This window comes from Ammospiza caudacuta, chromosome 5, assembly GCF_027887145.1.
Source record: "Ammospiza caudacuta isolate bAmmCau1 chromosome 5, bAmmCau1.pri, whole genome shotgun sequence".
Classification (NCBI taxonomy): domain Eukaryota; kingdom Metazoa; phylum Chordata; class Aves; order Passeriformes; family Passerellidae; genus Ammospiza; species Ammospiza caudacuta.
In genome coordinates this window covers 78,268,955-78,411,101 of record NC_080597.1, presented here as the reverse complement: position 1 = coordinate 78,411,101, position 142,147 = coordinate 78,268,955, and the positions used below count along the sequence as shown (strand labels likewise).

Below are 142,147 nucleotides of genomic sequence, written 5' to 3'. Positions count from 1 at the left end.
AAGGCCCCTTGCTTTAAAGCCATGTTTAAATAAATTTTTTATTTCCATTTTTCGTATTTATATTCACATGCATAGCTATAGTGGACATTGATGTAGCATGTAATTTATATAACATTATTCTATTTCTATTATTTATATTTACTTATATTTTGTGCTTTTATAAATATCTTTCCACACTGATTGTATATTTCTATGTCTAAAATTACATTTCTATCATGCTTTCACTATTTAAAATACAAATCCCATCCTAACTAAATACAAAAAAGCTCTATTCTTTTAAACTACATTGAAATATTTTTATATTTATAGCGCTCATGACTACACTCACATTTATATTTGTAGTTTATACTTAAGTATTATATTAATCATTATGTATAACATGTATCCTATTCAAATAAGAGATAAATTATTTTCCTAATTATGTACCATATCTACTGCTACAACTTATTTTTCCTTACATTTTTAATTTTTATATTAACCTTCAGCTATTTATGATCTATTTCTATTCTTAGATTTCTACCTTTATATTATTTGTATTTATAATGTTTATACTAAAACACCTGCTTTTGCCAAATAAAAAAAAAATCCCCTTTATTTTAAACTACTTAAAAAAACCTAGAGTATATCAATCTGGTATAACATATAACAAATGATAGATATGATAGATGTAAAATTGATATAAATATTGTAGTGTATTATAGGAAATAAATAAAAATCAATATGATCCATAACACAAGTAATACTGTATAAATGTTATATTTATGTTATTTTATATTTCAAATAATTTAACATTTCTTTATATATTTGCATATACTTGACAAACATTTCTATATTTATACTTGGGTTGCGATTTTTTTCTGGGTGTTTTCTGGGTCTTTTCTTGCCCTTCTTCGAATTTTTTTCTGGGTTATTTCTTGTCCATCTTGGGGGTTTTTTCTGGGTTTTTTCTTGCCCATCTTCAGACTTTTTTCTGGTTTTTTTCTTGCCCATCTCAGAGTTTTTTTTTTGGGGTTTTTTCTGGGTTTTTTTCTTGCCCATCTTGGGTGATTTTCTGGGGTTTTTCTACGTTTTTTTCTTGCCCATCTGGGATTATTTTCTGGGGTTTTTTTCTCGTTGCTTTCTTGCCCATCCTGGGCTTTTTCTGGGTTTTTTTCTTGTCCATCATGTGGTTTTTTTCTGGTTTTTTCCTGCTCATCTTCGTCTGGTTTGCTGGGTTTTAAGCCAAAATCGGTACATATCATGTCAGTTCATGCAATACAACCCGGCTGGGGATTTTTTATTCTAAATTTAACAAGGAGTCGGAAAACCTGGAAAGCAAAAGTCACACACACAAGGTTAAATCCAGTCAGCATGCACTCACACACGCAGAAACGAGCAGACACAGACAGACACAGCCACGTGCTCTCACACACGCTCGCACAATCTTTCCACTTAAATGCTCACTGCGGCCCTTACTCGAGATGCTGAAGAACGTGCTGTGACACATCTTCTGGCTGCCGCTCCTTGAGGTAAAATGGCAGATCCTGGGGAAATCAGCAGCCTCGGGGACCTGTGAGACGACAGGAAGGGTCAACGAGTGGCTATCTGACAGCTAGGACTTGTCTCCTCTCTGGACTGATAAATTTTCTACCCAAAATCCAATAGAAGACAGATGTATAGGTACATAGAACATAAGCCACCATAGGCAGATACAATACAAGCCAGGACTTGCAAAAATTCTCTGGAAGATGAATTCTTGCGCCCTATTCCCTTTCAGAAGAAGGAACCTACACAACTACTGCAGTCATCTGAGGAGGTGCATCTGAAAAAAAAGTTAGGACAACAGTCAGACGGTTCAATGATAACTGAAGAGCTCCAGATATCCTGTGTCCATCTACAAATCCCATCTAGAGTCCAACTACACCCCACACTGCACATTACAAATCCCCGGGCCCTCTCCTATTGCACCAGGCTATGCGGCAGGGCAGAGCAGCTCCGGCACAAATGTGTGCTGACAGCCGTGACACAGGATGGACAGGACAGGACAGACAACGGGGACACAACACAGACAGAAAATTCTAGGCAAGGAAAATGGCTGCAAGGACTGAGAGAATGCAAAAGGAAATGACCGAGTTCAAACTGATGGTGAGCTGATGAGGCTCAGAGAACCCCGAAGGAAGAAGATGATAACTGAATGATTTCTTCTAAGAACTGCAAAGATGGATGCCTAGGAATCCTACGGTCAGAATCCTCTACCTAACCTCATATTACGCCAAATCCTAATCCACCAAAATGGATCCAGGTGGGGGCACAGCTGTCCATACAGCCCAGACCAAGACCTGACAAGACATCAGATGCGATGCTTCCAAAGACAGAAGAGAGTCTGACGCCTGTCTGAGCTCCCCAGTCAAAAGTTCTGTGGCCTGGGTGCCAGGCCAGGGAATGCAGAGATCACAGATGCTAACAATGATGCCAAGATTAATGACAGGCACCCCTAAGGTAAAAGACATGGGATACACAAACAACACACAATTCACAACAGACAAGTGACACGAGACACACCGGGACTGCTCTGCCCTGCTGCACACCTCAGCACTGTGATCAAAAGTGAGACTTGGCTTCTATGGGGCCTAAGGGGCCACTTCATTAACACCCCCCCACCTCCAAACTGGACTCAAAACCCCCTCCCTGTAATCCCCAAACCAGCACCGTGCTTTCAGCCCCTCTGTGGGTCACGGCCCTCTACTTATCTCTCATACAGCTGGGGATGCTGGTCCCTGTCAGGTGCAAAGAAAGGCCACCTCATCAGATGGGAAGGTCCTGCTGGCACCGGGCTGGTGTCTCTCAGACAGCTAGATTAAAGAGAACCAAACATCAGTGCCTGATCTTGGCACCGCATCGGCCAAAACCCCACCACTCTGCTACTCACCGCGCTCCTAAGAAGGCCCGGCACCTCCTGACCCTGACCCTCTGCCACACGTGGAATGCGTCTGCACCTGAAAGAAAGTTAGAACACATGACAAACATCACCAGGATAACTCACAAGCTGCAAACACCATATGTCAATCTAGGAACAACATCTAGTGCCCAAGTACAGCCCACATTACAAATTTCAACTCCCCAAGGCTTGACCTATTGCAGCAGGCCATGCGGCAGGGCAGAACAGCTCCGGCAAAAAATGTGTGCACACACCCGTGACACAGAAAGTGACAAACAGGGGGGACATGAAACACGACACATCATGCTTGTGGTGAGGGCCTCGAGGGGAAAAGGCAAAAGGGACCCCAAAGACACACCAGGGAACACGGCACACCGGACAACAGGACACAGATCGGAGCTGTTCTGCACTGCCCGCCTGAAAGCTGCCATCAAAAGTAGAGCCTCTCCCTTTAGCTGTCCTAAGAGGCCCTTGGAGAAGATTGCTTTCCCCTCTGCTCATTTTTGAATCTGTCCCAAGAACTCCCAATCTGCTACTCCGCCATCTCCAGACCGTGGCCCCCGACTTATCTTTTGGATGATCGGTGAGGGGAATCCACGCTGCACCTGAAATGAGTCTGCCTTGGAGGGCTCTGTGATGGCCTGTGAGCCTCTCGGTCAGCTGCAATAAAGAAAACCAAAATCAAAGAGTGAGTCCAGAGTTATGTGGGCCAAATCCCTGCAAGTCAGCTACTTGCCCTCTCCTGAGTGTGCCTGGCTCCTTCAGGCTCCAGCTTCATCCTGATTCCAAGGCTGTGGCCTTTATTAGCAGTGGCACCTGGGTTACAGAAAGACAAAGTTAAATGGCATTCCTCTGAGTGCAGTGGATCACCTTGTATGCTGTAAGCCATGGGAATGCCTCTGCTAGGCTTCTGAACAGCCTTGTGTGGGGGGGGGGCCTCAAATAAACACCCTTTCTCACCCTGCTGCTTGCAAACCCGCTCCCAAGAAATCCTAAACTGGATACCTGATCACCCTCCCTCTCCCAGGCACCATCCTCAACTCACCTGAAGCCTCAATCTCAAACATCATCCTTGACACTGGGCAGATCCCTCTTGTGACACGACGAATCTGCTGAAAAATTGTTGTGCTTGAGAGCTGAGCAATAACAGCCAATTCTGTCCACTGCTCACCTTGACTGCTGGCATCCAGATTGACTTCCTGAAAAGAAAGACAAAGAACAGAGCTGTAACACACTCACCATACACACTTCTGCTGCAGAGACAAATGGGGCCTCACCTGCTCGGGGCAATCCCCTCGCCCGGGATGGGGCCCTCTGGCACACATTTAATCCATCTGAATCTGAAAAAAAAGTTAGGACAAGAGTCACACTCTTGTAGGATAACTGATGAGCTCCAGATGCCCTGTGCCCATCCACAGATCCCATCTAGTGTCCAACTACACCCCACATTACACATTCCAAGTCTCCAAGCCTTCTCCTATCGCACCAGGCTGTGCAGCACGGCAGAGCAGCCCCATCCCAAATGTGTGCAGACACCCGTGACACAGGACAGACAACAACAGGGGACACAACAGGAAAAGAAATCTCTTGGCAAGGAAAATGGCTGCAAGGACTGAGAGAATGCAAAAGGAGATGAGTGAGCTGAGACCGATGGTGAGCTGATGAGGCTCAGAAAACCCTGGCGGACGAAGATGATAACTGAATGATTAATTCCAAGAACAGCAAAGATGGATGCCTAGGAATCCTACGGTCAGAATGCTGTACCTAACCTCATATTATTACAAGTCCTAATCCACCACAATGGATCCAGGTGGGGCATAGCTGTCCATACAGCTCAGAACTAGACCTGACAAGAAATCTGACTGGATGCTTCCAAAGAGGTAACTTTTGACTGGGGAGCTCAGACAGGTATCAGAAACTCATATATGGCCTGGGTGCCAGGCCAGGGAATGCAGAGATCAGAGATGCTAACAATGATGCCAGGGGTACTGACAGGGCCCTCCAAAGGTAAAAGACATTGGATACACAAACAACACATAATGCACAACAGACAAGTGACACGAGACACACCGGGACTGCTCTGCCCTGCACACCTCAACACTGTGATCAAAAGTGAGACTTTGCTTTTATGAGGCCTAAGGGGCCACCTCATGAACATCCCCCACCTCCAAAGCTGAATCAAAAACTCCACCCAGTATTTCCCGAAACAGCACCATGACTTCATCCCCACTGTGGGTCGCAGCCCTCTACTTATCTCTCATACAGCTGGGGATGCGGGTCTCGGGTGCAAAGAAAGGCCACCTTGTCAAACGGGGAGGTCCTGCTGGCACCGGGCTGGTGTCTCTGAGACAGCTAGAGTAAAGAGAACCAAACATCAGTACCTGATCTTGGCACCGCATTGACCAAAACCCCACCGCTCTGCTACTCACCGCGCTCCTAAGAAGGCCTGGCACCTCCTAACCCTGACCCTCTGCCACACGTGGAAAGCATCTGCACCTGAAAGAAAGTTAGAACATATGTCAAACACCACCAGGGTTACTCACAAGCTGCAAACACCTTATGTCAATCTAGGAATAGCATCTAGAGCCCAAGTACAGCCAACATTACAAATTCCCCCTCCCTATGGTTCGTCTTATTGCAGCAGGCCATGCGGCAGGGAAGAACAGCTCTGGCACAAATCTGTGCACACACCCGTGACACAGAAAGTGACAAACAGGGGGACATGAAACACGACACATCATGCTTGTGGTGAGGGTCTCGAGGGGAGAAGGCAAAAGGGACCCCAAAGACACACTAGGGAACACAGCACACCGGACAACAGGATACAGACCGGAGCTGTTCTGCACTGTCCGCCTGAAAGCTGCCATCAAAAGTAGAGCCTCTCCCTTTAGCTGTCCTAAGAGGCCTTTGGAGAAGATTGCTTTCCCCACTGCCAATTTTTAAATCTGGCCAAAGAACTGCCAACCTGATACTCTCCCATCGTCTCATCTCCAGACCGCGGCCCCCGACTTATCTTTTAGATGATCGGTGAGGGGAATCCACGCTGCACCTGAAATGAGTCTGCCTCGGAGGGCTCTGTGATGGCCTGTGAGCCTCTCGGTCAGCTGCAATAAAGAAAACCAAAACCAAAGTATGAGTCCAGAGTTATGTGGGCCAAATCCCTGCAAGTCAGCTACTTGCCCTCTCCTGAGTGTGCCTGGCTCCTTCAGACTCCAGCTTCATCCTGATTCCAAGGCTGTGGCCTTTATTAGGAGTGGCACCTGGGTTAGAGAAAGGCAAAGTTAAATGGCATTCCTCTGAGTGCAGTGGATCACCTTGTGTGCTCTAAGACATGGCAATGCCTCTGCTAGGCTTCTCAGCCTTGTGTGGGGTGCCCTCAAATAAACACCCTTTCTCACCCTGCTGCCTGCAAACCCCCTCCCAAGAACTCCTAAACTGGATACCTGATCACCCTCCCTCTCCCAGGCACCATCCTCAACTCACCTGAAGCCTCAATCTCAAACATCATCCTTGACACAGGGCAGATCCCTCTTGTGACACGATGAATCTGCTGAAAAATTGTTGTGCTTGAGAGCTGAGCAATAACAGCCAATTCTGTCCACTGCTCACCTTGACTGCTGGCATCCAGATTGACTTCCTGAAAAGAAAGACAAAGAACAGAGCTGTAACACACTCACCATACACACTTCTGCTGCAGAGACAAATGGGGCCTCACCGGCTCGGGGCAATCCCCTCACCCGGGATGGGGCCCTCTGGCACACATTTAATCCATCTGAATCTGAAAAAAAAGTTAGGACAAGAGTCACACTGTGGCAGGATAACTGATGAGCTCCAGATGCCCTGTGTCCATCTACAAATCCCATCTAGAGTCCAACTACACCCCACATTACAAACTCCAAGTCTCCAAGCCTTCTCCTATCGCACCAGGCTGTGCAGCACGGCAGAGCAGCCCCATCCCAAAAGTGTGCAGACACCCGTGACACAGGACAGGACGTGACAAACAATAGGCACAAGACACAGACAGAAATCTCTTGGCAAGGAAAATGGCTGCAAGGACTGAGAGAATGCAAAAGGAGATGACCGAGCTGAGACCGATGGTGAGCTGATGAGGCTCAGAGAACTCTGAAGAAAGAAGATGATAACTGAATGATTTATTCCAAGAACAGCAAAGACGGATGCCTAGGAATCCTACAGTCAAAATCCTCTACCTAACCTCGTAATATTACAAGTCCTAAACCACCATAATGGATCCAGGTGGGGCACAGCTGTCCATACAGCTCAGAACAAGACCTGAAAAGACGTCTGACTGGATGCTTCCAAAGAGAGAAGAGAGTCTGATGCCTGTCTGAGCTCGCGAGTCAAAAGCTCTGTGGCCCGGGTGCCAGACCAGGGAATGCAGAGATTACAGATGCTAACAATGATGCCAGGGGTACTGACAGGGCCCTCAAAGGCCTAAGGTAGAAGACAGGAGATACACAAAACAACACACAATGCACAACAGACAAGTGACACGATGCACACGGGGACTGCTCTGCCCTGCACACCTCAGCACTGTGATCAAAAGTGAGACTTGGCTTTCATGGGGCCTAACGAGCCGTTTAATGAACACCCCCCGCTCCAAACTGGACTCAAAAACCCCTCCCAGTAATTCCCAAACAAGCACCATGCCTTCATCCCCACTGTGGGTCGCAGCCCTCTACTTATCTCTCAGACATCTGGGGATGCCAGTCTGTGTCAGGTGCAAAGAAAGGCCACCTCGTCAGCTGGGAAGGTCCTGCTGGCACCGGGCTGGTGTCTCTCAGACAGCTAGATTAAAGAGAACCAAACATCAGGGCCGGATCTTGGCACCGCATTGGCCAAAACCCCACCACTCTGCTACTCACCGCGCTCCTAAGAAGGCCCGGCACCTCCTAACCCTGACCCTCTGCCACACGTGGAATGCATCTGCACCTGAAAGAAAGTTAGAACATATGTCAAACACCACCAGGGTAACTCACAAGCTGCAAACATCTTATGTCAATCTAGGAACAACATCTAGAGCCCAAGTACAGCCCACATTACAAATTCCCCCTCCCTATGGTTCGTCCTACTGCAGCAGGCCATGCGGCAGGGCAGAACAGCTCCGGCAAAAAATGTGTGCACACACCCGTGACACAGAACGTGACAAACAGGGGGGACATGAAACACGACACATCATGCTTGTGGTGAGGGCCTCGAGGGGAAAAGGCAAAAGGGACCCCAAAGACACACTAGGGAACACAGCACACCGGAAAACACGACAGACCGGAGCTGTTCTGCACTGCCCGCCTGAAAGCTGCCATCAAAAGTAGAGCCTCTCCCTTTAGCTGTCCTAAAAGGCCTTTGGAGAAGATTGCTTTCCTCTCTGCTCATTTTTGAATCTGTCCCAAAAACTCCCAACCTGCTACTCCGCCATCTCCAGACCGCGGCCCCCGACTTATCTTTTGGATGATCGGTGAATGGAATCCACGCTGCACCTGAAATGAGTCTGCCTTGGAGGGCTCTGTGATGGCCTGTGAGCCTCTCGGTCAGCTGCAATAAAGAAAACCAAAATCAAAGAGTGAGTCCAGAGTTATGTGGGCCAAATCCCTGCAAGTCAGCTACTTGCCCTCTCCTGAGTGTGCCTGGCTCCTTCAGGCTCCAGCTTCATCCTGATTCCAAGGCTGTGGCCTTTATTAGCAGTGGCACCTGGGTTACAGAAAGACAAAGTTAAATGGCATTCCTCTGAGTGCAGTGGATCACCTTGTATGCTGTAAGCCATGGGAATGCCTCTGCTAGGCTTCTGAGACACCTTGGGAGGGGCTCTCAAATAAACAAATAAAGACCCTTTCTCACCCTGCTGCCTGCAAACCCCCTCTCAAGAACTCCTAACTGGATGCCTGCTCACCCTCCCTCTCCCAGTAACCATCCTCAACTCACCTGAAGCCTCAATCTCAAACATCATCCTTGACACTGGGCAGATCCCTCTTGTGACACGATGAATCTGCTGCGAAATTGTTGTGCTTGAGAGCTGAGCAATAACAACCAATTCTCTCCACTGCTCACGTTGACTGCTGGCATCCAGATTTACTTCCTGAAAAGAAAGACAAAGAACAGCAGTGTAACAGAGTCAGTTGAGAGGTGTAACAGAGTCTGCTGCAGTGGCAAATGGGGCCTCACCTACTCAGGAGAATCCCCACACCTGGCATGGGGCCCTCTGGCACACATTTAATCCATCTGAACCTGAAAAAAAAGTTAGGACAAGAGTCACACTGTGGCAGGATAACTGATGAGCTCCAGATATGATGTGCCCATCTACAAATCCCATCTAGAGTCCAACTACACCCCACATTACAAACTCCAAGTCCCTGGGACTTCTCCTATCGCACCAGGCTGTGCAGCAGGGCAGAGCAGCTCCGGCACAAATGTGTGCTGAGAGCCATGACACAGGATAGGACAGACAACGGGGACACAACAGGAACAGAAATCTCTTGGCAAGGAAAACGGCTGCAAGGACTGAGAGAATGCAAAAGGAGATGAGTGAGCTGAGACCGATGGTGAGCTGATGAGGCTCAGAGAACCCTGGAGGAAGAAGATGATTACTGAATGATTTATTCCAAGAACAGCAAAGACTGATGCCTAGGAATCCTACAGTCAAAATCCTCTACCTAACCTCGTAATATTACAAGTCCTAAACCACCATAATGGATCCAGGTGGGGCACAGCTGTCCATACAGCTCAGAACAAGACCTGAAAAGACGTCTGACTGGATGCTTCCAAAGAGAGAAGAGAGTCTGATGCTTGTCTGAGCTCCCTAGTCAAAAGTTCTGTGGCCTGGGCGCCAGGCCAAGGAGTGCAGAGATCACAGAGGCTAACAATGATGCCAGGGTTTCTCACAGGCCCCCCTAAGTGAAAGATATGGCATACACAAACAACACATAATGCACAATAGAGAAGTGACACGAGACACACCGGGACTGCTCTGCCCTGCTGCACACCTCAGCACTGCAATCAAAAGTGAGACTTGGCTTTTATGGGGCCTAAGGGGCCACTTCATGAACACACCACACCCCCCCCCCCAAAATTGGACTCAAAACCCCCTCCCAGGAATTCCCAAACCAGCACCCTGCTTTCATCCCCACTGTGGGTCACAGCCCTCTACTTATCTCTCAGACATCTGGGGATGCTGGTCCCTGTCAGGTGCAAAGAAAGGCCACCTCGTCAGCCTGGGAAGGTTCTGCTGGCACCGGGCTGGTGTCTCTGAGACAGCTAGAGTAAAGAGAACCAAACATCAGTCCCTGATCTTGGCACCGCATCGGCCAAAACCCCACCACTCAGCTACTCACCGCACTCCTAAGAAGGCCCGACACCTCCTAACTCTGACCCCCTGCCACACATGGAATGCGTCTGCACCTGAAAGAAAGTTACAACATATGCCAAACACCACCAGGATAACTCAAAAGGTGCAAACACCTTATGTCAATCTAGGAATAGCATCTAGAGCCCAAGTACAGCCAGCATTACAAATTCCAACGCCCCACGGTTTCTCCTACTGCAGCAGGCCATGCGGCAGGGCAGAACAGCTCCGGCAAAAAATGTGTGCACACACCCGTGACACAGAAAGTGACAAACAGGGGGGACATGAAACACGACACATCATGCTTGTGGTGAGGGTCTCGAGGGGAGAAGGCAAAAGGGACCCCAAAGACACACTAGGGAACACAGAACACTGGACAACACAACACAGACTGGAGCTGTTCTGCACCGCCCGCCTGAAAGCTGCCATCAAAAGGAGAGCCTCTCCCTTTAGCTGTCCTAAGAGGCCCTTGGAGAAGATTGCTTTTCCGGCTGCCAATTTTCAAATCTGCCCCAAGAACTCCCAACCCACTATTCTCTCATCTCCAGGCCAAGGCCCTCGACTTATCTTTTGGATGATCGGTGATGGGAATCCACGTTGCACCTGAAATGAGTCTGCCTCGGAGGGCCTCGTGATGGCCTGTGAGCCTCGCGGTGAGCTACAATAAAGAAAACCAAAACCAAAGTATGAGTCCAGAGTTATGTGGGCCAAATCCCACCAAGGCAGCTACTTGCCCTCTCCTGAGTGTGCCTGGCTCCTTCAGGCTCCAGCTTCATCATGATTCCAAGGCCTTCATTAGGAGTGGCACCTGGGTTAGAGAAAGGCAAAGTTAAATGGCATTCCCCTGAGTGCAGTGGATGACCTTGTGTGCTGTAAGACATGGGAATGCCTCTGCTAGGCTTCTGAGAAGCCTTGTGTGGGGGAGGCCTCAAATAAACAAATAAAGACCCTTTCTCACCCTGCTGCCTGCAAACTCCCTCCCAAGAACTCCTAACTGCTCACCCTCCCTCTCCCAATCACAATCCTCAACTCACCTGAAGCCTCAATCTCAAACATCATCTTGGACCTAGGGCGGATCCCTCTTGTGACATGATCAATCTGCTGAATAAAATGTTGTGCTTGACACAGCTTGGAATTTCAGGGAGTTGCACTCCTCAATTAAAAAAAACAAAACAAAAAAAAAAAACCCAACAAAACCAATCCCAAAAACAAACAAAGAAAAAAACCAAACAAACAAAACCCACACAAACAATAAATCCCAAAACACCTAACTCCCCACAGAAACAAAAAAACCACAGAAAACATCAAAAAATCCAAAACCCCCACAAAAACCAACTAAAAACCCCAAAATGAAAACCAAAAAAACCCAAAAATTCCACCAAAAGAAATCCAACCAAAAAAACAACCAGAGCAAAACTAAAAATTACAAAAGCACCTTACCACTCCTAAACACAAAACCCAAAATCACAAACCTAAATACTCCCTGTATTCCATGCTGTTTTCTTCACAGAATCTTCCAAGCCTCTGTGCTTTAGATGCCCAGAAACACCTGCTGAAAAGATGCTGAGACGGGCTGAAAAAGCCTCTTCACTGAAATGAGGAGAGCTCTTAACCCAGCACATCCCAGAGAGGGAATGAAGCCCCTCAGCCACGGCTGGGGTTAATATACCCCTGATTGTGCCCGCCTCTCGTTCCCATGCCACCCAGGAAAAGGGAGGGGGCGAATCCCACCAAGCCCTCAGAGCAGCTACAGCTGTTTGGCTCCTCTGACTCACATTCAAGGGCAGTAAAGGGCTTGTTATAGAAGAAAACTTTTCAGAAAAGTAACAGTGCTTTCTTTTTTTGCAACAACTACTTGGAGCAGAAGAACAGAAAACTGGCAAGATATAAAACTTTGTGGTAAGGTTACATAGCTAGATCAATTGGGTAATTGGGTAATTTGCTGTTACCTTACATAATTATTCTGTGTTTAACAAAAGCCATCTAATAAATTCACACCCAAAACTCCAGCAGCCCAGCTGGCCCTACCAAATCTCTATGTTTATGCATACAGTAAACAAAACCAAAATCCCAGTAATACCTATCAGAAGTCTGTGAAAGAAACCTCTTGAAATTGATCCTACCTCAAATACAAAACAACCCATGCAAAGTTAGCTTGACTCAATAAACAATTTACACAGAGCTAATAACACCAAGAAATAAAACAGCACACCATATACCACCAAAGAATATAATAGTGAAGAAAAAAGAAACCACTTTTTTTTTTTTTTAAAGCTTTTGCCAGGACTCCAACAACAACTTCTTCTCCTTCTGAAATGTCCCTTCTCCTTCCCAAATTCCTTACAACTTCTGAGTTTACATCCAAGCAAAAAGCAAAATTCGTGCACTTGTGTGTTCGATGCTCCTGCCAGATTCTCTGTTTCCCTCCACATCTTCTTACACTTTCAGTCTTCACTCTGTCCTGCCGTGTTGAGTTTGACGGACGAATTGGTAAACGTTAAGAGAGGATTTCCCTGCCTCCCTCCCCAGAGCTGGTTTCCTTAGTGCATTTCACTCAATCCCAGGCCGGCAACGATGCACGCTCACCTCAAGCGTGCAAGCCTCACAGCTGCTCGGCTAAACTCGGCTCTAATCGGCTAAACTCGGCCATTGTCATCTGCATTCGGCTGGACTCGACCCTTCGGCACGGCTCGGCTCGCTTCGGCCGAACTCGGAGCCGCTCTCTGCGCTCGGCGCGGCTCGCCTCGCTTCGGCCGAACTCGGAGCCGATCAGTGCGCCCGGCGCGGCTCGGCTCGCTTCGGCCGAACTCGGAGCCGATCAGTGCGCCCGGCACGGCTCGGCTCGCTTCGGCCGAACTCGGAGCCGCTCTCTGCGCCCGGCGCGGCTCGGCTCGCTTCGGCCGAACTCGGAGCCGCTCTCTGCGCTCGGCGCGGCTCGGCTCGCTTCGGCCGAACTCGGAGCCACTCTCTGCGCGGCCCGGCTCGCCTCGGCCGAACTCGGAGCCGATCAGTGCGCTCGGCGCGCCTCGGCTCTCTTCGGCCGAACTCGGAGCCGCTCTCTGCCCTCGGCGCGGCTCGGCTCGCTTCGGCCCAACTCGGAGCCGCTCTCTCCGCGTTCGGCTGAGCTCGCCTCGGCTCGGCTCCCTGACGGCGGGCAAGCGGCGCCGCCTCACGTTAAACTCGCCCGGCTCGGGGCTCTCCTGCTGCCGCGTCCCGCGGGCGGCCCGGCCATCGCACGGACACGATCGGGAGCGCGGCGTGGCACAGGAGCTCATTGGGCAGTGACCGCACTCGCGCTAATTAGCGCGCACGAGAGCAGCGGGCTCGGTTCGGCTGAGCTCGGCTCCGTTCAGGCAGCCTCGCAAGCCTGGCCTCGGTTCGCTCGAGGCCGTCAGGTTCCGCCGGTCTCGCCTTGGTTCGGCCGAAGGAGGCGTCGTTCGCTCGTGTTTTTACAAATATCTTTCTATATTGACTGTATATTTCTATATTTAATTTTATACTTCTATAATACTTCCATTATTCCAAATAAAAACCCCGTCTCTAACCAAATAAATAAAAAAACCCTTCTTTTAAAGGATACTGAAATATTTTTTATTTATACTTTGTATAATTATACATTCATATTTTAATTTATCGTTTCTTTGGATGTATTACATTAATAATGATATATATATAAAATTTTAAAATAGATTTAAATCATTATTTAAATTATGTATAATATCTACTGCTACAACTAATTTTTTCTGATATTTTAAATTTTTATATTTATCTGTATGTATTTATTATATATTTCTAAACTTAGATTTCTACCTTTATATTATTTGCATTTATAATTTTTACAATCAAAACACTGCCTATTGACCAATAAAGAAAACCCGCTTTATTTAAGTATTTTAAAAATATTTTCATGTTTATAATTTTCATATTTATATTTATAATTTGTTCAATATTACATGAGAACACACCTGCTCCTGCACCGCAGTGGGGCCCCCTCTCCTGGGGACCTTGGGGTGCCCCAACGGCATCAGAGCCCCGAGTCTTCACCCCCTTCTCCTCTATTTAGAAACTACACTGGAACTTTTTTCTGGAAATAAAGACATTACCTATATCCTCTCCCCGTGTCCTAGACAGATGGATATTCAGTTATTAGTTGGCTGGGCAGCAGTTTCTTAAATAGAATGATAAACAAGATGTGAACATTTCAGCTACAAGCAAATAGGCAAATCTGAACAAGGTACTGGTGGGCGACCACTGAAGTTATTTTGAAGGAATTTTTTAAACAATAAAATATTGATACCACAAAAATAAAGCAAAAAGCTAACTACTGGCTAAGAAAAAATTAACTTTTGACAGCAACAACATTCCAACCACACAGGCTTTTTCCCGATGTCATACCTTATAACTACCTCTCTTGGGAATTCTCATCATGTATCCCAAAAGGAATAAATACCTCAGAGCGTCCTAAAGCAAAAAGTAGCACACATGAGCTCCTCACACTCCCGGGAGGCCTGCACAGCGTGCACTGAGTCTGCAACAAATTCTGCTCAGTGAGAGTCTGCAAACAAAGGTTCAATTGATGAATTGAACTGATTGTAAAGGGAGGTTTTCTAAGCACAGAAGCACAACAAAGAACAAGCAAAAACAATTCTTAAAAAAAACCTGCAAGTTTTATTTAGCATATATGCGACTGATTTCCACCCTGTGGCTTCTCACTTTGATTCGCGTCTGTAGGTTCAGGAAGATGACAATGCACACTCTGCCTTCCCTGAGCCCCCCACAGCAGCTGAGCGCTGCTCCGTGCGCTCAGATCGTCAGGAACTGGATTGCCCGCATGGACTGGAACTGCTCTGCTGCAGATTCAGGAGAGAGAGGCTGGCTGAGGCGTCGTCCCAATTCCATTTCTGTGTGACGAGAAGCGGTTTGTTCCCAACGGGTGCAACAATCCCCAGCTCGCTTCCATGGTGAGTACCGATGGCACACAAATGGCAGCCTGAGGAAATCGTGTTCTGGGCTCTAAGTGGTCGGGACAGGGTCTGATTTTTTGTTTTGCATCTGTATGATGATTAGTACGACAGGGCCCTGATCGATGACATGGCAGCACAGAATTAAAAACTCCTCAATAGGATTACATCGACTTCTAGGAAAAGACAAAAGCCTAGGACCCTTCTGAAATCTATTTTTAATGCGAAGCACACGGATTGTCACTATGCTGTGCCTTCCAGCTTTTCAAAGCAGCTTACCTCTGAAGACCAGAAAACATTTATTTCTACAGAAACAATGGGCAACCCCCAGGCTAATCTCAGCGCTACTGTTTAATAGGGGATCTGCCAGCGTGCCAGTCCAGCTTCAAGTGTGCTTTATTTCAGTCTAACATCCCCTCAAAATTCTTCTCACATCTCCCAACCCTGACATCTTATTTTTCCCTAAAGCTTCTCATCATTAGCAATTTCCAAGTAACATGGTATTTTTACAACATTCAAAAATGTCATGCTGGACTGTGCTAGAGAGTAATTTGCAAATATAAGCTTAGCAAAGTTTGAATTGACTTGTCCAGAGAAAAAACCTACAAGTGAACACCTATACCTGCCTACAAAGAGCTAACAAGCCCCTGGCAGCTGCCAGCATCAAAGCACAGCGGATGTTTCTAATACAGGGTAAGGATAACAATATCACCTTTTGTTCTCTCCAGCTTGTTTTCCCTGCAGTCATATTTTGCTTCTTATGATTTTTTTAGTCTCTGCATCTTCTTGGACAGCACCGAGCCCGACGACAAGGATACGAGAGTCTTTCCCTGCCGTAGGGAGAGAACCAGGAAAACAGTTAAAATAAGAACAGGGTAGTTTGAAATTCATACTTCCAATGAGAAGCAGCGCCTAACCAACAGAACAAAAGTAAACAAAGCATGGTACCTCCCTGGGGACAGAAGACGTACAAACTCTCCAGGATTTACAATTCTAGCGACCAACCCCTTCAGGACGGCAGCCAAGTGTCCCATGAGGTGGTGCTGCACCAAAGAACGATCTGAGAGGTTCCAAAGAGTGAAATGCACAATATTTTGCAAAGCCGTAAAATCTTGCAAAATAACAAAAATACAATAGATGTAAACTACAGGGTAAGAGTACAAGTGTTCACTTTAAGAGCTGGAACCATCCAGGTGAGCACCTGATAACTGGATCCTCACCAGAGTTTGAACCCTTCAGGACACAGAAGGGTTTTCCCCAGAAATTTCACAGACTGAGTTTTGATAGAAGTATACTTGCCAGACCCTCAGAAACATCACCCATTCTCCAGGTGTCTGGAGAGAACTGCAAATGGCTCTCACGCAGTTTGAGCTAGTTCTGTAAGGTCTCAGGGTGAATTTCACCAGATGCAACCAAACTGGGCAACTCCCAGTGGGACAGAAGGAACCCAAAGCTTGGGTTCGCAGAGCTGCAGCAAATACTGAGGAAACAAACATAACAGCGTAAAAAATAATAAACCATCCTTTTTTTTTTCTCTTGCTTTTGTTTTTTTCTTATTCAGATCAGCATAGCAATTAAAGAGAAGATGAAAAACTCACCATTACTGAACATTTCATCATCTGTAGGCTGAGCATCCTTAGCACAGAGGACTCCAAAGTTAAAATTCACCGATCCCTGGGAAATAAAACCAAATATTGTATGATAAACAATCAAACAGCAGACGTAAAAATTTGTTTCCTCTAAGGACTTTCGGGTACGTATGTACCTTTGCATACATCCAACACATTGGAACATACACTTTATACCATCTCCTAATAAGTAAAAATTTACCTTTAAACTTTGATAGTACAGCATAAAATTATGAACTTAAATTGGTGATCTGTTATTATTAAGTTGGTGCCTAAAGTTATTTCTGCTGTCAGGTTCAAAAAAACATGAATTTTTTTTACTGGAATGAGCAATTGATTTCAAAGTCATCACAAGCCCACCAAAACACAAAGCAGTATTCACTGGATGGGTCTGTGAGCTAGAAGTAGTTAGGCTTGTACTTCCCTCTTGCTATTCCAGAACCAATAAATCCTGTCAACAAAACCAGGATCTATAGCCCACTGCTGTGAAAGATTCTACGAGGATGATGGTTTGATTTGTGTTTAGAAGTTTTGATTTGAAATGGCCAGTTCAATGGATAAAGACAGTTTAGGTAGTATTACATTGCTATTATTATTATTTCTATTATTATTTTTACTATTACTACTGCTACTGTTATCATCTGCTACTGGAAGAAACAAACCAGTAGTACCTATACTTAATTACTTTTATTTCCAGGAAATAATAAAGAAAAAGAACCAAACCAAAAAAAGTCACTTCCTACCTTTTATATCAAGGGATGAAAAATTTCTCTTGGGCTCTTCTCCAATTTATCAAGACTCATAGCACTGAAAGGCAAACAAAACAGTGCTTTATAGAAGGGCAAGTGCACATTTCAAGGCTGAACCACCAACTGATTGCAGTGACAGCAGTTACAACATGAATCATTCCCAGAGCCTCTGTTAAATGGAATGTTCTGTGGAACTGCCGTTTCTTTCCCAAAACACTAACTTCCAACACTTCCTAATAATATTTTGTATTTTAAAACAAAAGAAGTTAGTGAGACTCTGTGCGGAGGTCAGGTTTAAATTTATTTCCTTCTAAAGCACAGAGCTCTGTTCCATCACCCTTCACTTCGGCTCTACACTGAATCGTGGTGAGCATTTGAGGAGTGCTCAATAATCAATTCTATTTCTCTCTTTTTCTAGCTCTCTCTATTCCTAAATCATTCCAGACAAGTCAAATGAAAAATGAAAAAAACAAGTTCAGCATCAAAGTCACACTTTTTCCCGTTGTCTGGTCAAGAACAGGCTCTAAATCCACTTACTGCTGCCTTCAACGATTCAGACTTGCAAAAGCATTCTTACATATTTTACAGGTTTATCATACAACCCACAGAACGCAAGCTCTGAATTACAGGAAAAGGTACACAGGCAAATATCTAAAGGGATCACTTATTAGTAAATACATACCTTGGTAGAGATCGCACTGAGAACCTTTCTGAGGGACTCTAAGGGACGCATGTTTTCTGAGCACCCTATAAACAAGAAAAGCTAGGATATAGTACAGGACATCCCCACTTTTTCTACATATTCAAATAGTATTTTGAATAAAAACAATTCAGTTAAAAAAGAAGGAAGAAAACCAAGCTAATTTTACTCAGCTGTATTTACTGCCGATTTAGAGAAAAATCCCGGGCAGCGTCGGCCGTTGCGTCACACGTCGCGCCGGCAGCAGGGCCTGCCGGGAGTTGGAGTCTCGGGCTGGTAGCCACTCATGTGCCGCGATAGCCGTTGCGTCACACGCCGCGCCGGCAGCAGGGCCTGCCGGGAGTTGGAGTCTCGGGCTGACAGCCACGGCTCCGTCCCCCGCCACCGGGAGCTGCAGTCCCTCCCGGGCATCAAACGGGTCCTTCGCCCCAGGGCGGGGAAGGACCTGAGGCAGGACCGCTCCTCCCGAATGCCCTCTCTTTTCCCCTCCAACTCTTTTTCTTTTTTTAACGCTGTTTTTCACCCCTTTCCCTTCCCTTCCCTTCTGCTCTCCTGCTTCCTTTCCTTTCCTTTTTTTCCCCTTCCCTTTCCCTTTCTTTTTCTTGTATTTGTAATCTTGGTTTTCCTTCCTAGCTTTAGAATCAAAAAGCAGCAGTAGTAACTTTCAGGCTACCTGGGAGTAAAAAAAAACCCAAAACTATAATGATTGAAAGAAAACTATTTATTCCCTGGGAGCCTGAAATTTTCTACTGCTGCACATGACACAGAGCTTTTTATTCCTTCTTATATACAGTTGATATTTTATACTCGCTTTATACACCGCCCCCTGCCGTCTGCACCGGCGCTCTGCAGGCAGAGTGCTGCGGCGTCGTTCGGTTCTGTTTAAATAAACTCGGCTAAATTAGGCTTGGTTCGGCTTAGGTCTAAAATCGTTTCGGTTCGGCTTTTCGTCTAAATTCGGCTTTTCCGGCTCTTCGGCTGAACTCGGCCCGGTTGGGCTAAAGTCGGTCATATTCGGCTCTTTGTCTAAATGCGGCCAATGTCGGCTACAGTCGGCTATCGGTTACACTCGGCTATCATCGGCTCTTCGTCTCAAGTCGGCTGTGTTCGGCTACACTCGGCTCTTCGTCTCAAGTCGGCTGTGTTCGGCCACACTCGGCTCTTCGGTGAAACTCGGCTATTTTCGGCCACATCGGCTCTTCGGTGAAACTCGGCTGTTTTCGGCTACACTCGGCTCTTCGGTGAAACTCGGCTGTTTTCGCCCACACTCGGCTCTTCGGAACTATTCGGCCCGGCTCGGCTCCCTCAGGGCGGGAAAGCGGCTGTCAGAGGACCCCGGCACAGCGAGGCGTTTACCCACATGCCTGTCACAAACCCGCCGAAATACGCCCGCCCGCGGCGCCGCTGAGACCACAGCATGTGTCGGGTACACTTGAAACGTCACAGAAAATACCACCGGGGCCGCGCCGGGGTCGGTATTCCATGCAGGCAGTCCAGTGACACCCACCCCGGTCCTCCACTTCCCCGCCCTTTTCGCCGCCCTGTTGAGAAGGTCAACCAAAAGTCCGCGACATCCGCGACGCGCCACTCCCAAGGTGGCGGCCTCTCGGTGCAGGGCTGCAGTACCGCGCTCTGCCCACAAGGCGGCAGCACTGCCGCCCGCCCCAGCCGGGGGCGCAGCGCGCCTCGGGGCTGCGGGCAGCGAAGACGGCAAAAAAGAACAGGGGCGATCCCCGCCGAAAACTGCTCTGAAATAAATGCCCCAAAACAACCGGGAAGAGGAAAAAAAAAACTTCTGCCTCTAATCTAATAGAACAAAACAAAACAAAACCTCAACAATTTCTTTAAAAAAAAAAATTAAATATTTAAAAAAATATTTTTTTCATATTAATATTCACATTTCTATTTACAATGTATATTGATGTACACTGTCCATTTATACATTTGTTTTTATGAATACATTTCTATTCCATATTGCATATATCCCTAAAACTTAAATTTATTTTTATATGTTTATACATATTTTTACATAGTAAGTATATATTTCTGTTAGGATTTTTACTTCTGTAACACTCACAGTACTCAAAATAAAACCCCTGCCTCTACCCCATACATGGCAAATAAAACCCCCTTTCATCTCAACTGTATTTAATTTTTTTAAAAAAACATTTTTCAAATTTATATTTAAAATGTTTACTGATGTATGATCGATTTTGCATTTATATTTAGCGATTTATTTATAAATTTATATTCTATGTTACATGTGTTCCTATTACTTATATTTTTATATACTTTTATTCATATCTTTATATATTTATTATATCTTTCTGTGTTAGGATTTTTACATCTGTAACACTTACATTATTTAAAATAAAACCCCTGCCTCTACCCACATTAAAGCCAAAAAGAACCTCAGTCTTCTCAACTGTATTTAAATATTTTTTAAAATTCTGTTTTTCAGGTTCATATTCACTTTTACATTTAAAATGTATACTAATGTATACTCTTATTTGTATTCTCCATTACATCTCTTCCTATTATTTATATTTACTTACATTTTGTGTTTATATATATATATTTATATCTTGATTTTATATCTCAATATTTAGAAATATATAACAATAATATCTACATTAATATTATTTAAAATAAAAACCCTGCCTCTAACCCAATAATAAAAAAGACCCCAACCCTTTCTTTTAAAAAATATTTAAATGTTTTATCCTTATGTCTGATTTTTATATTCATATTTGTATTTATAATGTATATTAATGTCTATTGCTTACTTATACATTTATCTTTACCAATGTCAAGTTATAAATAAATTTATATTCTATATTACATCTGATGCGAGTAGATATTTATATATTTTTATACATATTTTTATGCATTGATTAAATATTTCTGCGTCAAGATTTTTACTTCTCTAACACTTATAATATTCAAAATAAAACCCCTGCCTCTACTTAAATAAAAGCCAAAACATTACCTTTCTTTTAAACTATATTTACATATTTTTATATTTATATTCCCATATAATGTTATTTATATTCTATACTACAACTCTTCCTATTACTTACATATATTTATATATAAATTTATATTCATACTTTAGCAATTTCTCTTTATATATTTATTATATATTTCTATCTTAAGATCCACATTTCTATATTACTTATATTATTTAAAATAAAACTCCTGCCTCTAACCAAATAAAAACCAAGGACACCCCTTTATTTGAACCAGATTTAAAATTTAGAAAGTAAATTTATTTTTCAAAATTTAATGATATTTATATGGATATTTTTATTTATTTTATTCATAGATATTATATATATATTAGAGAGAATACCTTCTAATATAATAATAGATATATATTTTCTGTATCATATTTTTTTACTTATATTTATTTAAATTAAATAAATATATACAAATATATATATACAAAAAAAAACTGATAAGAGACTAAGAACTTTTTCAACAGATAACCACAGTACTAATTTCAGACTTAGAACAATATTTAGGCATAATCACTACCACAAAATTAACCCAAATTAGAAAAATTACCAGAAAACCAACAAAACAAGCTAAACTCATTTCTGAGCACCATAGTCCTTCCTCACTCACAATATGCAATTAATTCTCTCCTGCCATTTACATCCCCAGCATCATCCCATACTGAGCATTCCTGGCACCAGAAGTCACTCGGAGCCAATTAACATCCAACTTTCCCTTCCTCAGGACTGTGTGCTTTCTGTGTCTTTATGCACACAAGGAGCAGCTGTCAGACCCACCTCTCAGCAGCCTAACAAGCACTCAGATGTTCTCTCCAGGTTCAGGGGTTGCTCACAGTGAGGCAGCTTTCAATCCAGTCAGGATTGCCTCGCTTCTTCCCTGGCAGTAGCCTTGCACAATTACCTCAGCTGGAAGTCAGACCCCACTCCCTGAATTCTCATCTCTGCCTTTAAGTAATGCGTTGTGTGGAAGACTGTGCAGCAGTTTCTGAAAGAAAGTGATTTCAGGAGAAATGGGAAATTCATGGTCTCCAGTTTCTCAGTTAGTTGGTGAGTGTCAGGGGTCATCTAATAACAGCACCATCAACAGTTTCAGCACTACCTCTGTGCAACCAACACTTGTTAGGACATGAAGTGCAGTGCTGTCATGGCTAAAGTGAAGAGAAGTGCTGTCATGGCTAAACGCTTTCAGGGATCAGGGAAATGGGGAGGAAGCAGGAAGGCAGGAGATCAGGAGTTTCACAGTGCCTCTCACCATAGCTCTGTGCCAAGTACTTGACACTGGCAGGGGTCTGTGCACAAATCACAAACAGGGCAGGGCTGCTGGGAACTGCCTTGAGCCGTTTGATTTTCCAGCATCAGCCTCATTCCATGGTTACGGCAATGGGAAGATGCCACCAGCTCACATCCCAGGCAGCAGACCAAGAACTCAATGTCACAACTCACTTTATCAGTTTTTTGCCCAATCACACAAAGCAAAAGCACATTGACAGTAGCTCTATCCAACCACTGTAAGCACAGGTACCTTTGGTTAAACAATGCTTGCTTATTTCAAATACAATACCTGCTTGTGAGCCTTAAACACAATGCACAGAGCTCCAGTATTAAGCCTAGAACTTCCTAATATCTTGCTAGATAAACTTTCTGTAGCTTAGGGAGTCATTCTAGGCAAGTGTTAATACACAGACCATTGTTCTATTTGTCCTTGCTTTTCCACAGTTTAAATAGTTTTTCTGCTGACCAATCTCATGGCTGCTGCTCAGCTCTGATCACAGTTCTGCTGTCTCTGAGGCCTGCCTTTTGCAGCTTTCCCAAACCCCTCTGATTTTACACATTCCCACAGTACTCAGTGCTGGATGAACCCTAGTGCAGAAACAGAGGAAGCAGGATTTAGTGAGTCTACTCACCCAAAGTACTGGGAAAGAAACTCCCTATCAGATGAGTTCTGCAGATCACAGACAGGAGGAAATGTAGTTACAATGGGTTACGCATGAGAACTGTGCTCACATGCAGTTTCCCGGGGGGTTTTTGGCCCTGCTAGCAAACGTCACCCTTGGAAGCACATGAGCAGAAACAGATGGGTCCCCCAGTGAGCGCCTTGCTAAGATAACCCTCACAAAAAAACCATTCCATCCCCTGTGGTAAATTATAACTGCTGAACTGCCAGCTGATGGCATTGCTGCCCCAGGGCTCTGTGTTTGTAACTCTGCACACGTTGGGAGCGAGAGCAGCTGAGCTGACACCTTTCTATGGGGAAGAGCCTTCAGTTTGCACGTCCTTTTCAACCATTTCAAGCAAAGACACCGGCCCAGGGTTACAAGGAACAACAGCTGTGGAACTTCTCCTTGAAAATGCTACAGCTGAAATAAAGCTGCCAAGGTGTGCTGATATGGGCCATTCTTGTTTCTCACACAGAACCTGTCACAAAACTAAATGCTGCAACAGGAGCAGACAGCATGCCAAGCAGGCACTGCTGATCTGAAATGCATCCAAAATAACTAAACCTCCTGAGCCCGGAAATCCTGGCTTGAAATTCCATTACAATAAACTTTCCAGCACTGGCACTCTGGGATTTGGAAAGTAGAGTCTGTTCTCTTGGTCTTGTTAATTCCTTGATTTATCCTCACTTTTGTGTTCAGCCCCAAATAAGTCAGATTCTACTCAATTACAGTCTGAACTGGACAATATTTCCCTACTCAGCTGAGTGGTGTTCCATCACAGTGAAATAAAAAAAAGGCTACAAAGATGCAGCACAGGTCTTTTCTTTCTTTAGCTTGCTATGCCTACTTTTTTATTACTACTCCATTTTCCTAGAAACCTACTTAGACTGGGAGAATACTACCAGTTACCTGCCTATCTGTGAAAGTTATCACAAAAAACAGAAGAAATAATCCAGATTAGGACCAAAAACAGCCCCCCCAAAAATTGCCACATCTGCAGAAAAGAATTCCACCAATAAGCCTGTTCTGGTGCAGATATAGCAGGCAGAATTTTTTTCCAAGCAAAATACAGCTGGACCTTGACTAATCCTTCACATTGAAATGAAGTTGTATTTTTGTACCTGGGAAAATCACTGCCAGTCTCAGTCACAGGTGCATTGACAGAATCCTAAAAGATGCTGAGGACCAGTCCTAAATTCATTTACGAGTTCAGTTCTGTTATCAGAAGGATAGCATCAGTTTTCTTTGTCCCTATCTAGTTTTCTTCCTCGATTTTCAATTTCCCAGAAGGGAAGCCCCAGACTCCCGCATTTGTCCTTTCCTTACTGGAAGCCTCCTCAGGGAAGATGAGGCATTATCAGATGTCATTTCTTCCCTTGTCCTGGGGACCCTCAAACACCACCACAGTCTGATTACTTGTTTAGAGACAAAACCATTTGAATTAGTGCTAGGAACCTTGTCCCACCTCTATTGGACCTCTATTTCTGCTTCTCTTGTATTTTTATTTCACCAGACTGCAACTTGTTCAGATTTGTTTGTCAGCAAACCTGGCATGTCAAAAAATTGTTCAACTGAGAAGCTCCATCTCAAAGTGCTTAGGCTATCAGATAACCCAGGCAATGTTTTACTCACACCCTGATAGTTAAAACTATTAAACTTGCATCCCACCTAGCATGTTGACACAGCATTACCAGGAAACAAAGTTCATTTTGTCTACACATGCAAAAATCATGAGGTGAAAGACGTGGCAGAGCATTTTGACTGATACAGCAAAGTTCTTACAACATAAAGTAGTGTGTGTGGTTTTCCTGGTTGGGTTTTTTTTTTGTTTTTGTTGTTGCTGTATCTTTATTTTTTTTAATAATACACAAAGTTCAGTCATTTGAGAAAATCATCAAAGAGTAATTGCCACACCAGCGCTATTTAGCATGTTCCTTTCTCCTTTTTTCCCTGACTGAAACCCACATCAAGTAATTACATGCAATTAAACATATTCTTTCCAATGCTTTTGCCTGTTTTCTTTTTTCATTTCACTACAATTACTGTGAATTCTCTTTTACTCATCAACTTGCACTTTTCAAGCAAATTTTCATGCATTTTATGCATCAAAAGGGCCAATACCTCAAAGAGGAGGATCTTTGTAGCCTGCCCTGATGGAGGGCCATTTCATCCAAATCTCATCATTTTCATCCAAATCTGTTCTGCGCCTCATCAAGGCTCTGATAATGGGCTCTACACATCAGAAATAGTCAAATTGCAGTTTGAACCAGAGAAATTTTTTTTATTTGCTGCAAAGTAGCAATTACACGAATCTTCAGCTACACAAGGGAACCTCTCAAACAACAGTGCTGTAAATCAAGCAGTTTGTTCACTTGAGATAGGAACCTAATAAGAGAAAAATAGTCTCCAAAAGAATTCATCCCATCATTGAATTTTTAGGCTGTTTGAGATACAGACTGTGTCTGGATGCCTAAGGGGGTCTTAAGAGCTACACAGGCAGTGGTATGGTGCAAATAACAAACATGTGTGAGTCAGCACTGACAGACAGAAAGGGTAGGATCCCTGTCCTTTATCAAATCACTATGGACAGGATCTTCCTTGTCTCAAATATTTTAGGAACACAAACACTCTTCAGCCTCCATTAAATAACATGGTATTGACTCCTCTCTATGCCAAGGATTGAAGAAACATGCTACAGCCTCACCTAGAGGAGTTATAACAACTCCCAGTCCTATGCACAGGTGACCTGTCCAATTACTAACTAAAACAGATTAATAACAGAAATATAGTCAGAGACCAACAGAACTAATAAACCTTCTTCTACAGAACATCATACTTGTTTCTCATCCTCTCCATGAACCAGTCGCCACCAAAAACATATTGGGAAACCAGAGAGCCTGAAGGAAACCATTCCTCCATGCACTCCATGTTCTTAGCACTCAAAGCTCCAGGGAATTTTCCTTGAGCAGGTAAGGATATGGTGACAATGCACTTTGAGACTATTACTGCATGATGCTCCCAGGCAATCCATTCAAACAGACTGATTCACCTCAGCCCAGCTGAGCACACCACAGGAGCAGAATAACTCTGCTAGAGCTGGTTTCTGTATGGAACAGGCTGATGAGCTCCAGCCACTGTGCTGTGCCCAGTGACTCCAGCTCACCTCTCTGAATTTCTGCTGAAATGGGAGGGCAGGTTGCCAACACAGGCTGGGATTAGACAGAAGGCAGCACTGGAATCAGCTGGGGGCTCAGGACTCTGGAGCTCCCCACCTGAGAGCTCACACGTGTTTTGTTCTGCTGAAAATCCAATTTTGTCACTGGTCTGGAAAGAGGAGTGTTCTTGAATCATTTTCATCTGAGAAGCAGTTGAAAATATGTATATAAATATATAGTATTCATAGAAATATATCTTATATAGAATATATACTTTATAGATAATATTATATCTATTGTTATATATAATTATATATATTATATATTATTATTATATATTATATCTAATTCTATATATCTAGAGCTATATCTAGAGCTATATCTAGAGCTATGTGTTAAACCATCCATTTTTGCCTGAACATCAGTTCCCTGTCTGAAGTTAAAATCATGAACAGTGAACATGTTATGGACAGTGGAAGCTGAAAGCCAAACTAATTTACAGATGTATCCTGGAAACTCAGCAGAGTTAGACTACTGAAGTCAAAAGGCTCCAATATTTTATTTTCTATTTTAACCTAAAAAGGATAGTCTGGTGACATTTCAGGTTCAAATTGAGGTTGGGACAACAATTACAATTGAAGAAGTAAAATGCCACAAGTTCTGTACATGACTGGAATCAACTTAGTCCACACAGCTATGAAGGGGGTGATACCAGCAGTAATCAATTCCTAATGTTATTTCCTGTGAGTACAATGAATTGTATAAACATAAATGCTCAAGAGTTAAGTTTATGTTTGGATTCTTCTAAAGAACAAACTTTTAGGGATTATAAAAACGCCTGGCTTTTCCTTCTTCCTCAGAGAATTCTCACCTGGTATTTTGCTTTGACAATTTATGCTTCTATTCTGAATCTGAAAATAATCAACAGTAACTGAAACGGGCATAGGAAAATACATTATTTTTTCCCAGTCAACCCATGATACCACTGCACAATTTTGTGAGGGAAAGTTTCATTTGCCTTCCAGCCATCAGGCACTGGCCAGCATTCAAGCAAGCACATCCATTCAGATGAAGGACCAGCTTGTTGCATGACTGAGCAGCCAAATTCAATTCATACTTGGAGTGAAACCAATTAATATTTGTAAATAGAATATATACTTTATATATTGTATTATATAGATTATATAGAATTATATATTGTATGTATTATATATTATTAATATATATTATACATAATTCTATATAACGTAGAGCCATACCTAGAACCATATCCGGAAGCATACTTAATACATATCTAGTAGATATACAGAACATAACATTCTGGAACGTACCTAGAACTGTATCTAGAACGGAACCCAGAACATACCTAGAACACAATCTACAACGATTCGTAGAGTCTAGAACATGTCTAGAATGCACCTAGAACGCAAATCTAGAGGCCAATACAAAGCAATCTAGAACGCAATTTAGAGTCTAGAACGTGCCTAGAACGCAATCTAGCGCTCACCTAGAACGCAATCTAGAACGTGCCTAGAACGCAATCTAGAACACACCTAGAACGCAATCTAGAACACACCTAGAACGCAATCTAGGACAAACTTAGAACGCAATCTAGGACAAACTTAGAGCGTAACCCAGAACATGCCTAGAACGCAGTCTAGAACGCAGTCTAGAACGCAGTCTAGAACGCACCTATAACGTAATCTAGACCACACCCAGACCATATTCAGTGTACGGAACTACATCTAGAACATACCTAGAACGCACCTAGAACAAGACCTAGAGCTGTATCTAGAACCTACCTAGGGCCTTTTACGACAGTCGCGCTTTACGGCTGTCTTTACGACAGTCGCGCTTTACGGCACCTTTTACGACAGTCGCGCTTTACGGCTGTCTTTTACGACAGTCGCGCTTTACGGCACTGTTTACGGCACCTTTTACGACAGTCGCGCTTTACGGCTGTCTTTACGACAGTCGCGCTTTACGGCCGGTTTTACGACAGTCGCGCTTTACGGCACCTTTTACGACAGTCGCGCTTTACGGCACCTTTTACGACAGTCGCGCTTTACGGCCGGTTTTACGACAGTCGCGCTTTACGGCCGGTTTTACGACAGTCGCGCTTTGCGGCCGGTTTTACGACAGTCGCGCTTTACGGCCGGTTTTACGACAGTCGCGCTTTACGGCACCTTTTACGACAGTCGCGCTTTACGGCACCTTTTACGACAGTCGCGCTTTACGGCCGGTTTTACGACAGTCGCGCTTTACGGCCGGTTTTACGACAGTCGCGCTTTACGGCACCTTTTACGACAGTCGCGCTTTACGGCACCTTTTACGACAGTCGCGCTTTACGGCCGGTTTTACGACAGTCGCGCTTTACGGCACCTTTTACGACAGTCGCGCTTTACGGCACCTTTTACGACAGTCGCGCTTTACGGCACCTTTTACGACAGTCGCGCTTTACGGCCGGTTTTTACGACAGTCACGCTTTACGGCCGGTTTTACGACAGTCGCGCTTTACGGCACCTTTTACGACAGTCGCGCTTTACGGCCGGTTTTACGACAGTCGCGCTTTACGGCACCTTTTACGACAGTCGCGCTTTACGGCACCTTTTACGACAGTCGCGCTTTGCGGCCGGTTTTACGACAGTCGCGCTTTACGGCACCTTTTACGACAGTCGCGCTTTACGGCCGGTTTTACGACAGTCGCGCTTTACGGCCCCTTTTACGACAGTCGCGCTTTACGACACCTTTTACGACAGTCGCGCTTTACGGCCGGTTTTACGACAGTCGCGCTTTACGGCACCTTTTACGACAGTCGCGCTTTACGGCCGGTTTTACGACAGTCGCGCTTTACGACACCTTTTACGACAGTCGCGCTTTACGGCCGGTTTTACGACAGTCGCGCTTTACGGCACCTTTTACGACAGTCGCGCTTTACGGCCGGTTTTACGACAGTCGCGCTTTACGGCACCTTTTACGACAGTCGCGCTTTACGGCACCTTTTACGACAGTCGCGCTTTACGGCACCTTTTACGACAGTCGCGCTTTACGGCCGGTTTTACGACAGTCGCGCTTTACGGCACCTTTTACGACAGTCGCGCTTTACGGCCGGTTTTACGACAGTCGCGCTTTACGGCACCTTTTACGACAGTCGCGCTTTACGGCTGTCTTTACGACAGTCGCGCTTTACGGCACCTTTTACGACAGTCGCGCTTTACGGCTGTCTTTACAACAGTCGCGCTTTACGGCACTGTTTACGGCACCTTTTACGACAGTCGCGCTTTACGGCTGTCTTTACGACAGTCGCGCTTTACGGCCGGCTTTACGACAGTCGCGCTTTACGGCACCTTTTACAACGGTCGCGCTTTACGGCCGGTTTTACGACAGTCGCGCTTTACAGCACCTTTTACGACAGTCGCGCTTTACGGCTGGTTTTACGACAGTCGCGCTTTGCGGCCGGTTTTACGTCAGTTTTTTCTTGCCCATCTTGCCGTTTTTTCTTGCCAGTCTTGGGGTGTTTGTTCCAGATTTCTTCTTGCCCATCTTGGGGGTTTTTTTTGTGTTTTTTTCTGGGTTTTTTCTTGCCCATCTTGCGGATTTTTTTCTGAGGTTTTTTCTGGAGTATTCTTGCCTATCCTTGGGTTTTTTTCCGTTTTTTTTTTTTTTTTTTTTTTTCCTTGGTTTTTTAAGGGTTTTTTTTGGTCCATCTTGGTTTTTTTTCCTGGGAGTTTTCTCACCCATCTTGGGGTTTTTTCCTTGGTTTTCTGTGGGTGTTTTCTGGGTTTTTTCTTGCCCTTCTTGGGGGTTTTTCTGTGATTTTTCTGGGTTTTTTGTGGATCTTCTCCTTGCCCATCTTGTGGTTTTTTTTGGGGGGGTTTTTTTCCTTGCCCATCTTGGGATTTTTTTCCCTTTTTTTTCCGTTTTTTTTTCTGGTTTTTCCTGGGTTTTTTCTGGTCCATGTAGCATTGTTTTTCTGGGATTCTTCTTGCCCATCCTGGGGTTTTTTTCTTGGTTTTCTGTGGGTGTTTTCTGCATTTTTTTCTTGCCCATCTTGGGGGTTTTTTTCTCGGTATTCTCACCCATATTGGGTTTTTTTTCTTGGTTTTTTGGTTCTTTTCTAGCCTAACTTGTGGTATTTTTCTGGGTTTTTACTTGGCCGGGACCAAAAAAAAAAATCAGCCAGGGTGGAAGGCAGCTGGGGATTTTTTATTCTAAATTTAACAAGGAGTTGCAAAACCTGGAAAGCAAAAGTCACACACACAAGGTTAAATCCAGTCAGCATGCGCTCACACATGCAGAGACGAGCAGACAGACACAGCCACGCGCTCTCACACATACTCCTTCCACTTACATGCTCACTGTGGCCCTTACCTGAGATGCTGAAGAATGTGCTTTGACACATCTTCTGGCTGCCGCTCCTTGAGGTAAATGGCAGATCCTGGGGAAAACAGCAGCCACGAGGACCTGTGAGACAACAGGAAGGCTGCCAATTTTTAAATCTGTCCCAGGGATTCCCAACCTGCTACTCTCCCATCTCCAGGCCGTGGCCCCCGACTTATCTTTTGGATGATAGGTGATGGGAATCCATGTTGCACCTGCAATGAGTCTGCCTCGGAGGGCCCCATGATCACCTGTTAGCCTCTGGTCAGCTACAATAAAGAAAACCAAAACCAAAGTGTGAGTTCAGAGTTATGCGGGCCTAATCCAGATATCCTGTGTCCATCTACAAATCCCATCTAGAGTCCAACTACACCCCACACTGCACATTCCAAATCCCCGGGCCCTCTCCTATTGCACCAGGCTATGCGGCAGGGCAGAGCAGCCCCATCCCAAATGTGTGCTGACACCCGTGACACAGGACAGGACAGACAACGGGGACACAACACAGACAGAAAACTCTAGGCAAGGAAAATGGCTGCAAGGACTGAGAGAATGCAAAGGGAGATGACTGAGTTCAAACTGATGGTGAGCTGATGAGGCTCAGAGAACCCCGAAGGAAGAAGATGATAACTGAATGATTTCTTCCAAGAACTGCAAAGATGGATGCCTAGGAATCCTACAGTCAGAATCCTCTACCTAACCTCATATTATTACAAGTCCTAATCCACCATAATGGATCCAGGTGGGGCACAGCTGTCCATACAGCTCAGAACAAGACCTGCAAAGACATCACATGGGATGCTTCCAAAGAGAGAAGAGAGTCTGATGCCTGTCTGAGCTCCCGAGTCAAAAGTTCTGTGGCCTGGGTGCCAGGCCAAGGAATGCAGAGATCACAGATGCTAACAACGAAGCCAAGGTTTCTGACAGGCACCCCTAAGGTAAAAGACATGGGATACACAAACAACACATAATGCACAACAGACAAGTGACACGATACACACCAGGACTGCTCTGCCCTGCGCTCCTCAGCACTGGGATCAAAAGTGAGACGTGGCTATTATGGGGCCTAAGGGGCCACTTCATGAACACACCCCACCTCCAAATTGGACTCAAAAACCCCTCCCAGTAATTCCCAAACCAGCACCATGCCTTCATCCCCACTGTGGGTCACAGCCCTCTACTTATCTCTCAGACATCTGGGGATGCCAGTCTGTGTCAGGTGCAAAGAAAGGCCCCTCGTCAGCTGGGAAGGTCCTGCTGGCACAGGGCTGGCGTCTCTCAGACAGCTAGAGTAAAGAGAACCAAACATCAGTGCCTGACCTTGGCACCGCATCGGCCAAAACCCCACCACTCTGCTACCCACCGCGCTCCTAAGAAGGCCCGGCACCTCCTAACCCCGACTCTCTGCCACACGTGGAATGCATCTGCACCTGAAAGAAAGTTAGAACATATGTCAAACATCACCAGGATAACTCACAAGCTGCAAACACCTTATGTCAATCTAGGAACAGCATCTAGAGCCCAACTACAGCCCACATTACAAATTCCAACTCCCCATGGTTTGTCCTACTGCAGCAGGCCATGCGGCAGGGCAGAACAGCTCCGGCACAAATACCTGCAGACACCCGTGACACACAACGTGACAAACAGGAGGGACATGAAACACGACACATCATGCTTGTGGTGAGGGCCTCGAGGGAAGAGGGCAAAAGGGACCCCAAAGACGCACTAGGTAACACGGCACACCAGACAACACGACACCGACCAGAGCTGTTCTGCACTGCCCGCCTGAAAGCTGCCATCAAAAGCAGAGCCTCTCCCTTTAGCTGTCCTAAGATGCCCTTGGAGAAGAATGCTTTTCCCTTGGCTAATTTCTAAATCTGTCCCAAGAACTCCCAACCCACTATTCTCTCATCTCCAGGCCGTGGCCCCCAACTTATCTTTTAGATGATGGGTGATATGGATCCACGTTCCACCTGAAATGAGTCTGCCTTGGAGGGCCTCGTGAGCGCCTATGAGCCTCTTGGTCAGCTACAATAAAACAACCAAAACCAAAGTGTGAGTCCAGAGTTATGTGGGCCAAATCCCTGCAAGGCAGCTACTTGCCCTCTACTGAGTGTGCCTGGGTCCCTCAGGCTCCAGCTTCATCCTGATTCCAAGGCTGTGGCCTTCATTAGGGGTGGCACCTGGGTAAGAGAAAGGCAAAGTTAAATGGCATTCCTGTGAGTGCAGTGGATGACCTTGTGTGCTCTAAGACATGGGAATGCCTCTGCTAAGCTTCTGAACAGCCTTGTGGGGGGGGGCCCTCAAATAAACACCCTTTCTCACCCTGCTGCCTGCAAACCCCCTCCCAAGAACTCCTAACTGGATACCTGAGCACCCTCCCTCTCCCAGTCACCATCCTCAACTCACCTGAAGCCTCAATCTCAAACATCATCTTGGACACTGGGCAGATCCCTCTTGTGACACAATGAATCTGCTGAAAAATTGTTGTGCTTGAGAGCCGAGCAATAACAACCACTTCTCTCCACTGCTCACCTTGGCTGCTGGTATCCAGATTTATTTCCTAAAAACAAAGACAAAGAACAGAGCTGTAACACAGTCACCATACACACTTCTGCTGCAGAGACAAATGGGGCCTCACCTGCTCGGGACAATCCCCTCACCTGGGATGGGGCCCTCTGGCACAGATTTAATCCATCTCAATCTGAATAAAAAAGTTAGGACAACAGTCAGACGGTTCAATGATAACTGAAGAGCTCCAGATATCCTGTGTCCATCTACAAATCCCATCTAGAGTCCAACTACACCCCACACTGCACATTCCAAATCCCCGGGCCCTCTCCTATTGCACCAGGCTATGCGGCAGGGCAGAGCAGCCCCATCCCAAATGTGTGCTGACACCCGTGACACAGGACAGACAGGACAGGACAGGACAGACAACGGGGACACAACAGGAACAGAAATCTCTTGGCAAGGAAAATGGCTGCAAGGACTGAAAGAATGCAAAGGGAGATGACCGAGTTCAAACTGACACTCAGCTGATGAGGCTCAGAGAACCCTGGAAGAAGAAGATGTTAACTGAAGGATTTATTCCAAGAACAGCAAAGATCGATGCCCAGGAATCCTATGCCCAGAAGCCTCTGCCTGCCCTCACATTCTTACAAGTCCTAATCCACCATAATGGATCCAGGTGGGGCATAACCGTCCCTACAGCTCAGAACAAGACCTGACAAGACACCTGACTGGATGCTTCCAAAGAGAGAACTTCTGACTGGGGAGCTCAGACAGGTATCAGAATCGCATCTATGGCCTGGGTGCCAGGCCAAGGAATGCAGAGATCACAGATGCTAACAACGAAGCCAAGGTTTCTGACAGGCACCCCTAAGGTAAAAGACATGGGATACACAAACAACACATAATGCACAACAGACAAGTGACACGATACACACCAGGACTGCTCTGCCCTGCGCTCCTCAGCACTGGGATCAAAAGTGAGACGTGGCTATTATGGGGCCTAAGGGGCCACTTCATGAACACACCCCACCTCCAAATTGGACTCAAAAACCCCTCCCAGTAATTCCCAAACCAGCACCATGCCTTCATCCCCACTGTGGGTCACAGCCCTCTACTTATCTCTCAGACATCTGGGGATGCCAGTCTGTGTCAGGTGCAAAGAAAGGCCCCTCGTCAGCTGGGAAGGTCCTGCTGGCACAGGGCTGGCGTCTCTCAGACAGCTAGAGTAAAGAGAACCAAACATCAGTGCCTGACCTTGGCACCGCATCGGCCAAAACCCCACCACTCTGCTACTCACCGCGCTCCTAAGAGGGCCCGGCACCTCCTAACCCCGACTCTCTGCCACACGTGGAATGCATCTGCACCTGAAAGAAAGTTAGAACATATGTCAAACATCACCAGGATAACTCACAAGCTGCAAACACCTTATGTCAATCTAGGAACAGCATCTAGAGCCCAACTACAGCCCACATTACAAATTCCAACTCCCCATGGTTTGTCCTATTGCAGCAGGCCAGGCGGCAGGGCAGAACAGCTCCGGCACAAATACCTGCACACACCCGTGACACACAACGTGACAAACAGGGGGACATGAAACATGACACATCATGCTTGTGGTGAGGGGTTTGAGGGGAGAAGACAAAACGGACCCCAAAGACACACTAGGTAACACGCCACACCAGACCACACGACACAGATCAGAGCTGTTCTGCAATGCCCACCTGAAAGCTGCCATCAAAAGTAGAGCCGTTCCCTTTAGCTGTCCTAAGAGGCCCTTGGAGAAGAATGCTTTTCCCTTTGCTCATTTTTAAATCTGTCCCAAGAACTCTCAACCTGCTACTCCGCCATCTCCAGGCCGTGGCCCCCAGCTTATCTTTTAGATGATCGGTGAGGGGAATCCACGTTGCACCTGAAATGAGTCTGCCTTGGAGGGCTCTGTGATGGCCTGTGAGCCTCTCGGTCAGATGCAATAAAGAATACCAAAACCAAAGTGTGAGTCCAGAGTTATGTGGGCCAAATCCCAGCAACGCAGCTACTAGCCCTTTCCTCAGTGTCCCTGGCTCCCTCAGGCTCCAGCTTCATCCTGATTCCAAGGCTGTGGCCTGCATTAGGCCTGGCACCTGGGTTAGAGAAAGGCAAAGTTAAATGGCATTCCTGTGAGTGCAGTGGATGACCTTGTGTGCTCTAAGACATGGGAATGCCTCTGCTAGGCTTCTGAACAGCCTTGTGGGGGGGGGGCCTCAAATAAACACCCTTTCTCACCCTGCTGCCTGCAAACCCCCTCCCAAGAACTCCTAACTGGATACCTGAGCACCCTCCCTCTCCCAGTCACCATCCTCAACTCACCTGAAGCCTCAATCTCAAACATCATCTTGGACACTGGGCAGATCCCTCTTGTGACACAATGAATCTGCTGAAAAATTGTTGTGCTTGAGAGCCGAGCAATAACAACCACTTCTCTCCACTGCTCACCTTGGCTGCTGGTATCCAGATTTATTTCCTAAAAACAAAGACAAAGAACAGAGCTGTAACACAGTCACCATACACACTTCTGCTGCAGAGACAAATGGGGCCTCACCTGCTCGGGACAATCCCCTCACCTGGGATGGGGCCCTCTGGCACAGATTTAATCCATCTCAATCTGAATAAAAAAGTTAGGACAACAGTCAGACGGTTCAATGATAACTGAAGAGCTCCAGATATCCTGTGTCCATCTACAAATCCCATCTAGAGTCCAACTACACCCCACACTGCACATTCCAAATCCCCGGGCCCTCTCCTATTGCACCAGGCTATGCGGCAGGGCAGAGCAGCCCCATCCCAAATGTGTGCTGACACCCGTGACACAGGACAGACAGGACAGGACAGGACAGACAACGGGGACACAACAGGAACAGAAATCTCTTGGCAAGGAAAATGGCTGCAAGGACTGAAAGAATGCAAAGGGAGATGACCGAGTTCAAACTGACACTCAGCTGATGAGGCTCAGAGAACCCTGGAAGAAGAAGATGTTAACTGAAGGATTTATTCCAAGGACAGCAAAGATGGATGCCTAGGAATCCTACTGTCAGAATGCTGTACCTAACCTCATAGTATTGCAAGTCCTAATCCACCATAATGGATCCAGGTGGGGCACAGCTGTCCATACAGCTGAGAACAAGACCTGACAAGACACCTGACTGGATGCTTCCAAAGAAAGAAGAGAGTCTGACGCCTGTCTGAGCTCCCCAGTCAAAAGTTCTGTGGCCCGGGTGCCAGACCAGGGAATGCAGAGATCACAGATGCTAACAGTGATGCCAGGGGTACTGACAGGGCCCTCAAAAGCCTAAGATAAGAGACAGGAGAAACACAAACAACACATAATGCACAACAGACAAGTGACACGATACACACCAGGACTGCTCTGCCCTGCGCTCCTCAGCACTGGGATCAAAAGTGAGACGTGGCTATTATGGGGCCTAAGGGGCCACTTCATGAACACACCCCACCTCCAAATTGGACTCAAAAACCCCTCCCAGTAATTCCCAAACCAGCACCATGCCTTCATCCCCACTGTGGGTCACAGGCCTCTACTTATCTCTCAGACATCTGGGGATGCCAGTCTGTGTCAGGTGCAAAGAAAGGCCACCTCGTCAGCTGGGAAGGTCCTGCTGGCACCGGGCTGGTGTCTCTCAGACAACTAGATTAACGAGAACCAAACATCAGTGCCTGACCTTGGCACCGCATCGGCCAAAACCCCACCACTCTGCTACTCACCGCGCTCCTAAGAAGGCCTGGCACCTCCTAACCCCGACTCTCTGCCACACGTGGAATGCATCTGCACCTGAAAGAAAGTTAGAACATATGTCAAACATCACCAGGATAACTCACAAGCTGCAAACACCTTATGTCAATCTAGGAACAGCATCTAGAGCCCAACTACAGCCCACATTACAAATTCCAACTCCCCATGGTTTGTCCTATTGCAGCAGGCCAGGCGGCAGGGCAGAACAGCTCCGGCACAAATACCTGCACACACCCGTGACACACAACGTGACAAACAGGGGGACATGAAACATGACACATCATGCTTGTGGTGAGGGGTTTGAGGGGAGAAGACAAAACGGACCCCAAAGACACACTAGGTAACACGCCACACCAGACCACACGACACAGATCAGAGCTGTTCTGCAATGCCCACCTGAAAGCTGCCATCAAAAGTAGAGCCTTTCCCTTTAGCTGTCCTAAGAGGCCCTTGGAGAAGAATGCTTTTCCCTTTGCTCATTTTTAAATCTGTCCCAAGAACTACCAACCCACTATTCTCTCATCTTCAGGCCGTGGCCCCCAACTTATCTTCTGGATGATCAGTGATGGGAATCCACGTTGCACCTGAAATGAGTCTGCCTCGGAGGGCCCCATGATGGTCTGTGAGCCTCTCAGTCAGCTACAATGAATAAAACCAAAACCAAAGTATGAGTCCAGAGTTATGTGGGCCAAATCCCAGCAACGCAGCTACTAGCCCTTTCCTGAGTGTGCCTGGCTCCTTCAGGCTCCAGCTTCATCCTGATTCCAAGGCTGTGGCCTTCATTAGGGGTGGCACCTGGGTAAGAGAAAGGCAAAGTTAAATGGCATTCCTGTGAGTGCAGTGGATGACCTTGTGTGCTCTAAGACATGGGAATGCCTCTGCTAGGCTTCTGAACAGCCTTGTATGCGGGGCCCTCAAATAAACAAATAAACACCCTTTCTCACCCTGCTGCCTGCAAACCCCCTCCCAAGAACTCCTAAACTGGATACCTGATCACCCTCCCTCTCCCAGTCACCATCCTCAACTCACCTGAAGCCTCAATCTCAAACATCATCTTGGACACTGGGCAGATCCCTCTTTTGATATGATAAATCTGCTGAGGGAAATATTGTGCTTGACACAGCTTGGAATTTCAGGGAGTTGTACTCCTCAATTAAAAAAAAAAAAAAAAAAACCAAAAAAACCAAAAACAATCCCAAAAACAAACAAGGAAAAAAAAAAAAACAAACAAAAGCCCACAAACACAATAAAACCCAAAACACCTAACTCCCCACAAAAACAAAGAAACTACAGAAAACGTCAAAAAATCCAAAAAACCAACAAAAATCAACCAAAAACCCCAAAAAGTAAACAAAAAACCCAAAAAACTCCACCAAAAGAAATCCAACCAAAAAAAAAAACCAGAGCAAAACTAAAAATTACAAAAGCACCTTACCACTCCTAAACACAAAACCCAAAATCACAAACCTAAATACTCCCTGTATTCCATGCTGTTTTCTTCACAGAATCTTCCAAGCCTCTGTGCTTTAGATGCCCAGAAACACCTGCTGAAAAGATGCTGAGATGGGCTGAAAAAGCCTCTTCACTGAAATGAGAGGAGAGCTCTTACCCCAGCACATCCCAGAGAGGGAATGAAGCCCCTCAGCCACGGCTGGGGTTAATATACCCCTGATTGTGCCCGCCTCTCGTTCCCATGGCACCCAGGAAAAGGGAGGGGGCGAATCCCACCAAGCCCTCAGAGCAGCTGCAGCTGTTTGGCTCCTCTGACTCACATTCAAGGGCAGTAAAGGGCTTGTTATAGAAGAAAACTTTTCAGAAAAGTAACAGTGCTTTCTTTTTTGCAACAACTACTTGGAGCAGAAGAACAGAAAACTGGTAAGATATAAAACTTTGTGGTAAGGTTACATAGCTAGATCAATTGGGTAATTGGGTAATTTGCTGTTACCTTACATAATTATTCTGTGTTTAACAAAAGCCATCTAATAAATTCACACCCAAAACTCCAGAGCCCAGCTGGCCCTACCAAATCTCTATGTTTATGCATACAGTAAACAAAACCAAAATCCCAGTAATACCTATCAGAAGTCTATGAAAGAAACCTCTTGAAATTGATCCTACCTCAAATACAAAACAACCCATGCAAAGTTAGCTTGACTCAAAAATCAATTTACACAGAGCTAATAACACCAAGAAATAAAACAACACACCATATACCACCAAAGAATATAATAGTGAAGAAAAAAGAAACCACTTTTTTTTTTTTTAATTTAAACTAACTTCTTTTATTAGCTAGAACAAAAGCTTTTCCCAGGACTGTAACAACTTCTTCTCCTTCTTCTCCTTCTGAAATGTCCCTTCTCCTTCCCAAAATCCTTACAACTTCTGAGTTTACATCCAAGCAAAAAGCAAAATTCGTGCACTTGTGTGTTCGATGCTTCTGTCAGATTCTCTGTTTCTCTCCACATCTTCTTACACTTTCAGTCTTCACGCTGTCCTGCCGTGATGAGTTTGACGGACGAATTGGTAAACGTTAAGAGAGGATTTCCCTGCCTCCCTCCCCAGAGCTGGTTTCCTTAGTGCATTTCACTCAATCCCAAGCCGGCAATGATGCACGCTCACCTCAAGCGTGCAAAGCTCACAGCTGCTCGGGTAAACTCGGCTGTAATCGGCTAAACTCGGCCATTGTCATCTGCATTCGGCTGGACTCGACCCTTCGGCACGGCTCGGCTCGCTTCGGCCGAACTCGGAGCCGCTCTCTGCGCTCGGCGCGCCTCGGCTCGCTTCGGCCGAACTCGGAGCCGCTCTCTGCGCTCGGCGCGGCTCGCCTCGCTTCGGCCGAACTCGGAGCCGCTCTCTGCGCTCGGCGCGGCTCGCCTCGCTTCGGCCGAACTCGGAGCCGCTCTCTGCGCTCGGCGCGGCTCGCCTCGCTTCGGCCGAACTCGGAGCCGCTCTCTGCGCTCGGCGCGGCTCGCCTCGCTTCGGCCGAACTCGGAGCCGCTCTCTGCGCTCGGCGCGGCTCGGCTCGCTTCGGCCGAACTCGGAGCCGCTCTGTGCGCTCGGCGCGGCGCGGCTCGCTTCGGCCGAATTCGGAGCCGCTCTCTGCGCTCGGCTCGGCTCGCTTCGGCCCAACTCGGAGCCGCTCTCTCCGCGTTCGGCTGAGCTCGCCTCGGCTCGGCTCCCTGACGGCGGGCAAGCGGCGCCGCCTCACGTTAAACTCGCCCGGCTCGGGGCTCTCCTGCTGCCGCGTCCCGCGGGCGGCCCGGCCATCGCACGGACACGACCGGGAGCGCGGGGTGGCACAGCACATTGGGCTGTGACCGCACTCGCGCTAATTAGCGCGCACGAGAGCAGCGGGCTCGGTTCGGCTGAGCTCGGCTCCGTTCAGGCAGCCTCGCAAGCCTGGCCTCGGTTCGCTCGAGGCCGTCAGGTTCGGCCGGTCTCGCCTTGGTTCGGCTGAGCTCGTTCCATTCGGCCGAAGGAGGCGTCGTTCGTTCGTGTTTTTACAAATATCTTTCTATATTGACTGTATATTTCTATATTTAGTTTTATACTTCTATAATACTTTCATTATTCCAAATAAAAACCCCGTCTCTAACCAAATAAATAAAAAAACCCCTTCTTTTAAAGGATATTGAAATGTTTTTTATTTATACTTTGTATAATTATACATTCATATTTTAATTTATCGTTTCTTTGGATGTATTACATTAATAATGATATATATATAAAATTTTAAAATAGATTTAAATTATTATTTAAATTATGTATAATATCTACTGCTACAACTTTTTTCTTATATTTTAATTTTTATATTTATCTGTATGTATTTATTATATATTTCTAAACTTAGATTTCTACCTTTATATTATTTGTATTTATAATTTTTACAATCAAAACCCTGCCTATTGACCAATAAAGAAAACCCGCTTTATTTAAGTATTTTAAAAATATTTTCATGTTTTTAATTTTCATATTTATATTTATAATTTGTTCAATATTACATGAGAACACACCTGCTCCTGCACCCCAGTGGGGCTCCTTCTCCTGGGGACCTTGGGGTGCCCCAATGGCATCAGAGCCCCGAGTCTTCACCCCCTTCTCCTCTATTTAGAAACTACACTGGAACTTTTTTCTGGAAACAAAGACATTACCTAAATCCTCTCCCTGTGTCCTAGACAGATGGATATTCAGTTATTAGTTGGCTGGGCAGCAGTTTCTTAAATAGAATGATAAACAAGATGTGAACATTTTAGCTACAAGCAAATAGGCAAATCTGAACAAGGTACTGATGGCCAGCCACTGAAGTTATTTTGAAGGAATTTTTTAAACAATAAAATACTGATACCACAAAAATAAAGCAAAAAGCTAACTACTGGCTAAGAAAAAATTAACTTTTGACAGCAACAACATTCCAACCACACAGGCTTTTTCCTGATGTCATACCTTATAACTACCTCTCTTGGGAATTCTCATCATGTATCCCAAAAGGAATAAATACCTCAGAGTGTCCTAAAGCAAAAAGTAGCACACATGAGCTCCTCACACTCCCGGGAGGCCTGCACAGCGTGCACTGAGTCTGCAACAAATTCTGCTCACTGAGGGTCTGCAAACAAAGGTTCAATTGATGAATTGAACTGATTGTAAAGGGAGGTTTTCTAAGCACTGAAGCACAACAAAGAACAAGCAACAACAATTCTTAAAAAAATCTGCAAGTTTTATTTAGCATATATGCGACTGATTTCCACCCTGTGGCTTCTCACTTGGATTCGTCTGTAGGTTCAGGAAGATGACAATGCACACTCTGCCTTCCCTGAGCCCCCCACAGCAGCTGAGCGCTGCTCCATGTGCTCAGATCATCAGGAGCTGGATTACACGTGCCCGAATGGACTGGAACTGCTCTGCTGCAGATTCAGGAGACAATGGCAGAGAGGGGCTGGCCGAGGCGTCGTCCCAATTCCATTACTGTGTGACGAGAAGCGGTTTGTTCCCAACAGCTGCAACAATCCCCAGCTCGCTTCCGTGGTGAGTACCGATGGCACACAAATGGCAGCCTGAGGAAATCGTGTTCTGGGCTCTAAGTGGTCGGGACAGGGTCTGATTTTTTGTTTTGTACTTGTATGATGATTAGTACGACAGGGCTCTGATGGATGACATGGCAACACAGAATTAAAAACTCCTCGACAGGCTTACATCGACTTCTAGGAAAAGACAAAAGCTTAGGACCCTTCTGAAATCTACTTTTAATCCGAAGCACGGGGATTGTCAGCATGCTGCACCTTCCAGCTTTTCAAAGCAGCTTACCTCTGAAGACCAGGAAACATTGATTTCTACAAAAACAATGGGCAAACCCCAGGCTAACCTCAGCACTACTGTTTAATAGGGGACCTGCCAGCGTGCCAGTCCAGCTTCAAGTGTGCTTTACTTCAGTCTAACATCCCCACAAAATTCTTCTCACATCTTCCAAACCTAAAATCTTATTTTCCCCTAAAGCTTCTCATCATTAGCAATTTCCAAGTAACATGGTATTTTTACAACATTCAAAAATGTCATGCTGGACTGTGCTAGGGAGTAATCTGCAAATATAAGCTTAGCAAAGTTTGAATTGACTTGTCCAGAGAAAAAACCTACAAGTGAACACCTACACCTGCCTACAAAGAGCTAACAAGCCCCTGGCAGCTGCCAGCATCAAAGCACAGCGGATGTTTTTAATACAGGGTAAGGATAACAATATCACCTTCTGTTCTCTCCAGCTTCTTTTCCCTGCAGTCATATTTTGCTTCTTATGATTTTTTTAGTCTCTGCATCTTCTTGGACAGCACCGAGCCCGACGACAAGGATACGAGAGTCTTTCCCTGCCGGACGGAGAGAACCAGGAAAACAGTTAAAATAAGAACAGGGCAGTTTGAAATTCATACTTGCAACGAGAAGCAGCACCTAACCAACAGAACAAAAGTAAACAAAGCATGATACCTCCCTGGGGACAGAAGACTTATAAACTCTCCAGGATTTACAATTCCAGCAACCAACCCCTTCAGGACAGCAGCCAAGTGTCCCATGGGGTGGTGCTGCACCAAAGAACCATCTGAGAGGTTCCAAAGAGTGAAATGCACAATATTTTGCAAAGACAAAAATCTTGCAAAATAACAAAAATACAATAGATGTAAACTACAGGGCAAGAGTACAAGTGTTACCTTTGGGAGCTGGAACCATCCAGGTGAGCACCTGATAACTGGATCCTCACCAGAGTTTGAGCCCTTCAGGACACAGAAGGGTTTTCCCCAGGAATTTCACAGACTGAGTTTGGACAGAAGCACGCTCGCTGGATCCTCAGAAACGTCGCCCATTCTCTAGGTGTCTGGAGAGAACTGCAAATGGCTCTCACGTAGTTTGAGCTAGTTCTGTAAGGTCTCAGGGGGAATTTCACCAGATGCTACCAAATTGGGCAACTCCCAGTGGGACAGAAGGAACCCAAAGCTTGGGTAAGCAGAGCTGCAGCAAATACTGAGGAAACAAACGTAACAGCGTAAAAAATAATAAACCATCCTTTTTTTTCTCTTGCTTTTGTTTTTTTCTTATTCAGATCAGCATAGCAATTAAAGAGAAGGCGAAAAACTCACCATTACTGAACATTTCATCACCTGTAAGCTGAGCATCCTTAGCACAGAGGACTCCAAAGTTAAAATTCACCGATCCCTGGGAAATAAAACCAAATATCGTATGGTAAACAATCAAACAGCAGACATAAAAATTTGTTTCCTCTAAGGACTTTCAGGTACGTATGTATCTTTGCATTACACATTAGAACATACACTTTATACCATCACTAATACATAATAATTTACCTTTAAATTTTGATAGTATAGCATGAATTTTTAACTTAAACTGGTGATCTATTATTATTCAGTTGGTGCCTAAAGTTATTTCTGCTGTCACGTTCAAAAAAACATGATTTTTTTTTACTGGAATGAGCAATTGATTTCAAAGTCATCACAAGCCCACCAAAACACAAAGCTGGGTTCACTGGACGGCTCTGTGAGCTAGAAGTAGTTAGGCTTCTACTTCCCTCTTGTTCTTCCAGAACCAATAAATCCTGTCAACAAAACCAGGATCTTTAGCCCACTGCTGTGAAAGATTCTACAAGGATGATGGTTTGATTTGTGTTTAGAAGTTTTGATTTGAAATGGCCAGACCAATGGATAAAGACAGTTTAAGTAGTATTACATTACTATTATTATTATTTCTATTATTATTTTTACTAGTACTACTACTATTATTATCACCTGCTACTGGAAGAAACAAACCAGTAGTACCTATACTTAATTACTTTTATTTCCAGAAAACAATAAAGAAAAAGAACCAAACCAAAAAAAGTCACTTCCTACCTTTTATATCAAGGGATGAAAAATTTCTCTTGGGCTCTTCTCCAATTTATCAAGACTCATAGCACTGAAAGGCAAACAAAACAGTGCTTTATAGAAGGTCAAGTGCACGTTTCAAGGCTGAACCACCAACTGATTGCAGTGACAGCAGTTACAACATGAATCGTTCCCAGAGCCTCTCTTCAATGGAATGTTCTGTGGAACTGCCATTTCTTTCCCAAAATACTAACTTCCAACACTTCCTAAACGTATTTTGTATTTTAAAACCACAGAAGTTAGTGAGACTCTGTGCGGAGGTCAGCTTTAAATTTATTTCCTTCCAAAGCACAGAGCTCTGTTCCATCACCCTTCCCTTTGGCTCTACACTGAATCATGGTGAGCATTTGAGGACTGCTCAATAATCAATTCTATTTCTCTCTTTTTCTAGTTCTCTCTATTCCTAAATCATTCAAGACAAGTCAAATGAAAAATGACAAGTTCAGCATCACAGTCACACTTTTTCCCTTTGTCTGCTCAAGAACAGGCTCTAAATCCACTTATTGCTGCCTTCAACGATTCAGACTTGCAAAACCATTCTTACATATTTTACAGGTTTATCATAAAACCCACAGAACGCAAGCTCTGAATTACAGGAAAAGGTACACAGGCAAATATCTAAAGGGATCACTTATTTGTAAATACATACCTTGATAGAGAGCGCACTGAGAACCTTTCTGTGGGACTCTAAGGGACGCATGCTTTCTGAGCACCCTGTAAACAAGAAAAGCTACGATATATTACAGGACATCCCCACTTTTTCTACATATTCAAAAAGGATTTTTAAAAAAAACAGTTCAGTTACAAAAGAAGGAAGAAAACCAAGCTAATTTTACTTAGCTGGGTTTACTGCCGATTTAGAGAAAAATGCCGGGCCGCGTCGGCCGTTGCGTCACACGCCGCGCCGGCAGCAGGGCCTGCCGGGAGTTGTAGTCTCGGGCTGACAGCCACGGCTCCGTCCCCCGCCACCGGGAGCTGCAGTCCCTCCCGGGCATCAAACGGGTCCTTCGCCCCAGGGCGAGGAAGGACCTGAGGGAGCACCGCTCCTCCCGGATGCCCTCTCTTTTTCTCTCCAACTCTTTTTCTTTTTTTAACGCTGTTTTTCACCCCTTTCCCTTCCCTTCCCTTCTGCTCTCCTGCTTTCTTTCCTTTCCTTTTTTTTTTTTTTTTTTCCTTTTTTTTCCCTTTCCCTTTCTTTTTCTTGTATTTCTAATCTTGGTTTGCCTTTCTAGCTTTAGAATAAAAAAGCAGCAGTAGTAACTTTCAGGCTACCTGGGAGTAAAAAAAACCCCAAAACTATAACGATTGAAAGAAAACTATTTATTCCCTGGGAGCCTGAAATTTTCTACTGCTGCAAATGACACAGAGCTTTTTATTCCTTCTTATATATAGTTGATATTTCATACTCACTTTATACACCGCCCCCTGCCGTCTGCACCGGCGCTCTGCGGGCAGAGCGCTGCGGCGTCGTTCGGTTCTGTTTAAATAAACTCGGCTAAATTAGGCTTGGTTCGGCTTAGGTCTAAAATCGTTTCGGTTCGGCTTTTCGTCTAAATTCGGCTTTTCCGGCTCTTCGGCTGAACTCGGCCCGGTTGGGCTAAAGTCGGTCATATTCGGCTCTTTGTCTAAATGCGGCCAATGTCGGCTACCGGTTACACTCGGCTATCACCGGCTCTTCGTCTCAAGTCGGCTGTGTTCGGCTGCACTCGGCTCTTCGGTTAAAATCGGCTGTTGTCGGCCACATCGGCTCTTCGGTGAAACTCGGCTGTTGTCGGCCACACTCGGCTCTTCGGTGAAACTCGGCTGTTTTCGCCCACACTCGGCTCTTCGGAACTATTCGGCCCGGCTCGGCTCCCTCAGGGCGGGAAGGCGGCCATCAGAGGACCCCGGCACAGCGAGGCGTTTACCCACATGCCTGTCACAAACCCGCCGAAATACGCCCGCCCGCGGCGCCGCTGAGACCACAGCATGTGTCGGGTACACTTGAAACGTCACAGAAAATACCACCGGGGCCGCGCCGGGGTCGGTATTCCATGCAGGCAGTCCAGTGACACCCACCCCGGTCCTCCACTTCCCCGCCCTTTTCGCCGCCCTGTTGAGAAGGTCAATTAAAAGTCCGCGACATCCGCGACGCGCCACTCCCAAGATGGCGGCCTCTCGGTGCAGGGCTGCAGTACCGCGCTCTGCCCACAAGGCGGCAGCACTGCCGCCCGCCCCAGCCGGGGGCGCAGCGCGCCTCGGGGCTGCGGGCAGCGAAGGCGGCAAAAAAGAACAGGGGCGATCCCCGCCGAAAACTGCTCTGAAATAAATGCCCCAAAACAACCGGGAAGAGGGAAAAAAAACTTCTGCCTCTAATCTAATAGGATAAAACAAAACAAAACCCAAAAATGTCTTTAAACAAAAAAAATTAAATCTTTTAAAAATATTTTTTTCATATTAATATTCACATTTCTATTTAATAATGTATATTGATGTACACTGTCCATTTATACATTTGTTTTTATGAATACATTTCTATTCCATATTGCATATATCCCTAAAACTTAAATTTATTTTTATATTTTTATACATATTTTTACATAGTAAGTATATATTTCTGTTAGGATTTTTACTTCTGTAACACTCACAGTACTCAAAATAAAACCCCTGCCTCTACCCCATACATGGCAAATAAAACCCTCTTTCATTTCAACTGTATTTAAATTTTTTAAAAAAATATTTCTCAAATTTATATTTAAAATGTTTACTGATGTATGATCGATTTTGTATTCATATTTAGCGATTTTTTATAAATTTATATTCTATGTTACATGTGTTCCTATTACTTATATTTTTATATACTTTTATTCATATCTTTTTATATTTATTATATCTTTCTGTGTTAGGATTTTTACATCTGTAACATTTACATCATTTAAAATAAAGCCCCTGCCTCTACCCACATTAAAGCCAAAAAGAACCTCAGTCTTCTCAACTGTATTTAAATATTTTTTAAAATTCTATTTTCCAGGTTCATATTCACTTTTACATTTAAAATGTATACTAATGTATACTCTTATTCGTATTCTCCATTACATCTCTTCCTATTATTTATATTTACTTATATTTTGTGTTTATATATATATTTATATCTTGATTTTATATCTCAACATTTAGAAATATATAACAATAATATCTACATTCATATTATTTAAAATAAAAACCCTGCCTCTAACCCAATAATAAAAAAGACCCCAACCCTTTCTTTTAAAAAATATTTAAATAGGTTTTATCCTTATGTCTGATTTTTATATTCCTATTTCTATTTATAATAATGTATATTAATGTCTATTGCTTACTTATACATTTATCTTTACCAATGTCAAGTTATAAATAAATTTACATTCTATACTACATCTGATGCGAGTAGTTATTTATATATTTTTATACATATTTTTATACATTGATTAAATATTTCTGTGTCAAGATTTTTACTTCTCTAACACTTATAATATTCAAAATAAAACCCCTGCCTCTACTTAAATAAAAGCCAAAACATTCCCTTTCTTTTAAACTATATTTACATATTTTTATATTTATATTCCCGTATAATGTTATTTATATTCTGTACTATAACTCTTCATATTACTTACATATATTTATATATAAATTTATATTCATGCTTTAGCAATTTCTCTTTATATATTTATTATATATTTCTATCTTAAGATCCACATTTCTATATTACTTATATTATTTAAAATAAAACTCCTGCCTCTAACCAAATAAAAACCAAGGACACCCCTTTATTTGAACCAGATTTAAAATGCAGGAAGTAAATTTATTTTTCAAAATTATAATGATATTCATATGGATGTTTTTACTTATTTTCATATTCATAGATATTATATATATTAGAGAGAATACCTTCTAATAGAATAATAGATATTTTCTGTATTGTATATTTCTTTTACTCATATTTATTTAAATTAAATATTTATAGAGCTTTGTATTTGTATATATATTTGTATATCTGAATTGATATTTTATTTCTGTCATTTATTTAAAAACCCCAGCCTATAACCTAATAACACCCCCCAATTTATTGTAACTCTATTTAAATATTTTTATATTTACAATCTATATTTATTTATCTCTGTGTATATATATATATATATATAAAATAGACTATCATTTATCTATATGATAATATGTTACAATTATATACCATGTATTACAGTTTTATGTATGTATCTATTATCTATATTCATGTTTACCACTCTAATGTTATATTTATTTTTAAATGTATATTTATTTCTATTTTCATCTCTATATTAAACCATAGAAGTTCACTAACCCGACGCACCGGAGCCACAACGATACCGTACCTTTGTCAGCGCCGGCACGCAGCACACGCCCGTCCCGTCGCAGCACATCAAAACAAAACCTATTTCTATCACTAACGGAACAAACATCCCACAACGTCACTGAACCCTAATAAAAACTCAAATAAACCTAACTGTAAATCAATTTTAAATCCCACTATAAAGTAGCCCAAAACCTCCGCACATTCTCATCATAAACTTCCTCCTAAACCAATATCTCAAAAACCCCAAAAAACTCAAAAACAACTCGAAAATGACACAACTGCTAATAAAAACAAACACCCATTAACAATTAAATCAAACCAACTCACAAGACTCAAAACTGCACAACTGACCCTGAACATTACTAAAAAAAGTCCCCAAAGCTCTACCTTTATGTTAATGCACAAATAATAACCTATCATCTATAAAAGTTATTTGAAAAAATTTAAAAAAATAATTAAAACCATGAAAATAAAAAACCTAAACTATTGAAATACTAAAAAATATCACTACCCACATTAAAAAACGTATTGCCTATAAAAACCCACCATATAAACGCCCCTGTCCCAAAAAGTAAAAAAAAACTATCGAACCAGAAAGAAATCAGAACTTAGGAACACTAAAACCATAGTTTTCAAGAAGTCACACCACATCCCTTATCATACCCCAACTACAAACAACAGAAAACAATACAAGGAATTCTTAAAAAACACCTTAAGACCACTACATTGAAAAACATTTCAAAAATGAAAAACTGCATCTAACAAAAGCCATCTAATAAATTCACACCCAAAACTCCAGCAGCCCAGCTGGCCCTACCAAAGCTCTATGTTTATACATACAACAAACAAAACCAAAATCCCGGTAATACCCATCAGAAATCTATGAAAGAATCCTATTGAAATTAATCCTGCCTCAAATACAAACCAACCCATCCAGAAAGTCAGCTTCACTCAGAAAACAATTTACACAGAGTTAATAATACCAAGAAATAAAACAACACATCATATATCACACCAATGAATATAATAGTGAAGGAGAAAAAAAAAAAAACACTACATTTTTTTCTTTTTGTTTTTTAAGCTAACTTCTTTTATTAGCTAGAACAAAAGCTTTTGCTAGGACTGTAACAACAACAACAACTTCTTTTTCTTCTTCTCCTTTTAAAATGTCCCTTCTCACTCCCAAATTCCTTTCAACTCCTGAGTTTACATCCAAGCAAAAAGCAAAATTCGTGCACTCGTGCGTTCGCTGCTCCTGTCAGGTTCTCTGTTTCCCTCCACATCTTCTTACACTTTCAGTCCTCACGCTGTCCCGCCGTGATGAGTCTGACAGAAGAATTGGCACAAGTTAACAGAGCATTTCCCTCCCTCCCTGCCTCTGCTTTCCTCAGCGCATTTCAATCCATCCCAGGCCTGCAACAATGCCCGCTCACCCCAAAGCTCACAGCAAGCACGCAGCAGCTCAGGCTCGCTCGGCTCAGGGGCTCTGTGCCTTGGATAGCCGAGGAAACTTCTGATGAGCCTGCGTTCCAATAAACTGGAATGCAAACTCACCCCCATCTCAGAGCCTCAGTGACCTCGCCCAGCCCCTTCATGACTTGCAGGCACAAGGATGCAAAGCAGCTTTTTGTCTTTTCTCTTGAGTGCCAACGGGTCAAATATGTCGGCTTTGACATCACTGATTACCCTCTCTTTGAAGTCTCCCAAGGACACTTTTAAAGAAAAGACAGAAGACTGCTGGTACATCCATGTGGGATCAGGAGGAAAGCAGCGAGGATCCGAGGCCAGCGGCGCGGCCGGGCAGTGCCACGTCCCTGCCACCCTGTGACAAGGCACACGGCTGCAGAGCCCCAGAGCCTGCAGGCCCTGCAGCTGCCACACGGATGGACCTGGTTCCCTCCCCGGGTGCCCAGGGGGAAACCTGAGGGCAGGCGTCCTCCCCGAGGGTGCACCCGGAGCCCCGGGCAGGGACGGAGTCGCCGGCTGCTCTCTGGGGACGAGACCCTCCCTGCAGGCGACGCTGCCTCGTCCTCTCCCTCCCCGTGGGACAGGGACCTCCAGGGTCTATGAGCAGCCTCCTTCCGTCAGCGTCCCGGTGCTGTGTCACAGCCAGAGGGGTCGAGGCTTTCCAGAGCCATAGCATCCTTTAGGTTGCAAAAGCCTTCTAAGGCCATCGAGCCCAGCTGTTGCCCCAGCACTGCCAAGCCCCCACCCAAATCAGGTCCCTAAACACCACATCTTGCCATGCTTTAAATGTCTCCAGCAATGGGGACTGCCCTGGGCAGCCTGCTCCTACGCCTGACCACCCTTTCAGTGAACAAATTGGTCCTCAAAGCCAATCTAAGCCTTCCCTGCTGCAACTTGAGGCCATTTCCTTTTGTCACATCACCTCTTACCGGAGAGATCTCGGCACTTAAACCTTACCTGCCCCTTCCCTAGGAGGTCTCTGGCTTGCCTGGATGAGAGGAGAAACACTCCCACCACAGCAACGGCAGCTCAGCAAGTCCCACACCGAGGCAGGGGAGCAGCTGTCCTCACCAGAGCTCCCGTGTCAGCTCTCAGAGATCGGCTCTGCTCAGCGCTTCAGAATTGGCTGTTTGGAGGAGGGGGAAAAAACAGGTTAGCCAAGATTTTTATCCAGACTTATCTGATGTCTTTGCCTGCTTTGCCTCTTCCTGACTTCCTCCTGCTAAGAAAACAGCTGCCTTTGGACTTCTAGGGGGAACTGCCACATAATGCTTGAAAAGGAACTACAGAAAAGTGCCTCATTTTTAAAGACTCAGCCAAGAAGACAGATAACTGCAGCTTCTCCATCCCCACTGCCTGCAGAGCTGCCAGGCACCAGGCCAGCTCTGCTGCTGCTTCAAGTTGTTCCCAACTCTGCTGCAAGAACTGAAGGCTGCTTTGGCGTGCCATTGCTCCGCTTCTCCCAAAAAAGATCTTTCAGTGCTGTTCTCCCTCCACGGGAAGGGCCCTTCTGTCTCACACACTCGGTGACATGAGGTTGCGCGAAGCTGCAGCAGCCTCTGCTCCAGGTGGGAAGGGCTTTCTTCCTCCTCTGGCACTTGGCTGGCACAGGTTGCTCACAGATGCTGGGGCTGCCCCATCCCTGGAAGTGTTTGAAGGCCCACTGGCGCTCTGGGATCAGGCTCAGAGCAACCTGGTCCATGGAACCATGTCCCTGCCCACGGCAGCAGGCTTGGAACGAGGTGATCTTTAGAGCCCCTTCCAACCTGAATTATTCCATGATTCTATGAACTCAAAAAACTCGGGGAAGAAATCTGTAAAGGTCACTAAATACATAAAAGCATATCCCCCTCAGCATAATTTTGAATGAAAAGTATATCTACAAACAGGGAGAAATATTCTATGTATTTGCTCTTGCTACCTTTCAGGCAACAGAAGTTAGTGAGACTCTGTGCGGAGGTCAGCTTTAAATTTATTTCCTTCCAAAGCACAGAGCTCTGTTCCATCACCCTTCCCTTTGGCTCTACACTGAATCATGGTGAGCATTTGAGGACTGCTCAATAATCAATTCTATTTCTCTCTTTTTCTAGTTCTCTCTATTCCTAAATCATTCAAAACAAGTTAAATGAAAAATGACAAGTTCAGCATCAGAGTCACACTTTTTTCCCTTTGTCTGGTCAACAACAGGCTCTAAATCCACTTATTGCTGCCTTCAACGATTCAGACTTGCAAAACCATTCTTACATGTTTTACAGGTTTATCATACAACCCACAGAACGCAAGCTCTCAATTACAGGAAAAGGTACACAGGCAAATATCTAAAGGGATCACTTATTTGTAAATACATACCTTGATAGAGATCGCACTGAGAACCTTTCCGTGGGACTCTAAGGGAGACGTATTTTCTCAGTACCCTGTAAACAAGAAAAGCTACGATATATTTATTACAGGACATCCCCACTTTTTCTACATACTCAAATAGGATTTTTAATAAAAATAATTCAGTTACAAAAGAAGGAAGAAAACCAAGCTAATTTTACGCAGCTATAATTACTCCCGATTTAGAGAAAAAAAAAAAGTCACGGGTGCTCGCCGTGCTCGCCCGGGGCGGCTCCTGCAGCCCCCGGCCCGCGGCAGCAAAGCACCGCCTCGCCCCCCGCCCCCGGCACCGCTGAGTGAGGCCGAGGAACCGGGCGGACGCTCCTTCCGCGCTGCTCAGCTCCACGCGGGCGCCCACACGGAGCCTTCGCCCCTCCAGCGTCGCCGTCCCGCGCAGGAGAGGCGCCGCCAGCTGCCCGCGCACAGCCCCGCGCGGCCGCCTGGCACGCCAGCCACTCATGTGCCGCGATAGCCGCTGCGTCACACGCCGCGCCGGCAGCAAGGCCTGCCGGGAGTTGTAGTCTCGGGCTGACAGCCACGGCTCCGTCCCCCGCCACCGGGAGCTGCAGTCCCTCCCGGGCATCAAACGGGTCCTTCGCCCCAGGGCGGGGAAGGACCTGAGGCAGCACCGCTCCTCCCGGATGCCCTCTCTTTTTCCCTCCAACTCTTTTTACTTTTTTCACTCTGTTTTTTTTTCACCACTTCCCTTCCCCCTTGCTCTCCTGCTTCCTTTCATTTCCTTTCCTTTCCTTCCCTTCCCTTTGCCTTTCTTGTATTTCTGATCTTGGTTTACCTTTCCACCTTTAGAATAAAAAAGCAGCAGTAGAAACTTTCAGGCTACCCGGGAGTAAAAAAAAAACTCCAAAACGAAAATGCTTTAAAGAAAACTATTTATTCCCTGGGAGCCTGAAATTTTCTACTGCTGCACGTGACACAGAGCTTTTATTCCTTCTTATAGATAGTTAATATTTTATATATATTTATAGTTTATGTTGATGCATTATATTAATAGCTATATATAATATGCACCTTATTCAAAAAATATACGGGGATTATTTTTTAAATTATTTACCTTATCTACTTCTACAACTTATTTTTCCTTATATTTCTGATTTTTATATAAATCTTTAATGTGTTTATGATATATTTCTATACTTATATTTCTACCTTTATATTATTTGTATTTGTAATTTTTACACTAAAACCCCTGCTTTGGCAAAGAAAAAACAAAACCATCCATTATTTTAAATTACCTAATTTTTTTTAATATTTATATTTATCATAATATACAACAAATGATAGATATAAATAGATAGATATATCACATCCGTATTTATATCTATTTTATATCCATTTCCTATAATATTTTTCATAAAATATATGCAGTATTACGTGTATTATATATTGTATCAATTTATGTTATTTTACATTTACAATTTATTATTAATTTTTTATAGATCTGCATATAGTTGCAATACATTTATATATTTGTATTTTTGTTTGGGTTGTATTTACATTTAGATTCTCTATTCATATATCTATAAACATACACAATACTCTATTAAAATTAGAGTAACTTATTGTAATGTCTAATGACTTATGTTACATGTTAAATTTTAAAAATTAACCGAATATATAAAAATAAAATTGGCTCATTCCCATTGCTACACATCTATTTCTTTTGTTTCAATATAGTTAGAGTCATAATTGCATATTTAAAATCCAATTCCTAAATGAAATGACAAAACAAACAGCATCAAATTCCCACCAATATCTTCCAAAAACATCAAGATAGCCAAACAAGTGTCAGCGAAAAAACAAAGAACACTCTTTACAATAACAATTCTCATCACGACAGAAAAATGGAACCAAAATAAAAGAAAATCCTATAGAAACACACACAGCAAATTACAAAAAGCACTAAAAAAAAGTCAAACCAATCTACTAAACTCAAGCCAGTGCCACTCACCCTGAACGACGTTACTAAAAAAAAATAAAAAACAACAAAATTCTACCTCTACACTAACTCAAAGAATAAACAATCCTCTGTAAAAATAACTTTAAAACCTGAACTAATTAACAAAATGGAAAAACATCTCAACCACTAAAAACTAAGAAATTAACTACCCAAATAAATAAATACTTTAAAAAACCACCATATAAATACCCATGTTCCCAAAATAAACCCTGATAAACAATACTCAAATACATTAAAAGACAACAACAACAAAAAAAAAAAAAAAAAAAAAGAAACCAACAACAAGAATACCAAAAACCAGATAAACTTAAATCTGCAACAAAAAAATTATTCCAAACTGAATAAACCCATAGTGCCTCAAGCTATCAAAATAAAAATACCACCTAGAAACAAACACAAAGACTAAAGACAAACGTAACCATAAACAATGTCCCCCAAATTACCCGTAACCATAAAACATACACTACAATCAAACAAACCAAACAAATAAAAGCCCTGGAAGACGGTAAACACACATGCATTTATCGAGATTAAAAACCCGCGGCTATGAACGACACGACGCTACCCCAAGCCCCCCAAAACAAACACTACACACTCACGCTAATAAAAGCCGCCGCAACAGAATTAAAATGCGAACCGCTGCTTCGCGCTTCGACCCGTAAAAACCATTGCGCGCCCTTCTAAACATAATACCCAGGAAAAAAAAAAAAAAAATCCGACTACAAAACCCAATCCAAAACGAACCTTTACCAGCCCTACCGGCACCGAGAACCGTGCCGCTCGGGAAGAACACCGCATCCCTTAGCGTACGCCCGCTGCAAACCGAACACAGCCACGCAATCAACGCCTCCAAAGCGCCTCCGAGCCGCGGCACCGCCGAGCTTTGAGCGGCCGAACCCCGCGCTCGCTGCCGGCCCCGGACGGAGCGCGGCTCCCGGCAGGGAAGCGGCTCCTGCGGCGGCTGCTCCGGCACGCGGGGCCGGCGCCGTCCCGGGGAGCCCCGCCCGCTGCCCCTGCCCGGCGGGGCCGGCACCGGGCCCGGGGCTCCCGGCGGCGCCCCGGCCCCGCGCCCGGAGCGGACGGAGCGGCCGGCACCGCCCGGGCCGGCGCAGCAGCGCCCGCGCCGCCTCCGCCGCCCTCGGCCGGCCCGGCCCGGCTCCCCTCGGCTCGCACCGGCGCGGCTCCGCCACCGCCGCCCTCGGCCGGCCCGGCCGCGCCGAATCCCCCGTGCGCACCGGCAGCTGCCCGGGCCGTGCCGGCAGCGCTCCCGAGCGGGAACGTTCCGGGCCGGGCCGCGGGCACGAGGAGCGCCCTCCGATGCAGCGGCACAGCCCCATTGCAGCCCTGCAAACGCTGCCGGAGCTGCGGCTTCCTGCAACGCAACCCCGAAACCGACGCCGCAGGCGGGCTCACCTCACTCCAACAAGGGCAAAGAAATGTGTTCTCCCCTCCAATTTCACCCCCTAGGAGAGCAGAAAAGAAGGGGCGCTCCTCAAATGAAAGCCTTCGACTGATGGCAAAGGACGATTTCGACCTCCATTCAAACCCTTCAAAAGGAGGGACACCAGGGCTGCCCCTTCCATTTAAACCTTAGGATGATGAAAACGGGCTGGCTGCCTTCAAATCAAACCCTTAATACCACAACAATACTTTTCCCATTCCCCTTAAAATAGAACGCAGGGATTCCCTGTCACCCCCGGGATACCCCTAACAGCCTGGAAAAGGCAGGTTTTCCTGCAATCAACACCCTTAAAACCACAAGTCAAGAGGGATCCCCTCAGTTCAAACGCAGACAATAAAACAAGAGTAGCTGCTTCCTTCTCCATAATTCCTTTTGTCCTCATAAGCTCCATTTTTGTTCCTCGGGAACCGGGGAGGGACTGGCAAGATGAAATTGGAAAGGGGAAGGACAAAAGTCTCCGCTCCAAATCCACACGGGCTCACCTGTTCAGCTGCTGTTCCTTGGCACAAAGATTCGTCCCTGGGCACCACCTTTAAGCGATGCTCCACGTATCCAAGCGCAAATCCAGGTGTTCCCCCTGACGCTGTGAGAAGTTCTCACAGTCCTTCCATGAGACAGCCCTGGGAGCACCCCATAAACCCCTCCACTAAGCAGCTCCGTGCAAAAGGGAGCTGAGGCAAAGTCTCCCCCTAAAACAGACTCCTCCCGGCAGGAGCCGGCCCCTCATCATCCTCACACTCACACCTGCGCTGCTTCGGCCCCTCATCATCCTCACAATCACACCTGGGCTGCTCCGAGCCCCCATCATCCTAACACTCACACCTGGGCTGCTCTGAGCTCCCATCATCGTCACACTCACACCTGGCGCTATTCCGAGCCCCCATCAAATGCCTTTGCCAGTGTCAATCAAGTTGCCAGCCCCACGGTCCACTTCCCAGCCCCACAGAGATTTCAGCTGCGCCCCAAGAGGTGCCATCACAGGCACAGGCAATATTCTGCCATCGACGGGGTTTTCAGGCGCAGGCTTGCAGCCCCCTTTTCCCACCCCACACATCCCGTTCTACTATTAGTGGCAATACCCAGCTCCTGCATCTATGTCACAGGCCTACAGTGATCTCAGCACAAGAACATTACAGCCTCTTTACCAGCCCTAAGGTTGCTGTGATGTGTTAAGCCGCAATTCCAGTCCCACAATGATGACAAGACCAGGCCCAGTGATTTCAGCTCTTTCAGCTCTTGACCCACAAGCTTTATTTTAGCGTCTCTGTGCCAGCCCTAGAGTTCCCATGTTGTGTGCAGCCCCAATCCCAGACCCGCAATGATGACTAGTCCAGGCCTAGTGATTCCAGCTCTTTCAGCTCTCGACCCACAAGCTTTATTGTACTGCCAGCTCTCTTCTTCCAGCTCCAGCTCTGTGCGTCTCCAGGTTCAAATGGCAGCATCTTGCTCTTGGCTCCAGCTCGGCAACAATTCAGCTCCCGCACGAGCCTCCGACAGCCCACCCCACCATCCTACAGTGATTTCAGCTACAGTGATTTCAGCTCCCACCGAGCAGTCCCCAGTCACTTTGCCACCCCCTGCGTAAGTTCTCCTGGATGGCCACAGCCCCGTTCACAGGTCTAGTGCCTTTGCCATTTTCATTCACGTTGCCAGCCCCGCAGTCCACTTCCCAGCCCCACAGTGCGCCCCAAGAGGTGCCATCACAGGCGCAGCAATATTCTACCATCGACGGGGTTTTCAGGCAATATTCTACCAATGATGACTAGTCCAGGCCTAGTGATTCCAGCTCTTTCAGCTCTTGACCCACAAGCTTTATTGTACTGCCAGCTCTCTTCTTCCAGCTCTGTGTCTCATTCTGCAATTAGTGCTCAGATCCACAGTGAGTATCCCTTGTAGCAGTGACTCTTTCTGCAGCACTGCAGTCCCCACCCCGGCCCCAGTGATTTCAGCTCCAGTCCCACAAGCTTTATTTAAACTGCCAGCTCTTCTCTTGCACTTCCTGCTCAACATCTTCACAGTAGTACCACACAATACTACTTGTGCTTCTCAGGACAGGATCTTTGTTTTAGCTCTAGTTCTTGAGCTCAGATCACAGCCCTTACAGCAATTTCAATTCCAACCATGCAGTTCACCTCCCCGCTCCGCAATCCCTATCCCAGCCCCACGGGGGTTTTACACCAAACCCTACCATATTTCTGTCTCCTCCAGCTCTGCTGCCTCAGCTCCAGCTCCTCAGCTCCCTACTGGCTGCAGCTAAAAGCTGCTCATGCTTCTCACTGCACCTTGGGGCTGTTGATAAGGCCACAAATCAGTTACTGCCATCATTTCAATTTCAGTATCTCTAGAAGCTGTCCCATCCACCCACCCAGCCCTAAGTGGCAACCCTAAGTGGCATCCCAACTCTGGGGACACTGGAGGCCTGCAGCTCAACATCCACCCTCCCCCTCACCCTGGCTCTCAGCCCAGCACCTGCACAAAGGCCCCCTCACCTCCCCTCAGGCAGCTCCAGGGGCTGAGAATAGGCACTGGACTCCTGCCCCCCCCATCCCAAAAGACACTCTTGGGCTGGTTGTTGGGCCCTAGAACCCTCTGAGCCCCCACACCCTCAGCCCCTCATTGGTACCACAGGGCAGGGGCTGGGAACCCCCAGGCATAACCTGCAGGCCCTGTGCTGCAGCCCCATGCCTTCCTCCCATGGCATTTATCTGGCCTCAGCATTTCCACCACTCCACATTTTTTTCGGCCTGACTCATGCCAAAATCATTATTCCACATCCTGGGGTTTTATGTCCCCACTGCTCTCACAACTGGTGTTTCAGCCCCGGTCCCACAACCCTTACCGAATTAACATGAGATATCTAGTAAAGAAAACAAATCAAACCAAAAAGATGTATTAAAACGGGCAATAATAAAATAACACAATTAAGAAAAAAAACATTACAAGTAAAAACAAAATAAAGTAATAAAAATACAAAAAGCAAGCTTTATTCCTCGTATTCTGAACATTTCTTTAAATCCAGAAACCGCGAAGCGGCTACTTCCCAGCCCCCAGTGACAGCAGGCGGAACTCCCCCCCCCCCCCCACCGCGCCACTCCAGACCCTACACCAGCCGCCAGCTACCCGAGCCACACAGGGCGCGGCAGAAAGAACTGGACACGGCCGGCCCCAGATACTGCCACAGGCGTCGCGTCCGTGCTCACCAGCGCTTCCCGGATCAGCTGCCGCGGGGGTCCCGTCCTGGCGCAGCGCCGCTCCTCGGATCGCACATCCGCAGCTCCCGTCGCTCCCAGCTTCACCGCCGAACTGACGCCATTGCCGGCTCAACGCCTGCTATTTATGCCCCACGGGCGGACAGCCAGCCAATCACAACCCGAGGCAGCGCCTGCCGGCTCCACCAATCCCAGCCCGCCCATTCCCGCTGCGCTCGGCTCCGCGACTCCCCGCGGTCCCCTCGAGCACTGCTCCCGCCGCCGCTGTGGGATCTCAGCACCTCAGGATGGAGGTGCAGAGTGGCCGAGACCACCCTTGGGGGGCTCGGGAGTCCTGGAATGTTGCCAGAAGTGTCTGGTGGCAGGGCTTTGATCCTACACAGGAGATGACGCCTGTATGAGGACTGGGAAGGATTTCACTGGGTGAATGGTGAAGGGATAAGTTAGTTAAAGTGTAAAACACAGGGTTTAGGATTTTGGTACAGGGGGGTCTAAAGAAGTAAGATGGAGGAATTGGGGCGTGTCCTGTTCTTCTTCTTCTTCTTCTTCTTGGCCTCCATCTTCTGTGGTGATGGTGGCACTTTGGGATTGGTTATTACTAGAAGTGCACCGGTTAATAAGGGTAGAAGGTATTGGGGAAAAACTATAAATATTGTACACGTAACTTCGGGTATAAAGATAAGTGACCGCCCGGGGGCTCGCAGTGTGCCCATGGCTGACTTGCTGTGCAGACCTCTGTCGGGCTGAAAGAAAATCTTTTAGATAAACAATTAATAAACACCAAGACCGAGACAAGATCAGAAGTCTCTCCTCGTCCTTTGAAGCGCCGGGCTCTTCAAGGCCATCCCTGGGCCTTTCCAGGCCACCTAAACAGCACCGAAAACTTACACGCCGCCATTGCTGTGGCCGCGTCCGCCCGCTCCCCGCCGCCTGCCCGTTTCCCTGAACCAGAACCTGATCCCGACCAGGACCTGAACTGGAAGCTCCCGGCCGCCCTTCCCGTCCGCAACAGTGCCTGCCGACGCAGCGGCAGCGGGGACACTGCTCCGCCGGCTCCCAAAGCGGCGGTGGCGGGAGCGGCGCCTCAGACGTACGGGCGAGCGGGGCCAGTCTGAGGCGGCGAGCCGCGACTGAGCGGGACCGCTTCCGGTTTGAAAGGGCGGCTGTGATTGGACAGGGCGGACGGAGAAAGGCGGGCCGTGATTGGCAGGCTTGGGAGCCGTCAGGCTGAGGCCCGTGGGAGCGTGGGGCGGAGCTCGGGCTGCCCGAAGGGCTCGCAGGCGGCGGCGGCGGCCGCGCTCGCCAAACCCCCGTCCCCTTCTCCGGCCCTCTCTCGTGCCCAGGTCCCGGCGAAAAGACCCCCGCAGAGCCCCTACCGGAGCGCCCCATCGGCACTCGGGGCAGGAGGCGGAGAGGAGTGTAGCCCGGGAGGGGTTCCGGGTCGTCTTTGCGGCAGCAGGGCGGACTAGGGAGCGGCGGCGATTTGGTGAGAAGAGGGCTCGGGAGCGGGGAGGGCGTGCAGCGCCCGCTGCGGGCTCTGGGTGCCTCTTCTACCGCAGTGCTTCCGCTTCTGCGGGGACTTGGCCTGCCCCGACTGGGCGAGATCAGCACCCTGGCCAAAGTTAAGTGCCCGCGTCCCCCTGCCCGCCCTCCCCGCTCCCGAGCCGCATCCCGAGGATGTTATAGATGATAAAACAATACTGGCTTTCACATTCATATATTAGCTTTTTGCAGTACAAGTATTTGGATGTGGTAAAACTTATACTTACTTTGAACTGCTTTGTGTAGTGTAATATGCCAGTTTATGTATGCACTGTATATTTCATATGAATAGTAGCATGATAAATATATGGTAGGCTTTAGCAAAATGTTAAAATAGAAACTAAAATACTTCTATGTAACTAACTCAGAAAATGGTGTAAAGCAATTATTCTGTTTCTTATAACTGCAGACTGCCCCTACCAAGTGATAAGATAATAGTGACACAAAAAGAGCTTAAGCATCCAGGAAGCATTTATCGACTCTTACCGGTGTTATCAGGGAGTGTGAAGCAACAGGATAAAACTACAGGAAGAAATAAAATATGTAGACCTAATTTACAGAACGTTCTGCAGACAAGTCAGAGGTTAAAACCAAACAAGAGAGTTCCTGGAACATCAAAAAGTCAAAGGAATGTTTGAATAATGTGTAAGTTAATGAATATGCATGTAACCTCAGCAATGTAACAGTATATAGTGAACATGTTTTTAAGCTACCTCTGTGCTCTTTGGCTGTGTGCTAAAAGCATCCCAGTACTGGATTATTTTGTCCTTTTATCCTTTATTAAAATTTTAACAATTATAAAGAGTGAACTCTGTTTATCACATCAGTGAAGCTTAAGCTGATCTGCATCCAGGTGTTTTGGGACCTGCTGGGGGAGGCCGTCGAGGTAAGTGTGGGGCTACCGCAGTGGAGGCCAAGTATTTCAACACAATAGCATAATCAGCAACGTTAATTAATTTTGTGTTCTTCATGCAAGCCTCAGCCTAAAGAACGCTACCAGCCTCTACTAGGATTAATAATACGCATAGTAAGTGTTACTAGTATTAATATTTAGGTAAGAATTGTTAGTGTTAACACTGGTAGTCAGTGTGTTAGCTGGTGTTTACTGTGAAGCTCTGCTCTCCCACAGTATGACAAGGTCCTGAAGCTGTTCTCAGGTGCACAGTTAGGTGAGCACTGCTGTCCTTACCATGATCCCCCGATGGAGCCATGCTCCAGAGACGGGCAGCAATGAATCTGCAGATGCCTTCCCAAGGTGACAGAGCTCGCCCTCCTTCCCATCTGCAGTCAGGGGATGTGAAGGCAACCATTGCTGTCCTCGGCTTCATCCTCTCCAGTGCAGCCAAGCACAGTATAGACAATGAGTCTCTGTCAAGTGAGCTGCAGCAGCTGGGACTGCCCAAAGGCAGGGGAAGCCCTCAGGGTGGCACCATCAGCCAGACCTGCTGGGATGTTGCTTACAGTTCCCAGCCCTGCCTTCTTCACAGCCAGATGGAGCGCAGGCTGCCTGCTGTGCATCCCAAAGGTACCTGCCTCCAAGTTACAACAACCTCTCACTTGGAATGAACTCTGTACATTTTTTTGACTGTATCTTTGAAAGTGAAGTGAGAGGATTCTATGCCAATCAGTAGCAAATATATGCATGAGTAGAGTCATTCAAGCTTCACCTAAATATAAAGAAATACTATAAAAGTAAGCCAAGAATGGAGAAAAAATTAGTGAAGGCTCCATCATAACTGCTGGGATCAGTCAATGGGCTGAACCTGTCTTTTCCCCCATAGGAATGCCTGTTGGGTTAGAAATGCACTCTGCCTGCTGAATACTTTTATTGGGGACTACAGCTTGTCTGGATAGTGCTCTGAATAAGTTTTGCAGTCAAATACTATCACTGACAGATACCATCACCAACAATCCCTGAACCTTAACCTGTCACAATTTTATATTTTATATATATTAATATTTTATAATATTGCAATTTTATATTTATATTTATATTTATATTTATATATTGATATTTATAAAGAGTATAGTTCCATAAACTGTTCCATAAACTTCCAAAGTGTGACTCCTTCATGGATGCTAGCAGTTGCCAGCAAGCAGGTAGCATATTCAAATAGGAAGTCCTATTGAGGGTTCATAAATTGGGAAGACCTGCTGAGGGGTCTCCCTTATGCACTTGGCCTATTTCCCTGAATGTCAGTCAAACTTCAGTCCATCAGGACTGCTCAACAAAGGGTCCCTCTAACAGGGCACTGACAAACTGGTCAGGCACAAGGGTCTCAGCTTTCCTGGGGCACTGACAGACAAATTAAATATTAAGGGTCAAGGAAATCTTCCCTTTTCACATGACAGTTGTCCAACCATGAGGTTGTGATTCCTTGCAGAAGCTCTAAGATTGCAGACATGCCTGTGCCAGTAGGGCCCGGAGCATGAGCCTGCCTAGAAAACTGTTGGTAGCTACTCTAAACATGATCACTCACTCTTTCACACTGCAATGACAGTATTTACTAAATGCCCCTTACTAAATCTTCCCTTCAGTGAAAGCCCAGACACTTTGTTAGAATACTATTGTGGTGGGTGGACCCTGGCTGGATGGCAGGTGCCCCCCAGAGTCTCTCTATCAATCACTTCCCTCCTCAGCTGGATAAAATATAAAAAAGCTCATGAGCTGAGATAAGGACAGGGAGACATCAGAGGGAAAAATTAATTGAATTTATTACCAAAAAAATCAGAGTAGGGTAATGAGAACTAAAGTCTTTAAAACACCTTTCCCCCATCCCTTTCTCCTTCCCAGGATTAACTTATTTCCCATTCTCTACCTCCTCCCCACCAGTAGTGCAAGAAGATGAGAACAGAAGTTACAGTCATTTCATGCCACTGTTTCCCCCTCAGAAAGAGGAGTCCTTGTGCTGCTGCAGCATGCGATCCCTCCTACAGGATCAGTTCCCCATTAATTTCTCCAATATGGGTCCTTCTCACAGGCTGTGGTTCTTCACGAGCTGGTCCTGTGTGAGGTACCTTCCCTGGGGTCAGTCCTTCAGGAACTGCTTTAAAGTGAGGTCACAAGTCCTGCCAGGAAAGCTGCTCTTCGGTCCTTCCAGGACCTGGTCCAACACAGGGCTCTTCCACAGGCTGCAGGTAGATTCGTGCTTCCCTCCTGCAGCCCTCCATGCGCTCCAGGAGGACAATCTGCTTCATTACACCCTGCATCATGGGCTGCAGGAAAATCTCAGCTCCAGTACCTGGAACACCTCCTCCCCCTCCTTCTTAGCTGACTTTGGTGCCTGCAGAGCTGTTTCTCTCACATATTCTCAGTCCTCACTTCTCTGGCTGCAATTGCTTCTGCCCAACAACTTTTCCTTCTTAAATATGTTATCCCAGACATGTTACTACCATGGCTGAAGGTCTCAGGCTTGGCCAGTGGCATCCTGGAGCCGGCTGGCGTTGTCTTTGCCAGACATGGGGTAAGCTTCCATCAGCTTCTCAAAGAAGAAGACATCCCTGTAAGCCTCCCTGCTACCGGGACCTTGCCGTGCAAACCCATACACATATGAACATTACAGAAGCCTAAATATAAGCAAGAATAAGTTCAATCTAAAGTTTTGTTACAGGTCTGCACATTCTTCCTCCTGCACAGGAAAAACACGCCAACTGTGACATAGGCACTCCATTGAACATTTCGTGCATTCTTCTTTCCTTTTGGTTCTCTTCCCAGATTCAAAGGAGCTTCTGATCATGACCTTATCTAATGAACAGCGAACAAGACACAGTTTGCTGAGCTTCTATCCATGCTGCATCACTCTTCCCATCGTGTATAAAATCAGAATCACTTATGGCAGCACTGATCCAGAGTGTCAGCTTCACTCCAGCCTTCACATTAACAGCACAATTCACAAGTCACCTTGGTGAGTTGTTTCTTTCAATTAGATTGTCTCCTCAAGAACAAGAAGAAAGACCAATGAAGGATGTGTGAGGCAATAATATTAGGATCATCTTCAAATAACTTCATTTATAGAGTCACAGAATGGTTTGGGTTGGAAGGGACTTCAAAGATCATCTTGCTTCAGCCCCATGCCATGGAGCTAGATCAGGTTACTCCAAGCCCTGTTCAGTGTGGCTTTGAACATTCCCAGCAACTCAGTTGTATGAGAGGAGAATAAGTCGGACCATGAGTATATAAAAGATATGATCTCTCAAGTAATTCTTCTGCTTTGGGAAACTGAGTAGCGTATTTTCTCTGGTTACAGAAGCTGCTCCAAACTGTTGACTTGTTTGCTAGAGTTCTTTGATCACAGAAAGCTCAAAGAGCTGCAGCTGAGGACAGATTTGTCACTGCCAGACCAGTTTTTCTTTCAGTTCTTGTGGTCTTATGACTAAAGCTGCTTCTGTAGAGACAACCAAATTCAAGCACATGTGGTAGGGACCATGCTGGTAAACCATGCTGGTGTTTATGAACCAATACCATGACAAGAACAGTGCAAGTTACATTCTTTTGTTCGTTCTCTACTCTAATAACAGTTTGAGATTCTTCTTTTCTATGTCATAATATGTCCTCCACACTCCACCACCCAGGTCTGCTAGCGCTCTTCACAAACTTGCTGTTACTTTTAGTCCGTTTCAAACTGATAATCTGGGACACAGAATAAAAAGGAAATTTGTGTCCTGAAACTTGGCCTTTAAATTTTAGAAAGACAAGTCAAATACTGCCACCCAGATTCAGTTCTTCTGAAGCTGCCTTGCATTTATGTGGCTAAGCTTCAGTATTTGTATAGGAACATGCACTCAGATACACAAATACAGCAGTGTCTTTCTGTTCCTACTTCCATATTCATGTTTATGGAAATTTTGTTTTGAAAAATGCTGTCTCTCCTTCCTTGTGACACCCATCTGTCTATTGGCACAGCATTTTCTCCCAGCTTGATTTATACACTATGCCGACGGTTGTTTATCATGGCCACAATGTGTGACAGGTCCAAACTTTTCATCATAACCTCCATGAACTCCTCATCTTTCCTTGCTCCCTCCACAAATTCATCCAGAGAAAGTTCACCTGTGTCAGACAAAAATAAAGGGCATCAGAATCCACATCTGACAGGAAAATGAGTACAGTAATCTAACTTTAGAGACCACTTACTATATACTTAGAACCAATGTTCTAAGGCCTCAGAGAGTCTTCTTAAGCTTTTATGAAACATCCCCAGTATCCAGACAACACCTGCTTCCTTTTTTTTCCCCATACAAGGGAAGAGCTACATAAGAAAGAACAATAGAAGTGGGTACCTAAGGAGTGGGATCATGGCATTCTTTTTGGCTCAACCTGTCATAATACTAACCTGCCCTGTACTTGCTGGTTTTCAAGGATAAAGGAACTGACAGGAGGAGGCTGTGACAGACAGAAACAAATTTTTATGTCCTAGGCCAAAAAGCCCTCATACAGGGAATCAGCTCAGCAGAGTTATTCTGGAATAACAAAAGAGCCTGTCAGGAAGTAATGAGCACCTGAAGTAGCAAGGAAAGAGATACCTCTCGGGGACATGCAGGGACCACAGTGACACTTGACCAGCCTTTGACTGAGCACTTCATGTTCTTGCCATACTGCCTGCAGCAGACCCAGTGAAAAAACTCTGAACTTCAACATTAAATTGCAGTTCTTCCTTTTCATACTGAAGTACTTAGGAGCAGCTGGGGCCATTTGATAATATTTCCCACTTCTAACTGGCATCAGCTACACAGCAACATACAAAAAGGAAAACAAAACACCACTCCAAAACCCCACTACGAAACTCATGTGGACAGAACAAAGCTTAGAGCAGTACAGGAAACAAATCCTGTCATACTGATAATGTATCATGCCAGGAGAAAAATCCTTTTGGTCCATGGAGAACGCATTGCTGGCTGAGAATGCAAATAGAAATAAAATACGAAGTGAAGAGGCCTAAAGTTCAACCAAGAAAGGAAAAGTGGGATGTTACTCTGTAGAAAAGCCTGTCTAAGCTGGATGACAAAGGCAGGAACCTTACCATCGCCATTCACATCAATCCTATCGAAGACTCGGTTGGTGAACTCTTCTGCACTCGTTTCATGGTCACCACCATTAATGGCTCGAATGGCCTGAAATAAAAGAGCAAGAGTAAGCAGCTGCCTGACGACTCCCAGACTGATTCCACATGTCAGCATTGATTCAAAACAAGACAGTCATGCCTGGTACCTTCCCCATACAAATGAACCAGTACCACAGAAAAACAAATCATCAGCCCTTATGGATGGCACTGAAGGGTGCCAAAAAGGGAGCGTGGCTCTGGAGCACGGAATGAGCAGCAAAACTCAGAGGATTGGCCTAATTCTGCTTAGGTACAGTTTAGGTGATGCAGAAATGGCAGAATCAGAATCCACCTAATTGATCCACTTTGTCCCACTTTGTGACCCTATGATACACCAAGCCTCAGAAACACTGTCAAACACTTTCCACAATTGACATTATGAAATTCCTTTGTTATATGCTGCGGTAATTTATTTCTATTCTTACTTCACAATTTCCATTTATATACTTCTTCCTGTGTGTCTGGCTTCTCCCTAAAGGTCATTGGAAATTCATTTTCATCTTGAGAAACTTTAAGCTTTATCCACTTGTGTTTGCTACAATTCTTCTTATTCATAACTACATAGTGCAGGGTTGTCTTTTCTTTCAGTGCTAATTATTTCCTTTGTTTAAGGATATCCATGAAATATGTGATTTCAGAGCCCTTATACTGATTCTAAGACTATTTATTTTCTAGTTTTTACCCTTTGATATTTGGTCATTTTATTAATTCTTTTTCAAATGCTATTTTACTTAAATTAAATTTAAGTAAATTATCTCAGCAATTTCCTAAGGTTACCAAAAAAGACACTGAACTACACCCAAAAAAGACAAAGGACAATAAATTTCTTGCCACCAGTTGTTGCCCCCAGAATTTTTTTCTCAAGAACTCTGTGTTAACTATTGCTATCTGTTGTTTCACTGTAATGTCTGAGTATTTCTATTTAAAGCTACTAGTAGGAAGCTGTACATTACTACAGGTATTGGTCAGGTCTCTTTGATACCCAGCTCTAAAATTCTTATACAGATGAGAGTGCATTATTAACATGCTATTAGTGCTTTATCAAATCAATTTTATGACATTTCATATTCAGAAATGCTATTTATTGAAGGTCATTGAATCTTTCCTGCAATTACCTTGGTAATTTCCCATTATCTGTAAAATAATCTGAATTTGCAGCACGATTAATTCTGAGATATATATAAAGATCTTTCTGCCCATAATACCAACCTCATCCACAATAGCTATTTGCATACAATCCTTTCAATTCTCAATCCTTTTTCTTCAGGCTATTCGCCAGAGTCAGAAATGTTTTATTATGTTGATATTTCAGAACTGATTCTAAAAAGCAAACTGGGAGTAGCTCTTCAACTTCTCATGGGGAAAAGGACCCTCAAGATGAAGCACACATTGCAGAGATAGCAACAGACAGTCACAGGGTCTGAAACTTTGGAAAGTGCAATTAACAGGCAGTTAAAATAATTTTATGGTTAGCTATGTTGTAACATAAGCTGTGGTGATAAAGAGTCTAAGTCTGCTTATTGCATTGTACGGTGATGGGGAATTCTGCTCAGAGAAGGAATGCTTTTAAAGGTCTCATCCATGGTCATCCACAGGGGCAACAGCAAAGGTCTTACTTGTGTGATTTGTCTTTAAGGAAAGAGGCAAGAGCATAGACTCCTGGAGATTCACCTTGATGATGTTGAGCAGTTCATGTCGATCAATGCAGCCGTTGCCATCTACATCATAGAGCTTGAAATACCACCGCAATTTCTGCTCCATCTTCCCTCGGAGAACGAGGCTGAGGGCAGCCACGTATTCCATGAAATCAATATATCCATCCTGCCAGAAAAAAAACCCAAATTGTGACAGGAGTAAACAGAGGGACTTAATGCACTGGAGTTGTTTCACCTTATTGCTCTTTAGATTCACAGCTGAAAGAGAAAGGCCAACAAGTGGCACAGAGACTTTGACTTAGGAAAAATCTTTAGTGCACAAACACATGTTATTTCTCTAGCTCCTAAATACCTGGGTTGCTAAAGTTATGATCTAGTACATAGAGACTCCCCTCTGCTCACCACCTGCAGTGAAGGAACCTGGTTGTCAGCATGAACAAAGACCCCTCTGTACACCAAAGCTGACTGCCTTTGGCCTGCTGGGAGAGAATATTGAGCCCAGCCCATGGGCTGCAGGTTTTCTGTATGAGTCTATTCTGCCTTTGTGGGAAACTGCTATTCCACAAAGCCACAGATCTTTTCTCCATTCTGTGGAAAATAATGTGACTGGGGATATTTTGTAAAATACACAGAGCATGATTTGATCACTGAAAAAAATGTTCAGTATTTAGGTTTTTAGTATTTCATTTCTTGACTCTACAAAGAAAGTCAAAAGGCTCTTGTTTCTTCTGCAAGAAAAATGCCAGTTAGTAACAGTTCATCGGCCCTAGATTTAAAGCTGACTAAAATGTGAAGCTGTTAAAAACAAACTACAAATAAAAACATATCTACACATATCTAGGTCAAAGATTCTGAATAACAATAATTCTTCAAGAAATAACAGAGCAAAAAAAATGAAACTTTCAAGTTTTAAGGTATGTAATCAAAGTCAGATGCCTTTCTGAAATGGGTGCAAAGAAACATTTGTAAAAGGTGAATGTAGGCAAACTAGCAGAGCACTGCTGTTTTAGAGTAAGGATCATCACATTTAAAATATTCATTCAGGGTGGGAAGAAGGGTTGACAGGCTGAGAGAGTCATGGCTGGTCAGCCTGGAGAACAGAAGGTTCCAGGGAGACGTTGGTGCCTCTTCCAGTACTTAAAAGGGGCTTAGAAAAAGGCTGGAGGGGTACTTTGGACAAGAGCCTGTAGTGATAGGACACAAGAAAAATGGCTTTAAGCTGAAGGTGGGTAGATTTAGATTAGGTGTTAGGAGGGAATTTCTGGCTGTGGGTGCGGGCAGGCCCTGGCACAGAGCAGCTGTGGCTGCCCCTGGGTCCCTGGCAGTGCCCAAGGCCAGGCTGGACAGGCCTCAGGCCTTGGAGCACCCTGGAATAGTGGAAGGTGGCCCTGCCCACGGCAGGGGTGGCACTGGGTGGTCATAAAGTCCCTTCTACCCAGAGCATTCCACGTCTCTATGACTCTGTGCTGCCCCTCCCTGCAATGCCAGCACTCAGAACCAGCCCCTCTGTGACAGCGGCCCTGGCCCGGGCACTGTGAGCACCACGAAGGCTGTGGGTGCTGTGGCAGTGGCCGCACTGGAGGTGACAGCTCTGCGCTGGCTCTGCCACCTGCGCTGGCGCCGATGGCTTTGCTGGGGCTGCTCGTGCTGCTGGCCCTGGCCGGGCCCGTGGGGGGCACCTGGGACACCTGCAGGTCAGTGGTCCCACTTAGGAGTTTCCCTGTAGGGGCCCCAAATGTTCCCCACACCCACACTACAGTGTTCCAGCCTGACTTGCTGCAGGAAGAGCCTTGGCTCCTGGCCAGTGCCCGGCTACTGGCAAAACCTGTCTGGGGCTGCAGTAGCACGGGGGGACAGATGTGCCCCTCGGGGGTCCCGAGTCTTCCTGCCACTCAACACTGGGCAGGAAGGGATGAGAGAGGATGTTCAGCCTGAGTAGGAGCAGCCACCAAGCCGAACAGCAATGGCTTTTTGTTACAGAAGAACCTGCAGGCTCCGGCCCATGGCCTCTGACCACAGTTCCATGACTTCTGCTGCTGGCACGTCCCGTGAGGGTGACACCAGTGTCCCCTCTGGGGCCTGGCCCAGCATTGTCAGCATCCAGGCCACCTGGGAGAACGGCACGTGGCACATGTGCACGGGTGTCCTCCTCAGCTCCCAGTGGGTGCTCACGGTGGCACACTGCTTCGCCAGGGCCGGGTAAGAGACAGCAGGGACAGAGCTGTCCCCAGAGCACGGGCAGGCGCCCAGCTCACAGCACCACGGGCCGCTGCCCTGCCCACCTGGGCAAGCAGAAGGCCGGGAAATGCTGGGCTGCTGCAGCCCGTGGCTCTGCTCCCTGTCACCCCTCTGTTCATCTGCTCCCCAGGGGCATCTCCACGTGGGACGTGGTGATCGGGGCCACAGATCTGACTCAGCCGGGCCCTGGGGCTGTGGTGAGACGCATCCAGAGGCTCCTGGTGCACCAGCACTACGTGGTTGCCACGGCCAGGAACGACATTGCCCTGGTGGAGCTGGACCAGCCTGTGGAGTGCAGCAACTACATCCAGCTGGCCTGTGTGCCTGACCCCTCACTCAGGGTCTCGGAGCTGAAATCCTGCTACATCGCTGGCTGGAACTTTGCCAGAGGTGAGTTCCCAACAGGATGTGTGCTCCCAGGGCGAGCTGGGCACCCTGGGACACGGGCTGGGCACAGACAGGGACACGGGCTGGGCACCAACAGGGATACAGGCTGGGCACCGACAGGGATACAGGCTGGGCATGGACAGGGACACGGGCTGGGCATGGACAGGGACACAAGCTGGGCACCCTGGGACACGGGCTGGGAACAGACAGGGACACGGGTTGGGCACAGACAGGGACATGGACTGGGCACAGACACGGGCTGGGCACAGACAGGGACATGGGCTGGGCATCCAGGGACACGGGCTGGGCACAGAGAACATGGGCTTGGCACCCGGGGACACGGGCTGGGCACCCCAGGGACATGGGCTTGGCACAGACACGGGCTGGGCACCCCAGGGACATGGGCTTGGCACAGACACGGGCTGGGCACAGACAGGGACATGAGCTGGGCACAGACACGGACGGGGCACACACAGGGACACGGGCTGGGCACACACAGGGACACGGGTTGGGCACAGACACAGGCTGGGCACAGACACGGGCTGGGCACAGACAGGGACAGGCTGGGCACAGACACGGACTGGGCACACACAGGGACATGGGCTGGGCACACACAGGGACATGGGTTGGGCACAGACACAGGCTGGGCACAGACACAGGCTGGGCACAGACACGGACTGGGCACACACAGGGACACGGGCTGGGCACACACAGGGACACGGGCTGGACACACACAGGGACAGGCTGGGCACAGACACGGACTGGGCACACACAGGGACACGGGCTGGACACAGACAGGGCACACACAGGGTCCGGCCGCACGGCGCCAGCGGGGCCGGGCTCGGAGCAGCCCGGGCTGGGGGAAGGAGCCTCCACCAAGACAAGCATGGAACGGGATGAGCTGTAAGGTCCCTGCTCACCCAAACAATTCCTGCTGGCCCTGGGAAACCTCGGGGGTTTGGCCCCTTCCCCAGGCCAACAGCAGGGACACAGCTGGACAACATCACCTGTGGGGAAGGGGCAGGGACACAGCTGGACAATGTCGTTCCGTGGGGAAGGGGCAGGGACACAGCTGGACAACATCACCTGTGGGGAAGGGGCAGGGACACAGCTGGACAACATCACCCGTGGGGAAGGGGCAGGGACACAGCTGGACAATGTCACCCATGGGGAGGGGGCAGGGACACAGCTGGACAATGTCACCCCTGGGGAAGGGGCAGGGACACAGTTGGACAATGTCACCCGTGGGGAAGGGGCAGAACCAGGCCTGGGAAGGGGGCTCACCCCAGGCAGGGGAAGGGATGGGTACCGAGCTGCTGGGGGTCATTCCCCTCTGTGCCCACAGCTCAGGGAACAGCCATGGTGCTGCAGGAGGCCAAGGTTCACCTCATGGACACTGAGCTCTGCAACAGCAGCCGGTGGTACGCGGGGGCCATCCACCCCCGCAACCTGTGTGCTGGGTACCCACAGGGCGGCATCGACACCTGCCAGGTAGGAGCGTGTGATGAGTCCCTCAGGCCCCGGCAGCGCAGGGACCCCCTCATCCCCCACACGCAGCCCAGCCTGTCCCCTGTCCGCCCCTCTCCTCCCCACAGCAGCCCCCCACAGTCCCTGAACCATCTCTCCCGGCACAGGGGGACAGCGGGGGTCCCCTCGTCTGCAAGGACAATGCAGCTGACTACTACTGGCTGGTGGGATTGAACAGCTGGGGAAGAGGCTGTGACAGAGCCAGGCACCCCGGGATCTACACCTCCACTCAGCACTTCTACAACTGGATCCTGCTCCAGACGGGCCTGAGCCCAGCAGAAAGAGCTGGTCCAGCACCGGAGCCACCTGTCACCTCGGCCCCCGAGGAGGAGCCTGAGGAACCAGAGGAACCAGAGGAAGAGATCAACTTGGCCCCTGAGTACGAGAAACCAGCAGTGACAACCTCGGGCACGTCACTGCCCATGGCATTCCCACACCAGATCCTGGTGCAATTCTGGAATCTGGTGCAGGAGTTCCTGCAGTTTTAGAAGGACAAAAAAGCCTGAGCAGCAGCAGGATGAGCAGGATCCAGGGCTACAGTGGATCACGGCAGCTCCAAGGCAGCCTCGGGGCCAGAGGCTTCTCTGTCCTGCCCACGCTGCTGCGCTGCAGCCACAGCGATGCTGACGTGACTGAGGTGTTGAAGTAAAGTTTCTGTGTTCACCATTACCCGTGTGTTCAGCCCTGCTCAGTGCACCCGCAGGCTCGCAGAGTCCCTGCTCTGTCTGTCCATCTGCTGTGCTGTTCACATTCATTCTTCAGCCTGGAGAGGGCTCCAGGGAAACCTCAGTGCCCCTTGCATTGAAGCAGGTTATAATAGTGGGGGAGAGCGAGAGCGGCTTTTTGCATGGGCAGGCCATGACAGGACAAGGAGGAATGGATTAAATCTAGAGGAGGGGAGATTGGGATGAGGTGCTGGGAAGGAGTTTTTACTCAGGGGGGGGTGAGGCCCTGGCCCATGAAGTGTCCAAAGCCACGTTGGACAGGGCTTGGAGCAACCTGGGATAATGGCGGGTGTCCCTGCCCATGGGAGGTGGTAGAATGAGATGACCCTTAAGGTCCCTTCCAAAACAAACCATTTTATAATGCTACAACTGCAATTTATAAAAGAAGAATATTGAAAATTTATCCTCTTCATCATCATCAAAGTTTTCAAAATCTGAAGATCCAGAGGGCAGATGATTCCATCCATCATGTCTGTATTATGACAGGGTGGATTTTCCTCTGGGTCTCTTGTTCCTTGCCCTTGTTCATAGAAGGATCTTAGATTAAGTGACTAACTGTTAACAGACTAAGACTAACTAGGTGCATTGCCACTAGTTGCCACAATTTTACTTCATTCCTCCTGAGATCACTATCACTTTATTTAGATTATAGATTTTCTGACTAAATTTGAATTTGAGAACCTTCCTATAACATTGTTTACTGCATAACACAGGGCTCACAGGAGAACTCTGGAATGCACTACATCATTGAATAAATTTTAAATTCCTTTAATATCCCAAGAAGGGAGAGAGGTGAAGTAAAAGAAAGACTTGTGCAACAGCTGAAAGGTTTTGCTTTACGTTATGAAACTGCTTCTCATCACTATTATCATCCTGGGCACAGAGGACTTTGGGATGAGAAAAGATATTCTTTGAGGTCTACAGTTATCTACAGTCATTACATCCACCAAAAGACCTCAGCTACCCTAATGGAGCCTGTCTGCTGTTCTGCTTAAGAATTTTATAATATTCCTAAGCATTCCTTAACTCCTTATGCTGTCTGACATGTCCAAAATAACATTCTTTGTTGGTCCCTAGGCTTTCCTTCTTCAAGACTAACTCCGTGATTTTCCACCTGGTTGTCATGCCTCTGTGACTGAATCCTCCTTGACTCCATTTCAGAACCTTGGAGCAGAGAGTAAAGCTGAATTTTCCCAGGATGCTATAAATCCAGATTCCTTTGTCATTAAGAATACAGGCCTGCAAGCACAGGCTGTAATACGTATGAATAAAAAGCAGGCAAAAGTAAGGGCCATGGCACACTTAAAGGAATTATGTGGGCTACTGTTTTCTACCAGCAGTCACCCGTCACAGTGAGGAGCACTGCCCACCCCCTCACTCCAGCTTCATGCTGCACCTGCCAAGGAAAGCCTCAGACTTTGTCTGCCCATGCAGTGTTAATTGCAGCTGCCAAATACCTGGAAATTATTCCTCTGTGAATGCTATAATGATTTCTACTGTGTCTGATTCCTGTGGTCTCCATGATCTCATACAGCTATATTTTTGAATAATAAGAACATGTAAGAACGTAAGAAGAATAATGAAATTAGCATTTTGCTAGTTAAACAAGGCCAAGTCAAATAACTGGCAGTAAGGAATTTTCAAAATTCAAATATGAACTTGCACAAGGTAGTTAGATAATCAGGTGTACTTACGTTTATGTCATCTGTGTTATTACCTGTACACATTCATTTGTTCCTTACATTTAGCTACTTTACATAAGCATCCCTTGGCAGCTTTCCCCACCGGTGTTTGCAGGAGTTGGATCACTTCTAAGCAGCATGAGACAGTTAATTCCTTGCGGAGAACTCACCTTGTTCATATCGAACGTGCGGAACATCTGCTCAATGTACTTATTGGCCTCTGGATCCAGCCCTCGAAGTCCAAAGAACTGCTTAAATTCATGCTCCGTCAGCTGTCCAGAAGGACATTCTGTCATGAATTTTTTGTACCAGTGGTGGATCTCGACAGCTTGCAGATCGTCCACGGTGGAGCTGCTGTTGTTTCCCATGTGTATCTGTGGTCAGAAGGATGATGCTACAGGAATGATCCTCTTCCTCCTGTGGCTCTCACAGCACTGCCCGTTTGCTCCTGTCCATGCTCAACACCAATGTCAGTTACGTGAGGGATCTAACCTTGCACAAGCCAATTATAAACGTTAATCTTCTTAGAGGCTGATCCACAAACCAGAAAGTTTCAATGATACAAACACTCTTCTTAGAATGGAAAGGAGATGCAAGATAATTTAGCAAATCGCTGCTATTTTAGGAGCTAAAGCAGAAAGGGTGAGAAGGTTAATCAGACACTGGCATTGGCAGCTATATTGGTGTGGTAGACTACCCTATTTTTAACCTTGATATAATTATACGTGAAGATAAGAGGAAATGCCCATAAGTTGTGGGCTGTGAGGTTAAGTAAAGATCTTCTCCTCTAAGTGGATTTGAGAGTCTGTTTTCTCAAATAGACGTGTTGAATAACAGAGTGTGTAGGACCAAAAAGTGTTACAGAAGTGGCCCAGTACAAGAGTGAGGTTATGCGGGAAAAAGCTCACCTCCATGCACACAAAGGAGCACAAAGGAACAATGCAGGAGGACACAAATAATCCCCTGGTCTGGCAAATCCAAGAACCATCACGGAAGTGCAGCCAACCCATAAAAGGCTCAACTGCACAAAGGGGAAGGAGTGGAGAGACAACCACAAGCTGGGGAACACAAATTACCCAGTAAGAGAAATAAAGGCCCTGTCCCAGCTCCTTCTACATCTGTTGCAGGGGAGGCACCAGTGCAACGGGCCCAGAGGCGGCACCCACCATGATGGGTCAGCAGGAGAGGTTGCAGAGGGACTCTACAAACTGAGTACTGCCTGCATGCATGGAAAACACCGTGTGTCCAGGGCAGGAGCACCTGGGGACAAGACTCACAACAGGATGTTTAGAAGGGGAAAAGAAGGTGGGGAAAGGGATGGGTCTAGGTGGTATGGGAATGAACACGCACGAGAAAATGGAGGCAAGGGGAACAGAAGGGTCTGGTTGCATGTAGAATGCTGCTAATCTGTATGAATGTGTATCCATCCCTTGGGCCTGGTCATCACAGTCTTTCTTGTCTTCTAACACTTCTACCTCCTTTTTTCTTTTTTTGGCTGCACAGCACTGTGCTCTGGGCATAGGTATGCATGGGGATTTAAGCGCCCACAACTGGATTGAGTGAGATCATGTCAGTCCACGATCACTAGTAAATATCAAGCCAGGCTAGGCAGCAAATAGGCCAAACAGTTCATGAGACAGGTGTAGTTATCTCTGTTAGTGAGACCACTGGAGTAGTTGACCATTAGACTGAGGGTGCAGGGTTGAGGGTGACCCACCTGTCTGTGTTTCTCTGAATCCTGAGCACCCCCTCACAGGAACTCAAGGGGCGCCCAGTGTCCGTGTCTGTATCCTTCACTGGGAGAAACGTGATGTTCTTGTGAATGGTTTTAATGATTTTCTCATCCTCCTTTCTTTTTTCTTTTTTTTTTTCTCTCTTCTCTTTCCTTCCACTTAGACTTACAAAGGTACATGTTAGAGTTGCAAATATCTCATTCTCCCTAAAATAACTGCTTGCTGTTACTACCAATATAAGCCCATGGCTGAACCACACAAAGATAGCTAAGTTAAATAAATTAGCCATAGATACCTGGAGAGATTGCTCTCACAGCTTGAGTGAACAAAGTGAAATGAACGAAATGAGCAAAGTTGCAGGCAGGGCATCAAATGAAGAATTCAGAGCACACCTGGCAAGCTTTGGTCCTGAGGCCTTGTGAAGTAGGGACAGAGCCCATGGCCACGGCAGGTCATTGGCACACCAGCGGTGTCATCAGAAACAGGAACACAGCCATGTGCACGCACAGTAAGGATGGCCGGGAGGCAAGGACACTGCGCTGCTCCGGCCCCTGAAATCTTGTCCTACATCTGGCTGGGGGCAACCTCTGGTACCAGCACAGACCAGGAAGGGAACGGACCAAGAGTTCTGAAAAGGAAAACAAGACTGGACAGGGGCTGGCAGTGCGCACAGGCCCAGCAGCCCGGGCAGCAGGTGAGGGGAGAATTCTGTCCCTCTGCCCCACTCAGGTGAGACCCCCCTTGCAGAGCTTTCTCCGGCCCCGGAACCGTCCGAACAAGGCACATCTGCAGTTGCCGATGGAGGTGCAGTGGAGGCCACGGACCTGCTCCAAGGGCTGGAGCCCCTCTGCTCTGGAGACGGGCTGGGAGAGCTGGGGAGTTCAGCCTGGAGAACAGAAGGCTCCGGAGAGACCTTATTGCAGCCTATCAGCATCTAAAAATATTTTTATGTCGAGAGCAGGGAACAGCAGCGCCCATTTGCACGAGCGCAGCCGCGGATCGGACATCTCCGGAAGATCTCAAGGCCAGATTGAAGGGGGCTTGGAGCAACCCGGCCCGGCGGGAGGCGCCCGTGGCAAGGGGGTGGGACTGGATCCTCCGTAAAGGGACGTTCCGACCGAACCACCACACACCGCCCCCGCCGATCCCCGTCGACAACGAGCGGCGGCGAGAATCTCTGCGGCCCCGCCCACTCGGCCCCGCCCCACAGCCCCGCCTCCACGCGGCCCGCCCCCAGAGGCCACGCCTCCCTGAGGCACCCCCCCCCCGCGGCCCCGCCCCCGTCGGCCAGCGGCCAGTGCGAGCCTCCGTCTCACCAACTCCGCCCGTCCGGCCCGAAACGCCGCAACTGATTGGTCGCTGCCTTGTTATTGGGCGGGAACCCATAGGGTCCTCGGGATTGGTCACTTTGTGCCATGTTGCAGGATAACCATGGCGCCGAGGCAGCTGCTCCGTCACGATTGCCTGGCCGTCCCGTCTATCTTTCAACCGCCGCAGCTGATTGGTCTCTCTGCGCCGGGGGCGGGGCCCGCGGAGGCGGAAGCGGCGGCGGCGCGTTCCGGTGGTGAGGTGGCGCGGCAGAGCGTTCCGGCGGCGGCGGGAGCGGGAGCTCGAGCTCCTCGGCGGGTTCGAGCCGCTCCTCGGCGCTGCCCTCCTGCTGTGCTGCAGGTCAGTGCCTCCCCCGCCCCTGGTGCTCTCCGCCTGCTCTGCACGGACCGCGGGCTCTGCCCCCCAGCTCTCGGCGGCAGTCGCTGGTCGGGCTCCTTTCGTGGCCGTGCGCGGCCGGGACGGGTTCGCAGCCCCCCGGGGCCGTAAGGGCCGGTGGGCCGGGGCGAGCCTCTCTTCTCGCTCTGGGCTTTGCGTCCCGGCCCCGTGTCCCCACAGCCGTGGGACGCTGGCGGCGGTGCCCGCAGGTGCCGAGAGCGCAGCCCGGCCGGGGCGGTTCGCGTGCGCTCCGGTACATCTGCGGGGCCGCCGGGGCCCGTCGGCGCTGCCCGCTGTCCCCGCTCCCGGCACCTGCCCGTCCCTCCCGGCTTTCCTTGCAACCCTTCCGCACAGCGGGAGAAGTTTGGCCCAGGGCTTGTGTACAGCAGCAGTGCTTTTAATGCGTGTTTGATTTTAAATGAAGGGAAATACGAGGAATTAACTTCATTTATGTATAATAAACTTATAGTATAATAAATTAGGGAAGAATATTGTCAAGTTTTTCTTTGCTGTGGCTGATACCTAGGGATAGAAATGTGCTGCTTAATGCAGGTTGTGCAAACTAGCAGTGGGCTTTGACTGTTTGGGTCAGCGAGTGTATTTCAGAGAAAAGCAGCCTCCTCCACATCACTGCTGGTCTGTAGTTCCAGTGTTTAAAGCAAAGTTTCCCCTGCAAAAGTTCATTAGTCACAGGAATGCTGAGCAAAGGTAGAGGATGTAAAGGATCCTGGCTCACATCCTGAGCACTGCGAGGCTCCTTGTGTTCTGCTGTTCATTACATAGGTGAGAATCCATAGGTGGTGAATCCAGGTGTGAGCCTGGGAGAGCACCAGCCTTGTCTCTGAGAGCACTCTTTGCTTTATTGGGGCGAGGCAGCGGAACACGGAAAAACCTCTGTCCTTTCGTGTTTGCGATTGTACAACACCAGGATATTCCTGCCTTGAGGCTGATGCACAGGCCAGCCACCGCCTCCTGTGCAGGCTGTTGGCTTTGGGACAATTTAAAGCCGTGTTATGCCTGTTCCTCGTTTTGTTCTCAGGGAGGGCTCAGAGAAGGCAGAGCCAGGCTCTTTGCAGTGGTGTCTGGTGAAAGGATGAGACGTTGTGAGCATGACCTGAGACACAGGTGATTACCTTGAACATCAGAAAATACTTCTTCACTCTGTGGCTTACTGAGCACTGGCACAGGTTGTCCAGAGAAGTTGTGAAGCCTCTATCCTTGGAGATATTCAGAAGCTGCCTGCACAGCTTCTGTTTGAGCAGGGAGCTTAGACCAGATGACCTCCTAAATTCAGCCAGTCTGGTTCTTTGATAAGATTCTCCTCGAGCCTTTTATTTATTAATTTATGTTTATTTATGTTGTCCTCAACTGAATTTTCTCCAACAAGCTCTCACCTCTTGTTGTGGGGTGCCCAGAACAGGACACGTGACTCCAGACACGGCCTCACCAGTGCCTGGCAGAGAGGAAGGATCACCTTCCTCGTGCTGCAGCCCAGGGTGCTGCTGCTGGGCTCTGTCACGAGCGTGCATTGATGGCCTAGCTCAGCTGTCCACCGCAATCCCCAGCCTCTCTACAGTGCTGCTTTCAGAGATGTGGTCCAAGGGGTGCTCTCCAGAACAGTGGCCCACCTAGGCCTGTGTTTTCCCTATTTCTTCTACACAGACAGCAAACCTGTTGCTGTTTGCAGAATTGTAGAATCACTGTTTGTTTCCCATTCACATCCCTTGCCATATCTGGCTGACCCGAGAATGTAAATTGAAAATTAATTCAAAAGACACGAATTTCTAAGCCTGGAGTTCAGGTTGTTAATGTCCACATCCGTGCAAATAGGTGCAGGTGGTTCCTCTGTTTGTGTTTTTAAGGTGATCAGCTGTGAGCCAAACCCAGCAAGGCTCACTAGCTTGAGGGCGGTGTCAGGTTAACGTGGCCAACCTGGGCAAATGCCAAGAAACGTCTTCTCAGTCCAGGTATGCATGCCTGAAATTGTAGTGCCTGTAGCAAGGAGATAAGTGCCCAGGCCCAAGTACATGCCTAGATTTTGCTTCTTTTTTGTATTTCTAATACCACTTCTAATAATTCATCTATTGGCTCTCTCGGTCCCAGCCACATATTTTGCATTTCTGACTTCAAGAGGCTGTGGCCTAACGCTCAGTTGGAAGATCAGACCCATCCTCTTCAAGTGTTTGAGACAGTTAAAAAGAGCCGTTCTTGCATTTGGATGGCTCTTTCCTAAAATGCATCATTGCCAGGACAGCAGGTTCAGTTCCTCACTGGGGCATCGTGGGAGTGATGGTTTACAGAACTGCAAATACTTTATTGTTCTTACGATGGATTCCAGACGTTCCGGGTCTCCACATGAGTGTCTCGTTACCGCATCGGTGAGCAGTTGATGTTGCCAGAAGAAATCTCCCTGGCAGGAGCTGTGAAGCTGTACTGTTCTGGAATTGCATGCCTCACGTCTCGCCCAGGGCCAGCTGAGAAGTGAGCAAAGCACCAGGACTTGTTTCAGTGGCTGCTGTGTTGTTGCAGAACATGAGCAGCCCTGGCAATTGGACTGTGCTTCTGGAGGAGTTGCATCCCCCTGAGCTCTTTGCAGGAGCCTGTCTTAGGCTTGGCCTCTTGCTGCATGTCTTTTTGCTACACTAACTTGCTGGAGTGTTCTATTCCCTGGGCTGAAGAGCCTAAGCTCGTGCTATGCATGCAGTGTGAGAAACCAGGGCATGTCTGCAAATCCATGTTCCCAAACAGAGCAGACTTGTCTCACTTTTCATGTGTATTGCAAGTGACTGACTAACAGTCCTGGAGTGTACTGTGTAGGATGAAGGATGAGCTTATTTCTTTATTATTGGATAATTTATTTTTTTTGTTTTTGTTCTTTTTTGCTTCTCTCTCTATCAAAAGTCTTGGTTCATACAACCTGTCAGTACTCAAGAGATAATAAAGAATGGCAAGAAAGACCTGTGTGTGACTGCTCTACCTTGGAAACACTACTATTGAATCAGGAGACCCATGAGCTCCTTGGAGTACAAAGCAGGTTAGTATTCATATGCTCTTTTCCGCTATTGATGCATGACAATGTGCAGTGTCATGTTTTCTACTTGTGCAAGATCAGGTGACTGCTGCAGATGAGTAGTGAGCTGCTCCTTTCCAGTGTCAATATTTCCACACATTTAAGGGGCAATCTAGGACCAAAGCTTTGCTTAGTAAGACAAAGGAGGTCAGGAATGAGTGGATCTGTGTAGCCAGCTTCAGGAGCCTGCTTCTAGTGAGGCAGTGACATCATATTAAGAGATTCCATTTGATGGAGATAATTTTAATAATGTAAGCTTGATCTTGTAGCTAATATGAGTTTGCCTAGTTTCAGCTTGCAATACTGGAGCTTCTGTAATTGTACAAATTATTTTGCCACTTACTGGCATGGACAGTTCTGTGGCCTTTGTGTTCAGAGAAGTCAAAAGTCACATGTGACCTCTTTTTGTAGAACACTAGAATGATGATTCTGTGATTCTCAAGGGACTTTGGGAGTTCAGTTGGTCAAATCCTTTGCTCTTAGCATGTCTAACATCAAAAATGAGATCAGAATGCTATGAGCCTAATATAGTATTTTAACTTCTTCTCTGCGTTTTTTCAGATTGAAATTGCCTATGCTGTGACTTGTGTCCTCTGCCTCATGTCCATTCTATGTGGACCTTGTAAGAGGTGTGTGACTCTGTCTGTAGTTACCTTATGAGTCCTTGTAGGGAGGACAGCAATTGTATGCTACTCCTCACCTGCTGTTGTCAGGGCTGAGCAAGCCCAACACTCATTCACTCCCCACATGCCTTGTAAAGCAAACCCCAGTCAGTCATCCTAGGGCCTCTCTGCTGTACTTGATTCACTCTTTTGAAAGTGGGCACTCTACTTCAAATGTAGTCTTACCGGTGTGAATAGAGAGGAATAATTGCTTTTTTTAAACTGCTGCCTGCAGTCCTGCCAGAACAGCTCAGTGCGCACCTGACCTTTTCTGTGAGTGCACTGGTGGCTTGTGCCAGGCTTGGCCATCAGCACTTGGAGCTTGTCTTCTGCAGCACACTTGTGCAGCCAGCTGCTCCTCAGCCTGTGCCACTTATGCTTTTCCCATTCCAGGAATAGGAAAGGCATTCTACCTTTCCTGAACTTTACAATGTTTCTATCCATCTGTTTCTCCAGCCTGTTGTTATCCTCCTGATTGGCAACTCTATACAAAGGCTCATTTGAATTTGGTCAATTTAGTGAGGTCTCGGTTAATAATGGAGAATTTAATTTACTGCTCTCCCCAAAATGACAAATTATATGTTGCTGGCTGGTACTGCTGCATGTTTTTTGGTTCTTCACTTCCACTTGCTGGATTAGTTTGGCTCCTGAACTTCAAGGAAATGAAAGGTATGATTAGCAGCAGCCAGTGAATCTATGTTTTCTCCGGACTATTCCCCTATGTTGAGGTCCTGTCCTGTATGTGACATGCAGAGGTCTCATCATCTCTCTAATGTGACACATTTGTATCTGTTTAGCAAACATCAAGGCTCAGTCCATTATTTCCACTACTTATCAGCAGAAAGCTGATTTTATGTTACAGGCCATGTTTGGCCTGTAGAGAAATGACATCATTTAACAATCACCTTTCTTTTCAGTAAACTGCACAGATTGTGGTTCTGTAATGTCATTGTTCATAAAGATCAAGAATGAGCTATGAGGATGACTTGGCATCTGATATAAAAGTGTATTTTTCAATCATACATGTGGAGCAGTGAAAGAATCTTCATGTTCTTGACACCAGCACATCCTCTGCTTTAATATTCAGAGGGTCTGGCAGCTCTTGTTAACATGACCATTTCTTTTTTCCTGAAGTTTTACTTCAGCTTTTCTCTCTTAGCATAGGAGACAAATTCCTACAAGCGTGGTCACCAACTGCTGTAACATTAGAGACCGGCATAAAGGAGCTTATTCTTCATAGCAGCTTTGACTCTGTATTCTGACTCTTGGTTTTGTTTTAGGCTCAAGATGCTGAGCCGTTTGTCAGGTTTAGCAAGTACTGTTTTACAAGAGCTGTCTGGGGATGATGGAGATGCAGTTACTGAACCGTCTATTGCTGTAAGTACAGTGTTATCTAAAGACTTTCAGATCTTATTGACAATTAGTTTGGGGACCCTGGTTCATTAGACTGCAGTGAGAACTGACTCCTGCTTCTTCCTTGCTGAGCACTAGACTGAGCCGTCATTCCAGTCTGCTTTTCTTCTACTCCTCACCTCTTAAGTCAGCATTTCTGTTGGACAGACCTTAATCTCCTCAGTTTCCACATCTCAGCGTGATCCGAGGAAACAAACTAGAATTCGGGTGAAAAAAGACTTTTAAGAGTACTGGTAATTGTGTGCAGCAGAAGGGGAAGCTCTGCATGGTTGGGCCATAGTGGGAGGCTTCGTCTTTGTGCTGCCCTTTGGTATTGAGACCGTGGACAGTGTGTGAGGGTCCCTCTCATTTCAGATTTGTTCATGTGGTGTTCAGCAAGGTACTCTTTGTTTTTATGTGTTGGCTTAAAAGTTCTCTGAGTTTCCTCCTGGTTTCATCTAACTGTGTATTTCTACAGGCTTCATGAAATGCCTGCAGGGAGCAGAGTGCAGCACTGAGGACTGGAGCTGAAGCTATCATGTGGATGCTCTGCTGCAGGCTGTTAATAGTTTTTCCCTTCAGAGCACTGATTTTGTTGTTTCAGGTAGAAGCTTTGCAGTCAGAAGCAGAAGGCATGGAGGAGGCACCTGAGGAGGTGTTGGAGCGCCTAGCCCAAACAGAAAAGCTGGTTGTTCAGCTGAAGGATTTGATTCGAGAAAAGGATGCCCTGCTCCTGGAAAAAGAAACTCTGCTCAAGGTACCATTTCTTTCTCTGAGGACCAAGAGTAAAATGCTGCTTCAGTCTTCTGTGCAAGCCTGTCACTGGTTTCTTTTGAACGTGAGATACCTGAATGACAAATGGTGTCAGTTCCCGAGAAATATTGGAAGTCGAATAATGGACAACCCTAAGAGATGTAGGATATCGTCTGTTAGTTTGCTTGGGTTAATTTAGACTACAGTAGATAAGTTACATCCAAATTGCACAGCATTTTGTCTCGGAGCTCTTTGAGGCCCATGCAGATTCCCAGTGGCTCTAATAAGTACTAATATCTTGTGTGAGGTTGTTCTTTCCCCACTTCAGAGTGTTTGACACAGAGAAACCTGTGCTGCGCTCATCCACTGGTCGGGTGGTTTCATGAGGCATTCCCAAAGATAGTTGTTGTCCACCCTGAGGTGTGGTGGGAGTGTGGTTACTTGAGATAGTTCTGAGGGACTGCATGTAGCAGAGAAAGTCAAATCGAGTTTGTATTCACTGCTGAGTGAAGTCCCTGAGTGCTCTGTCCTTTGGAAGGAAGTGCTGGGGTAGAAGCCACAGTGTTGGGATGTGTGGTGTATCAGAACAAATTTGGTTTGCAGATGTGTTTTAGATAGTGCTGTTTCTGGGCAGGCAGGGTTAAACAGAACACGGCAGGCTGACAAACCGTGTAGCTTTCTCAAAGTGGTGCTTCTTGGGTAGCAGCACTGGAGCCAGGGCAGTGAGTTTGTGTCCTTCTCTTCCAGAAAGAGCGAGAGGCCGCGGATGCCAAGGTGATGAAACTTAAACTTCAAGCCAAAGCCAAACTGGCCTCTCTGAACAAACGCATCGAGGAGCTGACCGAGAAAGGAGCGCCACTGCCTGCACAGGCCTCAGCAGCAGAGCTGGAGGATCCCAAGGTTAGGAGAAGGGGGCTATTTAAAAGATGTAGCTTCTACTGATAACCTGGTACTGCCTGATGTTTCAGATCACAGTGACCCAGCAGGGTCTATTTGTCTTACTAGCAGGATGTTCGTAATTCCAGCAAGGATGTCTGTACCTGTGCTCTAGGAAGCCTGTCTGTCTAGCTTCCTTGTACTGCAGATGCCCTTGGAGTGCTCAGCTTGATCTCCTCAAGGTCATGGGCTGGTTTCCCTCTGGATGACTTTGGAAATCCATTGTAGCTAACTCTTTCCTGCAGAAACTGTATGTCTGTCTGATCTATGAGTTTCAAAATGTTGCCTGTCATGTCAGTACAGCAAAGGTTGGCTGGTATACAAAAACAAAGAGGTAAGGAGGTCATTGAAACTGGAAGGCAGTAACTTTAATATAAAAAAATAAATATAAATTTTTTCAAATTGTGTAGCTTCCTGAGCCACCATAAAGCTTTATGGCTGACAGACCATAATTGTGTAACGCTAGGTAAAACTGGGGGAAAAGTGTCCTCTATGAAGACATTGAAGAGACTGTTAGCTACTAACTAGAAGCTCCCACTGGAGGTGGTAATTTTTGAAAACTTGACTATGTGATCAGCAGAACAATGTTTTCTTTAAAATGTTTGTAATATTATGGAAGAGAAATGGGATAGATGTCAGAATGGTTTCCAGACATCAGATGATGTTCATTAAACCAGAGAACATAAAAGCTATTTCAGACATTGAAAAAAATATTAAAATATTGTAGGGAACAATAAAAGGTGCCTGTGAGAGCTGTCGGATGAGAGGCGACTGCTAATGAAGATCAGTTCTATGACTTGTGCTGACTATTTTTGATTGAGACCATCATAAAATCATAGAAATGTACTTCTGTAATTCCCAGTACCAACTTGAGAGCCTTTCTCAATGCAAAGCACCATCTGGTTTCATACATGAAGAATTGGATAATCTCAAGGATTGCCATAATAGAAAAATGAGGCAAAATTTAACCAGTGCACAGTCAAGCATGAGCAGCATTCCCTGGCTGTAGAGACCAGTCAAGGCCACAGGAGCTGTTAGCTGTGTCAGTTGACATTCCTCTCCTGCTGCTGAGGCTCTTTCTCAGTTCTATCTATCTGCAGCATGTCTGTGTAACATCCATGTGCTGTTACCCGACTTTGTGCAGACTTGCTGTTGAGGAGTGGTGAGTGTTCTTGCTTCAAAATTCAAAGTTATCAGTTGAAGAAGGCAAAATGAGAGAAAGCTGATCATCAGTTAATTGGTGCAATATAGATTTTAAAAAGAGACCTTGTCTTTTTTACATACTGTTCTAGCTATTCCACTGAGAGTCGCAAGGCCTTGTGTGCAGTGTTGTTATGTTCTGCTCCTTTGGAATCAGGAAAGATAAATTCTGAGAGCAGCAAGAGACTTTTTGTTCTCCTATCATATTAGTAGCTGCACTTGGGAGACATTCGAACAGCTTGGTTACTCAGTCAACCAAAGTCAGAGCGGAAATGTCATTTCTCTCTACAGCTGTAGGAGGAAGGTGAGCTTCAAGAAAGTGGGCAAACTGTAAAAGGATAATGCAGATGAATGTAAATTAGCCATTAAGAAAAATGGCCTTCTAATTAGAGGAATGAGGGCTTGAGACAGTCTCCAGTGGACGTGGTATGGGCCACAGCCTTATTTGGTTTGGGTTAGAACATAGTTTTGAGTGAAATTATGTTAGGGCAGTTACCTGCAATATTTTGTATTTGACTCAGAAAGCACTAGCTTCTTTCTTGCAAGGTTAGACCTACTGATAAAATACAGAGTCCTTTATTTAAACTTATTTCTCCAAGTAGATGCTGTCCTGAGTAATGGGGGTATTTCCTAGACAGCTACCCTGCTATTTGAAGGTGAAAATTCTAGGTTAGAGTTGCTTCTTATGCTGAAATATTGAATATTAGCAAAGGACTGTGTTTTTTCTCTCAGTGATGTGGGCCCTGTGGGAAGGCTGTATTTTAAATATCTAACTAGTACTATTACTTCCTGGGCTTTTAGCAGAGTGACTTATTTTGAGAAGAATGGAAATATCATCTTATCTCCTCCTCTCAGATAGTATTTGTGTACAGGACATTTGAGGCTCCTCTCAAACTTTTGAAGTGGGTAAAGATAAATTATGTTCAGATATAAGAACTTACACATCTCTAAAAAATAGTATTTAAAAGCTTGAGCTCTTTGTGGCTGTGCTGCTGTCCTTACGTGTGGCACTTCATGTAATGGTCAGTGTAAGAGGCTTTTTAAAATCCAACTGTGAGTATCAATCCTGAAAGCCAATTACAAGTAAGCAAACTAATCCAACTGTCTTCCCCCAGCAGCTCCTCCGCCCCAGGCTTACAAGTTATGTATATCCTGGCTTCTTAGAGCTTCCTGCATCTCTATTCTTTATTTTTCTGTCGTTCTATTTCTAAATTTAAGTGCAACTGAAGCTTCTTTGTCTCTGTTCTGCCTCCTGCCAATGACTTTCTCTGTAGGTGAAACAGCTTTTGAGGAGCAGTAGCCTCTTACCCTAATTACACTAATGTATAAGTACTTTTAAAAGCCTTCATGGTATTTTCAGATTGGGTTTAAAGACATAAATACTCTGTAGAATTCCTGTGTTATCGATGGCGTTTGACCCAATACCTGCCACAAATAAAAAGTGGAAGAGATGTGTTTTATATATATTGAGTACAAAATACGCAGCACTGTGTGCTGGCAGTAGCTGGAAGTGCTGAGATAAGAATGCAGAGCAGGTTTTGTGTGCTCAGGGACAGGTGGGGAGGGACCTGCCCTCACCCAGCTGGAGAGGCAGAGAGACGAGTGCAGGTGTAGTGTGCTGGGTTGTCTGAGTCAACACAGCCTAAGCACATTTTATGTGAACTGTTGTTTACATTTCTTGGTCGTAAACAGAGGATTTAAGTGGAGTAGAACTGGTAATTGTTTGCCTGTTCCCTTTGCTTGTAACTAATAAGTTCATTGCTAATAATCCTGTAGTCTGAAGAGACTTCCATAGGCATTTTCTGTAGTCTAGAATGTCTGCCCTTTTGTCACATGGCGAATATTCTTCTATAATTAATTTTTTAATGTTTTTATTTCTGTTATTAGAGAAAATTGTGATGTTAAAAAGCCTCAAAAATCAGGGAAGTCATATAATAAATAATGTATTTAATAATCTAATTTGCCTTAGATTATATAGTGAGCAGTCATGGACTGTAAGCCCTGCCAAGTGCTTTGACACTTCCCAGTTAAAAGCATCTTGTGCATCTCTACACAGAAGTAGGGAAAATAGTTACTTAACATAGGACAACTTCATTTAAAGAAACAAGCGTGAAGTTAAGAAATGAAGTAGTGTAGTAAAAATAATCATCTGATTAGGAGTGAAGAGTAAAGTAGCATTATAGTGTATTTTTTAAAATTAATTTATTAACCAATAATACTGATAAGTTTACTTTCTTCTGTTTCACTTCTTCCCACTTTCTTCCTCTTGCAACGTCAGAAAAACGAAAATACAAGTGAAGGGCACAGAGAGGAGGTGCAAGTACTGAAGAAGCAGCTCAGGGAGCGAGAGGAGGCTGTTCAGGACCTGAAGAAACAGCTGGCTGTAGCTGAAGTGAATCTGAAGGATGCTGAAGTCAAGTATGCAACACAGGTACAGAAATTTCTGTCTATTCATCAGTCTGTGTTTCCCACCTCACTGCTTAGACTAGTATGAAATAATAGAACAATGCTTACACTGCTGGTCTTCAATTACCTCAATTTTGTCAGTCTTGTGCCTCCTCAAATCACCTCGGTCTATCCATTTCACTGCCATTGGCTCCTCCTCTAAACATTACCTAAATCTTTCACAATCCCCAAATGATCTTGTCCTGCCCTTCATCCTCTACGCCAGGCCAGACCCACCCTTGGTGCAAAAGGTGCTCTGTGGGTTTCACCCTTGGACAGTGGGACTGATGGCTCTCTGAGGAGGGGGAAAACAGTCCCTGGAAGGGCCTGGATAGGGTGTCCCTTCCTCTGAGTCACAGTTTGGGTTCTTCCCTGCCTGCTATCGCCTCTCTGTGTTCTGCTGTGGGTGTCAGGGCAGCTGCTTATCACAGGATGTCACAGCATTAATGGTATGTTGTAGTTATTTGTGGAAAGATTTTTTTAGTACTCAAAATTGCAGGTTTAGCTTTTGAACTGTGAATTGGGCTGCATCCTATACAGTTAAAATCCCAGAAGTTTTATGAACTGTTAATTATATAGTAATAATTTATTATTCTACGTATTTGTAGATTAAATTCTAAGCTTTTTGCTTTCTGGGATCTGAAATCTTCTCAGTTGTTATACACATAATAGTAGGATAAAGACACCAAGTAAAAATACTGTTTGACCAAGATGATGTGTAAGATTGTCCAGCTGAAAACTCCATCGCACACACAATGTGCTGGTGGATGTTGAAAGCAAGCCTATGTATCTGTCAGCTTCATAACCTTGTTGGTTTGTTTTTATTTTGTGGCTTGTGTTTTCAGCTGAGCTCCCTGCAGGAGGTGATTCAGGAGAAGGAAGCTCTCCTGGAAGAGCATGTGCAGCAGCATCGAGCTGAATTGCTCAAGATGGTGGTCCAGTCAGATACAGAAGTAGAGATGCAACAGGTATATTTGATATAATAATCATATCATGGGAGGAGGAAGGAAAACAGAGGACACTCTGAAAGAACAGTTCTCGTTTAAGTAACTCAGAAGGGATAAGAGGAAAGATGCTTTGATTGTTTGGAGATTTTTGGATTGCTAGTTGGAGCTTTGAGTCCTTAGTTTCCATCTGCTGGTTTGCTATCAGTCAAAGAGAAAGGACAGTTGAAAAAAGTGTTACATTATTGTGCTCCAGTTCCCTGTTCATGAAGCAGGGAACTGGAGCACAATAATGTAACACTTTTTACACTTGTAAATGTAAGGTAAATGTAATGTAAATGTAATGTAACACTTTAACAAGTAAGCTCCTCCTACTGCACTAGGGCTCCAGAATAGGTGTCAACAAAAATTAGTTAATTCAGGCTATCACAGTAAGTATGTTACAAAAACGAGGTATATGGATGAAACGTGGGAATCTGAATTTACTGGAATGCTGGAATGGCCTTGTCTCTCACAGAACCTGCGCACACTTCAGAGAAAGCTCGAGGAGCAGGAAGCAGCTCTGTTAGGACGAACTCAGGTGGTGGAACTGCTGCAGCAGGAGTTACACACTGCTGAAAAACAAAACCAGGTATGTGTGTGTGTGTGGTGGATGAGGCCTTTGTCAGTGGCTCAGAAGTTACCAGATTAGGTTTTTTTGGAACCATCTTTCCATCATGAAATCAGCTGGGGCCGCCCTCCCTGGGTCAGGGTTTAGAGCTGCAGGTCTGTGTGCACAGCTCACAGCAGGTACAGCCACACAGTGGGTGCTGCAGTTGCCAGCTCTGATGATCCCGGGCAGGTGGGCAGGGTGTGCATCTCTCCATACCCAGGCTGCTGACTGTACTTTCAAAGCCAAATACACAAACCTTCCCCAAAAGCAAAAATGCCTAACACAGTGCTGCTGAAGCCTCAGTGTTTCTGGACTGCCAGGCCAGATCAGAGCAGAAACAGCTATTCTTTAGTATGTCTTGCTGAGAACTTGCTTATCTGGTGGCACAGCTTGTGGAGTGGGATTGGCTCTGGCTTCATCAGTTTGGAGTGTGAAGAGAATGAGATCAAGTCTGTGCATGTATGACTATATAGACACAGGCTCCTTGAGACAGGATTAAGAACACAACCTCTTAAAAGGTTGGTTTGCAGATAGAGGATGAGTGTATTTTTCATTTTTCCAATATCTGAACTTCTGAAAATTCTCCATCCCTTTAGAAGAGACTTATACTGAATCAGTCTCATATTCACTGGCTGCATGATCTCCAGCCAGTCTAATGCTGAACATCATTTTGATAATTTTTACACACTTGTGCCCCACATACTTTCTTTGGCTCTGTGTCCCAGCCAGGCCCATGATGGTGGGTCCTCTTCCTACTGAGAAGAGGGTAAAGAACCTCAGTGAGCTGACTTGTGCTCACTACTGGCTGTGTTACTCAGGAGGCTGTATCATGGGGTGCTGGCATGGATGTCTTCGTGACATGGTTGTTGGCTCCTGGCTGGGAAAGCTCCCTTGGCTTCTCCTCGGTGTCTTTGACTTCCCTCATACATTCTGTGGTCTGAAGGAGACCTGGTACTTGAGGCCATGAGGGTGAAGCCTACTCATAAAGTAAAAGGAGTTCCTCATCAGATTCCTCCTGAAATTAGCTGTGCTGACCATCCACAGCTCCAGTAGGAGGAAGGTTGGCAACAGGAGTTTGGGCAAGTGTAAGGTTTGTTTCTGTCTCTTGGTCACCTTAAGTCTCTGGTCAGTGTTGACTAGAGGCTTCTGAGATCTTTCTTAAAGCTGTGGGTACTGTGTGGGGCCCTCTGTTACCTCCAGATTCATATTTCAGCATTCCCCTTTCACTTACACACTTTTGTTCTGGTTTGTTTTTTAAATTCTACTCTGTAATTGTTGAGTTCTCCCTCATTTGTTATAGCTCTTCCTCCCCTTTTTAGGAAGCTTGCTTCTTCTAAAAGAGAGCTCCTGGCCGCTGTTCTATTGCTTCTTTTGTCTAAATTCCCCTCCTCTAAATCAAGACTTAACTTTTCTTTACCACAGTGATGAGGAGTTGTTTCTCCCAGCATTGCTTTCTTGCAGTTTCCAAATTGTGGGGCGGTTTCTTTCTAACAAACTGAAATTTCTGACATGTTTGTTTCCTCCCTTCTGCTACTCAGATATCTTAAAAGGATTTAATGAGAACCTTAAAATCTAGTTCACGTGCGTTGCTTTGTCAAGGTATTTAACTAGTTGAGAGAGAAATTAATTTCTGTATCGTTTTACAGACGCTCCTAGATCAGTGCCAGAAGATGGAAGTGGAACTAAGCTCCATGAGGGATGTGTTGGATGCAGAGAGACGAGGGGCTCAGGATCTCAGGGAGAAGATGGAGCTGGAGCTGGCCGAGAGGAAGCTGGCTTCCCATCGCTTGCAGGAGGAGGTGCAGTGTCTCTCAGAGCAGCTGGAGGAGGCCAGAAGAGCGCAAGCTGAGCTCGAGGTGCAGTACAGAGACCTGGAGCAGGCACGCAGGCTGGAGGTGGAGGAGAAGGAGCGGCTGCTCAGCCGTGTCGCGGTGGCCGAAGAGGAGCTGCCACGTGGCCGTGCTGTCCCTGGGGCTGAGCGGGAGCAGCTGGAGCAGGACGCTGGCCAGCCCTCAGTGCCAGCTGTGGGACACGGAGCTGCAGCACAGGGACCACGGGGTGAGCAGGCACAGCCCTTGGGGGGAGCAGCTCCTCCTGGGCTGCCTTCTCTTTGCCTTTGCTTTTATAACAGTTCATAAGAGTGGCTTGATGTAACAATCCTGGTTGCACAGGGACACAGGAATGGTGGTGCTGTCTCACACTAAGGGGGGCTGGTTCTATCCCCCTGTTCTGTATTTGGCAGTTGCAAGAGGAGCAGAAGTGTGGGGCAGCATATATGGTGCTTTGCTTGTGTACTGTCCCAGCCTCTTGTCTTTTGGGGCTTATGGAGGTTTCTTGAGCTGGATGTATTGTTTTAGTTGATTTTATTGATTTGTTTCATTTTTTCTGTCAACTTACACAAGTCCTTTTTGTATGTGCCTTGTTCTTCACAGTGTGAATTTCTACTGAAATTATAAGTAAAACAACCAAGAAAAGTGAACTGTACCATTTTCCCCATAGACCTGTGTTAAAAATAATGACATTGATCTTGCCTCAAGCTTTTATTTCAGGTTTTTTTCCAGCTGCTTTATGGCCCAAAGCTGAAGCAGTGACTAAGAGAGATTTCATAAACTATTGTGCATGTGTATAAAATGGACATAGTGTGGCAAAAAAGACAAGAACAGACCTTAACTCCCCTCTTTCCCCTCTGTCAGATGAACTTCTACAGAAGTTTGAAGAATTTGTCTGCTGTCAGGATGAGCTGAAATCCCAGCCACAAGTGCAGCTCTCTGAACTGGAGAAACAGGTTTGATATTTTCAAATTATTCTTATTAATTTTTCTGGTGTATTTAGGAACTGGAGCCAAATTAAATGTCTAGAATTCCTTTTTTTGTCATGCATTGCTTGAGAAAGGCTTTTGTTAGCTCTCTCAGTTGAAGGGCAGTCATGTTATGACTACAGAAGCCTGTAAAGAAGTAGAAGTCAATTCGAGTAATTTAAAAGTTTCCAATTGATTTTTTTTTTAAGTTAACCAAATGATCAAAGACTAATATGTGTTTATAAATTGTATTAAAATTTGTCTTTCTCCCTTTCATCCTGTTTAAACAGGATGAATCAGCATCACAGAAAAAAATAGTAGATCAGGAAGACCAGAACGAGACTTCATTCCTACCCACAGAAAACTTGGAAAGACAGAAGACAGAAGGTTGGATGATTACCTTACCTATTTTAATATTCTTAATATACTTAAGAATCATTCTAGAATTAGTTTCTACAAGAGACAGACCTAAAGTGGTAGCTTTCCCCAGTACAAGACGCTGACAATCTGCAGGTGGTACTTCTGGGAAGGATATTTTTGATAGCTTTTGCTGAAACAGGAAGGGACCCATATACATGCCACATATAAAAAACCCCAGACAATTACATTGATTTTGAGTGTCTGGTCATGTAGACTGCTAGCAGCAATATCACAGCTCTCTTGGAATTTTTCCATAAAACAGTGGATTCCCTTATGTGTTTACTTCAGGGTCTGGTGCACTATGACAGTAGGCTGCCTTGATTTTTAAGAAATAGATTCATTTTGCTTCTGTCATTCAAAGATGGGGAATAATCACCAATAAACCAGATTCCTACAGTCCTAGAACATGATCTTTCTCTTTTTTTGTTCCAAGATCTCAGAGATGTAGGTCTTTAATGAACTTCAAGACATTGTTTAGAATCATGGCATAGTTTGGGTTGGAAGGAACTCATAAAGATCATCTGTTCCATCGCCCCTGCCCTGAGCAGGGACATCCTGCACCAGGTCACGTTGCTCAGAGCCCCATCCAACGTGACCTTGAATATGTCCAGTGATGGGGCAGCTGTCAGCTTCTCTGGGCAATCCAGGGTGAAGCAGCCCTCTTGAGAAGCTGCAATAGGGCCTCTCTGAAGCCTTTCTTCTCCAGGCTGAGCAACCACGGGTCTCTCAGCCTTTCTTCATGGGAGATATGTTCCAGCCTTCTGGTCATTTTTGTCATTTCTTCTGGCCTCACTCCAGCAGATTCACATCTGTCTTGTACAGGGGAACCCCAGAACTGGACACAGTGCTCTGAGTGGGGTCTAACAAAAGCAGGGAAGAGGGTGAGAATTATCTCCTTCAGCCTGCTGCCCACACCTCTTTTGGTGCAGCCCAGGGTGTGATTGGCTTTCTGGGCTGCAGGCACACATTGCCAGCTCCTGTCCAATTTTTAGTTTACTAGAATCCCAGAGTCTTTCTCTGTAGCCTGTTTTCCATCCATTCACCCCACAGTCTGTGCTGGTACTGGGGATTGCCCCAGGTCAGGTGTAGGGCCTTGCCCTTGGCTTTACTAAACCTCACTGTGCACAAGGGCTGCATAGCTGCATTCCTCAGGCTTGTCAGGTCCCTCTGGATGGCATCACATCACATCACATCACATCACATCACATCACATCACATCACATCAATCACATCCCCCCAGCAAACCATCAGCTGCTCAGCCTGGGTGATCCGCAGGTGCCCATGGGTGCCCTCCCCCAGCTGTGTGCCAGCAGCCAGGACACTGAACTGTGTCCAGGATGGGCTTCTGTGGGTGCTGGTGCCCACGTGGGTGTTGAGCCATTGGCTGCAGCTCTTTGCACACAGCCAGTTCCTTACCCCAGCTCACAGCCCACCTGTCAAACCCATACCAGCAATTTAGTAGCATGGGTGTTGGGAAGACCATATGAAAGGACACTCACAGAAATCCAGCTTTCAATCTGGAATCGTGCCCCAAGCTACAGCTGAGTACATCCAAAATGCACCTGGAAAACTTCCATCAGCTTTCTTAAAAAGCAGCGCCTCTCTCCCTCTACTGAAAGGAATTCCACCCAAAAAATGCAGTGACTCAGAGCTTCACTGTCATGTTACTTAAAGCATCTTTTCCCAATGCATGGTTAGCTGCATGTTTACTTCAAAACAAGCTTTTGTTGTTGTAATTCTGTTTCCAGTGGGTGTATTGAATGCTTGATTACTTTTTTTTTTTTTTTTGGTCTTAAAATGCTGGGAGATGTAATTTCTTTTTTAAAACTACCAAAATATTAAATGAAACATAAAAAATCTTTTAAGTCTGCTGTATAGGTCCTAAGTACTTTGTTACTCCTTTTCTTGTGTTGTGAAATTGTCAGTCTTAATTAAAGTGGGATGCCAAAAACTGCCACCATAATCCATTCCTGACTTTGGTAGAACGAAATAAGGATTTATAGTTACTTTATATTTTGTAATTTCTGGTGCTTTTCAAGCAGACCTTAACAAATCCCTTCAAATTTCAAGCTGTTGTTGTTTGAAATATAAAGATTCTTGAAATCCTTGTACAGCCTTGATTTCCATGGCCTTAGCAGTGCATTAGACCAGAATACCTGTAACTCTCTTTACATCTGTATGGATTCCTTGAACTTCTCCTGAGGCAGCTCTTGGAGGGATTGAAGGTGTCTCCTCCTGCTGTGTAAGGGAACATTGTCTGGAGTTCACTAGAGCAGAGTAGGGATCAATAAAGGAAAGCCATTATCACAGAAAACACAGACTGCCTTCCAATTGTTAGAATTCACAAAACGTTCATTTGAGCTTCCTCAGCTTCTGTAGTACTTAGCAAATACAGTTTTGTATAATCAATTGTATGTAGAAAAGTGTGTGAAGGAGAACAAAAGAAAACGTTGCAGTGTATGTTGATGGTATGTGTGTCCTCACTGCATGCTCAGAACTGAAAAGTACAGAAATTCGTACCCCTTAGAGAACTGTTTAACTTGGTCCTGAGTTTTATTTTGCGTATATATTAACCTATTTTTCATACCATCATTGCTGGTTAACGCGTTCACAAAAATGGGGCCTGTTTTTTAATGCTTCTAAATTGGTATTTCTGGGAAGACACAGTATTTGTTGCTTTACAAATGGCTTCTATGCTAAAAAGCTAAGCCATCACCTAATACATTAATTAGAACTGAGATGAATTAGAATGTGTTTTTCTTGTACATTTGTAACAATTTCTCATTTTATTTTTTCCAAATGAAATTTGAAACATCTTTCTACGATAGTTCTTCCTTTCCTCTCGTTTATAAAAATGTTTCTTAAAACTTGAATCTCTATTACCTGTCTTTCAGTATGACTGTATGACAACAATTGTCCTTTTCTAAAAGCTGCTTAAAAGACCATGTTGGTTGTGTGGTTGCCTCTTAAAAAAAACCAAACCCACATTATCCCATGACAGTACATATTTCCACTACATAAGTGTTATTAACAGCCATGTGTCCTTTCTTGAAAGCTCCGGGAAGAATATTCTGTTGCTGTCTAAAACAAAGTCTTAAGTGTTAAAGAAATTTTTTGTGTTTTAATGTTTCAGAAATATCACATTTGCAGCTTGTTCTCCGGGAGTCTCAGCAGGAAGCTGTGATGGCCATAGAAGATGCAGAACAGGTAATGATAAAGCAGCTGAAATAAAATAGGTCAAGGACTGGCCTTAAAACAGCTAAGCTGTCATGGTCTTTTGTACCAATCCTCTTTAAAGGTTATTATTAACTGGATTAATGGTGAAAGACAGAAATAGCTTCCAAATACAGCTTGTGCTGTGCTAGCACCAGACTGTGTTTCCCTTTGCCAGCTGTGTGCATTTCTTGTGTCCTTCATCCATCCGGTCCACACTTGTGCTATTTTAACTATTTGTTAATAATAGCACATTTGTGCTATTTTCTGCCTGTTGTTAGTTTTCTAGCAGAGTCTCTGGAAATAAAATTCTCTAGCAGTGTCTCTGGAAATAAAATTCCAAAGGCACAGCTGTCATTATCTAAGATGCCTTTCAAACCATTCCCACTGCCCTAATGGGCACCTGGCTGACAGGCTGGGGAGCTGTGTGCTCCGTGAGTGAGAGAGGTGGGCACCATCCTTGTGCTGCTCTGTGAGTGGGACAGGTGGGCACTGTCCTTGTGCTGCTCTGTGAGTGGGACAGGTGGGCACTGTCCTTGTGCTGCTCTGTCACAGGGACAGGTGGGCACTGTCCTTGTGCTGCTCTGTCACAGGGACAGGTGGGCACTGTCCTTGTGCTGCTCCGTGAGTGGGACAGGTGGGCACTGTCCTTGTGCTGCTCTGTGACAGGGACAGGTGGGCACTGTCCTTGTGCGGTTCTGTGAGTGGGACAGGTGGGCACTGTCCTTGTGCTGCTCTGTGACAGGGACAGGTGGGCACTGTCCTTGTGCTGCTCTGTGAGTGGGACAGGTGGGCACCGTCCTTGTGCTGCTCTGTGAGTGGGACAGGTGGGCACTGTCCTTGTGCTGCTCTGTGAGTGAGACAGGTGGGCACTGTCCTTGTGCTGCTCTGTGACAGGGACAGGTGGGCACCGTCCTTGTGCTGCTCTGTGACAGGGACAGGTGGGCACTGTCCTTGTGCTGCTCTGTGAGTGAGACAGGTGGGCACTGTCCTTGTGCTGCTCTGTCACAGGGGCAGGTGGGCACTGTCCTTGTGCTGCTCTGTCACAGGGACAGGTGGGCACTGTCCTTGTGTGGCTCTGTGAGTGGGACAGGTGGGCACTGTCCTTGTGCTGCTCTGTCACAGGGACAGGTGGGCACTGTCCTTGTGCTGCTCTGTGAGTGAGACAGGTGGGCACCATCCTTGTGCTGCTCTGTGAGTGGGACAGGTGGGCACTGTCCTTGTGCTGCTCTGTGACAGGGACAGGTGGGCACTGTCCTTGTGCTGCTCTGTCACAGGGACAGGTGGGCACTGTCCTTGTGCTGCTCTGTCACAGGGACAGGTGGGCACTGTCCTTGTGCTGCTCTGTCACAGGGACAGGTGGGCACTGTCCTTGTGCTGCTCCGTGAGTGGGACAGGTGGGCACTGTCCTTGTGCTGCTCTGTGACAGGGACAGGTGGGCACTGTCCTTGTGCTGCTCTGTCACAGGGACAGGTGGGCACTGTCCTTGTGCTGCTCCGTGAGTGGGACAGGTGGGCACTGTCCTTGTGCTGCTCTGTGACAGGGACAGGTGGGCACTGTCCTTGTGCTGCTCTGTGAGTGGGACAGGTGGGCACTGTCCTTGTGCGGCTCTGTGACAGGGACAGGTGGGCACGGTCCTTGTGCTGCTCTGTGACAGGGACAGGTGGGCACTGTCCTTGTGCTGCTCCGTGAGTGGGACAGGTGGGCACTGTCCTTGTGCTGCTCTGTCACAGGGACAGGTGGGCACTGTCCTTGTGTGGCTCTGTGAGTGAGACAGGTGGGCACTGTCCTTGTGGGGCTCTGTGACAGGGACAGGTGGGCACTGTCCTTGTGCTGCTCTGTCACAGGGACAGGTGGGCACTGTCCTTGTGCTGCTCTGTGAGTGAGACAGGTGGGCACTGTCCTTGTGCTGCTCTGTGACAGGGACAGGTGGGCACTGTCCTTGTGCTGCTCTGTGAGTGAGACAGGTGGGCACTGTCCTTGTGCTGCTCTCTGACAGGGACAGGTGGGCACCATCCTTGTGCTGCTCTGTGACAGGGACAGGTGGGCACTGTCCTTGTGCTGCTCTGTGAGTGGGACAGGTGGGCACTGTCCTTGTGCTGCTGCCCCGTGTCCCGCTGCAGGTGCCAGTGCAGCCAGGCTGTTGTTGGGCAGAATGCAGGGTTAGGAACCTGCTGCTAGGGCTTCTGTTCAGTGTGGGGAGGGAGATGACAGCCTCTGTGTGTCTGTACTGAGGCTTTGCTGTGAGCCTGGTCGTTAGCTTAGAGCCAGGTCTGGCTCTCTGCAGCCTGCTCTACTGGCCCATCCTGTCCACAGGGGGAAAATTAATGTTGTGTTTTATCTAATGCATTCCTCTCTATCAAAGGGTTTGCATGTTACTGTGAAGTATTAAGGTGAAAGTTGGTATTTAGAAACACAGAAGCATTTTGAGTCATTCATCCCCTTTCCAAGTGCCTGCAAGCTGTGAGCTGGTAGATCAGTGGGAATGCACACACGGCCACACACGCACGCTTTTCCAAGGCACATGTAAGCATTTGAACTGTTTTCTACTGCCCCTTTATAGACAGTGGGAAAAACAGGTTCCTTAGCATATGCCTCACCTGCAGCAAGGTGAATGTTGAAAATGGGTCAATGCAAACAACCCTGGAATTGTCCATTTCAGTGTCTTCATTATAACAAGAGTCCAGCTAAATAGCTTACATCTAAGTTTTTACACTTGGACAGCTATTCTTATCATTTGTGCACCTGACCCATGGCTTTAGGGCAAGTAATAGAGTTACCCAAACCCAGGTTAAGGCATCTAACAGTTAAAGGTTCTTGTGGGGTTCTTGGTTTGTTTGTGTGGTAGAGCCTAGCCTAACTTTATTGGAAAAGCTGCAGGTTCTGTATCTGCTGGAGCAGTGAGGCATAGACACATGATTTCTCACCTTCCCTGCCTGGGTGCTCAGTGAATGGTTGTGATACTGTGGTTAATGCCTTTGAGGGAGTGAATGTGGAAGAGAAACCATCTCAAGGTGGGAAGGATTTTGTTTAGATCATTGCATCCATTGATCTGTTGATCTGCTGAGATATGTCTTAGTCTATTGCTTAACATCAAAATTAATCTCTTTTTCATTGTTTATTTATTTATTTTCTTTAGGCTTCAGAGTTGTGTCCAAACTCTGATAGGTTTTACTTAGAGCTGGCAGAGCAGTAGACAGCTGAGAGAGCTGTCTCCTCATAGCAGGATCCTGGCTCAAAGCTCAGTGGTTTTTTTCTTCATCCCACAGAATAAAAATATTGGTGCTGAGGCAAAATTGCAAGATCTGTGGACTGTGGAAGCTCCAGCCTCTTATGTAGACTGCTCTTCTTCTACAGGTGAGGATACAGAATGAGGCATGTGACAAGAAAATTGTGAAAATTTGAGGAGTTTCAGGGACAAATTTGAGCATTATTTAGAAGGAGGTGCTCTGAGGTCAGAATCTAAAGATTGTAATCTACAGAAGGCAGAAAATGTTAACATGAGGTAGAAGAGAACATTGTAATGTGGGATGGGTAGGATATACCAGAAGAGAAGAAAAAAGTGGTTGCTAAAGGTAGGAAGAGAGAAGGGCTTGAAGGAGTGTGTTTGCACAGAGGAGAATTAAGATAAAATTAAGAACTGTGTGTTTCTCTGCAAGCCAGTAAAAGTCTTTTTGTGTCTGGAATTCCATGCCACATCCCACATGGAGAAAAAAAGCAGTGAAACCAATCTGATCCTCCTTCAGGGGTCAGGAGTGCTGTGTGCAGGTGATGCAGCAAACACAGAGGATTGCACAGAACCGTGCTGCAGCTGCAGTGACTGAATTAGTGGTTGGAGTTAAACCAAAATAGGATGTCTGTGCACTGCAAAGACTCAAACTCTGGGTTGTTTTCTTCTGTGCTTAGTTTGCTGCCTTTTTTTTCTTTTTTTTTTAATTTTTTTTTGTCTTTTCTCACCTTCTATAGAAGCTTTGGTCCCATTTCTTGTCCCTTCGCTCTACCTACTGACTTTACCTGCAAATTGTTGCACTGATGGTGACAAATGTTCCTTTTCTCACTAGGTGTTTCAGGAGAGCTGGTGAATTCTGAAATGCAAAAGCCTTTTGGTGACACTTCCATGCTCTCTGAGGTACAAACGTAGTCCAAAACCCTTTTGGTCTCAGTATTGTATGCATTTGCAGATACAAAAAATTTAATTTAGCTTAAAAGCCTCAAAGAGTTGTCTCTTTTTACTCTCCTGTGACTTAAAGTGGTTGTTTCGTTATGACAGCAGACTTCTTAAGAGCAGGTCTCGTTTAATGGTTCCCCATAAGCTGTTTCTGCCCTCCAAGTCTTTACAGTGCAGCACGTTGACTTATTGGTGGGCTGTTGATCCAAGCTGTCTGGGGAGGATTTGGGAGCGCTTTTCTTTTGTAATCTGTTTTGGGGGATGGGAAGAAACTTAAAAATGGTAACTTGGAAAAAGCCAAGCACTTTGTTCCAGGTGCTTTGTCTAGTGCTTTCACTTTGGGCATGGACGCAGATTGGAATGTGGGTTTCCATCCTGCTTCCTTGCCATGTTAAATGGGCAGATTGAATAGAGGCTATGAATAGGATGACATGAAAATGTGACTGGTTAAGTACACTAGAGGGCTTGTTAGAATCACAGGAGAACTTAAACAGTTCGGAGTTAGACTATCTTGCAATCAAGAGAGAAGGGGGGCGAAAGGGAATAGGAAGTTGTTATGGTCTGATCCTGCAGCCAGAATCTTTCATGCTGTGACTTCAGAAACTGAAATTGGCAGAAGTGATGCGGGGAGTCACAGAATCACAGAACAGTTGGGGTCAGAAGGGACCTCTGGAGGTCACCGAGTGCACCCCCACTGCCAAGACAGAGTTCCCCTGCTATTAGCAGGGCTTCCATTTATTGCAGAAGCCAGCTTGAGACAGTTGCAAACTGTGGAAAGCAGATACTTCCAGAGTGGCCCTTTGACAAGATTCAAAGGAAAAATGATGTCTGCTGTTTTCTTTTAGGCAAGAACAGATGGCTTTACCAATAGAAGCCAGCAGTTTACTGAGGAAAGCTGTCCACCTGGAATTCTAGACTATATTGCTGCAGAGAAACAGAAGGAGCTGTCAGTTTTGCTGCTGGAACTGAAGGAAGCCCAAGAAGAAGTAACTTTTCTGAAAAGCCAACTCAAGGGCCCCAGTGGCCAGACTTCTACAGGCAGCCAAACAGAAGCTAACCAGCTGGGAGAGAATTCACAGATACAGTGTCTGGAGAGGGAGGAGCAGAACGCTTCAGATACACAGAGTGTCTTACTGCTGAAAGAAACAGAAATGCAGAAAACTGGCTTTCTTCAGGAAAATGGAATCAGCTTCCAAGATGAGCCTCAGGGAAGTCCTGGCACCTCTCAGTCTCAAGAGCTCATCAAGTTACAAAACCAAATTACAGAACTGCAAATAATGCTGCAGAAATCAGAAGAATCCTTTAGAAAAGAACTAGGAGAAAAATGTGCAGAAATAAATAGGCTAAACCAGTTGGCAGAGGAATACAGGAAAAAAGCAGAGGATCCTGACAGTACATTTTGTGTTTTGACTGATGAGCAAGATCAGCTCTCGTGTCAGGCCAGAGAACTTTCTACCATAACAGAACTGAAGGAGCAAGTCAAGCAACTGGAGGAAGAGCTAGCTCTTTCAGAAAAGCAGAGACTGTCAGACAGTCAAAGCAGCCTTCTAAGAGAGCAAATCCAGAGCCTTAAAAATGAATTTAAATCCAAAGATATAAAAATTGAAGCTTTGCAAAAGGACTTGGATGAAGCACAACTTCAGCTTTCTGACCAGGACATGCAACTAAAGGATTTGAGAAGCCAGGTTGAGACAAAGGAATGTGAAGTACTTGATCTAGGACAACTTTTGAGGAAGAATACAGCAGAGATGGAAGAGCTTTCCCACAAGTTAACCTTAAAGGGACGCGAGGCAGCAAGCCTGGAACAGCTCGTTGCTGAGCACACTGGGTGTATAGAGAGCCTGCAACAGGCCTTGCAGGAAAAGGACCAACAGATGGCAGAGATCAGTGTCAGCATGTCTGAGAAAATGGTCCTGCTGAATGAAGAGAAATTTGCTCTAGGAAACGAGCTGAAGAGTCTTAAGGAGCAGACAAGTCTGTTACTAAAATCCCAGGAAGAAAAAGAGCAGAACATAGGAACAAAAGATACATGTCTGCAGTGTGGGATATCCAAGCTGCAGAATGAGACAGAAACAGTGAGTAAAGAAAATGAGGAATTAGTAAATCAAGTTGAACTTCTGAGAAAAGAAAATGAGCAAGTAAAGCGGAAGCTGCAAGCAGTATTTGTGAACAGGAAGGAGCTTCTGAAGAAGGTAACCAGATTGGAGAATGAATTAGAACAACTGAATAGAGAACAAAAATCAGAAACCTCAGAGGCTCGGGCAGCTGCAGGGGGGGAGGACATGAGAAGCATGATCAGCAAAGAAATAGGTCTTGAAAACCAGCCCCGTGAGGACTATCTAGTTCAGCTGCTTTCTGAAAAGGAATCTGAGCTGCAGAGCATCCGGAAGGAAAAAGAAACTACTGAAGCACAACTGCAGGCAGTGATTGAGGAAATGAGGCAACGCTTGCAAGATAAGGCAAACACTGCTTCAGTTAAAGATGAAATCATGGAGCATCAGACAGTTCCTGACAAAGTGGCTGAAACCAATGAAAGCCCAGAAGATGATGAAGAAAATGAGAAACATGGTTCAGCAGGTACGGATCTGGAAGAAAAACAAAAGTCTGCTCTTAGAGAAAAGATTTCAGTTCTTGAACAAGAAAAAGAACAACTTCAAAAAAAACTTCAAGAAGCTCTCGTATCTCGCAAAGACACTATAAAAAAGGCTCAAGAAAAAGACAGGCATCACAGAGAACAATTGAAACAGCAAAAAGATGATTACAACATCCTGCAAGAAAAATTTGATCAGCAAAGCAAAGAGAAAGACAGTATCCAGGCTCAGCTCAGACAGCTCCAAGAGCAGAAAGGATCAGCAGAGAGTATTTTTAGGAGTCAAGCTAGGTTGGATTCTTCATGCATGGAAGCAGAAGATACAACAATTAACAACCTTGTACAAATTGCAGATATTTCTGAGGAAGAGTGGAAAAAACACCTTGAGAAATTGCAGATGGAGAAAGAGAAATTGGAATGTAGTGTCAGCCATATGCAAAGGGAGCTTGCTCACAAATCAGAATTGATCTTTGATTTGCAGCAGCACATAGCACAGTTGTTTGTAGAGATAGAAGGGCTGAAGAGAACCTCTGAGCAAGCTGAAGCTAAGGGAGCAAGTCTTCAGACAGAATTGGAGGAGAATCAAGGAACAATTTCTGGAGTGGCCAGTCTGGAAGACTTGAAAATTCTTGTGCACCAAAAGGATGAAGAAATAGAATTTCTTAGCCAGCAGTTAAAGGAGAAAAGTGACACTCTCAATAATGTGCAGGCACAATTGCTGGAAAAAGAGGAATCAGTCCAAAGACTGTGTAGTCAGTTGGAGGCTCAGGCTCAGGTGCATGAGGAGCAAAGCAAGCGACTGCAAACGGAGATGCTTGAAATTCAGGAGAAGCAGAAGGACAATGCAGAAGCAGCTAAGCAGAAGAATCAAATGCAGAGAAAGTTGCAAGCAGCACTTATCTATAGAAAAGAGGCACTAAATGAGAGCAAATCTCTAAAAGAAGAGCTGGCTAATGCTAAAATTACTATTGACAGTCTTTCTGTCAAGCTGACAGATATGGAAAGCCAAGTATGTGGCCATGTTAAAGAAACAGATACCTTAAGAGAAAAGTTAGTGTGCCTCACTGGAGAGCGAGAAAAACTTACTGCAGAAATTGATAAACTACTTGGAGAAAATCAGAACCTTGACGGATGCTGTAAAAACCTTACACTTACTCTGGATAGCGTTGTTCTAGAGAAGGAGAAGCTGGAGAAGGAGGTGGAATCATTGAAGAACTTTCAAGCCACTGAGAGTTCTGAGTGGCAGGAGAAATACAAGGAGCTTCAGAGAGAATATGAAACTCTGCTGCAGTCATATGAGAATGTGAGTAATGAGGCTGAGCGAATTCAGCGTGTGTTGGAAACTGTTAGGCAGGAAAAGCAGGAAATTTTCATTCAGCTCAAAGGGGCTGAAGCAAAAAAGCAGGAAACAGAAAAGCAGCTACAAGAAACTGAACAGGAAATTGATGAAATGAAGGAGAAAATGAGGAAATTTGCAAAATCAAAGCAACAAAAGATCCTGGAACTGGAGGAGGAGAATGAGAAGCTTAGAGCAGAGATGCATTTTACAAATGGAGAGCTGCACAGGACTGGAGAGAGCTTTACAAACACTAGCCTGAAAGAAGACCTGGAGTGCTCTAGGAAGGAGTGCCAGTCTCTTTCTACTCAGCTTGAGACAGTAATGGCTGAAAAGGAGTCTCTGAATCAAGAGATTGTGGACTTGAAGTGCCTTTTGCAGGTAACAGAGTCTAAGCTGTTGGAAAGCAGAGAACTTGTGGACAGGTGTGTTGCCCAGCAGACAGCGGGGCAAGAAACTGATAAGGCAGCTGCCACACCATCACCAACGGAAGAGTCTGAAAATCAAGTGGATGTATCTTTTCAACCAGAGCCTTGTGCTGCAGAGCTGGAACAAGAGGCATCTGAAAGTGAGAGACCTTGTGAGGATCCTGGTCTGTACAGACAGCAAATAGCTGAGCTCACCAGGCGAATCGCAGAGATGGAAGATAATAGAAGGGCTTCAGAGCAAGAGCTGGGTGACATCCGCAGGTGTGCCGAGACTTTAGCGGGTGAGAAAAGGGCTTTAGAGCACCAAATGGGAGAGAAAGTCCATGAAGTGAATGACTTGCAGGCCACGGTAGCAAAGATGGAGCAAAAGGTCCAAGAAGCCAGAGACGACCTCATCAGAATGACAGCACTGAAGGATGCTCTAGAGGCTGAAAAGGATGACTTGGAAGAAAGGCTCATGAATCAGCTGGCAGAACTTAATGGAAGTATTGGAAACTATCAGCAAGATGCAACAGACTTCCAAATCAAAAATGATCAACTGAAACATGAGCTTCAGACTTTGCAGAGAATGATGCACGAACTGGAGGAGGAGAAAAGTCAGATGGCAAAGGAGAAAAGCAAAGCTACTTCAGAAGAGCAAAAAGAATTTGTGGGAAAGCTGAAATACAATTTGAGAGGAGAAAGCAGCACACATATAAAGGAGCTTCAAGAACTGCTGAAACAGAAACAGCAGGAGATTAAGCAGCTGCAGAAGGACTGTATAAAAAGCCAGGAAAAGAACAGTAGGTTAGAAAGAACTGTTAAAGCTCTGGAATTTCTGCAGAGTGAGACTCAGAAAGAGGTAGAAGCAGCCAAAGAAACTTCAGCTAAAGCAGTTGAAGACACCAAGAAAGCCCAGGCAGAGCTTGCTCACTGCAGAGTAGTGTTGGATGACACTCAGAGTGAGGCAGCAAGGGTTTTAGCTGAGAGCGTCAAAGTGAAGGAAGAGTTACAAGCAAACAAAGAGCAAATTAAGATTCAAATGAAGAAAAAGGATGAAGACTTTGAGAGAAGACTGGAACAGGAAAAAGACAAGCACTCAAAGGAGATCAAAAACATGGAAGCAAAGCTGGCAACATTGCAGAGAGAGAAGGACCATATGGAAACAACAGTTGGTGATCTGCAGGACTCCTTGAAGACAAAGGATCAAGAAGCAAAGCAGCTGGAAGGCAATCTAAACAAAACACTAGCCCAGCTTGCAGCCTTCACCAGGAGCATGTCTTCCCTTCAGGATGATAGGGATAGAGTGATAGATGAATCAAAAACATGGGAGAAGAAATTCACTGAAACTATTCAAAAGAAAGAAGAAGAAATACGTTGGAAAGAGGAAGCTTGTGTTGTGCTACAGGACCAGGTGAAACATATGACCATGCATGTGGAGGAACTCCAGACTCAAATATCCAGGTAAATAAGCTGTGTCAGGGGAGGTTTATCAGGAAAAGGTTACTTTGCATTTGTTATCTGCACAAGGACATGAGGTGATCACTCTAGAATCTTCTTCACGTCCTTAGGATACCTGTGTTAAATCTGTTCTCTGTGACAAGCATTCACCATCTGATTACTCTCCAGAGTATTTCAAATTTCAGATTAATTAAAGAGTCTTTTGCACGGAGAAGTCAAGAGAGCATTGGGATACATAATTCCAGTTTACTCCCAAAATAAATTTTGAGGGGAAGATGGAGCTATGGAAATGTATCAAAATGCGTGTACAGCTGTGTATTTCCAAAATTCAAAACCGAACCATTCTTACATGAGTAAAATTGTTTATATATATATGCTGTATCTTTGTGTGATGAAGCATTAAATGGACATCAAAGGTACCAGAACAGCAACTTCATTGTGGGGTGGCATGGAGTTCTTTTTATTGTTAGCTACAATGGATTAGAGAAGTAATGTATTGACAATGACAGGGAGGTGATAACATTCAGTGTTTAGGTGAACACTTTTTTCAGTATTGACATGAACAACTTTAAAAGAATATATTCCCCTGCCACCACCCCTTTAAGGCAGTAGTACGGTCAGAACTTTAAAAGCTATTTTGAATTTTAAATTGAGAGATATTTCTAGCTTGCTTTCTTTAAGTAAAACAAATTCTGTGGGTTTTCTAAATTAGTATAAGAACAGAGTTAGTGTGGGTTTAGCTACTGAGATACTTTGTGGGTTTTTGATCAACTTCATGTTTTCTTTTCAGACTGGAATGCAACAAGAAAGACTGGGAGGTTGATTGCAGGAAGGAGATTCAGCATCATCAAAAGACATGTGAAATGTTGCAGGAGGAAAAAAAAGAGCTTTTGACTCGGCTTGAAGGGTCTCAGGAACTGTACAGCAAGTCTCAGAATGAACAGCAGGAACTGGAGTCAGAAATCAGCAGCCTAAGAGACCAGCTTGCTGACTTAGAGAATTCCTTCACCAAATGTGAGCTGGCCAGGGAAGAGCTGGGGACTGTGGTTAAGCAACAAGAGATGAGTATCCAGAATTTTAAACTCAACTGTGAGCAGCTTGAAGCTGACCTGCAGGCTTCCAAGGACCTAACAAATAAGCTGCATGAAGAAATTAGTGCCAAAGATCAAAAGATCATGAGTTTGCTGTCTGCCAAAGAAGAAGCAGTGATGGCTGCTCTAGCTGAATTACAGCAGCAGCATTCTGAAGAGATGAAAGAGTTGGAGTGTAGGCTAAGTAAGGAGGAAGACAATAAAAAAGCCTTGGAAAATGAGAAGAACAAATTTCTTGACAAACTCAATCATCTCACTGAAAAGATGAAGATAAGCAGAGAAGAAAGTAAGCAGCACAAGGCACAGCTGGACTCCTTCACCAAGTCCATGTCATCTCTGCAGGACGACCGAGACCGCATTCTGAGGGACTACAAGCAGCTCGAGGAACGCCATCTTGGTATAATCCTGGAAAAAGACCAGCTAATTCAAGAGGCTGCTGCTGAAAACAACAAGCTCAAGGAAGAAATTAGAAGTTTCCATGGCCAGATGGATGACCTCAACTCTGAGAATGCCAAGCTGAATGCACAGTTGGTGCGGTACAGAGAAGACCTTAACCAAGTGATTTCAATAAAGGACTCCCAACAGAAGCAACTTCTCAAAACACAGCTTCAGCGGATCCAGACTCTGGAAAATGAGAAGGCAGCCATAGAAACACAGCTGAAGGAGTCTGAGCATACTCAGGATGATCTCAGGAAGGGCATGGAAGCCTTAAGAGAGGATAAAGTCAGAATGTCGCAAGAGATTGACACTCTTAGGTCCTCTCTGTCGCGGGTGCAGAGTGAGATGGCAGCATTACATGAGGGCAGTCCCATCGTGGAGTGTCAGGCAGAACTGAAGGCTCGAGAGAAAGAGCTACAGCAACTGAGTCATGAGCTTTCCCTCTCCCAGAAGAGAATAAGAGAACTTGAGGGGGAGCTAGACTGTGTTCAGAGGGATGCAGCCAAGAGAGTGGGAGAGGCTGAGGACAGGCTTCGGAAGGAGCTGAAGCACCTGCATCACGATGCAGGGATAATGAGGAATGAAACAGAGACAGCTGAAGAGAGAGTAGCAGAGTTGGCACGGGACTTGATGGAAATGGAGCAGAAATTGCTTGAAGTCACAGATGAAAACAAAGATCTCAGAGCTCAAATTCAGTCTTTTGGGAGGTCCATGAGCTCTCTTCAGGATAGCCGAGACCAGGCCAATGAAGAGCTTCGTCTTTTGAAACAGAAATATTCTACGGATTTACAGGAACAAAAGAGTCTAGTGCAGACTCTTCAGAAACAGATGGGTCAGCTACAAGAGGAGCAACGTTCCACTCTCAGGGACCGAGATATGGTCAGGTCTGAGCTGACAGAGCTGCAGAAGGCTATTGATGAAAGAGGTCTCTTGGCCCAGATTGAGGAACTTAATCAGCAGCTCAGAGCTAAAGATGATGAGCTTCTCCACTTGTCTTTGGAATTGGAAGGCTCTTCCAACCAAGTCAAATCTTTCTCCAAGGCTATGGCAAGCCTGCAGAATGACCGAGACCGTCTGCTGAATGAATTGGACAAAACACGTAAGATTGAAGAAGTGAAACAACAAGCAGAAGGGACAATTTCCACCACTGCTTTGGAAGTGCAGAGTCTGAAGAAGGCACTGGCCTCCTTGCAGAGTGACAGAGACAGAGTAGTAAGTCCATGTTCTCTCTTCCTGCTCTTACTTTAAGTACCAGCAGAGGTTTGGATCTTCAAGTCTTAAAATTCAGCATGCTTAGCTCTGATAATAGAAATGTGATGCATAGATCAGGCTGCATCTTCATGGAATCACAGAATAGTTGAGATTCAAAGGGTCTTCTGGAGTTTTTCTAGAGATCTCCTAGTCCAACCCCCCTGCACAAACAAGGCTTGCTGGAGTAGGTTGCTTGTACAATGTCTTGTTGGATTTTGAATATCTCCATCAGTAAACATTCCACAGCTTCTCTAGCCAGCCTGTTTTTGACTGACCAGACTGCAGGTTCACAATTCTCCTTTCTTGCCCTTCTTGTAGGTAGGGATGACATTTGCTTTCTTCCAGTCTTGAGGAACCTCTTGAGTCACCATGACCTTTCAAAGGGAATGGAGTTGCTCCCAATGACCGTAGCATTTGTGGGCATGCTCCATCAGACCCCATGAATCTGGTATGGGCCATCTGTATTTTCTCTGGCATGGAGGCTGTGATTCCATTGTTAACTTCCAAGGGTGGTTCTCTGTGAGGTTGGTTTAAAATATGAAATCATGGAAATAAGGTCCCTGTTAACCTGCATAGTTCACATCTGTGTCAGCTCATTTGATTTGCCTTAGATTTCTAAGAGACTAGAACAAAGACTTGAGTTTCCTCCTCCTCTTGGCAGCTGACTCTCAAAGCAGGTACAAGACATTGCAGATTCCTTCTGACATTCTTGCTTGCACACTGGATGTGTCTGTGTTTGTATGGTCTCTGGCACAGTGCAGCCCAGCAAGTTCCAGAGTTCTCCTTGCTGCTCAGAAGACAGACATGTCCCACTGCCACTCACTGAGCACCGTCCTGTCTCCAGAGTCAGCCATGTCTTCTTGTCTTCAAAAGCAATTGCAGCGATGCATGTGTAACAACAACAACTTATTTCTAATTATAGCCTGACTGGAATTGGAGAGCCAAAAGGATTTTACTTATCAGTTTCCTGGTTTACAGTAAATACCAACTTCAGGAGTTATGCTTAACCAGCTCCTTCTGTGTCACTTAGTTTTCCTCTGATTAAGATGATTATTATTGTAGTCTGGAGTCTTTTTGTTAATGTATTTCACATCTTCATGGGAGGGCTCAAAACTCACTGCCCTTATTACCGATAGAATTGTCTGAGGGCGTTTTTCTGAGCAGTTTTTAGTACACTGCTGTATTTGATGATTCTGTTTTTAGTTCCTCTGTCCTCTGAATGTGACCCTTTTCTCCCTTCAGACACCACAGTAAGAAATGCTCTTAAACAGTTCTGAGTAAGAAACCTGATGCTTGCTCAGCTGTCACATAATGATGTTTCTCTTTAATCCCAGGTAAGAGAGCTGGAGAATCTGCAGCAGCAATACATACTTGTTGGGGTGGAAGCTGCTGAGAATTCTCGCTTAAAGGCACAGCTGCAGCAGTGGGAGCAAGAGGCAGACAAACAGCTTCGTCTGCAAGAACAGCTGAGGCAGGAAGGAGCTGTGTACCAGCAGGAGCTCCAGCAGCTCAGGTGAGCTGTCTGTCTGCTTCCTGCCTTGGCCAGGTTGCCCATGTGTTTGTTTCTCTCAAAGAGCGGTTGTGGGCAGAGCTGGGGGGAATGCTGAGAGCCCCACCTGTGCCAGGTGACACTGAGCACCCGCCCTGGCCAGGAGAGGACGGGATTCCCTCACCCAGCTTCTGCCTCACGATTACAGCCCAGCAGCTTGGAGGTCAGTGCCTGTGTGGAATAGATCAGGGATGTCTTTGTTTTATTTCCTTCATCCACTGGTGGTCAGTATCATCTGTTGGAGAGGAAACTGAGGTGTTTCTTGCATTGGAACTTGTGTATATGATCACAGTACTTTCCATTCCAGGCTGCTGCTGAACACCCTTTATTATCCCATTGATAGCGTAGTTTAGAGCATACTAATTTTGTATGGCTGTCTAATCCTATATTTCACTTGCTCTATGTCTTCTAATTCGTTCTTTTTAACTCTGTAATTCAAGTCTAGTAAAAATATCTTCTCCAAATGGAGTAAAACTAGTCAGACAAATGTGCTTTGTTCTGAAAACAGGGGGAAATGCTTTCAGGTATTTCAGAGATCCATTTAAGAATGCCTGAGGCTGGAATGAAAAGGGTGGGATTTTCTTCATGAAAAGGTCTATGGCTTATCTTTGTCCAAAGTGATACAAAAACTTGTAGTTCTCTCCCTCCCCCCTACCTCCACTCTGACCCTCAAATTAACACTGCAGATTTCGTAAAGTTTGAAGCATCTTACAAATTTTATTTATCCTGACAAAAGAACAGGAGGTTTATTTCCTGTGCAGCTTTTACACTGTACATGAAATGCTGGCCTCAGGGTGGTGTGGTACTATGGGTCTGGTGCAGAGAAATTAGTATGGGGACAAGTGGCATTGCCACTTGACAAAACTCTGTACAGTGAGATCAAAACAATGTCCAGAAACACAGAAAGTGTGAAAAAGTCACCCTAGGACAGCGTGGAACAATCCAAAGGGTTCAACCAAATACAGAAAACTTCCTTAAACCTGCTTTTAAGGTTCCTGTACTTAAGTGTGTTGTTTTGGCTTGGCTTGGTTATAAAACTTCATGTCTAGCATGAGGTGATGGTTGGATCGCCCCTGGCTCAGTCTTAGCTGGGTACCTGGTCATCATGCTGGCGACTTCCTTGTAACTGGCCTTGTTTATGCTGGGCAGACAGGAGAAGAACACGTGGGAAAAGCAGAGCAGCAGCATGAAGGAGCAGTACCTGCTGGCCATTGCAGAGAAGGACAAGGAGCTGAGCCATTTGCAAAGGATCACACAGGAAATGAGGCTGCCCTTCAGCAAGGCTCAAGCCGTACAGGGACAGCACCAAAGCAAGGTGGGTGCAAAGATAGAGATTCTTTACTGGAAATGTGAAGCTTGAAACTCAACCAGAAGAGCATGTGTTGCCTCTATCCAGCTCCTGCAGACTGCAACACTGGATGTGGGTGTGAGGCCTCCAGAGATAATACCAACAGTCTAACTTGCATCACTGAAAGTTGTAGAAATTATGGCGTACCCTTAAGTGCTCTTCATTACGTTCCTGGTTTCAAGAAAGGGGGCAGAAGAGACAGGGCTTCCTAGGCACCTTGGGTCCTTTGGAGCAGCATGGAACTTCTCAGATGTGTATTCTGGCTGGTTTAGAATTGCCCTCTTGTACTGTCTTTGAATCTAAGATTTTCTGTCTTCATTTTTAATGTCAGATCTTCATTTTTAAGTTTTCTATTGAATTTTTCTTGCTGTTTTTACTGTAACAGGGATCTGCAGTCCTCATTCAAGCCCAGAGAGGCTGAGGCTTGAACACTGCACCTTATCTCTTATTCCCCCTGTATACAGTCCTGAGAGTGGAGTGGAATGTGTTTGGTATTTTGTTTGTGTAGGGAAGACTGCATGCACAGTGCAGTGCATCAGAGCCAAGACAGAACTGTCCCACCCATGTCTGCCATGTCCCAGTGATTTATGTCAGAAAAAGCTTGAACAATGTTCATGTGATGCTTTCCAAGAGGATCCGTCAGTGCTGGCCTTCTGGTCTTTCTTGATTAGATCAGTGTGGACATTACTTTAGGTTTTTGTTTGTATTTTCTTTTCTCATTCATGAGCCTTTTTTTTTTTCTTCCTGTGTTGCAAACAGCTTTAAGACAACTTTTGAACAGGACCCATCATATGTGCAAGTTTGGTGCTCTTTCCTGACTGTATTTTCAGATGGCTTTTAGGATATTTCTGTTTATTCCCCATTTGTTCTTTTGCCTGAGCAGATCAGGTTCCAGGTCTAGGAATAATGTTAGGTTTGACCTTGGAATACTGAAAAGAGAGGAGAAACACAAGAGCGAGTTGTCACATCAGCAGTCTATTTTCCATTGTTCTTTCCTTGGCAGATTTCTCCAGAAGTCCTGAAAGGGGACTTTTCAAGCCTAGAAGCAGAGATGAAACACCTCCAGGCCCAGCTAAGTGACAGTCTGAAAGAACTGCACCAGAAAGAGCTCAGAATTCAGCAGTTAAACAGCAAGGTACTGATACGTCTTACACTTGCTTGCAGTCAGGGAGAAGGAATGTGGGCAGGGTTTGGCTGCAGTAGGGTTCAGGAAGCAAGAGTGGATCTGTCCTTGCAGGCATTCAATGAAGTAACACAAAATCAGAATTGGATCTCTCAGCAAAGCAGTGTTAGAATCACAGTGATGGATTCACTGCTGCTGAACAGGGCTGGCACAGCAGCAGAGCGCATTCCCCATGCCCTGCTCTCCTCAGTGAGCAGCTGTGAGAGCCAGAGCTCTGCACTGAGAGGCCATGAGGGGCACAGCTGCTCCTGTGGACCAGAAGGACATGCAGGCCCCAGGCAGATCCCATGCAGCAGGCTCAGGGACAGGGTCTGAACCAGCAGCTTTTCTGCCATTGCCGAGGTGACAGAAGGGGAGAGGGGAGGAGAGAGGACAGATGGAGGGGACAGTGGGGGAAAGAAGTTGAACGGGGGAGGTAAAGGCCAAAGGGACCAGAGAGTGAGACCATATGAAGAAAGTTGTTTGCAGTTTCCATGTCTATGGTCAGGAGCACTTGCTAGCCTCCTGCTTTCTGGGCTGCTGAAGGAAGTCCCTCCTTGGGAAGGCAAGCTTGTCATCTTCACTTCTGCCTGCTAGCTTGAAACACTTCCTGCATTTCGGTGCACAATCACAATCGATCAATTCCCACTCTGAAATGGAAGACCCAGAATTTATTCATCTTCAGAAAGAGAGCTGTGTTCAAGGTGAAAGTGAGAATAAAAAATAATAATTTACTGATGATATTTCTAAAAGGTTTAGGTCAATATCAGCACTGTAGAAATCTTTTTCTGGACAGGTAGTATTCTGTACATCTCTTTGATGTTTTGAGACTCCTGTTGCAGAAACGTTTGCCACAAGCTACTCTTGGAGATTGTCACTGATCTTTTGACATTAGTGATGGGCAGCGTGGCAGTTATATGTTCTCAAGAGAACTCTTACCCTCAACTAGACAGAGAACAATTTTGCTTTCACAAAATCAATTTCTTTGCTTGCTGATTGTTTTCTCTTCTCAGCTATCTCAGGTTTTTGAGGAGAAAAATGCCCTCTCCCTGCAGCTGCGAGGGAGCAGTCGGGGCACCTGTGAGAGCCATCCGCACTACAGCGAGGTCCTGAACCGCTGCCTGGTGCTTGAGAGGCAGCTCCAGGAGCTGCAGGCTGCAGACAAGAGCATGGTGAGGGGGCTGGCCTTGCTGCACTGCGGGGGAAAGCTCACTGCAAGTGGCTCTGTGAACTGTCCAGCATTGTAGTGGCTGCGTGCCCTCTTGATTCAGTACAGTTTGCAGCACATTCTTGTGTTCTTTCAGGAGCTGTTCGCAACAGACGCTGCTCCAGGAGCACCCCAAGAAAAGAATGAGTCACAGAGAGGCACTTACACACCTGAACTGCAGGAGCTGCAGCTGAGGTAAAGAAAGTCTGAGAAAACAGGGGTGGGGATGTTGGTCCTGATGGAGGCCTTGAGGCTAGTGATGAGCCTGATGCTTTTACTCTGCACCAGTGTTGGGAAAACTCAGTCCCACACTAGGATCTTGTGGACTTGGAGGAACTGTTGAATGCACTTAATAGCTGTCATTAGTTATCTCTTTGGATTGGAGCTTCAAAAAACCACAAGGATAACATACAGCAGCAATGCCAGCCAAATACCAGCATCTTGAATCTGGTAGGCTGAATCCTCAGTAGCTGGTGAAGTATATCAATGGTCCTGGTCTCAGGGTTGTAGCCTGAGACTGTGTCTGGAATTGAGATGTAGCACAGGATTCCTTGTAAGTTTCTGAAACTAAGATCTGGCACATGATTCCTCAAACCCTTTCAAAATAATTTTCAGAAGGTGGAGCCATGGTGACAGAGGCAAGGATGTCCTTCCTGATGTGAAACTGAAGCTTGAAGAGATTTATCTTCTCTCATGTTTTCCAAATATTTTATATATAGTAAAGATGACTAAGTCTCCTCTGTGAGCTGGGAGGTAATTTGAGTCTGTTCACACACTGCATCAGTGAATGCAATAGAAACACAGTGGTCCATGATTTGGGCCTTTTTGGCATATGCTGTGTTACTTCCTGACAGGTTGTCTGAAACAGAACACTTACATAGCAGCACAAAGCAGGATATGAAGTATTTGGAGGAGCAGCTGGAGGAGGAGCGGGACCGTCGCCTTGCTGCAGAGGAGGCTCTTTTTGCAGCACAGGATCAGATCAGGAGGTGAGGCAGCTTGAGCAAAGGAGCACCATCACCACAGAAGTGTGCTGCTGCTAGCTCTGTGTTTCATATGCACTTCATCACATCCCTCTGTCAAATGGCACTGGTGGCACAGAGACAGCTACCATGTCGGTGGCAGAATCACAGAAAGGTTGAGGGTGGGGGTCCAAAGGGGTTCAGGTACCTCCAAAGACCACATGGTCCAGCCCCCTGCTCAGCCTAGAGCCAGCTGCCCAGGACCCTCTCCAGATGGCTGTTGAGTATCTCAAAGAGGAAGGCATCACACCCTCCCTGGGCTACTGTTCCGTCAATTGTAGGCAGATAGGATGAGACAAATGATTAGACATTAAGACAAGTTCTGTCTAGAAGTTAGATGCCAACTTGCTTGATTAGTTAAATTAACTACTGGAAAATAGATTCGGAGACTGAGAATTGGGTGCAGGCTGAAGAGGAGTTCTCATGCTTCCAGGGGATTTATCTGCCCAGTAAGCACCTGTCTGTCATGGCTGAAACAGTTTTGACTTGAAGAATGTCACTCATTTTTAATGTATTGCCAATTAACATCAACTTTTCATTGATTTGGTTATTGATAAACAATTAAACACTTACGAGAAAGGACTTTTGTCCACTTTTCCCAGGCTTAGTTTGAGCCCAGCCCCCTGTCCTGCCCCGTGCCCCCTCTCCAGCACTGCACTGTGCACTGCACAGGGCTCTGCCCATCTCAGGGCACTGCATGGATGCCCTCAGAGTCAGCAGAGCAAAGGCAGCTGGTCTGGACTAGATGTTGGCATTAGGATGCAGTGAGCAGCAGGTTAAAAATGCTTGATTCCCCTCACTGACTATGGAGGGGGCTTTAGTGCATGACCTGATTGTAGGCACGCATGCTGTGCATTTCCTGATAGTTCAAATAACGGGAGTTATGGACTAGTGGAGTCTTTTACATGAAAACAATGCCTTTCTTCTGACACACTTGCTGATTTAGTCAAAAAATAATGGTCTGTATGGAAGAATTCTGGATGAAGTTCCCTGGTAATTGCTACAAGGTTTGGACAACTATAGCTCCTTCTGGCATTAAAGTCTATAAAAGCCTCCTGCAGCTGATCTCACTAATAAACCATAGCCCCAGGATGTGATTACTGCCTCTGTCACTAGAAAATAGGAAGAACCAGCACTATTGCAGCCAGAGCTGGCTTCCAAAATAATTTCATAGAATTTAAAGCATACAGGTGTATTATCTGCCCTGACTTCTTTCAAGTCACACTATAAAATTTCACTTGAAAGGAAGAAAGACTCTTGGTAGCTGAGCCACCCTGTTCTTTTGCTCAATGTGAGCTCAGGCGGCATGAGACCTGTTCAAATGGAACCAGCTCTTGGCAAGTGAAACCAGTTTGCTTGCAGGGGTTGTTTCCTTTTTTGAGAAATGCCTTCTTTCCTAAGCTTGGTTACAGTGTTGATTTGGGACATCATAATAAAAAACTGAATTTAATTTCATATTTGTTGTGGCAGGTTGCAGTCAAGTGAGTGGTCATCTTCCTTAAGTGCCAGCATTGATATGACTCCAGGGCATGAGCAGTCCTTGCTGATCGACTCCACGGACAATAATTCCAGCAGAGTAAGAATTTAACATTCACAGCTGTCAATTATGTGAGCCCCAGCTGCTTCAAGAAACTGAACCTACAGCACTTCAGTTCCTCTGTAGACACACATAAATCAGTCAGGGACTCTGTAGTTTTTCTGCTCTCACCGTGCTGGAAACAAAACTGGATGGGGCTGGCTCATGGACAGCCTGCAGAGAGCAGGGCAAGGGAGCATTTCATGAGGATTGCCCTAGTGTTAGGATCTGACTGTAGAGCAATTTGGGGAAGGTTTATGCTCATTAGCTTAAACAAACTTATCTCCATGGTCTGGAGAGTTCCGGATGAAGGCAGCTGGGGCCACAGCCACTCCTTGTAGTAACTGCTCTCTCTTTACTCTTGCAGAGCCGGAGTACTCCTGGACTGCGGCGCCTGTTGCGCTCTCTCCTCCGCTCCCGGGCCCACCTGCCCCTGCTGGTGGCCACGTACCTGCTTGCTGTCCATGTCCTGCTCTTCCTGTGCTTCACAGGCCACCTGTGAATGGGAGTGGCAGCTTTTCCTCAGCCCTGTGCATGCTGAGGGCCTGCACGCCCTCACGGGAGGGCAGCCCTTGTCCCAGCCTTTCCAAACCAGCCCTGAAGCAGCAGCTGCCCCCAGCCCCTGCTGTCAGTGCTGGGGAGCTGCTCCAGGAGATCTGCCCTTCCCTTGGTGTTTCTATGGGAGTGCTTCGTTTGCTGAGCCAGGGTTGTGCTGCAAGCCTCAGGGACAGCATCTGTTCCTGTGCCTGGAAGCATTACCACTCATTTTAGATAGTATTGTGCTGCAATAGGAATACGAAAAATACTCTTGTGTTGCTGCAGTACTTCAGCACTTCTAAAACTGCACAATCTTCCCCCTCTTAGGCTGAATCCATAAGTGAGGTTGGGGGAACATTGTAGCTGGATGTAGGAGAATTGTCTTCCCTTTCTTCCACCCCTTAGATTTGCTCCATGGCTCAGAGCTGTCTGAAATGCATATCCTAAGAAAGTTATGGGCACTTTAAGGAATGTGAATTTTAAAATCATGTTTCCTGCTCAGTTGCATCTCCTGTTGAAGAAGGGCCAAAATTAGTATATCTGGCTGTGGTGAGCATTCCATTCAAAATCAGTCATATGTCTGCCCTGACAAGTCTGTAAAAATAATGCCAGTAGTTTAGTTATTTAAAATGAATAGGAAACATGAAACCTTTTAGCTCTTAAGTTAAAAATCCTCCTATTTATAGTATTTGTGCACCTCTTATGATGGAAGGTGCTGCCTTACCTCTAGTAGAGCAGCCCTGCTCCTGCCTTCTCATCCACTAAATACTTGTCACAAGACTGAACCTGCACAGGCTGTGTTGAAGGGGTCCATAATGTGCTGTGTGGGCCCAAAGCAAATGCAGAAGCTCCAGAAATAAACTCTCTCCCTTGTGCTGAGGAAGGAGCCAGAGTTCTAAAACCTTCTGCTTTTAGAACCTCTGGTGTAGAAAGCTGGTGCTGGTGTTTGGGCATGTTTGGACCCAAATCAAATGATACAAATGGACTGAATCTTTTATGATATATGGAAATATGGATCTATTTCCATTTGTTTTCTAAGAACCTCCTAAATTTGAGACTGCCCACTTCCAAAAGGAGAATGTTGGATGCAAAGGAAGCTCAGTGGTGTTCGCTGCCAGATCCTGAGTGGTCATTTCATTCAGAGTACTGGCCAGGAGAATCCCATCTGCCTCTCAGTAGAGCATTAACAGTCACATTTTTCCCATGGGAAAGAGGTAGTTCTTTTGATATTGGTGATAAACTAAGCTGCTCTAGCCAGTGCAGAAAGCCTGTTTGACGGTGGAGTGATTTCACTGGTAGCTAAACCAGCTGGATCTCTGGCAGGTCCAGAGCACTGGCACCAGATATCCTCTTGTGGACTGTCTGTGATTGTCAGTGTGAACTTCCTCTAACTATGTCAAATTCAATGACCAAATAGTTTGTCCATATCTTCCTGGGGTATGAACTCCTGTATGTATAATAAAGTTTATTTTTCAGATGGAGTTTGTGAAACATTGCCATGTAACTGCAAGTGCAGGGTGTAGTGCTGCTGTATCAGCACACCTTGTGTGGGGCACATTGGGGCTGCAGGTCCCCTCTGTGTGCACTGCCTTGTGTGATCGCTGCAGAAGCTGTTTCGTTATACAAGTGAATGCCTGGGTGATGGCCTTTTGTCCCTATCTCGCTTCTTGTTCACCTGACAGAATAAGGAAATAGCACCTGAATGGGCAATGTCTCATGGTAGGGATGGGTGGAACTAATGATTTTAAGATCCCTTCCAACCCAAACCGTTGCATGCATCGTGAAAGCGATTCCAGTGAAACAATACCTGCCTAGGTTTGTTTTTGCACATTAGCCTGAACACTGCACCTTGTTAGAGTTGTGTGACCCCAGGACAGATAGAGAAGTTGGCAGCAGTGAGCTAGAACATGCTGGTCGTTCAACTGTCCCAACTTTGTGTAGCCAAAACCAGGTACCCTTGTTCATAGTCACTGCTATAGTCCGCAACCACCGCTGGAACAAAAGCCTCCATGGGGCTGTTGTAAGGCTGTAGATGATGTTTTGCACTGTGTTTAACAGGAGCAAGGATTATAAGTGAAGCATGTTTCCTTAAAGCGCATGCATTTTTCCCTGAACTGAACAAAGGCATGATTCTGAGGCCTCAGATACATTTAAATGTTTTATGCCTACAGACAGAACAGTTATAGCTTAGATTAAATATGGGAATAAAACCTCAAAAGGATCTCCTGATCTGCTAAGCATAGGCTGACTGAACAGCTTTGTGGTTTGACCTGATGAAAGGTGGGGCCTTTTAGCTGATTGTTCCTGTCTCAAACATTTCAACGTTTTGTTTCTTGTCCAATAGACCTGTCCTGCCTTGATTTTTGATCTATCTTCAATAAAGGCTGACAAGGAAGGTCGGCCAACGAAGCTGTGCTCTGTCATCCTCGGGCACTCAGGCCAGTTCAGCAGCACCCTGAGGCTGGGACAGGTGTGGTTACGTGCCAGGAGGAAGGCAGTACCAGGGGTGGGTACGAGTCACTGCATGGAGCTCTAAGGGGTGCCCTCCTGATCCTCTCAGCTCCCTTTGCAGGACAGGTGTGAGGGTCTGGGAATGGCAGACAAAGCTCATGATGAGGTGCAAGGAGCCTGTGCAGGTGCCCTCACCCAGGGCAGAGCAACCCCCCCTGATAATGAGAGCTGCATCAAGGCCATTGCTGAGGAGAAACAACAGAGGGTGCAGTCACAGGCAAGTTGCTCCTGAGCACCATGAAAGCACCCTGTGCTGGACTCTTTTCAGGAGTGCTTGCTGCCCCCAGGAGTCCGAGACACAGGTGTCACTGGAGAGCTGACTGCAGTTCAGTGCAGCCTTTGGACTGTGCCCACTCTGGCTCTCTCATGTGGGTACTGGTGATGTGCAACAGCAACCCCAAGTTCCTGTTGATCAGAGCAGTTTTCAGGCCCCAAGGCAGAATGGAAAAGGTTCAGGAGCACAGTTAGTGTTCTCCTCAAGCCTCCAAGTGATGGGGAGAGATGCTGAAAGTGAAAGGCATGCTCAAGACATGGCTCCAGGATTTGTGCCTCCACCAGAACTCTGGTTTTTATACCCATGTGAGAGTCTTCTGTAGAACACAAGTGTGCTAGGATCCGCTGGGCTCCAGTGTGCTGATGGAGGAACTCTGTGTCTGCACTGCATCAGTGTCTCAGGGCAGAGGCAGCCTGCGGGGGAGCTGCAGCACAGGGGAACTGCAGCACTGCAGGGGAGCTGTGGCACTGCAGGGGAGCTGCAGTACTGCGGGGGAACTGAACTGCAGCAGTGCAGGGGAACTGCAGCACTGCTGGGGAGCTGTGGCACTGCAGAGGAGCTGCAGCACTGCGGGGGAGCTGCAGCACTGCGGGGGAACTGAACTGCAGCAGTGCAGGGGAATTGCAGTACTGCGGGGGAGCTGCAGCACAGGGGAGCTGCGGCACTGCAGGGGAGCTGCAGCACTGCCGGGGAGCTGAACTGCAGCAGTGCAGGGGAATTGCAGCACTGCGGGGGAGCTGCAGCACAGGGGAGCTGCGGCACTGCAGGGGAGCTGCAGCACTGCCGGGGAGCTGCGGCACTGCCGGGGAACTGCAGCACTGCAGGGGAGCTGCAGCACTGGGGCCAGCTCTGGGACTCACAAGTCGAGCAGAGCTGGGGGCTGGGGTGCAGGAAGTGAAAAGTGCTGAAGTTAAAACAGGAACTCGGAGCAGACACAGGCCCAAAGCTGTGCTCAGCAGGTGCCTGAGCAAAAAGCAGCAAGTTTACCAGCAGGAACTGGTGAGCCTTTAAAGGTAAGAAAACTTGAGGGGGTTTTGGTAGTAGAAAGTGAGAAATTACTACAAAAATGTGTAGTTTTTGGTGGGCTAAGAGCATGTTTAAGTGAACAGTGCTCGACATTTGCTTCTCAGGCTGTTGTCCTGTCATCATTGTGGTTCTTGTGTTTGAGGCTCTAAGCCACCACACTTCCAAATCTACCAGCATGACTGTGCTGTGTGGTAGCCCTGTATTTGTGCTGTAGTGGATGTTTTCCTAGGGGAAAATGGGACAAAAAAGGATTGAGATGCTACCCTGGCTGATATTTCTCATATGGACAGACATTTCTCATATGACAGAGCCTTGTGATGTGATTACAGCCTGTGGTTTGTCATGGTTCTCACAATGCATGGCAAGCAGCTTTGGAGAATGGGGGGTCAAGAACCATTTACAGCAGTATTTAAAACCTTGAACCATCTTATTTGAGCTCAGATCAGCTGCCCTGATGATGAGCAGCCCTGTGCTAGCTGGTTATTATTGCTGGTTTATGCTTTACAAAAATGAGCAGCAAACTTTAAAAGTCTTTGGCTGAGAGATGCCAAAAAAAATGAGAGACAGGAAAAGGAGAAGAAAGGTGTTAGTTAGAAGGGGCTGTGTTGTCCACATGAGCGTTTCCACAGCCCCTGCTTCTAATTGCAATTAACTGCATCCAGTTTGGCACGGGATTGCTGTCAGTGGGCAATGTCACAGACTGGTTGTGATCCTGAGGCACCTGGAGAAGGCCCAAAACCTAAATACAGACTGTGTATCTGCCTTAGCCCTTCATGTTCTCTCTTAGCTGACTACCTGGCCTTTGTTTGACAAAAGAAAGAATCATCACTGCTGTCCTTATTTGGTTTCTCTTCGCTCCCTGATCTTACAGTGCTGGTTCTCTGTAAAGGACAGCTCGAAACTGAGCAGTGCACTCACTAAACCAGAAGGTTGCTCACTTAAGCGCTCCCATTTTGATGTGGGACTGTTAATTACTTAGCATAAACAAAGAATTATTAATTATTCAGCATAAACAATTTGCTTTCACAGAGGACAACTGCCCCAAGAGCTCAGGGCTGTCTGAGGCTTCCACACAGCCATGGGAGTGAGGGGTTGGCACAGCTGGGCACATGGTAAAAGCTGCTGTTAACTGAAGATCCAGCACACAGGAGCTCCCCTCCTTCCTGCTGATCTGGTCACAGTTTGGTGTGATGGAGAACAGGGCCCAGCTCAGTCTTTCCTGCACGTTCTCTTCCATCTTTCTCTCTGCCCCACGAAAAAGCTGTTTTGGGCAACACAGAGAACTTGCAGTTCCTCAATACTGCAGGAAGAAAAAGGGTGGGATATGGAGGGATGGAGCTCTGGTGAGAGTGATTGCTCTGGGGTGTACAGGCAGTAAACTAATCTTTTCTCTCTGTCTCTCATTTTGGAAAAAGTTGTTTCGGGGGGGGGGGGGGGTTCATCATGTTGTTTTCACTGTCACCTTGAAAATGAAATGTAGCAGTTTTAGATTTCACATTACTTTTAACTTCCTCTTCCTGGGCCCATCGCTTCCTCCAGGCCTTCAGGAGCAGTTCCACCACAGTCTCAGCCCGTTCAGCCCTACATCTTCAGTGCTTTTATCCCCATTTCCCATTTTGTCCATGTGACAGACATGAACCCCACACAGCACCGGTGCTGTCACACCACCGTCCAGCCTTGCTCTGACCCCTCTCTAGGCTATGGGCAGGGATTAAAAGGTTGAAAAGCAGACGGAGGCTTGAGGAATCCACCTCAGTTCCAACAGCACAGCGTCATGGTGTTGGAGCATGCCGTGGTGTGTGCAACTGAACTAATAGCAGGGATAACTCAGGCAACAGCCTCCCACAGCACAGAAAAATAATGTGTGCTGGAAAAGCAGAACCTGGTAACTGGATGCCAGCATTCATTTACATTATAATGTGTGTGTTCCCGCTGCAGTCAGGGTGCATGAAGGCCATGGTTTGCACCTATACTCCTTGTGTGCTTTGCTGTAAGACATGCTGGGGCTCTGGAGCAGCTCTCTTGGGGTGCCCTGTGCCATATGAGGGACAGGTGGCCTGTAAGGGCCCCTTCCAGCCCAGGTTCTGCTGTGACTGAGCATGAGCCAGCTGTGGCCACCCTGGGTGACAGCATGTCCCTGTTGTGCAGATGTGGAAAGCAGTTGTGGGACACGACGTGTCGGTGAAGGTGGAGGCTGAGGGAGACGACTGGGACACGGACCCTGATTTCGTGGTGAGTGTCTGGTGTGGAAACTGTTCTACCGATGGTGTGGTGTGGTGTGGTGTGGTGTGGTGTGGTGTGGTGTGGTGTGGTGTGGTGTGGTGTGGTGTGGTGTGGTGTGGAGAGCTCCTGGCCCTGGGCTCCGGCTGCTGGGGCAGGCTCAGGGCTCGGCAGGGCTGCAGCTCAGGGCAGGGTCAGCCCAGGGCCATCAGCCCCTGCCAGGCACTGCCAGCTCACCTGCCTGAGCCACTTCTGACACATCTCCACATTCAGTCTCCAGAGTGTTCTACACCATTGCATACCCCATGTCTGGCTACAAGTAATGACACTTAAGGAGGACAGAATATGCAGGGTTTCTCCAACCTGCTAGTTTAAGAAACTTCCTTGTTACAAGGGTAACTCCCTTGTCCTCTCTACAACATATGTTACAAGACACAGCAAACAAATGTTCTCTTTCCCACACTGTTCGTAACTGTACAAGATTTTCCTCATTTATCTTTTTTCCAAGTGAAAAGTCCTACTCTGCTTACAGTCAGCTTGTGCAGGTGCATCTCTGTGCCTCTTACACTCGTTTTCTATCTAGTTCAACTGAGTTGAGCTGGTGAGAGAGCAGAAGGGTTCAGCCTGGAGAACCCTCTGCATTCATATAGGATCATGGTTTTCATTTTCCATTTGTTTCTCTATTACTTTCCAAAAAGCCTCTCCTGTTGGACAAGAGTCCTCTGTTTGTGAGGTTCAGTCTTGCCTAACTATTTCCAGTAAGAAATTCTAGTTTGGGGCAGAAAATCAAATTCCTTTCTCATAGTTTCAAGTTATTAATGTTTTAGGAAAAGTCTACACTGTCAAATTTTTTTGCTTACTTTATTTCTTCTATTTGTGGAAGCATTCAAACTAAGCATAAACACAATAAGACTTGGTATTAACTTTTTCATTCTCTTTCAAATATACATATTTTCAGTTTTATTCCATATTAGGAAATACTTTATTGATGCTTCACTTTATGGAATACATGTTCAGAGATTCCACAAAGCTACCACACGAGGCCATGATGGCCAGGCCCAAGGGCTGGGGTCAGTGCAGTTTACCAAGCGATTTCCCGAACGGAGAATTCCGCACATGCCGGTGTCACCCCAGCTCGTGGGGTGGGCGCGGGACCCCCGGCCCAGCGGGGATGGGGCGCGGGACCCCAGCCGGGCCTGGTGCGTGCAGGCCGGGCCTGGTCCGTGCCGGTTGGGCCTGGTCCATGTGACCTGGGCCTGGTCTGTGTGGCCCGGGCCTGGTCTGTGTGGCCCGGGCCTGGTGCGTGCGGGCCGGGCCTGGTCCGTACCAGTCGGGCCTGCTCTGTGCGGCCTGGGCCTGGTCCTTGTGGCCCGGGCCTGGTCTGTGCGGCTGGGCCTGGTCCGTGCAGGCTGGGCTGACGGCTGCCGTTCGTCCGCAGAATGACATCTCCGAGCGGGAGCAGCGCTGGGGAGCCAAAACCATCGAGGGCTCAGGCCGGGCTGAGCACATTGAGTGAGTGCAGCGGGACCGGGACCGGGGCAGGGGAGCAGCCCCGCGGGGACACAGCACAGCTGGTCCTGCCTGTGTGTCCTGCTGGGCTTTGGCTCTGCCAAATCCCACACCTGCCTGCCCTGTCTCTGTCTCCAGCATCCATCAGCTCAGGAACAAGGTATCAGAGGAACACGAGGTCATCAAGAAGAAGGAGCTGGAGACTGGCCCCAAGGCATCCTATGGCTATGGGGGCAAATTTGGAACGGAGCGAGACCGAATGGATAAGGTAACAGCTGTGGAAGGCCTCCCTGAGCCGCAGTGGAAAAGTGCTTTTCTCATAAAGGAGGGGGTATCTCTGTTTTCTGGCCTGACCCTGAAGGGGGAGTATGGAGAGTTTGCATGGATTCACGCATATCCAGCTAGCCTATTCTCTGTCTCCAGGATCTATTTGAATTAATTTGTGTAACTCCTCTCTACAACTTTGCAATGCTCCCTTTAGCTGTGAAAGGCTTTCTGTGGCTGTTCAAGCCTGCTGTGTAACAATTAAATCTGGTGCCTTCCTACTTGTTCTTGCAGAACTAATGTGTAGTAATTCCCTCCTCATATTCTGCATTAGAGAGCTCATATCTCCCTGAGATAAAGCCCTAGACATCAGATCTGGTCTATGTTTTGTGATAATCATTATCACGCTTCTTCCTGCACCTTTCAGCATATAATGCTTCTTTCTCAGAAGTGAGATGTTTAAATTGAAATAGAGTTCCATAGGTGTGGTCACTGTGGGATTGAACAACACCAGGATGGCAGGGTGAGAAAGACTGTCCTCAAAAATTCCCTGCTCTCCCTGCCAGAGCTGTTGTAGTCAGGAACTGCATACGCTCCTCAGCAGAAGGGGCAGAAGCTGAACACTTGCAGCATCCCGGTGAAACTGGACAAAGGCCAAGAAGTTGCTCAACAAAAGCACCCTCACAGTGGTCCAGCAGAGTCTGAGCACAGCTGTTCCATTGTGGCATAGAGTGTCTGTGGTTCCTGGCCACAGCAGCTCCAGCAGGGAGAGTGGGTTCCTGGCTTGGCCTGTGGCCAGGTTTGCTGGCTCTCACTGTCAGATACACAAACAGGAAATGGGTGCCAGAGCTCTGCCTGGAGTTCTTGGCTCTATGTGCCTGTCTGCACTTTTCTCTTGTCTACCCTGTGATTATCCACCATGCAACTCCACCAGCACCTGAGAGCAGATGGCATTCAGCATCCCACGCTGTGCTAATGAGCTGGCAGTGGGGACGTTTGTGAGGTGACAGCCCTCGAGGCTGCTCCCAGGCCTCTGAGCAGAGCTGCTGCTGGCAAAGGCCTCGTGGAGAGCCTGGGCACCATGGCCCAGCCAGCTTGGACCTGTCACCTGTGGGTCAGCAGTGTGTGGGAGCAGCTGTGGTGCCTCTGCCTGTCCCCCATGAGTGCTCATGTCACACTCTCTCCTCTCAGTGCGCAGTGGGACACGAGTACGTTGCTGATGTTGGGAAGCACTCCTCGCAGACAGATGCAGCCCAGGGCTTTGGTGGCAAGTTTGGCGTCCAGCGGGACCGAGCCGATAAGGTGTGTTGGACAGTGCAACTGAAACCCAGACCTGTGGCCTGTGCTGGCCCTGGAGCGCTGCCACACGCCAGCCTGGGGCTGTTCTCATAGCTCAGGGCGTGCAGGGTGTGCCCTGTGCCCTGGTCGCGCTGAGGCACAGCTCAGCTGGTGTGCAGGGCAGTGGCCCCACAGCCTGGGGCACCTGTGGAGGTGGCTGGTGGGCACTGCTGTGGTGGGCCTGTCCCACCCAGGCAGAGCACTGTTTCTCCAGGGGCTGTGGTGTTTGCCCCCGTGTGCTGCAGCACAAGACAGGAGCCAGTGACAGCCTGGCCCCAGGGGAGGGAGGCTGAGACCCATCTTGGCCCTCAGGATGACTGACAGTCCTCCCCTTGTTGTTCCAGTCAGCAGTGGGCTTTGAATACAAGAGTGAGGTGGAGAAACACTCGTCCCAGAAAGGCAAGTCCACGGGCATATGTGGCCCCTTGATTCTTTGCCCAGCTTCTCTTCTGCTCCCAGTATCCTGTGCTGTTGGCTGTGGCACAGTCTCCTGTCTCTTGTTTCAGATTCTGTTCCCAGTCCATCTCCCTTGTGGCCCCATGTGCCACTGTCCTTGGCATGTCTGTTTTCTTCTTTCCTCCTGGCCTGCTGTGTCTCCTGGTGCCCTTTGTCCATTTGCCTTGTGCTCCCATTCCTGTGGGCTCTCATCCGTGGTGCTTCCTGCCATCCACCCTGTCCCCTCAAACCCTTCACTTTCTGTGGTGTTTTCCATAATCTCTGCTGCTGTCCCTTCTCCCTGGGGCTCCTCCCCAGTGCTGCTCCCTGTCCCCTCCTCACCAGCCCCATCCTGAGGGCAGCATTTGACTCAATGCTCCACCTCAGATTACTCCAAGGGCTTTGGTGGCCGTTATGGAGTGGAAAGGGATAAGGTGGACAAAGCAGCTGTGGGATTTGACTACAAGAGCCAGGCAGAGAAGCATGACTCTCAGAAAGGTGAGCCCTGGCAGCCAGGTGAGCTGGGAAAACTGAGGGAGCTGGAGGGGCTGGGGGTGCTGGTGGGGGAGCCAGCTGAGGAGGGGGAGCAGGCAGTGCCAGGCTGGAGCTGGGCACTGTGCCCACTGCCACTATGGACACTTGCAGGGCAGTGCAGGGCATTTGCAATCTGCTGCAAGAATGGTGGAAGAGTACAGGGAGCTGTTGAGAAGGGCCAGGTGAGGAAAGCCATTGCACAGTGCATGGCTGCTAAGAGTTGAGGCTAAAGGAAGAGGATCAGAAGGGTTCTGTGGGCACAGGGGTCTCTTGGACAGCATATCACCAAAAGAAGGGTGAAGGGGACGCTCAGGCAGGTGCTAATAGCAGGTGGCATATCCCAGGGAGGAGGGAGGGCTGTTGCTGCTGCACTGGTGGGGAAATTTGGTCTTGTTCCATGTCTTTCTCTAAGTTCTGGGCATGGAAAACCTGTGAGAACAGCCTGAGCTCACACTGCTGCCACTTGTCTCTTTCCCTCCCTTGTATGTTCTCTTCCATGCCCTGATCTGGATCCCTGTGGCTGAAGACTATTCTGTGGGCTTTGGTGGGAAGTTTGGGGTCCAGAGGGATCGCCAGGACAAGAATGCCCTTGGCTGGGACCATCAGGAAGAAGTGCAGCCCCATGCATCCCAAAGAGGTCGGGCAATACTGCCAGAGGTGGCAGCAGTTTCCCTGGAGCACACACAGGCCTGTGTCTGGAGCTTGTGGTTCATAATAAGAGATCCAGCTGCTGGTTCATAGTAAGAGATCCAGCTGCTGAAAGCAGAATGTGTCCAGCACATTGCAGACACAGTGAACCCCAAAGCACAAGGGCAGAGTCGGGGGAGCTTGGATCAGTGGGGGACACACAGTGTGGCTCCCTCAGTCAGGTCAGGACTCCCAGACTCTGCCTTTCCCTGTGAGGGATGCTTCTAACCATGAGCTCATTGTAACCTCCCTGCCCCGATTCCACCCAGATTTGCTCTTTGCACACACGGGACACACTCTGAAGGCACGAGCTGTCACAGAGGAACGAGGCAGAGCAGATCTCAGGAGTGCCTTGTGTGCAGCATGTTTGAGCAGGGACACGCTGGGATGACTGGGCTCACCCTGGTGCCTTGGGCTCAGGCTGGCAGCTACAGCCCTGCACACCTGTGCCCTCAGCTGAAAGGAGGGAGGTCCTAAAAGCTGCTGTCCAGAGCACTTAGCTTTATCTGTGTCTCATCACATATGGAATTAACTAGAGATAATAACACATGCAAACTCATTTCACTGGTCACAACATACTGAAGTCAGAAGCGTACACAAAATACAAAATACTCTAAAATAACTTTTTTTTTTCCATATAGACTATGCCAAGGGATTTGGAGGCCGTTATGGGGTCCAGAAGGATAGAGTGGATAAGGTAAGACTGCTGCAGCCTGCGATTTCTTCCTTATAACCACTGCTTTTTGCCCAGCTGAAAGAGAAGATTCCCCCAGTGGAGCTGAGGTCCCAGTACCCAGTGCAGAGCTGTGGAACCAGAGGGTGCAGAGGAATGCAGCCTGGGGAGACTGTAATGCAGGAGTTCCTCATGGCACTCTCTGTCACCTCTCACTTCTCTGCTGTTTGTTACCCTCTGCAGGCTTTTCGCTCCTATCAAGGAGTGCCTCATGGTCTGCTCAGGTGCTAAATCTTCCTGCACACCTTGACAAACTCCAGCAGGGATGGGATGGCATAGATCAATCTGCTGTGCATGAAAAGAGGTCACCAAATTGCTGGTTCAGGTTTTCTGTTTGGGCTGACGCCAAGCAAAGCTTCATCTGCAGTCCCATCTCAGAGTGGGGTGACAGGCACTGGGACCAGTTCTGTGCTTGGCAGCTGCCCTGAGGGCTTGGTCCCCACGGTGGGGCCAGAGTGGCTGTGATCTGCATGCATGTGATAGCCTAAAAGATGCAGCTCCTGGGGCTTGGGGCATTTGGAAGAGGAGTGAGGGTGCCTTCCCTGAGACCTCCTTCCTTTGCTGGGGCACGGGCTGTGTTTGGTACAGCAGCAACATCACCATGCTCGGGAGCACGAGGAAGCAGGGGGGATGCAAACACAGTGAAACCACCCCCGTGGTCCTGTCCATGCTGGCTGGACCTGCCTCAGAGAGGGAATGCTGTCCTGCCCTCACAAGAGATTCGTGCTAGCTCTGAATTTAGCCAAATGGAGGTGCACTGACAAAAGGCACACCTTGTATGTGGTCAAAAACAACATGCAAAAGCACATGAGGACTGGGTAAAAGGGTTGTGGCTCTTTTGGGAAGCAGGATGCAGAGAGGAGATAAGCAGTTCTTGTTTGGCTGAAAGTGAACATGAATTTGTGCATTTTAAGAATACTGAAGCATAAACAAACATGGTAAAAATAAGGATTATTTGGGCAAGTAACAAGTTTCAGATTGCCTGGTCTTCAGGAATTGAGGAATGCTGAATTTGCTGCACCAGAGCAGAGCATAACAGACTCTCAGGCAGCCTGAACTCCCCTTTGGTAAAGTTCTGGACACTCAGTATCAGACTAAAGCTCACACAAAATAAAAATGCTGTCATATACACAGCATGTTCAGGCTTCTGCTGTGACCTGTGGACACCTGGTCCTGAGCCTGCAGGCTGGTTTACCTGCTCAGGTGTGTTCTCTGCAGGGAGGGCAGAGCTGCTGTTGTGCTCCATGGCTGCAGTCAGCTATCGTAGCATGGGTCCCCGCTGGGTAATAATTAGCATTGACTCCTTGATTCTAGAGGGCTGATCAATCGCTTTATTATACTGTACTATGCTTATTAAGAAACTCATCATCCTTTGCAGACAGTCCAATTCAGACAGACCAGATTGGTCAATTGAATCTAAACACTATCACTAGCAGCCAGTCAAGAAATCACCCTTTAGTGAACAAATCTCCATAACACATTCTACATGTTCACAACAACAAGTACAATAAATGAAGATAGGAAGTGTTTAACATTCTTTTCTCCCATCTTCTCACAGCCTTCCCCAGCACAATGCCTGGGAAAGTTGTGCCTTGCTCTCTGTGGCCGGAGCTGCTGCCACGGTCGGCCACCAGCCTATTCTGACACCTGCAGGCAGCCCCTGCTGAAAGTGTCAGGCTGAGAAGTGGCTCCTACCTGCTCGTTCCTTTGTGCATGAAAGAGTTTTCTCATGAAAGCATATAAACCCTTAAGCCTTCTATATCTCATTTTGGCTTTCCTGCACCCTCCCCACCAATCCTGTTCCCAGCCCAGCCTCTCTCCATCCCTCCTGAAGCCGGTGGTGCCGCAGGTGTTTGCACACAGGTGCTGCTTACCAGCCTGTGCCCCTGCACACCCGTGGCAGGTGAGGCAGCTGTGTGGCCAGCAGGGAAGTGCTTCCAGGCCTCATGCCACGGGGGGGATGCACAGTGTCCCTGGGCCTGGGGAAGAGGCAGATGGCCATGCATGCCCCCAGGCATCCCCCCAGCTCCCTGCTATGGTACAGGGAGCATCCCCAGCCCTGCTGTCCTGTGTCTCTGCTCAGCCTTCCCCGCTGGGCTCCACAGCACCTTTCCAGCTCTCTTGGGCAGGGACACCTGTGTCCTTGGCTGGGGGGCGACAGGCACATCCCCAGGACAGGGAGGTGTCAGAAGGGGGGGACTGCAGCCAGCAGCCTCCCCAGGGCAGGTGTGCAGGTGAGGACAAAAGTACCTGGGAGCAAAGCCTGCCATCACCAGTACCCAAAGCCAGCACTGGCGTTGCCCAATGGGCTGAGCAGTTCTTTCACTTCCTCTTGCAGAGTGCTGCTGGCTTTGATGAGATGGCAGCTCCCACCTCCTCCTATGAGAAAACAAGAGCCCTGGAGGCAGGTGAGACCTGAGCACTAGCCCTGGGCTTAGGAAGCTGTGGGCCTCACAGTCCTTCTGTGGCAGCCTGCTGGCAGGTGTGTGCTGTGGTGGGATAACCTGTGCTGGAGGGCAGGAGAAGGAGGCTGACTGCAAGTTTCTCGGGAAGAGGCAGAGGTCTGGGTTTCTCCGGGGTGCTGGGGGTGGTGGAAGGAAGACGCAGGGCTGGGTCAATCAGCTGTGTCCTCACAGGAGCCTGCAGTGGCGCCAGCAGCCTGCGGCTGCGGTTTGAGCTCATGGCGCAGTCGGCAGAGGAGGAGAGCAGGAGGCAGGCCCAGGAGGAGAGCAGGAGGCGGGAGCACCGGCGGGCTCAGGTGAGCCAGGGCTGTCCTGCTGGGTCCTCCAAGACTCGTGACACTGACTTTTCTTCAGAGCCTTGCAGCTCCTTCTGTCTAGTCTCTTGACGGTAACCTCCTGCCTAAACTGCTTCCCTCCATCTGCCAAGGATGGCCACTGAGTTTCACAGTTGTCACTGGACTTTCCTTTTCAGCAGAGCAAACACTCATACAGGGACATACCTGCACTCAACCTGTGCTCTGGCCTCAGCTTCTTTTGCCTCAGGTGCCTGGCACACAGTGTGGTTACTGCTCCCCAGCACTGCTATCCCAGCAGTCTGTGTGGGATGCATCCCAGCAAACTGGATATGGCCCCAGCCCCTGTGTCTGCCTGCCTTCCCCCTGGTGCTGTTCCTGCACTCAGAGGACAGTGGGGTGTTAGTGATGGAGCTGTCCCCCCACATTGCTCCTCTTTGGGGCTGCCCAGCTGTTGTCACCAACCTGTGAGTGCCTAGGCCCAGAGCAGGTTTGTAGGTGGAGGAGAACATTCTGAGCTGCTCTGTTGGGAACGTGAACAGCCATTGTTCAAATGGACTGAGCAGTCTGATGGCTTTTCTCCAGCAGGAAATCCCTCCCAGAGAGAAGGAGCCCGCTGGGACTGGGGCAGCCCCTGCAGCCGTGCCAGCAGGGACACCCAGGGGCGCTGCTGGGGACCAGCCCATGTCACCAGGAGAGCAGGTGCCAGGGAGCCTGGGAGAGCTGGGAGGGAGCAGCAGAGGGGATTGCACCTGGCAGGAGCTGTGCTTTGTGTGCAGCCCTGCAGGGAGACGTGGAGCCACAGGGTGGGGGAGGCTTTGGAAGGATAAGGGGGAGCACTGGGCTGGGGGTGGGCCATGGCTGCACAGCACCTGAGCCCATGGGACATTGCTGAGCCCGTGGGACACGGCTGAGCCCATGGGACATTGCTGAGCCCATGGGACATTGCTGAGCCCATGGGACACGGCTGAACCCGTGGGACATGGCTGACCCCGTGGGACACAGCTGAGCCCGTGGGACGTTGCTGAGCCCGTGGGACATTGCTGAGCCCATGGGACACGGCTGAACCCGTGGGACACGGCTGACCCCGTGGGACACGGCTGAACCCGTGGGACACGGCTGAGCCCGTGGGACACGGCTGACCCCGTGGGACATTGCTGAGCCCATGGGACATTGCTGAGCCCATGGGACACGGCTGAGCCCGTGGGACACGGCTGAGCCCATGGGACAATGCTGACCCCGTGGGACATTGCTGAGCCCGTGGGACATTGCTGAGCCCATGGGACACGGCTGAGCCCATGGGACACGGCTGAGCCCGTGGGACACGGCTGAGCCCATGGGACAATGCTGACCCCGTGGGACATTGCTGAGCCCGTGGGACATTGCTGAGCCCATGGGACACGGCTGAGCCCATGGGACACGGCTGAGCCCGTGGGACACGGCTGAGCCCATGGGACAATGCTGACCCCGTGGGACATTGCTGAGCCCGTGGGACATTGCTGAGCCCGTGGGACATGGCTGAGCCCATGGGACAATGCTGACCCCGTGGGACATTGCTGAGCCCATGGGACACGGCTGAGCCCATGGGACACTGCTGAGCCCGTGGGACATGGCTGAGCCCATGGGACACTGCTGACCCCGTGGGACACTGCTGAGCCCGTGGGACACGGCTGAGCCCGTGGGACATTGCTGACCCCGTGGGACATGGCTGAGCCCATGGGACATGGCTGAGCCCATGGGACACTGCTGACCCCATGGGACATTGCTGAGCCCATAGGACAAGCTCTGGGAGCGGATCGGTGCAGTGGCACTGCCACTGGCTGTGGTCAAGTAGGAACAGAGTTCAGACATGTGAGTCCTAAGGGTCTCTGGGCCAATCCCAGCTGCTGGTTCAGCACAGCCCGAGCAGCTCAGCTGTTTCTCTGGTGTGCAGGGAATGGTGTTCCTTTTGTGCCCTGGCAGCAGTAAAGGGGCTGCCTCGTGTCAGGTGCTGGGAGTCACCAAAGAGCTGCCTGTGGTGGGTGCCTTGCAGGTGACTTTGCTGTCCCTTTCCCATCTCACGGCAGGACCCCAATAGGGAGGATGAAGAAGTACCACCCACTTTGCCACCAAGGCCAGCAGATCTGGACACAGAGCTGTGCAAGGTCCCCAGCCAGGCTCAGCCCACCTACAATGAAAGTTTGGATGTTGGTGGGGACTATGAGGAGCTGCCAGAGCCCTCTGACTACTGTGACAGCACCAGTGGAGGTGCTGAGTATGAGGAGCTGCCAGCCGCGCTGGGGAAGCTGGATGCCACCTACGACTTTGGAGGAGATGGAGGTGAAGACTATGAGGTGATCCTTCCTCAGGAGCCCAGAGAGAGCCATCCCCACCTGGGTGAGTACTGATGGAATAGCCAGTGTCTTGGGAAGCTCATACCTGTCCACTAACCTCACTGGATGTATGGGACAAACTGCAGAGGGAATTTTTATCCTGAAATCTACTGTGGTCAGGATAGCAGCTTCTGTGGTAGAGACTTGGTTGTGTCCTGCTCCCCTGCCCAGCTCTAAGGTACAGATGAGGTGCATGGGATGCTGGAGTGGACAGCAGGAATCTGCTGGATCAGGGTCTGGGCAGGGGGCTGCCCCAGCCCTGGGAGAAGCTGGATGTGGACCAATGCTCTGGCTGCAGTTTCCTGGCAAGTGCTGCCCTGGGGCCTGGGGGTGCCTCTGGTTCAGCCCATTGTTCATATGGCTGCTGTTCTGGGGACCTGCTCTAGACCTGGTGGGGTCTCTGGTGTGAGGAGTGCAGGTGGCCTTTGTCCACACCCAGGAGCAAACTGCATGGGCTGCTGTCACTGCTCCCATCACACACAGCTACCATTGTGGCAAGTGAAGAGCTTGGAGCTATTCCCAGCCTTTTTCCTGGGACAGAAGCATGAAAATCAGGGCCCAACTGTCTCCCTGAGGGAGGGGAGGGAAGTCAGTCCTTGCTCTGGGCTGTGGTGCACCTCTCCTTGCTGACAGGGCTTCCCAGAGCTGGGCTGGAGGGTGGCACTGAGCAGGACTGTGTGGATGCTGCAGCCTGTGTCTCACCTGTGTGTCCTGTGTGCTGCAGGGAGCACGGCCCATGGCCCCGAGGGGCAGAGCCCCGGGATGTGCGCAGTGGCTCTCTATGATTACCAAGGAGGTGGGTCTGCCCGGGCGCTGTGCACAGCGGGGTCAAGGACTGGGACTCGCTGCTTTGCATTTCTTCCTTCTGGGAAGCAGAGTGACACCTGGCTTGGGAACATCATGGTGTAGGAATGCTATTCTCCAGTTTAGAACTACCAGCAAGCATCGCTTCTCTCCAATTGGAGGCACAGAAAGGCAAAGATCACAGGCTGAGATAGCGACAATTTTGGAAACAGCAATAAGAAAGCGAAAAGTAACAGCAACAATGTTAATAACAAAAGATATAACAAAATAAATTTTTCACATGGAAAAACACCCACCAATAGACAATATTGGGTGGCTCCCTCCACCATATTTTCTCAACCCAGTGTTCCTTGGAATCGAGAGTCCCTTTCTCCCACCCTGGCAATGACATGAGGTGGTACAGAATAACCTCCGTGTCGTGGCCATGGCCCCTCCCAGCAACTGCAAAAAATTAGCCTTGTCCTGGCCCAGAGCAGGACAGCAACAGAGAAACTTCATCTTTCATCTGTGAGGTCTTGCTCTTTCTCTGCTTTATCTGTGCTGTGGGATGGGGTTGGGTGAAGTAAACTCTTGGGGTTATCAGAGCACTTCTGCCTGGGGGAAGGTGGGAGGAAGAGCATGAACCAGCTCTCTCTGGGGTTCTTTTTGCATTGTGACTGTCTTTTCTTGAATTTTTTTGCAGATGGCGATGATGAGATTTCTTTTGATCCTGATGACACAATCACGCACATTGAGATGGTGGATGAAGGCTGGTGGCGGGGACAGTGCCATGGCAGAGTCGGCCTCTTCCCAGCAAATTATGTGAAGCTTCTGCAATGAAATTAGCACAGTGCAAGCTGCTTCCCTCCCAACTTCTGCCTCTGTTATGGTTTGACACTGGCCAAATGCCAGACACCCACAAAAGTCACTCATCCACCCTCCTCTGCCACAACTTTGCAGAGGAGAGAAAAATTTAATGAAGGCTTTGTGAGGATTGGGAGAAAACACTCCAAGGGCAAAATAGGCTTGACTTAGAGGTACAAAGTGAATTTATTACTAACAGAGCCAGAGCAGGATAATGAGAAATAAAAGAAGCTCTTAAAACACGTTTTCTTCCCCCTAGTCCTCCCTCCTTCCCACCAACAGTGCAGGGAGACAGGGCATGGGAGTTTTGGTGGTTTCATCACTGAGATTTTCTTCCACTGCTCCGGGAGAGGAGTCCTTCCCCTGTGAGACTGTGAGGTCCCTCCAGTGGGAGACAGCTCTCTGTGAACTTCTCTGGCACAGGTCCACTCTCATGAGCAGCAATCCTCCCAAACTGCTGCAGCGTGGGTCGCTGTTCCACGGGGTGCAGCTCTCCAAGGACAGGCTGCTCCAGCCTGGGAGCAGGGCCCCTGTCCCCTGGGGCTGCCACTGGAGCACAGCCTCCTGCAGGCATCACCTGCTCTGGCATGGGCACCTCACCCTGGGCTGTGGCTGGATCTCTGCATCCTTCATGGATCTCTGCATCCCTCATGGATCCCAGGGACAGTGGGTGGATCTCTGCATCCTTCATGGATCTCTGCATCCCTCATGGATCCCATGGGCTGTGGGTGGATCTCTGCATCCCCCATGGAATTTTCAGAGCCACCAGAGGTTGGCTCTGCTGGACATGGTTGAAGCTTCCAGCAGCTTCTCACAGAAGGCACCTCTGTGCCCCCCCCCACCAAAAACCAGGCTGTGCAAAACCAACACGTTCCACCTCTCGTGAATCTCATATTGAAGAAGAAGATCAAAACGAAGTGGGCACAGTTTGTTTTGTTTTTTTTCCAGCCAGAGAAGAGGGGGAAGTGAGAACATGTGAGGGAAACAACCTGGAGACAGCAAGGTCAGTGGGGAAGGAAGGGCAGGAGGTGCACCAGGTGCCAGAGCTGAGATCCCTCTGCAGGCCGTAGTGAGACCATGGTGTGAAGTGTTTTCTCACAGTCCTTAACTCATGAACTCTCCATTTAATTTTTTTCCCTCCTCTGTGGCTTTTGTAGGTGCATGGCATTTGGCCAGTGTCAAAGCACAGCAGCCTCTCTCTGCTTTAGCCTTTTCTGTGTTATCAGCTTCATTTGGATCAGCTTGGTACATCCACATTCAGAGAAATATCAAGGGGCAAATTGGCAGTGCCAGAGGGAATGTTTTGTCTTATGCCCAAGAGGATTTTGATTCCCATCCACTTCCAGGGGGAAAGGTGGGATGGTTTAAGAGCATATGAGTGCAATGCAAGGTCTCTTCTATCGAGGCTGCCCCACCTGTCAGCCAGCAAGCCTGCAGGAGTGTGTCCTGTTCCCAGTGGGGCAATTCCCAGAGCAGAAATACCAAATCTAGTCCAGGCAAGGCAGAAGGGATGTGAGCTGTGGGACCTTTGTCAGTTGCTGTGGCCCTGGATCTCATCCTAATCAGGGGTCAGGGAAAAGAGCCCTGGGAAAGCCAAATTTGTGTTTATTCCAAGGAAGGGTTTCCATTTTTAGGACGAGCTGTGTTTGCAGCGTGGACCAGAGAAACATGAACATGGTCTGTGTGACCCTTTTGGGCACAGGTGTGTCTGTGCCTCCCTCCCAGCTCCTGCTCTGGCCTGGCTCAAGCCATGTCCCAGTGATTCTGTGACAGCTCGTGTCCTCTGTGCCTGCTGGAGCCTCCTGAAAAGCCTGACTCTTCATCACAGATGTGAGGAAAAGGCTGGGCATGTGGGAGGCAGGACAGCAGAAAACATTTTATTGCTGATATTTAAAAAACAGTTTTCAGAAATGCAAAAGTAAAGCCCTCCCTCAAGCCAGTACCTCTTAGGTGGATGTTCAGCTGTGGGAACTGTTCCTCTGTGGGATGCAGGTACCATCACTGCAGGAATAAACCAGGGACAGCTGAGTAGAATAGCACCTGAGGGGCTGAGGGGCTGTGGGAGCACAGCTGAGGGACTGAGAGGCTGCAGGAACACCTGAGAGGCTGCAGGAACACCTGAGGAACTGTGTGAGCACAGCCCATCACTGCCACTGCCAGCAGTGTGTGCAGAGGGTGCCTCTGTGGCACCAAAGCTTTAGAGTTCAGTGTGGTTCTCAGGTGAGCTCTGGACCACCCTGCAGTTGGCCAAGCCTGCACTACCTGTGCAGGAGTGTGGCATTCCTGCTCAGTGTTTGATCCTGGGCACACTCACATGAAAGGTGCATTGGGATTCAGGTTAAAAATTATCCATTTTAATGTAACTTTTCTGGAGGTTTCTTGTTTGGGTTTCTGGTTGGCTGGCTTTGGGGCTTTTGTTTGGAGTGCTTTGGGTTTTTTGTTTCTCTGAGGCAACTTCCCCAGTCTTTTTCCTTGTGTGGTTTCTGCTGTTTCCTGCTGTCCCATTCCAGGGGCTCCTTAGAAAGGTGTCCGCTGGTCAGACTGATGTGCCCAGTGACACTGCACTGAGGGTGCTTCAAGGACTTTTTAGAGTCCAGAAGGGTGTATAGCAGGGAGGGCTGAGGGGCTCACAGCCTGTCTGGATAGGAGCAACAGCCCAACCCAACAGGTGCATTACAGAAACATTTCTTTTCCTGAAGCGTAAAATCAGCACATGTTGTGCACTAAGAAATGGCAAGCTGCTCTCTCTCAGCAAGGCTGTGTGCCTCCTAGTCCCAGCTCTGACTCTCCAGTGGGTTTCTTTGGGAACAGATTAGATCCTGTCGGGTATCTCTTGGTAACTGAGCTACAGATGAGTGTGTTTGGGTTGTGTGACTGCAGGTGTCACCTGCCTGTGTCATCTCCCTTGCCCCGGTGAGCCCGTGCTCCTGGCTCTGCTCATGTGCCTCATGTGCACACCTGCAGATTGGGCTGCTGCCCCCACAGCCACAGAATCATCTGAGCTTGGGCCCAGCTGCAGAGCCCCGGGCAGTCACCCAGAGCCACAGCACACACCACAGCTGCACAGGGAAACTTTTCTGGCCATAAAGAAAAGCATTTCCAGTGAGGAGTTCAGTGCCACCAGCTCTCGGCTCAGTGCCAAGACCTCCGTGTCCGAGTGCAGCACTGAGGCCGTGGGCGGCCTGTGCGAGCCGTTGTGCTTATGTGCAGAGTGCTGCAGAGCCTCCCTGGCAGCCTGGGGAAGCCCAGCAGACATCAGATTTGAAGCCAAGGCACATGGGGACAGTGGATGGTGGGACAGCCCCTCTTGCCCAGGCCAGGTTTTCCAGTCCAAGGCACTGCCCTTGTTCTGCACAGAGCCTGACTCAAGCCCTGGGGCAGAGCTCGTGGCTATGCTCAGGGCCAGCACATGTCCGGCTCCACATGAATTTGCCTTTTGCAGAGCTGCCTGGAAGGAGCACAGCTGAAGCACAGGGCGTCTGGAAAATAAAGACAGAATTCTGGACTTGTAGCCTTGTTCCTTGCTTTATTTTGCCATTCTGCTCTCAGTGATGCGCTGCAGGTGAGGCGAGTGATGGCAGAGAGCCATGTGCTTGGGCTGGGAGCCCCGGGCTCGCTGCGCTGTCACAGACGTCCCACGCAGGGACATTGCAGTGCTGGCAGCCTGCGGCAGCCCTGGCGCTGCTCAGGTGTTGCTGCCTGGGGAGCCTGGCGTGGCACCCACCCGCAGGGCCTTCCGCAGGGCCCCCCACACCTCCCGGTTGCGGAGGCTGTAGACGAGGGGGTTCAGCATGGGGATGACGATGCAGTAGAGCACAGAGACCAGCATGTCGGCTGCCGGTGAGTAGCCCAAGCTGGGCCGGTTGTAGTTGAGGTTGGCTGCCACGAAGTACAGGGTGACCACGATCAGGTGTGTGGAGCACGTGGAGAAGGCCTTGCGCCGGCTGGTGGCCAGCGGCATCCCAAGGACGGTGGCCAGGATACACAGGTAGGAGACGATGATGAGCAGGAAGGGACTGAGTCCCACGAAGATGCTGGAGATGTGGAGGGCCAGCTGGTTGGGGCGGGTGTCGCTGCAGGCGGCCGCCAGCAGCGGCGGCGCGTCGCAGAAGATGTGCTGGAGCCGGGCAGCCCCGCAGAAGGAAAGCCGGGTGGCCAGCAGCGTGTGCAGGGTCGAGTCCAGCAGCCCCCAGAGCCAGCAGCCGGCGGCGGCCGCGGCACAGGCGCTGCGGCGCAGGGCCTGGCAGTAGCGCAGCGGCTGGCACACGGCGGCAAAGCGGTCGTAGGCCATGAGGGCCAGCAGCGCGCACTCGGCCCCCGCGCACCACATCAGCAGGAACATCTGCGCCAGGCACCCCCCGTAGGAAATGGTGGCCCGCGGGCACAGAGCGTTCGCCAGGATCTTGGGCACCGTCACTGAGGAGTAGCAAAGGTCCAGGCAGGACAGGTGACCCAGGAAGAAGTACATGGGGCTGTGGAGGCGGGGATCCAGGGACACGAGGGAGAGTATCACAAAGTTGCCCAGCAGCGTGGCCAGGTAAATGGCCAGGAACAGAGCAAAGAGGAAGGGCCGGCCGTGGGAAAAGCCCAGGAGCACAAACTCCGTCACCTGTGTCTGGTTCATACCTGCCGTGGGGTAAGCTGGGTCCGGCTTTGGGCAGAAGGGAGCCCTGAGGAGGCTCTCTCCCCGGCTGTGAGCCAGGGGACTGGAGCACAGCCCCCCGTGAGGCAAGGGGGTCCCTAATGGTACGGCTCTGGTCCCATCTCCCTGGTGGGTGAAGGTTTCTTGAGCTCAGATTTAACACGCTGGGGTTTTGGAGTCCAACCCGGGTCGGGTACCTGACTGCAGAAGAAGCACACAGAAAAACCCAAGAGCAGGGGGCATCCACCCACACCCCTTGGAGTTCTTTGCCTACCCAGCCCCTCGTCCTGATGACTGTTCCAAGCATGTGTCTCTCCCCCTCCTGGATGTATTTATTCTGAGAAAATGTTTCCCTGCCCCTGGTCAGGTCACAGCATTCTCTAGATGCTGTCACTGAGCTTGCTCTTCCCCAGCCCTGGGCCAGGGATATGGCATCACCCTGCACCAGTTATTTTTTTTTTCTTTATCCTGTTTCCTGCTCTGTAATAACCAGCTCTCACAAAGCAGGTGTTATGAACAAAAATTCGGTTAATATTTTTTTGTGAGAAAAAGTTACAAAGAGGCAGCCAGATCACTGGCCCTGCCCAAGTTCTGTGTGTTTTGTTATTGTAATCACGGGTCGTTATGGCTAATTGCTCCTTTTGTATTAGCAGAGCCTTGCCCGAGGCTAAGTTGTACCTTTCTCAGAATAGGGAAGACACCTAAGAAGGGGGGCGTTATGCAAAGTGACTCCCAAGACCAGAATGCTTTGTGGGACCCCCGACTCCAAACTCACGGAGAAACCCCAAAAACAACGAGCCACCTAAGAGTTGAGAGACTGGAGTGATGTCTGGATGTGAGGAGCGGAGTGCTGGGCCTGCAGAGATGCTGGAAACCTTCATCGTTCCTCACCCTGTCTTAGAGATCCCCCGGGCCAGGTCTG

The 142,147-nt window shown here is 47.2% G+C and overlaps 4 protein-coding genes, 2 long non-coding RNA genes and 1 pseudogene across 9 annotated transcripts; 3 read left to right on the top strand and 4 right to left on the bottom strand.

Annotated features, from left to right (window-relative positions):
• Positions 1-16,176: 16,176 nt before the first annotated feature.
• On the bottom strand, positions 16,177-18,489 carry LOC131558147 (uncharacterized). The gene is made up of 4 exons (XR_009274783.1): positions 18,292-18,489; positions 17,604-17,667; positions 16,831-16,906; positions 16,177-16,712 (listed from the first exon to the last, which is right to left on the bottom strand). It is a non-coding gene; the product is annotated as an uncharacterized LOC131558147 (long non-coding RNA).
• Positions 18,490-43,296: 24,807 nt separating this feature from the next.
• LOC131558146 (uncharacterized) lies at positions 43,297-45,508 on the bottom strand. Its single transcript, XR_009274782.1, has 4 exons — positions 45,164-45,508; positions 44,482-44,545; positions 43,717-43,792; positions 43,297-43,600 (listed from the first exon to the last, which is right to left on the bottom strand). It is a non-coding gene; the product is annotated as an uncharacterized LOC131558146 (long non-coding RNA).
• A 20,313-nt stretch (positions 45,509-65,821) lies between these two features.
• LOC131557829 (guanylyl cyclase-activating protein 1-like) lies at positions 65,822-77,407 on the bottom strand. The gene is made up of 5 exons (XM_058805296.1): positions 77,340-77,407; positions 75,385-75,701; positions 68,672-68,821; positions 66,920-67,010; positions 65,822-65,949 (listed from the first exon to the last, which is right to left on the bottom strand). The coding sequence occupies exons 2-5, from the start codon at positions 75,580-75,582 to the stop codon at positions 65,822-65,824; spliced, it is 567 nt and encodes a 188-aa protein (XP_058661279.1). The 5' UTR covers positions 75,583-75,701; positions 77,340-77,407.
• On the top strand, positions 70,111-73,313 carry LOC131557828 (acrosin-like; annotated as a pseudogene).
• A 1,117-nt stretch (positions 77,408-78,524) lies between the features above and the next one.
• On the top strand, positions 78,525-119,769 carry GOLGB1 (golgin B1). Of its 2 annotated transcripts, XM_058804626.1 has the most exons (24): positions 78,525-78,615; positions 81,553-81,685; positions 83,664-83,760; positions 84,380-84,532; positions 85,276-85,428; positions 88,943-89,095; positions 89,955-90,077; positions 90,571-90,684; positions 92,352-92,763; positions 93,399-93,490; positions 93,793-93,889; positions 97,056-97,129; positions 100,405-100,492; positions 101,197-101,264; positions 102,149-107,100; positions 107,888-109,838; positions 111,212-111,390; positions 112,576-112,741; positions 113,778-113,909; positions 114,950-115,108; positions 115,241-115,338; positions 115,998-116,132; positions 117,636-117,741; positions 118,109-119,769. In XM_058804626.1, exons 3-24 carry the CDS (start codon positions 83,671-83,673, stop codon positions 118,241-118,243), a joined length of 9,630 nt encoding a protein of 3,209 aa, XP_058660609.1. In that variant the 5' UTR covers positions 78,525-78,615; positions 81,553-81,685; positions 83,664-83,670; the 3' UTR covers positions 118,244-119,769. The 2 variants fall into 2 exon arrangements, with proteins under 2 accessions (XP_058660609.1, XP_058660610.1); XM_058804627.1 differs by lacking the exons at positions 78,525-78,615; positions 81,553-81,685; positions 83,664-83,760 and having other exon boundaries at positions 84,480-84,689.
• Positions 119,770-121,985: 2,216 nt separating this feature from the next.
• HCLS1 (hematopoietic cell-specific Lyn substrate 1) lies at positions 121,986-140,055 on the top strand. Of its 3 annotated transcripts, none has more exons than XM_058806127.1 (15): positions 121,986-122,076; positions 124,238-124,321; positions 125,748-125,821; positions 125,957-126,086; positions 127,274-127,384; positions 127,765-127,819; positions 128,243-128,353; positions 128,916-129,026; positions 129,718-129,773; positions 132,148-132,217; positions 132,446-132,567; positions 133,153-133,266; positions 134,631-134,940; positions 135,661-135,732; positions 136,423-140,055. In XM_058806127.1, exons 2-15 carry the CDS (start codon positions 124,238-124,240, stop codon positions 136,557-136,559), a joined length of 1,557 nt encoding a protein of 518 aa, XP_058662110.1. In that variant the 5' UTR covers positions 121,986-122,076; the 3' UTR covers positions 136,560-140,055. The 3 variants fall into 3 exon arrangements, with proteins under 3 accessions (XP_058662110.1, XP_058662109.1, XP_058662111.1); XM_058806126.1 differs by having other exon boundaries at positions 133,150-133,266; XM_058806128.1 differs by lacking the exon at positions 135,661-135,732 and having other exon boundaries at positions 133,150-133,266.
• Positions 140,056-140,268: 213 nt separating this feature from the next.
• On the bottom strand, positions 140,269-141,207 carry LOC131558339 (olfactory receptor 5V1-like). The gene has a single exon (XM_058805989.1). It carries the CDS (start codon positions 141,205-141,207, stop codon positions 140,269-140,271), a length of 939 nt encoding a protein of 312 aa, XP_058661972.1.
• Positions 141,208-142,147: the final 940 nt, after the last annotated feature.

Bases quoted from the DNA above. Each gene is read 5' to 3' on its own strand.
- LOC131557829 (XM_058805296.1), bottom strand. From the start codon at position 75,582: ATGGGAAACAACAGCAGCTCCACCGTGGACGATCTGCAAGCTGTCGAG. The intron at 68,822-75,384 runs GTGAGTTCTCCG...TTTTTCTGGCAG, and splicing joins GCACGTTCGATATGAACAAG to GATGGATATATTGATTTCAT. The intron at 65,950-66,919 runs GTAAGGTTCCTG...TGTCTGACACAG, and splicing joins GATTGATGTGAATGGCGATG to GTGAACTTTCTCTGGATGAA.
- GOLGB1 (XM_058804626.1), top strand. From the start codon at position 83,671: ATGCTGAGCCGTTTGTCAGGTTTAGCAAGTACTGTTTTACAAGAGCTG. The intron at 85,429-88,942 runs GTTAGGAGAAGG...TTGCAACGTCAG, and splicing joins CAGAGCTGGAGGATCCCAAG to AAAAACGAAAATACAAGTGA. The intron at 115,339-115,997 runs GTAAAGAAAGTC...ACTTCCTGACAG, and splicing joins CTGCAGGAGCTGCAGCTGAG to GTTGTCTGAAACAGAACACT.
- HCLS1 (XM_058806126.1), top strand. From the start codon at position 124,238: ATGTGGAAAGCAGTTGTGGGACACGACGTGTCGGTGAAGGTGGAGGCT. The intron at 126,087-127,273 runs GTAACAGCTGTG...CTCTCCTCTCAG, and splicing joins AGCGAGACCGAATGGATAAG to TGCGCAGTGGGACACGAGTA. The intron at 135,733-136,422 runs GTGGGTCTGCCC...ATTTTTTTGCAG, and splicing joins TCTCTATGATTACCAAGGAG to ATGGCGATGATGAGATTTCT.
- LOC131558339 (XM_058805989.1), bottom strand. From the start codon at position 141,207: ATGAACCAGACACAGGTGACGGAGTTTGTGCTCCTGGGCTTTTCCCAC.